At 49.5% G+C, this 144179-nt stretch overlaps 3 protein-coding genes across 4 annotated transcripts in view; 1 reads left to right on the forward strand and 2 right to left on the reverse strand.

The window, feature by feature from the left end:
- rbm46 (RNA binding motif protein 46) overlaps positions 1-28170 on the reverse strand; it is a 58057-nt gene extending 29887 nt beyond the window's left edge. The window contains exons 1-3 of the mRNA XM_078412983.1: positions 28068-28170; positions 7278-7450; positions 181-648 (exon numbers count right to left, since the gene is read on the reverse strand). Of these exons, the coding sequence (XP_078269109.1) occupies positions 181-648; positions 7278-7434 (625 nt within the window). The 5' untranslated portion in view covers positions 7435-7450; positions 28068-28170. The remainder of the gene's footprint in view (positions 1-180; positions 649-7277; positions 7451-28067) is intronic.
- A 23679-nt stretch (positions 28171-51849) lies between these two features.
- On the reverse strand, positions 51850-106097 carry LOC144601054 (bifunctional methylenetetrahydrofolate dehydrogenase/cyclohydrolase, mitochondrial-like). 2 transcript variants are annotated; one of them, XM_078412994.1, is made up of 11 exons: positions 105728-106097; positions 100826-101010; positions 98170-98292; positions 97280-97432; positions 90348-90455; positions 87278-87370; positions 77637-77762; positions 62350-62472; positions 56797-56926; positions 54892-55050; positions 51850-52449 (listed from the first exon to the last, which is right to left on the reverse strand). In XM_078412994.1, the coding sequence occupies exons 1-11, from the start codon at positions 105835-105837 to the stop codon at positions 52395-52397; spliced, it is 1365 nt and encodes a 454-aa protein (XP_078269120.1). In that variant the 5' UTR covers positions 105838-106097; the 3' UTR covers positions 51850-52394. The 2 variants fall into 2 exon arrangements, with proteins under 2 accessions (XP_078269120.1, XP_078269115.1); XM_078412989.1 differs by lacking the exons at positions 51850-52449; positions 54892-55050; positions 56797-56926; positions 62350-62472 and adding an exon at positions 70383-71017.
- A 25290-nt stretch (positions 106098-131387) lies between these two features.
- LOC144593964 (RUN and FYVE domain-containing protein 2-like) overlaps positions 131388-144179 on the forward strand; it is an 87073-nt gene continuing 74281 nt past the window's right edge. Inside the window, exons 1-2 of the mRNA XM_078400138.1 lie at positions 131388-131660; positions 135075-135155. Coding sequence (XP_078256264.1) covers positions 131444-131660; positions 135075-135155 — 298 coding nt within the window. The 5' untranslated portion in view covers positions 131388-131443. The remainder of the gene's footprint in view (positions 131661-135074; positions 135156-144179) is intronic.

Here is a 144179-nt window from a genome sequence, read left to right on the forward strand (position 1 = left end):
TTAAACTAATATCGAGAACCAAACACTAGTCTTCAAGATAATCCATCCCTATTTTTAGAATTTCATGACAACTTTGGTCCTTCGCTGAACTACTTAAATATTAAACTTACAGTTGGCAAAGCTATAGATTCAATAGTGAAGATTTGAACTATTAAACTACTCCTAAAATAATTCCAGTACCTGGAATAAGCTTTCTTCTGGCCATTGCAGCAGCTCTGTGAGATTCATATTCTACAAAAGCAAATCCTCGGTTCTTTGTCTTGTCAGTGGCACTGGGGTAGACGATGACGTCGACGACACCTTCAGTAACTTTCTTCATTTCTTCCAGTATTTCTTCCTTTTTTTTCTCTTTTGGAATTGCCCCAATGAACAATCTGCAGTTGTCTAAGCTAACACAGACACCAATAAATTTTCCAGGTCGAATTTCAAAATTGTTAAGCATTTTGATTGCAGTCTGGGCTTCTTCTCTTGTCGTATACATGACAAACGCATAACCTCGATTCTCACCGCTAAATTCCATCATCAGTCTAAATTCATAAATTTTCCCTGCTCGCTGGAACACAGGCACCAATTCATCCTCATACATGTCTCGAGGAATCTTTCCTACGAAGACTTCACATCCGCGAGGTGGCGGTGGACCTTCCCAACCTGTGAAAATGTTTGTTATCATTTATTACAGTCAATAAAGGGTTAATGACAAATACAAGCATTCATTCGATTATAATCAGGTACACAAACTCGTTTTACATAATTAATTTTTAATACCACAAAAATTCAAATTCAATGTACAACTTTAGTTTAGTTTAGCGATACAGCGTAGAAATGGGCCCTTCAGCCCACCGTGTCGGCACTGACCAATGATCACCCATATATATATATCAGCACTTCAGCTCCCCCTCCCACTCTGACCTTTCTGTCCTGGGCCTCCAGTGTCAGAGTGAGGACCAGTGCAAATTGGAGGAACAGCATCTCATATTTCGCTTGGGCAGTTTACACCCCAGCGGTATGAACATTGACTTCACTAACTTCAGATAGTTCCTCTGTCCATCTCTTTCCCCTCCCCCTTCCCAGTTCTCCCACTAGTCTTCCTGTCTCCAACTACATCCTATCTTTGTCTGGCCCCCTCCCCTGACATCAGTCTGAAGAAGGGTCTCGACCCGAAAAGTTACCCATTCCTTCTCTCCTGAGATGCTGCCTGACTGCTGATTTACTCCAGCATTTTGTGTCTACCTTCGATTTAAACTGCATCTGCAGTTTTTTTCCTACCCATATATTAGTTCTATCCTACACACTAGAGACAGTTTGCTGAATCAATCAACCTGCACGTCTTTGGAATATGGAAGGTAAATCGAGTATCACTGTTCCTTAATTGTAAGAAAATAACTGCAGATGCTGGTACAAAACGAAGGTATTTATTTCACAAAATGCTGGAGTAACACAGCAGGTCAGGCAGCATCTCAGGAGAGAAGGAATGGGTGACCTTTCGGGTCGAGACCCTTCTTCAGACTGAAGCCTTCAGACTGTACCTTAATTGGTACACGTGACAATAAAATACCCGTTGAACCCTTTGAAACAGGAGCACCAGGAGAAAACCCATTGAGAAAATGGATAGTCCGCACTCACAGCACATCAAGATTGTACCAGGGTCTCTGGCGCTGGAAAGCAGCAACTCTACCACTGCCACCAACTGCAGTAAATGATACCTAAATAGAATAATTTTGATACATTTTTTCAAATGGCTCATATCAAACAGTTATTTTGCCTCTTTGTATTCCCATATCTCCCGGACAAGCACACACAGTAATTTTAAGAAGCAAGTGACCTTTGAGTTTTTCAAACAGACATTTTGAAATAAGTTGCGCTTAATTCTTCATTCAGAATTTTCCAAAATCCTATGATTCATCTTGAATCAGAGAATTGTCCGACAAGAACACATTAAGCATTCTTATTAAGCAGTAAAGTGGTGATATGATCAATCATTAGCTACAGCCTTATGGAGTAGTAAGCTGCTGCGAAGCTTAATGGCCTACTCTAATGTTATACTCTTATATCACCTTGACGGAAAGGAAGTTTTTCCATGGCCACAGGAAGATGGACTTTATTACCACATAAACTAAAGGAATCAACATTAAGAGAACATAAGATATAGAACAGGACAGTACAGGAACAGGCCCTTCTGTCTGTACCAAACATGATGCCAAGACCAACTCTAATTGGCCTGCACATAATCCTTATCCCTCCATTCCCTGCAAATGCCTGTCCAAAAATCTCTTAAATGCCATCATCATATGTGTCTCCACCACCACCCTCGGTAGCACACACCAGGCACTTACCACCCCGTGTGTAAAAAAAATGTTGCCCCGCATATCAACTTTCAACTTTGCCCCTCTCACCTTAAAGCAATGGCCTCTCATTTTGAATTTTCCATCCTGGGATAAAAGGTTCTGACTGTCTACCTTATCAATGCCTCTACACAAGTGTATCTACTTCTATCAGGTCTGCCTGCAACTTATGCCACTCCAGAAAAAAACAATCCAACTCTGTCCAACCCCCGCCAGTAACTAATACCTCCTAATTGAGGTAATATTCTAGTGAAATATACTTTAACACAAGGAACTGCATCTGCGGTTTACACAAAAAAAAGATACAATGTGCTGGAGTGACTCAGTAGGTCAAACATCTCTGGAGAACATAGTCAGATGGTGGTTTGGCTTGGGATCTGAAGAAGCATTCCAACACAAAACATCACCTATCTTCTGTTCTCCAGAGATGCTGTCTGACCTATTGAGTTACTCCACAACAATCTAGTAAACCTCCACTCCACCCTCTCCAAAGCTTCCACACCAGAACTGCATGCAATATTCCAAAAGTGGCCCAACTAAAGTCCCATAAAGATGCAACTTGACTTCCTGACTCTTATGCTCAATGCCCCAACCAATCTGATCAATTCATCTTGTGGCATGGTAAACCACTAATATGTGCCGTGTTCCATGGGAATTGAAGGAAGGAATTTCCACACCTCACTTGCATCTTGCTGTACATCTTTATGAAATGAAAATCAATGGCTATAGTTATGCACATGAATGAGTGGCTGGTAAATTCATGACATGTATTGTGGCCAATGAAATGATTCCTGAAAGCATGATTTCTGTAATCTTTTCACTTCTGCAACGCAGTGAACATTAATTTTCATTATCAGCTGATGTTACTTTTGATCGAAAAAAGATCAATGCTGCCTATATATTATAATAGTTGAAAATTGGAAAATATTGATGTTGTAAAGGATCTGGATGCCTTTGAATAGCAGGTAATAAACACAAACATGCAGGTGATGAAAGCAGTTAGTATAGCAAGTGGTGTTATGGAGGGGATGCTTCCTAAACTATCTGAATGGTGATTTTATGTCATGTTAAACTCTATTTCTCAATGAATCCCATATTTTAAGTGGAAATGCTTTTAATCATCTTCCTGTTGGTCAATGGTCTATTGACTATGCTCCTGATATTCCAAACATATTCTTTTTTTTCCCGAATTGAGTTGCAATAGCTGGCAAAGGACTGGAGTCAGAAAAAATATAGAAAATACATATAAATGATTTGGAAGTAAACGTGGAGGTGTTGATTACTACGTAACACCAAGATTGATGGAGTTACGGACTGTGATAAAGGCTGTCAAAGTAGACAGAGGGATATAGTTTAGAGATACAGCTTGGAGATCGGTCCTTTGGCCCATTGAGTTCATGTTGACCAACAAACACCCGTACACTATTTCTATCCTACATACTGTGGACAATTTACAGAAGCCAATTAACCTACAAACCTGCACATCTTTGGAGTGTGGGAAGTAAGCTGAGCAGCTGGAGAAAAGTCACGCAGTCACGGTGAGAACGTACAAGCTCCTTACAGACAGCACCCGTAGTCAGCATTTAACCCAGGTCTCTGGCGCTGTAAGGCAGCAACTGTACCACTGTGCCACTGGCCACCCCTAAAGAAATCGATCAGCTACAGAAATGGGCAGAGAAATGGTAGGTGGAGTTTAATTCGAGCAAGTGTAAGGTATTGCACTTTGAGAGGTAAAATCTAAGGGGAAAATATACAATTAATGGCATGACCCTAAAAACCATTGATTTAGAGTGATATCAAATAATCATGGAAACTAGTCCTTCGGCCCAACTTGCCCAGCCTATCAAGATGCCCTGTCTACACTAGTCCCATCTGCCCGCGATTGGCCCATATCCCTCTAAACCTTTCCTGTCCATGAACCTTTTAAATGCTCTTTTAAATGCCTCAACAACCTCCTCTGATAGCTTGTTCCATGTGCTCATCGCCTTGGGATCCAAGTCCACAACTCCCTGAAGGTGGCAACACAAGTAGAGTGGTAAAGAAGACATGTGGTATGCTTCAAAGGTCCGGGCATTGAGTATAAGAGTTAAAGTCACGATGCAGCTTTATAGGACTTAGGGAGGCCAGAGAAAAGATTCCTAATGCTGGAGTAACAGCAGGCCAGGCAGCATACATGGCAAACATGGATAGGTGATATTTCGAGTCAGGACCTTTCTTCAGCCTGATTGCAGGGGTAGGGAATAAAGAAAGCTGGAAAAGTGGAGAGACAGGACAAAGTATGGCAGGTCATAGTTGAACACAGGTGAGGGGGAGTTTTGATAGGCAGTTAGTTTGACAAAGGCCCAAGATGAGCACACACAAGGTAATTGGAGTTCCGCAGGGGTCGGTGCTGGGGCCGCTACTCTTCACGTTATATATTAATGATTTGGACCAGGGGAATGAAGGCTCTGTGGCAAAGTTTGCGGATGATACGAAAATAGGTGGAGGGGAAGGTAGTGTAGAGAAAGCAGGGATTCTGCAGAAGGACTTAGACATGTTGGGAGCGCGGGCAGAGACAGCTGTACTTTTTATTGAAAGAATGGCCAATAAATTGGCTAATTGAGCACCTAATAAAAAGGCAAGTTGCAGCAAGGTGCGGCCTGTTGTAAGCAGCATGAGAGAGAGGCTGTATTGAGGGCAAGTGTAAGGCTTTGGCTCCTCATGTACCTCATTTAATATACTGGTATGAACCTCATCTACTATATCCACAGTTCCAGGCGTGGACTCCTGTATATCGACCAGACCAAGCGCAGCTCGGTGATCATTTCACTGAACACCTCCGCTCATTCCAGCTAAACCTACCTGATCTCCCGGTTGCTGTACACTTTAACTCCCCCTCCCATTCCCACCCTGATCTTTCTGTCCGGGGCCTCCTCCATTGTCAGAGTGAGGCAAATTGGAGGAACAGCACCTTATATTTCACTTAGGCAGCTTACACCCCAGCGGTGGGGTGGGAGCTGCTTTACGTCCTCGTCGTCCACCCTGGGTAGTTCTACGGAACTGGCAACATTTGCAGCAAAACGTCAACTACGGTACTCTGAAGCACCAATTGCCACTTTTGATTGTTGTAGTTGACATACGAAAGAAAGACCCCAGAGGTATGAACATTGACTTCTCTAACTTCAAGTAACACTTGCTTTCCCTCTCTCCAACCCTCCCCCTTCCCAGTTCTCTGACCAGTCTTACCCACCTAACACTATAACCAGATATTGAGCTTCATGCAATGTATACACTGTCTAAAAAAATAGGTTTACTCGAGTAATTGTTACCATATTACCCAACTTAAAACACTTAATTATTATTTATCCATCAGGGAAGATGGAGTGGAAAGGTGTAGACACGAGGCTAAAAAGAACCTGCATGGCTTTTCATTAACTCAAGCTAATAAGAAATACATAGCAAAATTCACATATTGTAAGAGGGTTTATGCTGGATAGAATCAGCAAATGCAATTCCAACATATTTTCCCAGATTGGTCATATATATATTTTGACTTGGATGTATACGCAGATGGGTTGGTTAATAAGTTTGCAAATCACACCAAAATTGCTGGAGTCGTGGACTGTGGAGGAAGGCTGTCAAAGGGATATAGATCAGCTCCAGAAATGAAGAAGTAAATAGCACGTGCAGTTTAATCCAAGGATCTGTGAGGTGTTGTACTTTGGGAGGTCAAATGTAAGGAGAAAATATACAGTCAATACCCTTAACACCATTAATGTGTAGAGGGATCTTGGGGTCCAAGTCCATAACTCCCTGAAAATGGCAACAGAGTGGTAAAGAAGGTATACGCTTATCTTCATTGATTGGAGCATTGACGATAAGAGTCGGAGTCATGATGCAGCTTTATAAGACTTCGGTTAGGCTGCATTTGGACTATTGTGTGCAGTTCTGGTCACCCCAATACAGGAAGGATTTCGAGGCTTTGGAAAGGGCGCAGCGGAGGTTTACCAGAATGGAAGCTCAGATCCAGGAGTATTAGCTATTTTCCATATCCATATCTGCATATCTTACCTGCCTGCACATAGTTCCTGGATTGTTTTCTCAGGAACGCTGGAGGTTGAGGGGCGACCTGCTGGAACTATATAAAATGTTGAGAGGTATAGATAAGGTAGACAGTCAGAACCTTTTTCCCTGCATGGAAAAATCAAATACCACAGGGCCTAGCTTTAAGATGAGAGGGGCAAAGTTTAAAGCAGATGTGCGGGGCAAGTTTTTCACATAGAGGGTGATGGATGCCTGGAACGACCTACCAGGTATGATGGTGGAGGTAGAAACGATAGTGGCATTTAAGGGACTTCTGGATAGGTACATGGATATGCAGTGAATGGAGGGATATGAATTATGTGCAGGCAGGTAAGATATGCAGATATGGATATGGATTATGTGCAGCCAGGTCTTAGGATCATGTTCAGCGACAACATTGTGGGCCTGTTTCTCCGCTGTATTGTTCTATATTCTATGTTCTTCGCAAAACTCCAGGAGAACCTTTGTCTTCAATCATCTAGTGATAGAAAGTTCCTGACAATTTCTAGTTTTAGTTTTGAGATGCACCACTGAAACAGGCCCTTCAGCTGACCAAGTCCATGCCAACCATCAATCAGCCGTTCACACTAGTTCTATGTTATCCCATTATCTAATCCATTCCCTACTGAGGCCAATAAATCTGCAAACCCGCACGTCTTTGGGATTTTGGAGGAAACTGGTGCACCCGAAGGATACCCATGCGGTCACAGGAAGAACGGGCAAACTCCATACAGACAGCAACCAAGGTCAGGATCAAAGGCGTCACTGGTGTTGTGTGACAGGAGCTCTGCTTTGTCGCCAATTTTGTCTAGAAATAAAAATGGGGAACCCTCACAAAGATTCCATATCCTAGATTTTGTATTTCATTCTTACCTGGTGGTGGACCTCCAAACTTTCTTTGGCCATTTTCTTGTATCATGGTATAGCCTGTCTGTTCCATCAAGGCAAGTAGTGCTGCTTCATTCTGAGTCACAGAACCGAGTTTGTTGGACCCATTTGTCATGTCCAGATTTTCTGCTGTCATGGTCATTAGCAATATTTTCAATCTGCATGAGAAAGCAATACAACAAGTTTTCATTCCTCCTGCTTTTGACTTTGCACATTTCTCAAATTTCCTTACAACACACAAGGAAATTATTTCATCCATCAGGTCCATGCTGGCTCTCATAGCAATTCCATTATCTCATTTATTTCATGGAGTCATAGTCACAGAGCCATACAGAATGGAAACAGGCCTTTTAACCCAACGTCCATCCCGACCGAGATGTCCCATCTAGATTATTCTCACCTGCCTGCGTCTAACCCATATCCCTCTAAATCTTTCCGATCTGTACCTGATCAAATACATTCAACAGGTATTAAATGTTGTTTCTAATACCTGCCTCAACTACGTCCTCTAGCAGCTCGTTTCATATACCCGCCACCCTCTGTGTGAAAAAATTACCCCTCAGGTTCCTGCACATTAGTACAGCGCAGGAATGACCGATTCAGCCCACAATGTTTGTGATGAACATGATGCCGTTAAACATCTCATCTGCCTCTACACGATCCATATCCCTCTATTCCTTGCACTTCCACGTGCCTATCCAAAAGATGTTCCTATTAAAACTTTACCCTCTCATCTTAAACCTATTTCCTCTGGTTCTTGATTCTAGGCAAAAGGCTCTGATAAAAGACTGAGTGCATTACCCCTATATATTCCACTTCATGATTTAGTACACCTCTCTAAGAAATAAAGTCCTAGACTGATCGACCTCTCCCCCATCCTTCCTGCAGCAGGATGTCCAAAATGAGCACAATACTCCAAATGCAGCCCCCACGAACATCTTGTGCAACTGTAACAATTGTAACATCCCAACTTCTTTACTTGGTACCCTGACTAATGAAGGCCAATGTACTGAGAGCCTTCATGACCACCCAATCTACCTGTGATGCCACTTTCAGGGAACTATGTACCTGCGCTCCTACATCTCAATGCTCTATAACACTCCCCAGGGCCCTGCCATTCACTGTGATGGTCTTGCCCTGGTTTGACTTCCCCAAATGCAAAATCTCACACTTAACTACATTAAACGCCATTAACCTTTATTCAGCCCACTTGCCCAGCTGATGAAGAACCTGCTGTAATTTTTGTTAACCATCTTTGCAATCTGCAATACTATCCACTTTAGTGTCATCTGCAAACTTGCCCTGTACATTCTCACCAAATATAATCTACAAACAGCAATGGGCCCAGCACTGATCCCCGATGCACCCCACTATTCACGGGCCTCCAGTCTGAGAAACAACCTTCCACCATCACCTTCTGTTTCTGTTCATGAAGCCAATTCACTATCCAGCCAGCTTGATCCCGGATTCCATGCAATCTGGACTTCAAGAGCAGCCTGTCATGTGGAACCTTATCAAAGGCCTTGCTTTAGTCCTTATGGACAATGCCTACAGCTTTGCCCACATCGACCTTTTAGGTTATTTCTTCCAAAAAACTCAACTACGATTTCCCATGACTAATCCTAATCAGCCCCTGTCTATCTAAATGCATATGTATCTATCCCTCAGAATTCTCTCCAGGAACCTGCCTACTACAATTGTCAGGCTCAACAGTCTAAAGTTCCCAGGCTTTTCCTTACAAACTTTTAAAAATAGAGGCACAACATTAGCCACCTTCAGTCTTCCGGCACCTCACCCATGTTTAATGAAATTCAAATATCTCAGTTAGGGCTCCTGCAATTTCTTCTCTAGCTTTCCACAGTGTCCTCAGATATATCTGATCAGGTCTGGCAGATTTAGGGACCTTCATAGCACCTGCTCGGCCGTAATATGGACTGTCCTCGAGACATCTCCATTAATTGTCCCGTTCCCCAGTCTTCATGTCTTTCTCCACAGTAAAAACAGAGAGAAATACTTATTTTGACCGTGCCCATCTCCTGTAGCTCCAAACAGAGAGGACAGCTTTGGGTTCTGAATGCCCCTATTCTCTCTCTAATTATCCTCTTTCCCTTCAAGTGATACAATTTCTTAGGATTTTACAATAGCATCAAAGTTGGCCCTGTCCCAATTCAGAATTTTAACCTGTCTATCCATAATTATTTTAATGTTAATAATAGAACAGTAGCCACTGGTCCCAAAAGGCTCACTCACAAACACTTCAGTTCCTTGACATTCCCAATTTCCTAGAGTTGATTGAGCTTTACCTTCTCCCTTGTAGAGCCCTCTACATACTGCCTGAGGAAACTTCACTGAACATATTTGACATATTCTACCCCATCTCAGCCCATGGCACTATGACAGTCCCTGTCTATAATGGGAAAGTTGAAATCCCCAAACCAATTAGCTCAGTTTATTTAAGAGATAGAGTAAGGACACAGGCCTTTCGGCCGACAGTATTCACATTCACCAATGATTGCCCGCACACCAGTTCTATCCTACCCACTAAGGACAATTTACAGAAGCCAATTAACCAACAAACCTGCACATCTTTGGAATTTGGGAGGAAACCAGAGCACCGGGAGAAAACCCACACAGTCACAGGGAGAATGTACAAACTCCGTGCAGACACCACTGTAGTCAGGATCGAACCCGGATCTTTGGCGCTGTAAGGCAGCAACTCTACCGCTGTGCCACTGTACGGCCTGCAATCTCCTGGCACATTCATTCTTCTAATTCCCGTTGACTATTTATGGGCCTTATGAGTACACTCCCAACAGGGTAATCATTCCCTTTTTATTTCTCTGCTCCACTAATATAGCCTCATTGGATGAACCATCAGTAATATCATCTCCATCTCTTGCAGTGACATTCTCCTTAATCAATAAAGCAACACCTCCTCTTCTTTTAGCCTCATCTCTATCTCGCTTGCAGCACCTGTACCTGGGAATATTAAGCTGTTCTGTTCCTCTCTTACCAAGTTTCTGTAATGGCTACAATATCCCAGTCACACTACCTATCCATGCCCTACGTTCATCCGCCTTCATCAGGTCCATCGCAGTAAAATAAATGCAATTCAATCCAAGTCTTTCCTCACTCCCTAAAAACATTTCCTGGCTGTGCTTCAGAGCCAAGCTTGGTGCCACAGACCTGAATAGCCCGACAGGCCACCACCTCCACCCAACAGTATCCAAAAGGGCATAGCTGTTTTGAAGAGGAATGGCCACAGGAGTGTCTATTGTTTACTCCCTTTCCTTGTGGTTACCCATCTTTAGTTTAGTTTAGAGATACAGTGCGGAAACGTGGCCCTTTGGCCTACCGGGTCCGCGCCAACCAGCGATCCCCGCACATTAACACTATCCTACACCCACTAGGGACAATTTTTACATTTACCAAGCCAATTTACCTACAAACCTGCACGCCTTTGGAATGCGAGAGGAAAGCGAAGATCTCAGAGAATACCACGCGGTCACAGGGAGAACGTACAAACTCCGTACAGACAGCACCCGTAGTCGGGATGGAACCCAGGTCCCGGGCGCTGCAGGGCAGCAACTGTACCGTTGCGCCACCGTGCCGCCCGTGCATCTACTCTCTTCTTCTACCTTAGGCATGACCACCACACTATATCTATGAAGTTCTCCCTCCCATACAATCCTGATGTCGTCCAGTCAAGGCTCCAGTTCCCTAACACAGTCTGTTAGGAGCTGCACCTAGACACAATTCATAAAGGTGCGGGTATCGGGGATACCAGCAGTTTCCTTAACTTCCCACATCCTGCAGGAGGAACAATGCCCATTCTACCCGCCATTTCTACTGCACTAAAACCAAGAAAGAAAAGCACAGCATTCACACACAAGAAGCAGCAGACTGTACCTTTACCTCCTGCCCCCTCTGCTCAGCTCGTTGACGAAGCCTCGAGCCAAAGTTTTTCAATTATGCTCTACACAGCACTTAGCCTTCACACAGCCTCTCTCCCAATACAGCCGCTCCACTACACCGAGCTTGTAAATTCTCCCACTGCTACTCTGACATTGAAATACACTAACTCCAACCATGCAAGAGCTTGCTTTTGAATTCTCCCGCTGCTGTTCGACACTAAAGTACACTGACTCCACCAATCCAAGAGCTAGCCTTTGAATTCTCCCACTGCTGATTCGACCATGAAATACAGACTCCACCATCTAAGGGCTAACTTTTATATTCTCCCGCTGCTGCTAAAACACTGAAATACACTGACTCCACCAATCCAAGGGCTAACTATTTTCTCTGTAACTATTCTCTTGCACATTCACCAAAACCAAAACAGCCACAATGAAATTCTACACAGAAAGCAGCAGAGGTCAGGATCAAACCCAGCTCGTTGGCGCTCTGAGGCAGCAGCAGTACCTTCTAATAACTGTTAAGATTTTTTTTAATAACACATTTACTCTTCTAAGTCTGAGAAGAAATCTTGCGATAAACTGAATGTGTAAGAAGGAATTGCAGATGCTACTTTACACCAAAGATAGACACAAAATGCTGGAGTAACTCAGCGGGTCAGGCAGCATCTCTGCAGAAAAGGAATAGGTGACGTTTTGGATCGAGACCCTTCATCAGACTGAGAGCAAGGCAGGGGAAAGTACAGGTATGAGAAGAAAATCGGTGTCTGCATTGATGGTGCACTCACCATGGACGATGGAGCTCAAAAGTGGATACTACCCAAAATGGGTATCACACCAGGCCTGGGGGCACACATGCTCACAATTTGCAATGGCATGCCATCAGGACGCACGGTGATGATGAAGCAAATGGCCGGTCACAAGATCCTGCACTTCCAGGATCACTGGTTGCAAAGTTGGGGCCAGCAAGATAGACATCACACCTGAATGGGAGCTGTGGTCTCGTTTAGAGATACAGCGTGGAAACGGGCTCTTCAGCCCACTGAGTCAGCAATCACCCATACGCTAGTTCTATCCTACACACTGGGAACAATTTACAGAATCCAATTAACCTACAAACCTGCACATCTTTGGAGTGTGGGAGGAATCCGGAGCACCTGGAGAGACCCCACACGATCACAGGGAGAACGTACAAACTCCATGCAGACAGCACCCATAGAAAGGATTGAACCCTGGTCTCTGGCACTGTAAGGCAGCAACTTTAACGTTACGCCACTGTGCCGCTACTATGAAATGTACCAGTGACCACTACTTTGGGCACAGGGTGGACTGGAGGAGAAACGGTATCATCCTAGGTCATTGAGATGCAAGTCGCAGCCCATAGGTTAGGGTAGACCTTTCGAAAGTGCCTTTTCAGGCATGACACTGCGCATGGTTCAAAGTTCAGAAGACCAGAACTGGACAGTGAAATGGCCCTTGGTGTCCCCATCCTGTGCCAGGTGTATAATCACATGTTGCCGAAACATAAAATATGACAGAGGTTGCTCTCCCACAGACATCGCGGTTTAGGGGTCATATCTGACCAAACCTCTCCCAGAGGGCAAAGATGGGGGAGGAGGATGCCACCAAGTACGAAGGGCAGTACATTGCAATGACCATTGCACGATGGTACTCTGTTGGAAAATCTTATCCACCATGGTCCCCTTACCCAGGTCCAGCGACACCACCCACTCAGAATTCAGGAAGAACACAGTCTTCCCTGACATCTTGGAAGCTGCAGTAATAGCTGACGAGCAAACCCACCCATTGCCTGCACACAGCTATCTATAGTCATGTCGGGGTGTACAGAGCTTTTCATGCCACTCCTACAGTTAACATTCTGAAAGATGACAAGGGCTTGTGAAAGGTGATAATCTCTTGGGATTATCCTTAATATTATATGCCACAGCTATCCCCATCTCCCCTTCTTGCACTACTGATCTTTTTTAGCTTGTGTAGGAAAGAAAACTGCAGATGCTGGTCGGTAGATGCAGTCTGAAGAAGGACTTCAGACCCGAAACGTCACCCATTCCTTCTCTCCAGAGATGCTGCCTGACCCGCTGAGTTACTCCAGCATTTTGTGTCTACCTTCCTTTTTTAGCTTGCTCCTCAGTACCCAAAACTCCTCCAGGGATACACGATCCCAGCTGCCTACACCTGCCCCATGCCTCCTTTTACTCTTGACCAGAGCTTCCATTTCTTTTGTTACCCAAGCTTCCTTATGCCCATCTGTCTTGCCCTTCAATCTAACAGGAACATGCATGTTCTGAACTCTTGTCAGCACTTTTTTTAAACATCCCACTCTATTTCTTTTCTTTCAAACAACTTACTCCAATCAACTTAAGCAAGTTCCTCTATAATACCGTCAAAGTTGGCCTTGCCCCAATTTAGAATTTTAACTCATGGGCCCACCCTGTCTCTATCCATAACTATCTTATATCTAATAGGACAATAGTCGCTGGTCCCAAAAGGCTCATCCACAAACAATTCATCCTTTTGACCCTCCTAATTTCCCAAGACTAGATCAAGCATTGACAGCTCCCATGAAAGGCCCCCCTAAATAATGCCGGAGGAATCTTTCCAGAACACATTTGACAAATTGCACCTTTCCTACTAAGCCTTTCCTTCTCTGACATTCCCAGTCATTATTGGGAAAGTTAAAATCCCCTACTATGGCAACCTTATTATTCCTGTAGCTGCCTGGAATCTCCTGGTGTATTTGCTCTTCTAATTCCCGTGGACCATTTGGGGGCCTGTACTACACTCCCAACAAGGTGCTCATCCCTTTCTTGTTTCTCAGCTCTACTCATACAGCCTCACTGGATGAACTGTCAGTAATGTCACCTCTCACCACTGCCGTGACTTCCTCCTTAATCAATAATACAACACCCATCTGCTTTTATCCTCCCCCCCTTTCTCTCCTGAAGTACCTGTACCCTGGAACGTTAAGTTGCCTGTCCTGCCGGTCTCTTAACCAGGTTTCTGTAATGTTATACCCTTTATCCTTTATCTGTGCACTGTGGACGGCTTGATTGTAATCATGGAAAGTCTTTTCTCTGACTGGATAGCATGGAAACAAAAGTTTTTCACTGTACCTCGGTACACGTGACAATAATATACTAAACTAAACATTCACAAAAGCTGTCTTCTTGCAATGTCTTTCCTAACCGCAGCTCTGACCTTCAGTTTTTCAAGTACAGTGAGAGAGCTCCTCTCTGTGTCTGACCACACTTGGAGTACTGTGTGCAATTCTAGGCAAACAGATCTAGGAAGGGTGTCATTAGGTTAGAAAGAGTGCAGAGGAGGTTCATTAGGATATTACCTGGACTTATGCACTTGAGTTAAAATGAGAGGTTTGATAGGTTGGACATTTTTTCTTTGGCGTGAGGAAGCTGAGAGGTGACCTTATTGAGGTGTACAAGATCATGAGGGGCATGGATAAAGTGATTGTTCGTTGTCTTTTTCCCAGGGTTGAGGATTCTAAAACCAGAGGGCATAGGCTTAACATGAGAGTGTAGATATAAGAGGGACCTCAAAGGCAACTTTTTCTCACAGGGTAGTCTATGTTTGGAAAGAGGTGCCCGAGGAAGAGACAGAAGCGGATACAATTAAGACATTTAAAAGACATTTAAAAGGCATTTGGACAGATATATGGATAGGAAGAGTTTAGAGGATTATGGGCTGAATGCAGGCAAATGGGACGAGCCCAATATGCCGAGTTGGTCAGCAAGAACAAGTTGAGCCGGACGGCTCGTTTCCGTGCTATATAGCTCTCTAACTCTAAAGATAATTTGAATAAATCTATGACAGTGCATTATGCTTGTGAAATATTGTAGGTCTTATCCTCCCCGAAGTAAGCCATGGGTAATGAAAATTTAACTTACTCTTTCCTACAACCATGTCGATTTGGAACAATGAGACAGATCATACATGCATAACATGAAAATCATATTATACAGAAACAATGCCCATGGCCCACTATGCACTTGCAGCCATCCAGTATTAAGCCCGTTTTCCAGCACATGACTCACAGTCTTCCATGTCTTGAACAGTCAAGTGCTCATGTCTGAAGAAGGTTCTCGACCCGAAAAGTCACCCATTCCTTCTCTCCTGAGATGCTGCCTGACCCGCTGAGTTACTCCAGCATTTTGTGATACCTGCTCATTTAGGCACGTCTTTAAGATGCCTCTACCATCCTCTAAATGTACAGCACAGGAATAGGCCCTTCAGCCCACAATGGCAGTGCCAAAAATGATGCTAAAATAAACTAATCTTATCCATCCATATCCATCCATTCGCTACAGATCCATGTGCCTTTCTAAAAGCCACTTAAATGCTATTTTATTTTCTCCACCACCATCCTCAGCAACCGTTCCAGGCACCCACCACTCTGTGTAAAATATATACCCCACACATTTAAATGATGTCCCTTTCATTTTAAAGCTGTGCTCCCTATTCACTGAACCTTTCCACCCTGGGAAAAAGGTTCTGCCTGTCAACCATATCTCTGTTTCCAAATGCGACCAAACCAAAGTCTTATGGAGCTGCGTCATGACTTCTCGATGCTTAAAACCAACTCCCAGACCAATGAAGGCAAGAGTACCATCGGCCTTCTTTATTTCTCTACTTGTTTTGTCACTTTCCGGGAGCTATGGACCTGGACCTCAAGATCCCTCTGCGCATCAATGCTGTTTAGGGTCTTGCCATCTACCGTACACCTTCCCCTTATATTTGGAATCTAGGTGGGGCAAAAGGAAGCAAAGGGGGGGGGGGGGGGTTGTTTGTATGTTACTTACCTAAAATTGGAGAATTCAATGTTCATACATTGTATAAAATCATGAGGGATATAGATAGGGCGAACATACAGAATGATACAGGTCTGACATGCTGGAGTCACTTAAAGACCAGCTGATTCATTGCTCAAGGATGGCAAGTTAAGGTAACCTTCGATGGCAAGAGAGGTAGTAAAATTGGCAAAAGGTAAAAGTAAGCATATGTGAAATGATGATAATGTACGTTTGCAAACAACATAAAAATGTAAGGAGATGCGGACAATGTTACTGGCTGTCAAATGATTCAGAAGTGTATAATCCAGTTGCAAATGTGGGCAGAAAAATGGCAGATGGAGTTTAATCCAGGCAAATGCGAGGTGTTGCATTTTGGGAGATCAAATGTATGGGGTAGGTATACAGTTAAAGGCAAGTCCTTTAACAATATGGCAGTTACGATAGTAGCATTTAAGACACTTTGGGAAAGGAACAGAGGGATGTGGATCACTCGCAGACAGAAGGACTGTTTTATTTGGTATCATGTTCGGCACAGACATCATGGGTCCTAGGACCTGTTTCTGTGTCCTACGTTCTATGTTCAAATAACATTGACCACGTAAAATTCAAAATAGGTCATATCATTCAACACTATTAAGTAAAAATCTTCACTTGCGCTTAGGGAATTAATGATATGTAAATGACAATGGCTAAACAATTGTTCCCGATGTTGGGGGAGTCCAGAACCAGGGGTCACAGCTTAAGGATAAGGGGGAAGTCTTTTAGGACCGAGATGAGAAAACATTTCTTCACACAGAGAGTGGTGAGTCTGTGGAATTCTCTGCCACAGAAGGTAGTTGAGGCCAGTTCATTGGCTATATTTAAGAGGGAGTTAGATGTGGCCCTTTTTGCTAAAGGGATCAGGGGGTATGGAGAGAAGGCAGGTACAGGCTACTGAGCTGGATGATCAGCCATGATCATATTGAATGGCGGTGCAGGCTCGAAGGGCCGAATGGCCTACTCCTGCACCTATTTTCTATGTTTCTATGTTTCTAACCTGCCTCGGTGTACGTGACAATAATAAGCCTAAACCAAAAGGCAGGCTTCCTCGTTGCCCGCAATTCAAATTATTTTGGTGTTGTCTGCAAACTTACTAACCAACAAATCTACATTTAAACCCAAGTCATTTATATATATCTCAAACAACAGACGTCTCCACACAGATCCCCATGGAACAGCACTGGTCACACATCTCCAGCCAGAATAACACCCTTCCACCACTACCCACCGTCTTTAATGAATAAGCCAATTCTGAATCCAACCACCACTTCACTGAGGATCTCATTGCATCTTAATCTCCTGGATCAGCCTACCATGAGGAACTTTATCAAATGCCTTACTTAAATCCATGTACACAACATCCACTGCCTTGTCCTCATACAATACAATACAATATATTTTTATTGTCATTGTACCCAGGGGTACAACGAGATTGGGAATGCGCCTCCCATACGATGCAATAATTTAAGTAATTTAGACAACAGCAACCCAACGAAACAATTGTAACAGTTTTAGTTTTAGACAGGGTAAAGTGCAAGTTGATCTATGCGTTGTGACCATCCGGCTCAGCAGGACCGGTTCATAGCAGCTATGGCCCTGGGGATGAAGCTGTTCCTGAGTCTGGAGGTGCGGGCGTAGAAGGCCTTGTATCGTCTGCCCGATGGAAGGAGTTCGAACAGACTGTTGCAGGGGTGTGAAGAGTCTTTGTGGATGCTGGTGGCATTTCTGAGGCATCGTGTGTTGTAGATGCCCTCCAAGTCTGGTAGCTGTGTTCCGGTGGCCCTCTGAGCTCTATGGACTACCCGCTGTAGAGCTTTCCTTTCTGCCTCCGTGCAGCTGAGGTACCACACAGGGATGCCATGCGTTAGGATGCTCTCTATGGTGCAGCGGTAGAAGGTCGTCAGCAGCTGTTGGGGTAGACCAGACTTTTTCAGTGTTCTTAGGTAGAACAGTCTTTGCTGTGCCTTCTTGACCAGCGCAGCAGTGTTATTGGACCATGTTAGGTCCTCCGAAATGTGAGTGCCCAGAAACTTGAAGCTGGACACTCTCTCCACACTGTCCCCGTTGATAGAGATCGGGGCATATTCCCCGTTATGTGACCTACGGAAGTTGATGATCAGCTCCTTGGTCTTGGTGGTATTTAGGGACAGGTTGTTCTCCGAGCACCAGTCCGCCAGGTTCTGCACCTCCGCTCTATAGTTTGTTTCATCCCCGTTGGTGATAAGCCCGATCACCGTTGTGTCGTCTGCAAACTTGACAATGGTGTAGGTGTCAAATGCAGGAACACAGTCGTGTGTGAAGAGGGAGTAGAGCATGGGGCTCAGAACACAGCCCTGTGGTGTGCCGGTACTCAGGGTGATAGTGGAGGACAGGTGCGGGCCCATTCTTACTGCCTGCGGTCGTTCCAGCAGGAAGTCCAGGATCCAGTCACATAATGACGAGCTGAGGCCTAGCTGGTGGAGTTTGGTGATGAGCTTGGTGGGGATGACCGTGTTGAAGGCGGAGCTATAGTCTATGAATAGCATCCTCACGTACGTGCCCTGTCTCTCTAGGTGAGTCAGGACAGTGTGAAGAGCCAGAGAGATGGCGTCCTCTGTGGATCTATTTGCCCTGTATGCAAATTGATGTGGGTCCAGTGAGTCAGGGATGCTGGATTTGATGTGTGAGAGGACCAGCCTTTCAAAGCACTTCATGACTATCGGCGTTAGGGCAACCGGGCGGTAGTCATTCAGGTTGGAGATCTTTGCTTTTTTCGGCACCGGAACTATGATAGCCGACTTCAGGCACTTGGGGACCGTAGCCAGAGATAATGACAGGTTAAAGATCCTGGTGAATACCTCAGCCAGCTGTTCAGCACAGTCCTTCAGTACCCTTCCTTGAACTCCATCCGGGCCTGCAGCCTTGCGTGGGTTGACCCTTTGCAGAGCGCGTTGTACCTCCTGTGTGCTCAGTTGCAAAACCTGTCCCTCCGCCTCGGCTGGGGTTCTTCCACTCAAGGTGGTTTTGCCAGTTTCAAAGCGGGCAAAGAAGGTGTTAAGCTCGTTGGTCAGTGCCTTATCGCTGTGGAGGCAGGCAGGGCTGCTCTTGTAGCCAGTGATGTCCCTGACACCCTGCCACATGCTTCTGGTGTCCGTGGTGTTGAAGTGGTCTTCCACCCGTTGCCTGTGGGTGTCTTTGGCCCTTTTAATACCTTTGTTCAGGTTTGATCTGGCAACACTGTATGCTGAAGTGTCACCAGATTTAAAGGCATTGTTGCGTGCCCTCAGCAGGTTCTGTACCTCCTTGTTCATCCAGGGTTTCCGGTTTGGGAACATCTTTATCTCCTTGTCCTCCGTGACATTCTCCACACAGCAGTTGATGTAGGAGAGCTCAGTGGATGCGTATCACCTCCTCAAAAAAATCAATCAAGTTAGTCCTGCTACAGAAAAAGCCATGTGGACTGTCCCTAATAAGCTCATTCTCTTCTCAATACAAGTGGATCCTACCTCTAATAGCCTCCCTAACACTGACAGCTCACCAGCCTATAATTTCCTAAATTATCACTACTTTCCTTCTAAAACAAAGGAACAACATTGGCTAATCTCCAGTCCTCCAGGATCTAATCTGCAGGTAGAGATCTTTGTCAAGACCCATGCAATCTCCTCTCTTACCTCTTTCAATAACCTGAAACTATTTATGTAGCTCTCTGTCATCCAGACTCCAGAAATTAGATTAATACCAAAACAGGAAATATATTCCAGACAAGACATCTAAGTTAGGAATAGTCTATTCTGCTGCCTTTCTTTTGGTCGAATGAGTTAGTTGGTATGGCTAAATTTGGTGGATGGCTTTAGATGGTCATCATTTCTCCAAATTCTCTCATAAAACAAGGGAACCCAAAGAGATGATTAAAACAAGGAGGGTAATGGAAAAAGTTAGTTCCTTAAGAAATTCTAGGTCAATTTAGAAGACCAACAATTGGCTACTGCAAATGCTGAACTGAGGTCTGTGGTATTCACTATTAATTATATGATGTTGAGAAAATGTATGCAATTTACAGATTCTTGGATGCAGGAGAGAAAACACAGAAAAAGACAAACACACCACTTGGTGTACTTTGCCATCTACTTTGCCAGTGGGGTGCCGCAGGGATCGGTGTTGGGTCCCTTACTGTTTGTAATCTACATTAATGATCTGGATGTCAACGTACAGGGCATGATCAGCAAGTTTGCAGATGACACAAAGTTAGGGGGGGTGGTGAATAGCGAGGAAGGGATCTGCAAGCTGCAGGAAGATATAGATGAGATGGTCAGATGGGCGGAGCAGTGGCAGATGGAATTTAATCCTGAAAAGTGCGAGGTGATGCACTTTGGCAGGAATAACGGAGAGGGAGTACACCATGAATGGAAGGACCCTAGGGAAGACAGGGGTACAGAGGGACCTTGGAGTACAGGTACACAAGTCCTTGAAGGCAGCAGGACAGGTGGACAGGGTGGTCAAAAAGGCATATGGGTTACTGGCCTTCATTAGCCGGGGCATCGAATATAAAAGTAGGGGGGTAATGATGGAATTGTACAGAACACTGGTGAGGCCACAGCTGGAGTATTGTGTACAGTTCTGGTCACCACATTATAGAAAGGATGTGATAGCTTTGGAGAGGGTGCAGAGGAGATTCACCAGGATGCTGCCAGGGATGAAGGGCCTCAGCTATGAGGAGAGACTGAGCAGACTGGGGTTGTTTTCCCTGGAGCAGAGAAGGCTGAGAGGGGACATGATCGAGGTGTACAAGATCATGAGGGGCATAGATAAGGTAGATGGCGGGGAACTTCTTCCACTGGTGGAAGGTTCAACAACGAGGGGACATAGATACAGGGTAAGGGGAGGGAGGTTTCGGGGGGATGTGAGAAATAACTTTTTCACCCAGAGGGTGATTGGAGTCTGGAACTCACTGCCTGGGGTGGTGGTGGAGGCGGGAACACTCACAACGTTTAAGAGGCATTTGGATGGGCACTTGAAATGCTACAACATTCAGGGCTACGGTCCAAATGTGGGAAAATGGGATTAAAATTAGACTGTGTTTGGTAACGGACGACACCGACACGATGGGCCGAAGGGCCTCTTTCTGTGCTGTAGGACTCTATGACTCTACTTTGCAGAACCTGGTATTTTGGAATGACTTCAAGACTAATTTGATTAAGATCCAATACATCCAAAACTCCGCTGCCCGTCTACTCACCCACTCCCCGACCCGTGACCATATCACCCCTGTCCTTTACAAGCTCCACTGGCTCCCCATCCCCCAGAGAATCCAGTACAAAATCCTCCTCATGACCTACAAAGCCCTCCATAACCTGGCCCCATCCTACCTGACTGACCTCCTCCACAGACACACTCCCACCCGTACCCTCCGCTCTGCTGCTGCTAACCTCCTGTCCCTCTCCATCCGGACCAAACTCAGATCCTGGGGGGCAGGGCTTTCTCCATCGCTGCTCCCACCCTCTGGAACTCACTACCTCAAACCATCAGAGACTCCTCCTCACTCACCACATTCAAAACATCACTGAAGTCTCACCTGTTCAACACTGCCTTCAACCACTGACCGTCACCTCACCTTATCTTTCCTTTTCTGTTCGTTTACTTATTTATTTATTTATTTCTATGTTTTAGTAAACCATGTAAAGCGTTTTTGAGTTTTTAGAAAAGCGCTATACAAATGTAATGCATTATTATTATTATTATTATTAAGATGAAATGAGAAATTATAAATTAGACAGAAAAAAAAGTAATAAACTATTTTGTGATGGGGCTAAAATGAGAAAAAGAAATCATTCAGCTGCTATTCCTATGCCATGTGATATTAGATTTCGTATGATTTTATTCAATTGGAATTTTACTCAACATGGAAAGCATGGCTGATCTTTGAGATTGCACTGCTGATCAGGGAGAACATTGTGGCTATAGGAAGGATATCCTGGAGGCCAAGGAGGTTACATGGGTAGAAATTAGGAATGAGAAAAGCAGTCACTGGTTCACTAATAACCTTCATGGAAGTTAATTTACTATGATAACCCGGTCTTGCTTTCCTGTTAACTCCAGATCTTTAGTTTAATTTAGTTTAGAGACCCAGCATGGAAACCGGCCCTTCACCCTAAAGAGTGGACACTGCCCATGGATCACTTGTACACTAGTTCTATCCTACACCTTGGGGACAATTTACAAAAGTCAATTAACCTGTAAACCTACATGTCTGGAATGGACATGTCTGGGAGGAAACCAGAGGACCTGGAGAAAACCCAAGTGGTCACAGGGAAAAAGTACAAACTCCATAGAAACAACACCCGTAATCAGGATCGAACCTGGGTCTCTAGCGCTGTAAAGCAGCAAATCTACCGCTGTGCCACTGTGCTGCTCTGATCTTTACTAATTCTTAATGATCTATCAAGTAATTGTAAATATATGAAACTGCTTCAAATATAAAAAACCAGACAGGTTTCTAAATTCAACAAAGAAAATGCATTTCTTGGCAGATAAAGATTTTCCATGAACTGTATTCAGTTTTGGACTGGATATATTTCCTGTTTCTCTTTCCGTAAATGCTACCTGTCTATCTGATTTTTCCAACATTTTATGATTTTAGGCATGCTGGACCATCCTGGAAAGATACAACTCACAAACCATCTGCCAATTCTAGCTACCATTGAGAGTTGGCTGGCTGAAACAATTGCCTGATTCTTCGTGTCTGCATCGTCAAGTCAGACTGGGTAAGGAAGCCAATCTCAACCTCAATGGGACTTCCGCGCCGATCGGCGGGTCGAATTTCCCCTTGCAGTCAGGGTTCGGGATCCCTGACCTGGCCGGAGGCGGCAGATCCGTTCCCATAGACAACTTCCAGGGCCGACTTTGCGGGTCGGTTTCTTGGCCCCTCGGTGGCCCATTCCGATACCGTTGGACTCGTCACAGAGCCCATGATCTCTGTTGGTCTGATGAAATGGATAATCCAGAAAGGCTACGGTATTTATTACAAGAGATGTTCCATTGTTGCGATAGGATTAGTTGTGCGGTTGGTTCAAGAACATACGTAAAAGTAGTAGGAAAGTAGCTGCTCCTGAACCTGGTGGAGTGCAACTTCGGGCTTCTGTACCTACTACTTGAAGGTGGCAGAGAGTAAAGGGTGCAGCCTAGATGATGGGGAACATTACTAATAGATGCTGCCATCTTGAGGCAGTGCCTCACATACATTTTTCAGTGTTGGGGAGAGCTGTGCCTTTGTTGGAGCCTGCTGAGTCCACCACTTCCTGTAGCCTTTTGCATTCCTGTGCGTTGGAATTGCCATACCAGGCCATTGTCCAACCACTTAGGATAATTTAGATGGAAGTTTGTTAGAGCATTCACTGACATGCCAAACCTCTATAAATTTCTAAGTAAATATTGGTACTGACATTCCTTCTTTACAATCACATGTATGGGCCTGCCGGGAAAAAGTAATCTGAGGTTTTAACACCTATGAATTTGAAGCTGCAAACTCTCTCCATACCAACCCACCAATGAAAACTTTCTAAAACTTACCCTTTCTGAGATCAACAATTAGTTCCTTTCTATTTTTGATCCTTGATACATTGATTGTTGCAGCAACAGCATAGGCGTTTCATCTCTGAACCCAAAAAGCATGATAAAATCCCAGATGAAGTGTGAAATTCTATCTTTAAGAAACATACTCTCCATACCAAATCCAATCTGTTCCAATGCTGCAACAAAGTGATGTGAAAGTGTTCAGGTACATCTTGTCAACTTATTTATCACATCATTCAATTTAATGGACCGAACAATTTTATGGCATATATTCACCAATAACAGTCCTAAGGATCAATATTCTGTGGTGACTGCCCCATTGCCTGAATCCACAAACAGTGTCTATAAGGCACAACATTGGAGTACAGCTTTCTCAACTTGTCACACAATTGGTATCCCATTCACCATCAGGAACAACCATTCTCTTCATCGTGGCATACCTTTGCTGCTACGTGTGCTTTTTACGCAATGCATGCAGCGATTAATATGGTAACTTTGGCATTAATCATATCCATCATTGCTTATAAGGGTAAATGCAGCAGATACATGAATACCCGCAAAGTAACAAATCATCAGAAAAACTAAGATAATTTGGCATCTGTGGAAAACAAAAAGCATATTTCAAGTCAATTACTTTTCCTTCTACCTCGCAGATGCCTGACCTGCATATTTCTAGAATTTTCTGTATTCTTTCAGATTTCTACTGTTTGCTGATTTTTTCCCCTACCACCTGTAAATTTACCTGCAGATCACACACAATACACACACACAATTTGGAAATATTTGTCTAGATATTACCATAGTAAACCCTAGCATTTCTCAAATGTCCATACCTTTATTTAACCAAAGAGTAAGAATGCCACACTCGAGCCTCCTCAGGGCATTTTCCAATGGGTTATAAATGCAGGCCTTGCCAGTAGACAACTGCAGAAAACCTACACGGTCACAGGGAGAATGTGCAAAATCCACACAGACAGCATCTGAGGTCAGGATCAAACCGGGTCCCTGACGATGTGAGGTAGGAATTCTACTGCTGCGCTACCGTGCCGCTCCCAATTGGCAGATGCGTGGACAAAAGCCAGACATGGGGAGAAGATAAAAGGTTGTGAGAAATCAGCACAGAATACGTATGAAATATGAAGCCAGAGGAAGGAACATAGGTGGAAGTGAACACTTTTGCCTTCCCCCATCCCCTTTGGTCTAACCAACAACATCCACTCCTCCCCCTTTTTTACCCTCACTTCCCTACACCTCACCAGAATGCTACCCATTTCTTCTACCATCCCGTCCTCCCTCCCCCTTTCCCTGTCTCCTTCCTCCCTTCCTCTGGCTTTATATTTCACGTTTCTTCTATCCTTATCTCAAGCCTTATCTCTTCTTTGCATCTCTCACTTTTGTCCACCCATTTGCCAATCACTGCCGTCGTCATTTGCATCCAACTATCACTTGCCTTGGCCTTGCATTCCCCCCTCCCACCTCTCTTCCAGCTTTCTCATCCCTTTACATTCAGTCTGAGGAAGGGTCTCGACCCAAAACATCAGCTGTGCGTGTTCTCCAGAAATGCTGCCTGACACAATGGTGGTTACTCCGTCAATTAGTGACTTTTTTTTTTGCAGGCCTTACAAGAGCTACCCACAATATAAAGTGCAATTTTAATAAGGCCGCAAAAAGTGACAGAGCTTTAACGGGCAAGAACTGAGGTGACTGTCAATCAAGCTTGACAAAGTTCAGTAACAGATTGATTTTATGCACATCACTTATTTGGAACTACACTCCACATTATACATTTTTAAAGAAATTACCCTGCATACTTCAATATTTCAAAGAAGACAAAAAAAAATCATTAGGACACATACAATCCACCCACAATACAAATAGGTTTCATTTCACTTCTGTGATCATTAGTGGAGCTAGTAGGAGGCCAGGAGGAATCACAGAGGGGGAGCAGCGAGAGAGCATGTTGCTAAACTCTCGTCAGAGGAGACTTCATCAGTCTGAAGAAGGGTCTTGACTCGAAGTCACCCATTCCTTCTCTCCAGAGATGCTGCCTGACCTGCTGAGTTACTCCAGCATTTTGTGATATCTGTGATCATTAGGGTCATTAAAAATTAATTTCTCTTGATTCCCATTCTTCAGGGTAACACAAGTCAGTGTCATGTTTGAAATAAAACAATTGATGGTATATGAAACATTGCTTGACTTTTTTTTCACTGACAATAAAACATACCACACACAATAATGAAACTCGTACCTAAAGTAGAAAAATATTTACATATATATTGTAAAATCTCAACTTTGTTGCTCACCCCCTTTACTGCCATTTGTCATTTAGATAAATATTTACTTGAGTGTAATTATTACAGTATCATTTATTTGACGTACTCGGAATTCACAAAAGCCAAACATTTCAATTTCCAGTAACCACCCTAAAATCATAACAAAAACTTCTAAAAACTTGGGCAGCATCGGTGGGGGAAAGTCAACGGTTTAGGCCAGTGATCTGATATCCAACTCTCTGCGCATTTCCATCATTACTGTGTCGTTTTATTCCAATCCACCTCATTATTTTCTCTCTCTCTCTCTCTCACACACACACACAAGATTTATTTCCAGTGGCTAATTCTTTTAGTCAAAAGTTGGGAACTACGAGTGAATTGGGTGCAGATTGACCAATTTCTCTAGTATCTGCTGAGTTACTCCAGCATTTTGTGAATAAATTCCTCTGGTTTGGTACATACCACGATGGAGTGGATATCTAGATGGAAACCGTTTTCAAGAGTTAGATTTAGCTCTTGGGCCTAAAGGAAAAAGCAGGAACGGGGTACTGATTGTGGATGATCAGCTATGATCACAGTGAATGGCGGTGCTGGCTCAAAGGCCTCCTCCTGCACCTATTGTTTTCCTATATGTTTCTATGGAGCAGGCGTCATTATTTTTTGGTGTTTGTTTATCAATAGTGAAACCAATGGCTGGCTACCTGATGCTGTGAACGAGCCTTTCCTTGCCGGAGGCCGGGCAGGTGGGGTGGTAATGCCGCTGGTGGGCGGTGGACGAGCCTCGCCGGAGCCCGGGCGGTTATGGCCGGTGTGTGGACGAGCCTCGCCGGAGTCTGTGCGGCGATGCCTGCCGTGTGTGGTGACCGGGCCTCGGTGTGGGTGGTGGACGAGCCTCGCCGGAGCCCGGGCCGTGTGTGGTGGTGGTGGTGATGGCCGGGGGCGGCGGTGCAAGTGGCTATATGGCCGTGTGTGGTGGTGTCCGGGCGGGCTGTTGCTGCCGCCGCTGCGGGCCGTTATTCCGTGTGTGGTGTCCGGGCGGGCGGTAAATGCCTGTGGTTATGTCGTGTGTGGTGTGCGGGCGGGCTGTTTATGACCGTGTTGAGCGCTGTGGGCCGTTATTCCGTGTGTGGTGGAGCCTGGGCCTTTATGGCCGTGTGTGGTGGAGCCTTGGCGCGGCAGGATGCTGTGGGTAGTGATGGCCGTGTGTGTGGTGGAGTATTGGCGCTGTGGGCCTTTACAGCCGTGTGTGGTGTCTTGGTGGGCTGTACTCGGACAGTGCCAGTAGTGATGGCCGTGTGTGGTGGAGCCTTGCTTGGCGGGCGGGCGGGCTGGTGTGGGTAGTGATGGCCGTGTGTGGTGGGTAGTGATAGCCGTGTGTGGTGGGGTAGTTATGGCCGTGTGTGTGTGTGTGGTGGGGTAGTTATGGCCGTGTGTGTGTGTGTGTGTGTGGTGGGGTAGTTATGGCCGTGTGTGTGTGTGTGTGTGTGTGTGTGTGTGTGTGTGGTGGGGTAGTTATGGCCGTGTGTGTGTGTGGTGGGGTAGTGATAGCCGTGTGTGGTGGGGTAGTTATGGCCGTGTGTGTGTGTGTGTGTGTGGTGGGGTAGTGATAGCCGTGTGTGGTGGGGTAGTTATGGCCGTGTGTGTGTGTGGTGGGGTAGTTATGGCCGTGTGTGGTGGGTAGTGATAGCCGTGTGTGGTGGGGTAGTTATGGCCGTGTGTGTGTGTGTGTGTGTGTGGTGGGGTAGTTATGGCCGTGTGTGGTGGGTAGTGATAGCCGTGTGTGGTGGGGTAGTTATGGCCGTGTGTGTGTGTGTGTGTGGTGGGGTAGTGATGGCCGTGTGTGGTGGGTAGTGATAGCCGTGTGTGGTGGGGTAGTTATGGCCGTGTGTGTGTGTGTGGTGGGGTAGTTATGGCCGTGTGTGTGTGTGTGGTGGGGCCTCGGCGGGCCGGCGGGGGGGGGGCGGGCTGCGGTGCCGCGTGGCCATGGGCCGCCGCCCGCGCCCGTTTCCAGTTTAACGGCTTCGCGTTCGGCTGGGGGGGGGGGGGGGGGGGAAGGGGGCAGCGCGCGCGGCGGGCGGGAAGGCGGGAAGCCGGGCTGCAGTCTCACTCTCCTCACACACATACACCCTACAAACCCCCACAACACAACTCCCCTCTTTCCCGGCGACTTACTTATATATGGCGAAGGCGGCAGCGTTTCCTTTTTTTGTTTCCCGCGAGGTGAAAGATCGTGGCGTCGAAGTTTTTTTTTTTTAAAGAAAGCGCATCCCCTCCCCTCGCCGTTTGAAGTAGTGCTGCTGATAGTGGAGTGCTGTCGACGTCGGGCAGCACCAACCGCGGGAAACCTTCTCGAATCAACACAATTACAAACGCACTGCGAAGAAGCAAGAGTGGAAAACCACGGGAAGAGGACAAGATGACGGCTGTTGCAGCATCGCCGCCGCGACGCGCCCGTGTCGCCCGCCGAGGCAGCAAAAACTAAACGTCCACGCTTCGTCCCCGCCTCATTGACATTGTGTGCACCAGCTGTGGACAAAGCAGAGCGCCCACCACGACCCTCCCTCCCTCCATCCACACACGCCTCCAGCCTCCTCCGCCCGCTTGGAAACATCTCTCATCTCTCACCATCTGCAAGCACTGGGCCAGTACTCACTCGCTGCCTGGAGTTTAGAAGGATGAGGGGAAGAAAGGATGAGAGGAAGTCCTTTGTTGAAACTTACCCAATAGTGAAAGGATTGGATGTGGAGAGGATGTGTCCACTCGTGGGGAGAGTTTAGGACCAAGACTCAGAATTTAAGGAGGTGTTTTTTTTAAGGGAGGAGATGAGGAGAACTTTCTTCAGTCAGAGGGTGGTAAATCTGTGGAATTCATTGCCACAGAAGGCTGTGGGAGGTCAAGTCTGTGGATATTTCTGAGGCAGAGATAGATCGATTATTGATAGATCAATAGACCTGTGGTAACATGGGTTATGTGGTGAGAAGGCAGGAGAATAGGGTTAGGAGGAAGAGACAGATCATCCATGATGGAATGGCGGACTAGACGTGATGGACCGAATGGCCCAATTCTGCTCCCGTCACCTTTTGGCAGGAGTCAGCATGGGAATGGGGACTTCAGCATTCACGACATAAAAGACTGGGCAAACGTCTGATGAGGATCTGGTAAATTCCAGTGCAATCAACCAGTATTGAGGAGATTACAATAAATCAGTGTGAAAATGACTAAATATGTGAATGCAAGATTAGGAAGGAAAAGGATCAATAAACAACACAGGGCATGCAACATGAGCCAAGAAAGGATTGTTCTGGGTTGGTCTGGGATTCATCTGAAAATATTAGACACAAAATACCCATCTTAAAGACAGAGTAGTTATCAGTAATAATAAAAGGTATTTGACCCTAAATATTCCTATTATAACTCTGGTTTGCTGCCTGATGTGCAGAGTGTTGTAGCACTTCTTTGTTTCATTCTGCAGTTTTTGTAAAAAATATACTAGAAATACTCAGAATGTCAGGCAGCATCTACTACCAGAAACAGAATTAAGGTTTCAGATCCAATACTTTTGTCAGAACTGGGAAATGCCATTGTTCAAAAATATCTGATTTGCAGAAGCTGAAAGGGAATAATCTGATATTCATGCATCTTCTCTCTTCATTCAGAATTTCTGCATCAACAGGGTTTTTTGTGCTAACATTTGGTATCATTTCATTTGATGCAACAATTTTCTCTTGGTTCATTCCTAGATTTTTCTAATTTAAATTTTCATTGTGTGTTCCCCTGTTTCTCTGGTGTTTCTGTGCCAAAACCATGACAGCAGATGTTGGGCCTGCTTCACCATTAATTGGCTTTGAAACAAATATCACATTTTTATGATCATTTGTGCAAAAACATGCATGACCACTCCAAAATAATGTAGACCTGCTTTAATTTTCCAAAAAAAACAAATTGTTGGAGGTTATCTAATCAAATACAGTGTGGCGTTAAGTTTCTTCAGTGATAGTTGAGCAAATCTCAGGCTGACTTAACACGTGTTAAGATGTCATACAAAACATTACTGAATAAGAGAGGAGCTCACTGCGTTTATGGTAATACATAAAGGTTAGGCTCATTGACAGAAAACTGGGTATAAATGTTAATTTAATAAACTGTGACTAAAAGGCCGTTGTGGGAAGTAGTCAGGCCTCAGCTATTTTTGATGTATGTTAATGACTTGGAAAATGTGGCAGGATCATTATAGCTGAATTTGCACTCATAAAGGAAAACAAATTATGAGGAAGACACAAAGAGACACTGGTAAATAAAGATAGCAATCAAAAACTAATATTCTCCATCAAAGGAGTTCTTTCAATTAGAGTGAATCCCTGGAAAACAATCGGCCCGGATGGAGTTCCATGCCATGTGTCCTCGCAGTCCAGTCCAGCTGGCAAGGTATTTACAGACTTCTTTAACTACTCACGTGCTAGATCTGACTCACAAAACTGATTGAGTTTGTTGAAGAAGTAAACAAAAGGGTTGACGAGGGAAGTCAGGAACAGCATAAAAATTAAGGAGAGGAAGTATAACATAGCAAAGAAGAGTGGGAAGACAGAGGATTGGGACTCTTTTAAAGAGCAACAAAAGTTAACTAAAAGGGCAATACGGGGAGAAAAGATGAGGTACGAGGGTAAACTAGCCAATAATATAAAGGAGGATAGCAAAAGTTTTTTTAGGTACGTGAAGAGGAAAAAAATAGTCAAGGCAAATGTGGGTCCCTTGAAGACAGAAGCAGGGGAATTTATTATGGGGAACAAAGAAATGGCAGACGAGTTAAACCGTTACTTTGGATCTGTCTTCACTGAGGAAGATACACACAATCTCCCAAATGTTCTAGGGGCCGGAGAACCTAGGGTGATGGAGGAACTGAAGGAAATCCACATTAGGCAGGAAATGGTTTTGGGTAGACTGATGGGACTGAAGGCTGATAAATCCCCAGGGCCTGATGGTCTGCATCCCAGAGTACTTAAGGAGGTGGCTCTAGAAATAGTGGAAGCATTGGAGATCATTTTTCAATGTTCTATAGATTCAGGATCAGTTCCTGTGGATTGGAGGATAGCAAATGTTATCCCACTTTTTAAGAAAGGAGGGAGAGAGAAAACGGGTAATTATAGACCAGTTAGTCTGACATCAGTGGTGGGGAAGATGCTGGAGTCAATTATAAAAGACGAAATTGCTGAGCATTTGGATAGCAGTAACGGGATCATTCCGAGTCAGCATGGATTTACGAAGGGGAAATCATGCTTGACAAATCTGAAATTTTTTGAGGATGTAACTAGGAAAATTGACAAGGGAGAGTCAGTGGATGTGGTGTACCTCGACTTTCAGAAAGCCCGACAAGGTCCCACATAGGAGATTAGTGGGCAAAATTAGGGCACATGGTATTGGGGGTAGGGTACTGACATGGATAGAAAATTGGTTGACAGACAGAAAGCAAAGAGTGGGGATAAATGGGTCCCTTTCGGAATGGCAGGCAGTGACCAGTGGGGTACCGCAAGGTTCGGTGCTGGGACCCCAGCTATTTACGATATACATTAATGACTTAGACGAAGGGATTAAAAGTACCATTAGCAAATTTGCAGATGATACTAAGTTGGGGGGTAGTGTGAATTGTGAGGAAGATGCAATAAGGCTGCAGGGTGACTTGGACAGGTTGTGTGAGTGGGCGGATACATGGCAGATGCAGTTTAATGTAGATAAGTGTGAGGTTATTCACTTTGGAAGTAAGAATAGAAAGGGAGATTATTATCTGAATGGTGTCAAGTTAGGAGGAGGGGGAGTTCAACGAGATCTGGGTGTCCTAGTGCATCAGTCAATGAAAGGAAGCATGCAGGTACAGCAGGCAGTGAAGAAAGCCAATGGAATGTTGGCCTTCGTAACAAGAGGAGTTGAGTATAGGAGCAAAGAGGTCCTTCTACAGTTGTACCGGGCCCTGGTGAGACCGCACCTGGAGTACTGTGTGCAGTTTTGGTCTCCAAATTTGAGAAAGGATATTCTTGCTATGGAGGGCGTGCAGCGTAGGTTCACTAGGTTAATTCCCGGAATGGCGGGACTGTCGTATGTTGAAAGGCTGGAGCGATTGGGCTTGTATACACTGGAATTTAGAAGGATGAGGGGGGATCTTATTGAAACATATAAGATAATTAGGGGATTGGACACATTAGAGGCAGATAGCATGTTCCCAATGTTGGGGGAGTCCAGAACAAGGGGCCACAGTTTGAGAATTAGGGGTAGGCCATTTAGAACGGAGATGAGGAAGAACTTTTTCAGTCAGAGGGTGGTGAAGGTGTGGAATTCTCTGCCTCAGAAGGCAGTGGAGGCCAGTTCGTTGGATGCTTTCAAGAGAGAGCTGGATAGAGCTCTTAAGGATAGCGGAGTGAGGGGGTATGGGGAGAAGGCAGGAACGGGGTACTGATTGAGAGTGATCAGCCATGATCGCATTGAATGGCGGTGCTGGCTCGAAGGGCTGAATGGCCTACTCCTGCACCTATTGTCTATTGACGTCTTTATGGACAAGCAAGGCATTGGATAAGATTATGGAAGATCACGGGATCCTGAGAGAGCTAGCCGACTGGATAGAGAATGGGCTTCATGGAAGAAAGCAGAGGGCGATGGTGGAAGGTTGTTTTTCAGACTGGGAATCTGTGACGAGTGGTGTGCCTCAAGGATTGGCGGTGGACCCATTGCTGCTTGTGGATCAATGATTTGGATCTAATATTGTAATCTAATATTGTAAAATCCTAAGAAATGGTATCACTTGAAGGGAAAGAGGATAATTAGAGAGAGTCTCAGTCTCAGACCCAGTCTGAAGAAGGGTCTCGACCCGAAACGTCACCCATTCCTTCTCTCCCGAGATGCTGCCTGACCTGCTGAGTTACTCCAGCATTTTGTGAATAAATACCTTCGATTTGTACCAGCATCTGCAGTTATTTTCTTATAATTAGAGAGAGAATAGGGGCCCTCAGAAGCCAAAGCTGTCCTCTGTTTGGAGCTACAGGAGATGGGCACGGACAAAATAAGTATTTCTCTCTGTTTTTACTGTGGAGAAAGACATGAAGACTGGGGAACGGGACAATTAATGTAGATGTCTTGAGGACAGTCCATATTATGGTCGAGTAGGAGCTATGAAGGTCCCTAAATCTGCCAGGCCTGACTAGATAAATCTAAGAACACTGGAAAGCTAGAGAAGATATTGCAGGAGCCTTATCTGAGATATTTGAATTTCATTAGACATGGGTGACGTGCCGGAAAACTGAAGGTGGCTAATGTTGTGCCTCTATTTTTAAAAAGCCTGGGAGCTAAAGACTGGTGAGCCTGACAATTGTCGTAGGCAAGTTCCTGGAGAGAATTCTGAGGGATAGATACATATGCATTTAGATAGACAGGGGGTGAGTTAGGGAACTGGAGCAGCAGCTGGATGACATGTGGTCCATCAGGGAAGACAAAAGCTTCCTGGACAGGACCTACAGTCAGGTCGTCACTCCAAGAGTACAGGAGGTGCAACAGTTAGAGATTGAAAGGAAGGGGATGAAAAGAGTGCAGGAGACCTCAGTGGAAGTACCTCTTGAAAACAGGTACACCCTCTTGGGAGCTGTTGGGGCAGACAACGCTTCCAGTCTGAGCGGCGGACAGTTTGTGACTCGAATCCTGGCGCTGATACTCGACCGGCGAGACCGACATCAGGCAGAGCTATAGTGGTGGGCGACTCCATTGTCGGGTGCGGACAGGAGATTCCGTGGCGGCAGGCAAGACTCGTGAATGGTGTGTTGCCTCCCTGGTGCCAGGGTCCAAGACATCTCAGACCAACTTCAGAACATACTCGAGATGGAAGGTGAGCAGCTGTGAGAAGGTGAGTAGTTGTGCATGTAGGCACAAAAGACGTCGGTAAGAAGAGGACGGAGGTTCTGCAACGTGAGTACAGAGAACTAGGTAGGAGGCTGAAAAGCAGGACTACTTGGGTGGTTATCTGGGTTGCTTCCAATACCTCATGCTAGTGAGGGTAGGAACAGGGAGAAGGGGGATCTGAATGTGTGGCTGAGGAGTTGCACAGGGGGCAGGGATTTAGATTTCTAGATCATTGGAATCTCTTCTGGGGCAGGGGTGACCTGTTCAAAAGGGACGAGTTGCACCTTAATTGGAGGGGGACCGTCAGGCAGGTAGGTTTGCTAGCGCTACATGGGTGGGTTTAAACTAAACAGTGGGGGGGGGGGGGGGGGGGGGTGGAGTCAACAAGTATGCATGCAGTTAATGGGAAAGAGAGGGTAGGAAAGATCACGTTTAAACTAACAGGGCAGGGGGATGGGAACCAATGCAAGGAGACAGAGGGCCGTAAAAAGACAGAAGCAAAAGGTAGAAGGGAGATAAGAGAAACAAACCTGAAAGTTTTGTGCCTAAATGCGAGGAGCATTTGTAATAAGGTGAAGGAATTGAATGTGCAGTTAATAGTTAAGGAATATGATATACTGTAGTTGGAATTACGGAGACATGGCTCCAGGGTGACCAAAGCTGGGAGCTAAACATGCAGGGGTATTCGATATTCAGGAAGGATAGACAGAAAGGAGGAGGAGGTGGAAAGAGATTAATGCAATATCAAGGAGAGACATTAGCTTAGAATCGGTTTGGGTAGAACTGAAAAATAGCCAAGGACAGAAAACACTTGTGAGAGTTGTATGCAGACCACCAAACAGCAGTAGGGATATTGGGGATAGCATCAAGCAGGAAATTAGGGATGTGTGTAGCAAAGGTACAGCAGTTATCATGGGTGACTTTAATCTACATATAGATTAGGCCAACCAAATTGGTAGCAGCGCTGAGGAGGAGGATTTCCTGGAATGTATATGGGATGGGTTTTTAAACTAATATGTAGAGGAACCGATTAGAGGGCAGGCCATCCTAGGCTGGGTATTGTGTAATAGAAACATAGAAAATAGGTGCAGGAGGAGGCCATTCGGCCCTTCGATCCAACACCACCATTCATTGTGATCATGGCTGATCATCCACAATCAGTAACCCGTGCCCAACTTCTCCCCATATCCCTTGATTCCACTAGCCCCCAGAGCTCTATCTAACTATGAGGAAGGATTAGTTAGCAATCTTGTTGTGCATAGCCCCCTGGGCAACAGTTCAATGGTTGAATTCTACATTAAGATGGAGAGTGACATGGTTAATTCAGAGTCCAGGGTCTGGAACTTAAAGAAAGGAGACGTTGAAGGTATGAGATGGGAATTAGCTAGGATAGACTGGCAAATGATACTTATAGGGTTGACGGTGGAGATGCAATGGCAATGATTTAGAGACTGCATGGATGAACTCAAAAATTGTTCATCCCTGTCTGGCAAAAAAATAAAACTGGGAAGGCGGCTCAACTGTGGCTAACGAAGGAAATCAAGGATAGTGTAAAATCCAAAGAAGAGGCATATAAATTGGACAGAGGAAGCAGCAAACTATAGGACTGGGGAAAAATTAGAACTCAACAAAGGAGGACAAAAGGGGTTAATTAAGGGGGAAAATAGAGCATGAAAAAAAGCTTGTGGGGAATATAAAAAAATGATTAATGAAGACAAATGTAGGTCCCTTACAGTCAGAAACAGGTGAATTTATAATGGAAAACAAGGAAATGGCAGAACAGTTAAACGAGTACTTTGGTTCTGTCTTCACTAAGGAAGACACAAACAATCTCCCAGAAATACTAGGGGACTGAGGATCTAGTGGGAGGGAGGAACTGAAGGGAATCCACATTAATCAGAAAATGGTGTTTGATAAACTGTTGGGACTGAAGACCAACAGTTTTTGGTCTTCAAAACTGACGATTTTGATCCCCAGGGCCTTATGGTCTGCATCCCAGAGTACTCAAGAAGGTGGCCCTAGAAATCGTAGATTTATTGGTGATCATTCTCTCGACTCAGGATCAGTTCCTGTGTACTGGAGGGTAGCCAATGTAACTCGACTTTTTAAGAAAGGAGGGAGAGAGAAAACGGAATTATAGACCAGTTAGCCTTACATCGGTAGTGGAGAAGATGCTGGAGTCGATTATTAAACATGTTATAGCAACGCATTTGGAAAGCAGTGACAGGATCGGTCAAAGTCGGCATGGATTTATGACGGGGAAATTATGCTTGACTAATCTTTTGGAATTTTTTTAGGATGTAACAAGTAAAATGGATAAGGGAGAGCCAGTGGATGTGGTGTACCTGGACTTTCAAAAAGCCTTTGACAAGGTCCCACACAAGAGATTAGTGAGCAAAATTAGAGCACGTGGTATTGGGGATAAGGTAGTGACAGGAATAAAGAACAGGAAGCAAAGAGTAGGAATTAACGGGTCCTTTTCAGAATGGTAGGCAGTGACTAGTGGGGTGCCGCAAGGCTCGGTGCTGGGACCCCAGTTATTTACAAAATATATTAACGATTTAGACAAGGGAATTAAATGTGACATTTCCAAGTTTGCAGATGACACAAAGCTGGGTGGCAGTGAGAGCTGCAATGAGGATGCAGGGTAACTTGGACAGGTTGGGTGAGTGGGCAGATGCATGGCAGAAGCAGTATAATGTGGATAAATGTAAGATTATCCACTTTGGTGGCAAGAACAGGAAGGCAGATTATTATGATATATTATCTTATGAATGGTTTCAGATTAGGAAAAGGGGAGGTGCAATGAGACTTGGGTGTGCTTGTACATCAGTCACTGAAAGTAAGCATGCAGGTACAGCAGGCAGTGAAGAAAGCTGCCATGGCATGTCAGCCTTCATTGCGAGAGGATTTGAGTTTAGGAGCAAGGAGGTCCTACTGTAGTTGTACAGGGCCCTGGTGAGACCACACCTGAGGTATCGTATGCAATTTTCTCCTAATTTGCGGTAGGATATTCTTGCTATTGAGGGAGTGCAACATAGGTTCGCCAGGTTAATTCCCGGGGTGGCGGGACTGACATATGATGAAGAATGGGTCGACTGGGCTCATATTCACTGGAATTTAGGATGAGAGGGGATCTTATAGAAACATAAAATTCTTAAAGGATTGGACAGGCTAGACGCAGGAAAAATGTTCCTGATGTTGGGTGAGTCCAGAACCCCAAGTCACAGTTTAATAATAAGGGGGAGGCCATTTAGGACTGAGATGAGGATAAATGTCTCGCAGAAAGTTGTGAATTTGTGGAATTTTCTTCCACAGAAGGCAGTGGAGGCCAATTTCAAGAGAGAGTTTCTGAGAGTCATAGAGTGATACAGTGTGGAAACAGGCCCTTCGACCCAACTTGCCCACACTGGCCAACATATTCCAGCTACACTAATCCCACTTGCCTGTGCTTGGTCCATATCCCTCCAAACCTGTCCTATCCATGTACCTGTCTAATTGTTTCTGAAACGATGGGATAGTCCCAGCCTCAACTACCTCCTCTGGAAGCTTGTTCCATACACCCACCACCCTTTGTGTGAAAAAGTTGCCCCTCGGATTCCTATTAAATCTTTTCCCCTTCACCTTGAACCTATGTTCTCTGGTCCTCGATTCCTCTACTCTGGGCAAGAAACTCTGTGCATCTACCCAATCTATTCCTCTCATGATTTTGTACACCTCTTCAAGATCACCCCTCATCCTCTTGCGCTCCATGGAATGGAGACCTAGCCTACTCAACCTCTCACATGTTGTTAAAGTGCACATTGTCAAATTTTAATGTATCTTGCCCAGAGTAAGGGAATCAAGAACCAGAGGACATAGGTTTAAGGTAAGAAGGGAAAGATTTATTAGGAACGCGAGGGACATCTTTTTTACACAAAGGGTGGTGGGTATATGGAACGTGATGCCAGAGGAGGTAGTTGAGGCAGGTACTATCACAACTTTACAGAAAACATTTGGATTTGTACATGGATAGGAAGGGTTTAGAGGGATATCGGCCAAATACAGGCAGATGGGACTAGTGTAGATGAGGCATGTTGGTGTGGGCAAGATGTGCAGAAGGGTCTGTTTCCACGCTGTAAGACTCTATGACTTTGACAGTGAATAGCTCTGAATGCTTGATTAGTAAGGCGGTCAGGGGTTATGGGGAGAAGGCAGGAGAATGGGGTTGAGAGGGAAAGATAGATCAGCCATGATCGAATGCAGTGGAAACCCCGAAGGGCCGAATGGCCCAAGTCTGCTCCTATCTTATGCTTTTGTGAACTGTTTTGAAATCTGTCTTTCCCTAGGTCACAACAGAAATTCCTGCATTTAAAATACATCTGCATACATTTTCCTTAATCTCAAGGTTCAAGGTCAGTTTATTGTCACATGTACTAATTAAGGTACAGTGAAATTTGAGTTTTCCCTTTGTCTCGTCTTCACACCTTACACTTCCTTATCTCTGAATCTCCCTCTCCCCTTACTTAGTCTGAAGGGCCTCAACCCGAAACATCATTTATCCAGAGATGCAGCCTGTCCTGCTGAGTTACTCTAGCATTTTGTGTCTATCCACATGTTTAGTTTAGTTTATTGTCAAGTGTACCAAGGTACAGTGAAAAGCTTTTTGTTGCGTTCTATCCAGTCAGCGGAAAGACTATGTATGACTTGATCAAGCCGTCCATAGTGTACAAACACAGGATAAAGGGAATAATGTTTAGTGCAAGATCCATAATGAATGATTAAAGATAGTCCGAGGGTCTCCATTGAGATAGATGGTAGGTCAGGACCGCTCTCTAAGTTCATGTCATAGAAGCAGAATTAGGCCATTTGGCCCATCAAGTCTACTCCGCCATTCAATCATGGCTGATCTATCTTCCCCTCTCAAATCCATTCTCCTGCCTTCTACCCGTAACCCCTGACACCCGCATTATCAAGAACCAATCAATCTCCACCTTAAAAATATCCATTGACGGCCTCTACAGCCATCTGTGGCAATGAATTCCACAGATTCACCACCCTCTGTAAAGAAATTCCTTCTCTTCTCTATTCTAAAGGACCGTCCTTTTATTCTGAGACTCTGGTCTCAGGTCCTGGACTCTCCCACTAGTGGAAACATCCTCTCCACATCCACTCTATCCAGGCATTTCACTATTCTGTACGTTTCAATGGGGACCCCCCTCATCCTTCTAAACTCCAGTGAGTACAGGCTCAGTGCCGACAAACACTCATCATATGTTAACCCACTCATTCCTGGAATAATTCTCGTAAACCTCCTCTGGACCCTCTCCAACGCCAGCACATCCTTCCTCAGATATGGGGCACAAGACTGCTCACAATACTCCAAATGTGGTCCAACCAGTGTCTTAGAAAGCCTCAGCATTACATCCCTGTTGTTATGTTCTAGTCCTCTCGAAATTGAATTTGCCTTCCTCACTACTGATTTGACTTCCTTCTGCACAGTCCCTGCTTTCTCTACACTACTTGCCCCTCCACTGATCTTCGGATCATCTGCAAACATGGCCACAAAGCCTTCAATTCCCTCGTCCAAATCATTGATATACAACGTGAAGAGTACCGGCCCCAGCACCGAGCCCTGCGGAACACCGCTAGTCACTGGCAGCCAAACAGAAACACCCTCCTTTATTGCCACTCTTTGCCTTCTGCCATCCAGCCAACCTGCTATCCATGCTGGCATCTGCCCTCTGATACCAGGGGCTCTCATCTTCTTTAGCAGCCTCACATGCGGCACCTTATTAAAGACTTCTGAAAATCCAGGTAAACCACATCCACTGGCTCTCCTTTGTCTATCCTGCTATTTACTTCTTCAAAAAATTCCAACAGATTTGTCAGGCAAGACCTTCCCTTCACAAAACCATGCTGACTTTGGCCTACTTTATCATGAGCTTCCAAGTACTCAGAAACCTCATCCTTTATAATGGACTCTAAAATCTTACCGGCCACTGAAGTCAGGCTGACCGGCGTTTAGTTTCCATTCTTCTGCCTTCCTTTCTTCTTGAATAGCGAGGTAACGTTTGGAAGTTGGTGAGTTCCCCGTTGGCTATAGCTTGTGAAATGTGTTTTTGGAAATGGTTTTATTTTTAAGTCTGGATTTGTCAGGGAAGTTTCCAGAATGTCAGGGACAGTTCCTGCAGTTTAAAAATAAAAACTCAGTGCACACAGAGTCTGCAGCTGGAAAACGTGCAACTGAAATGCAAGTCCTTTCTGCGAGCATTGGCAGGAATATCATCGCAAACGAGCAGATTTTCCATCTCAATTAATATCACAATTGTGCGGCACGGTGGCGCAGCGGTAGAGTTGCTGCCTTACAGCGAATGCAGCGCCAGAGACCCGGGTTCCATCCCGACTATGGGTGCTGTCTGTACGGAGTTTGTACGTTCTCCCCGTGACCTGCGTGGGTTTTCTCCGAGATCTTCGGTTTCCTCCCTCACTCCAAAGACGTACAGGTATGTAGGCTAATTGGCTTGGTAAATGTAAAAATTGTCCCGAGTGGGTGTAGGATAGTGTTAATATGCGGGGACCGCTGGTCAGCGCGGACCCCGTGGGCTGAATGGACCTGTTTCCGCGCTGTATCTCTAAACTAAACTAAACAATTTCACACAGGGAGGGGGAGTATTTGGTCGATTCTCTGCCATTGTAAAAGATCTTTGACAGGTCACCACACGAGGGAGTCTGTGTACTTTTCAATTAACACAAGTTTAGCTCCGCCAGGTGAAAACTCAATGTTGTCAAGAAGGACAACAGGACAGTTAAACACCTGTTAACTGAACGGCATTTCACAGCCACTGAAACATAGAATGTAGAACAATGCTGCACCTATGTCCTCTGGTTCCCGATTCCCCTACTCAGGGCAAGGGACTGTGACTCTGTGTCTACCCGATCTTTAGATTTTAGATTTAGAAATACAGCACGGAAACAGGCCCTTCGGCCCACCGAGTACGCGCCGCCCAGCGATCCCCGCACACTAACACTATCCTACACACACTAGGGACAATTTTTACATTTTACCCAGTCAATTAACCTACATAGTATAAGAAAATAACTGCAGATGCTGGTACAAATCGATTTATTCACAAAATGCTGGAGTAACTCAGCAGGTCAAGCAGCATCTCGGGAGAGAAGGAATGGGTGACGTTTCGGGTCGAGACCCTTCCTCAGACTTAACCTACATACCTGTACGTCTTTGGAGTGTGGGAGGAAACCGAAGATCTCGGAGAAAACCTACGCAGGTCACGGGGAGAACGTACAAACTCCGTACAGACGGCGCCCATAGTCAGGATTGAACCTGAGTCTCCAGCGCTGCATTCGCTGTAAGGCAGCAACTCTACCGCTGCGCCACCGTGACGCCCTTTCCTATTCCTCTCATGATTTCACCTCTATAAGATCACCCCTCATCCTCCTGCACTCCATGGAATGGAGTCTTAGCCTGCTCAACCTCTCCCTATAGCTCAGGCACTTGGGGCACTGACATAATTCTCGTAAATCCTCTCTGCACCATTTCCAGCTTGACAATATCTTTCCCATAACACGGTGCCTAAAACTGAACACAATACTCTCAAAGCAGCCTCACCAACATCTTATAGACCTGCAACATGACCTCCCAACTTCTGTACAATACTCTGACTGATGTGTCAATGTGCCAAAAGCCTTTTTAACCACCCTAGCTACCTGTGATGCTACTTTCAACAAACTATGTACCTGCACTCCTAGATCCCACTGCTCTACAGCACGGGTGGTGGTGGAGGCAGACACTCGAGATGTATTCATGAGACGTTTCGATATAAAACAGGATGTTTCCACTAGTGGGAGAGTCTAGGGCAAGCGGCCATAGCCTCAGAATTAAAGGACATTCTTTTAGGGAGGAGATGAGGAGAAATTTCTTTAGTCAGAGGCAGTGCAGCGTAGGTTCACCAGGTTAATCCCCGGGATGGCAGGACTGTCATACGAGAAAAGATTGGAAAGACTGGGCTTGTATTCACTGGAGTTTGGAAGGATGAGAGGGGATCTTATAGAGACGTACAAAATTATAAAAGGACTGGACCAGCTAGATGCAGGAAAAATGTTCCCAATGTTGGGGAAGTCCAGAACCAGGGGCCACAGTCTTAAGAATAAAGGGGAGGCCATTTAGAACTGAGGTGAGAAGAAACTTTTTCACCCAGGGAGTTGTGAATTTGTGGAATTCTCTGCCACAGAAGGCAGTGGAGGCCAATTCACTGGATGAATTTAAAAGAGAGTTAGATAGAGCTCTAGGGGCTAGCGGAATCAAGGAATATGGGGAGAAGGCAGGCACGGGTTAATGATTGTGGATGAACAGCCATGACCACAATGAATGGTGGTGCTGGCTCGAAGGGCCAAATGGCCTCCTTCACCGATTTTCTATGTTTAACTTTCAGGAAGGTGTGTACTCCTAGGTCAGTCTGACACACCACACTCCCCTATGTTTTTATGACCTCACATCTTCATTTGAAAATTTTGAAGTACATTTTATTTGCACTAAATACTGTTAAATCGAGAACCAGAGGACATCAGTTTAAGGTGGGGGGGAGAGATTTAATAGGAACCTGAGGTGTAACTTTGGTACACAAGAATTGGTGGGTGTATGGAACGAGCTGCCAGAGGAGGTAGTTGAGGCAGGTATAATCGCAACATCTAAGAAGCATTTGGACAGGTACATGGAGAGGATAGGTATAGAGGGATATAGGCCAAACGCAGGCAGGTGGGACTGGTGTAGATGGGGCATGTTGGCCGGTGTGGGCAAGTTGGGCCACTGGGCCTATTTTCATGCTGTGTGACACTTTGACTCTATGACTGCGAGTGGCTTGATTGTAATCTTGAATATTCTTTTCTTTGATTGGATAGCGCACAACAAAAAAACCTTTCGTTGTACCTCAGTAAATGCGACAGTCTATATACTAAAACTCTTGTTTGTTTGTTTGTTCCTGAACTACAGCCCAAAAGGTACAGGATAGTACGACAATTTTAGGCCCACCTTACTCACCGTCGTCCCTTTGGTGCTAATGGAAGAAGTTTCATTGAAATCGGTGTTATATTTTTAAAGTGATTCATATTTTAAAGTTTAAATCTATCTCCTAGGGAGGGGGAGGGAGGAAGGGGGCGGGAGGGGGGAAGGAGGGAGGATAAGGGGGATGGAGTGGAGGGGGAGAGGGAGGGGGTAGAGGGAGGGAGGAGAGGGGGAAGGGCGGGGGAGTGGGGGAGGAGAGGGTGCTGCACCAATGCAGGAGAGGTTTGGGCCCAACTTGGTCTAGTAATAAACTAAAACTAAAATCTAAAAATCTATTTTTCTTAGTATTATCTGCCAGAGCTATCTCCTGTCCCCTTTTTGCCCTCTTGGTTTCATTCTTAAGTTCCCCTCACTCCTCGTTCCCATAACTGCTCCATGGATACACTTGATCCCAGCTGCCTGTACCAAGTCCCATGCCTCCTTCTTACTCTTGACCAGATCCTCAGTTTCTCCCGTCATCCCAGCTTCCTTACGCCCTGCTATGTTGCACTTCACTCCAACAAGAACATGCATGTCCCCAACTCACGTCATCACACTGATAAAAGCATCCCACTTTCAGACATTCCTTTGCCTGCAGACAACAAGCTTTAGCAAATTTCTCTTTAATACCATCAAAGTTGGCCTTCGCCCAATGCAGGATATTAACTGGTGGGCCTGCCCTGTCTTTATCTATAACTATTTTAAAGCTAATAGAACAGTGGCCGCTGGTGCAAAAAGATTCATTCATGGACTCTTCAGTCACTTGCCCTTCCCAAATTCTTAAGAGCACTCCAAAGACACAGGCTAATTGGCTTGGTAAATGTAAAAATTGTCCTTAGTGTGTGTAGGATAGTGTTAATGTGCGGGGATCGCTGGTTACACGGACCCTGTGGGCCGGAGGGCCTGTTTCCGCGCTGTATCTCTAAACTAAACTAAACTAAAGTAGATCACGTGTTGCCCTCTCGTGTGCAGGGCCCTCTAGATATTGCCTGAGGAACCTTTCTTCACCACATTTGAGAAATTGCACCCAGTCTAAACATTTTGTACTGTGACATCCCAGTCTGTATTGGAAAGTTAAAATCCTCTATTAGTTTAGTTTAGAGATACAACGCGTAAACACGCTCTTCGGCCAACCGAGTCCGCACCGACCAGCGATCCCCACACACCAACACTGTCCTACACCCACTAGGGACAATTTACATTTAAACCAAGCCAATTAACCCACAAAGCTGTACATCTGGACTGTGGGAGGAAACCGAAGATCTCGAAGAAACCCACGCAGGTCACAGGGAGAACGTACAAACTCCGTACAGACAGTGCCCGTAGTCGGGATGGAACCCGGGTCTCCGGTGCTGCATTCGCTGCACCACCGTGTGGCCTAACCTTATGCCGACCTTATTAGTCCTGCAGCTGCCTGCAATCTCCTGGCATATTTACTGTTCTAATTCCCATTGACTATTTTGGGGCCTGCAGTACACCATGGATTGTCACCTTGTGGTGGTGGAGAAGCTCGTGTGGTCCTGAGATCCTGAGAGCGATGCCGTCTGGAGCTACGCTCCTGGTAGGGTCACCCATGGCGGTAAGATCGAGGGGGAGGTCCCTGACAAAGAGCAATCCAACCAAGACCTCAACGGTGGAACAGGCGGAGGGAGGATGGCGGCTGACTTTAGTGGAGCGTCACAACGGCTGGGAAGGCGGATGGATGAAGGCTACGGCAGAAAAGGGTCCCCGGTCGTCTTGGACCACGCCACTGGATCCTGACCCAGATCTGTCAAGGACCGTGTGGTGGCTGTCTGTGCACCAGTCTCCCCACGTTAAACAAAGTCACGCACAGGCGTCCGACCCTATGGAGAGGACAGTCACACTCGCTTCCAGTGACCGCCGATGATGATGATGAGTGCACCCCCAACAAGGTGATCATCCCCTTTTTATTTCTCAGCTCCACCTGTAAAGCCTCACTGGCACAGATAGGGTAGACAGTCACAACCTTTTCCCCAACATCTTGCCAAGTTAAACTAATCTCCTCTGCCTGTACATGATCTGTATCCCTCCATTCCCCGCATATCCATGTGCTTTTCTAAAAGTCTCTTAAACAGCACTATCAAATCTGCCTCCACCACCGCCCTAGGCAGCATATTCCAGGCCCCCACCCCATCCTATGAATAAAAAATGCCCCACACATCTACTGTAGAGTTTGCTTCTCACCTTAAAGCTATGCTCTCTAGTTTTTAATATTTCCGCCCTGTGAGAAAGGTTCTGACTGTCTACCCTATCTATGCCTCTCATCATTTTATTTACTTCCATCAGGTTTCTCCTCTACCTCTGGTGCTCCAGAGAAAACGATCCACGTTTGCCCAACCTCTCCTTGCAGCTGACAACCTCTAATCCACGCATCATTCCAGGTAACCTCTGCACCCTCTCCAAAACCTCCACATCCTTCCTGTGATGTGGAATGAACGAACGCAATGCTCCAAATATGGCCTGACCACATGAGATGCATCATGACTTCCTGTCTCATGCTCCATGTGCAGGAAGGATGCTGGTTTACACCAAAGAGATCACAAAATGCTGGAGTAACTCAGCGGGTCAGGCAGCATCTCTGGGGACCCGCTGAGTTACTCCAGCACTCTGTGTCCATGTTCTCCAGAGATGCTGCCTGACCCGCTGAGTTACTCCAGCACTCTGTGTCCATGTTCTCCAGAGATGCTGCCTGACCCGCTGAGTTACTCCAGCACTCTGTGTCCATGTTCTCCAGAGATGCTGCCTGACCCGCTGAGTTACTCCAGCACTCTGTGTCCATGTTCTCCAGAGATGCTGCTGAGTTACTCCAGTTACTCCTATGTCCTTCTTCTTTACAAATCTTACTATACAGAGGTACAATCATACAAGTACGATAGTGCAAGAACAGTAGATTAAACAGAGTCAGTACACAAGAGTCACCATGTTTCCAGCGCCATTTTGTACCCTTCAAGTTCAAAGTTGTTAAAAATGTATGAGTCTTAACTTGGCCATGAAGGCCTGTTGTCATGCTCTCAGTCCACAAGTTGGCCCATAAGTCCATAAACCATCAGAGCAGAATTAGGCCATTTGGCCCATTCTTCTGCCTTCTCCCGGTAACCTTGAATACCCTTACTAATCAAGAACATATCAATCTCCGATATAAAAACATCCAAAGACTTAGCCTCTACAACAGTCTGTGGCAATGAATTCTACAGATTCATCACCCTCTGGCTATAGAAATTCCTCCATCTCCTTTCTAAAGATACGTTCTTTTAATCTGAGGCTATGGCCTCTGGTCCTAGACTCTCCCACTAGTGGAAACATCCTCTCCATATCCACTCTGTCCGGCCTTTCACTATTCCGTACGTTTCAATTAGGTCCCCCCTCATCCTCCTAAACTCCAGCAAGTACAGGCCCAGTGCCATCAAACGCTCATCGTATGTTAAACCAATCATTCCTGGGATCATTCTCGTAAACCTCCTCTGGACCCTCACCAGAGCCAGCACATCCTGATGAAAAATATCCCAGATTATGCCATCATTACCACATAATTGTGCTTAGAAACATAGAAGATAGGTGCAGGAGGAGGTCATTTGGTCCTTCGAGCCAGCACCGCCATTCATTGTGATCATGACTGATCATCCACCAGTAACCTGTGCCTGCCTTCTCCCCTTATCCCTTGATTCCGTTAGCCCCTAGAGCTCTATCTAACTCTCTTTTAAATTCATCCAGTGAATTGGCCTCCACTGTGGCAGAGAATTCCACAAATTTGCAACTCTCTGGGTGAAAAAGTTTTTTCTAATCTCAGTTTTAAATGACCTCCCCTTTATTCTTAGACTGTGGCCCCTGGTTCTGGACTACTCCAACATTGGGAACATTTTTCCTGCATCTAGCTTGTCCAGTCCTTTTATAATTTTATACGTCTCTATAAGATCCCCTCTCATCCTTCTAAATCCCAGTGAATACAAGCCCAGTCTTTCCAATCTTTCTCCATACGACAGTCCCGCCATCCTGAGGATTAACGTCGTGAACCTACGCTGCACTGCCTCAATAGCAAGGATATCCTTCCTCAAATTAGGGGACCAAAACTGCACACAATACTCCAGATGTGGTCTCACCAGGGCCCTGTCCAACTGCTTGTAGGATCTCCTAGTGCAGTTCTGACATTACTGCAGTGTTTTCCAGTGGTCCCTCCCCTCCCACCTTGCTACACACCCATTTCTCCCACTTACCCCCCCCCCATTCAGCCCACCAAGTCTACTCCGCCATTAATCGTGGCTGATCTATTTTCCCCTCTCAACCCCATTGTTCTGCCTTCTCCCCATAACATTTGACACCCTTACTAATCAAGAGCAAGGACAATTCACTTACTCAGTAAAACACCCCCCACCCTCACCTGTGTCCACTTATCGTCCCAATCAACAACCAGAGAGCAGTCCTGAGCTACCATTTACCTCAGTGCCACAGGCAATGATGGTCCAATTCTATACTGCCATCGTAGAGTCCGTCCTCACCTTCTCCATCATGGTCTGGTTTGGCTCAGCCACCAAGCATGACATCCGGAGGCTGCAACGGATCGTTTGCACAGTTGAGAAGGTTGTTGGCTGCAACCTTCCCCCCATTGGCGAACTGTACACTGCAAGGGACAGGAAGCGAGCGGGCAAGATCATCTCTGACCCCTCTCACCCTGGCCACAACCTCTTTGAAGCACTTCCCTCTGGAAGGCGACTCTGGACTGTCAAAGCAGCCACAGCCAGACATAAAAACAGCCTTTTTCCACGAGCAGCAGCTCTACTCAACAACCAAACGTCTGTAGCCTCCTTTTGCTCTGGTATTTTATTTAATTCTTCATGGTTAAGTTATAATATTTTATTCTTAAGTGTCGTGTTGTTACTTGCGAGCAAAACACCAAGGCACATTCCTTGTATGTGTATATACTTGGCTAATAAAATTTATTCAATTCAATTCAATTCATTGGAGACCCTCAGACTATCTTCAATGGGACTTTGCTAGACTTTAACTTGCACTAAACATTATTCCCTTTATCATTTATCTGTACACTCTTGACGGCTCAATTATAATCACATATAGAAACATAGAAAATAGGTGCAGGAGTAGGCCATTCGGCCCTTCTAGCCTGTCCAACCCCTTAAGAATTTTGTAAGTTTTTCCGCTGACTGGTTAGCATGTAATGAAAGACTTTTCACTGTACATGTGACAATAAACTAAACTAAACTAATCTAAACAATCACTTGCCAGTCTTTGCCCCCTCCCTGCTTCTTTTTTCCAGCAATTAGAAGTCATTAAGACCAGTGATCCTTGTCCTTTTGGGTACAGGGACAATAGTGGAGACCTTGAAGCAGGCAGGGACAGTGCAGGTTTGCAGGGACTGGTTGAAAATGTCTGTGTAGATCGGTGCCAGTTGTTCGGCACGGAGCTTGAGGGTAGAGGGGGAAACATTGTCTGGTCCTGGAGATTTCCGGCTTTTCTGTTTTCTGAATAGCCCGTCCACCTCCGGAATTTCTATTGTTAAACTGGAGTCATTCTGTGAGGATGTGCAAATTGGTGATTGCAGAGGGGTGGGAAGGGCCAGTCTTTGCAAACTCCAGCCAGTCTCTGGGTGGCACAGTGGTGCAGCGGTAGAGTTGCTGCCTTACAGCGAATGTAGCGCCGGAGACTCAGGTTCCATCCCGACTACGGAGACACAGGCCCTTCGGCCCACCAAGTCCACCCTGACCAGCGATGACCCCGACCAGTCTGTACGGAGTTGGTACGTTCTCCCCGTGACCTGCGTAGGTTTTCTCCAAGATCTTCGGTTTCCTCCCACACTCCAAAGACGTACAGGTTTGTAGGTTAATTGGCTGGGCAAATGTAAAAATTGTCCCTAGTGGGTGTAGGATAGTGTTAATGTGCGGGGATCGCTGGTCGGCGCGGACCCGGTGGGCCGAAGGGCCTGTTTCTGCGCTGTATCTCTAAATCTAAAAAAATCTAAATCTAAATCTGGGTAGGTGTGAATTGCTGCTTGGGGAGGAGTGGGGGGGGACGGATTCAGTCTTTGCAAACTGCAGTCAGTCTTTGAGTACGTGTGAAGTGGTGATTGGGGGTGGAGGGAGGGGGAGGGGGTCCCAGGATGTAGTCTGTATGGAGTTTGCACGTTCTCCCCGTGACCGGGAGGGTTTTCTCCGGGTGCTCCGGTTTCCTCCCACACTCCAAAGACGTACATGTTTGTAGGTAAATTTTCTTCTGTAAATTGTAAACTGTCCCTGGTGTGTAGGATAGTGCTAGTGTAGGGGGTCATCGCTGGTCGGGGTGGACTTGGTGGGCCGAAGGGCCTGTGTCTGCTCTGTATCTCTAAAGTCTAAACCTTAAACGTGTTAGAAGGTTGACACAAAATGCTGGAGTAACTAAGCGGGTTAGACAGCATCTCGGGAGAGAAGGAAAGGGTGACGTTTTGGGTTGAGACCCTTCTTCAGACAAATGTGTTAGTTGCTCTAGCAATCCAAGGCCATTGTTCCTTAACTATGTTAAGACTAAAGTCTTGTGCTACTCAGCTTGCTCCAGTGCTCACCACAATATTTAACCTCTCCTTGGCCAAGTCTGTGGTCCCTGCATGCTTCAAAAGATCCATCATTGTACCGGTGCCAAAGAATGCCTCTCCAGCGTGTTTAAATGACTACCGACCGGTGGCCCTCACCTCGGTTGTCATGAAATGCTTCGAGAGACTAATCAAGAACCACATCTATGCCTTCCTTCCTCGCAACATGGACCCACTACAGTTCGCATACCGGCCGAACAGATCCACGGATGATGCGGTCTCCCAGGTTCTGCACACCGCTCTCTCTCATCTGGACAGCCAGGGGGGCTATGTGAGGATGCTGTTCATTGACTTTAGTTTAGCATTCAACACAATAGTCCCCAGCAGACTGGTTGAGAAGCTGCTGGAACTGGGGCTTAGCACCCCTCTGTGTGTCTGGGTCCTGGACTTTCTCACCGCCAGGCCCCAAGTGGTCAGGATGGGGGAACACACATCTAGCCCCCTCACCCTGAACATAGGATCCCCCCAGAGTTGCGTCCTTAGCCCCCTACTGTACTCCCTGTACACACATGACTGTGGGGCCAGGTTCAGCTCAAACTCCATCATCAAGTTTGCTGACGACACTTTGGTGGTGGGCCGGATCTCCGACAACGATGAGAAGGCCTACCGGGAGGAGGTGGCTGATCTGGCACTCTGGTGTCAGGACAATAGCCTCCTCTTGAATGTCACTAAAACTAAGGAGCTGATTGTGGACTTTAGAAGGGCTCAACATCCAAGGACGTACACGCCACTGGAGATAAATGGGTCTACTGTGGGTAGGGTGAGCAGTTTTAAATACTTGGGAGTCCGCATCACAGAGGATCTGACGTGGGCAACACACATTGCCGCACTGGTGGGTAAGGCAAAGCAGCGCCTTTACCACCTTAGACAGCTGCGGAAATTCAGAGTGTCTCTGAGGATCCTTCATTGCTTCTACTCTGGGGCTGTAGAGAGCATCCTGTCCGGCAACATTACAGTCTGGTTTGGGAACAGCTCTGCCCAGGACAGGATGGCCCTGCAAAGAGTAGTGCGTTCGGCAGAACGCACCATGGGAACTACACTCGCCCACCTGCAGGACCTATACATCAGGAGGTGTAGATCGAGAGCAAGCAAGATTATGAGGGACCCCTGCCACCCCAGTAACGGACTGTTCCAGCTGCTACGGTCAGGCAAACGCCTCCGCTGTCACGCTGTGAAAACAGAGAGGATGAGACGGAGTTTCTTCCCACAGGCCATCAGGACTATTAACTATTATAACTCCAGGGACTAAATTTTCTTTTCTTTTCTGTATTAATTTTAATGTATATGCTGTAATTGTAATTTTTTGTGCACAATCCGCAGGCATTGCCACTTTCATTTCACTGCACATCGTGTTTGTGTATGTGACAAATAAACTTGATTTGACTTGATGTTTCTATGTAACTTTACTCGATTCATTTATTCATGCATTAGGAAAAAAAATTACTTTTTATTAACAAATAAATACTGACAATGCATACTTGTTTTTCAGCTTATAATGCACAGCCTTAAATCTAATGCAGACAACAATTGTGAAGGAAAAAAAACTGCAGATGCTGGTATAAATCAAAGGTAGACACAAAATGCTGGAGAAACTCAGCGGGTCAGGCAGCATCTCAGGACTGAAGAAGGGTCTCGACCCGAAACGTCACCCATTCCTTCTCTCCCGATATGCTGCCTGACCTGCTGAGTTACTCCAGCATTTTGTGTCTACCTACAGACAACAATTGCACAAAATCTCAGAATGGATACAGCACCAAAAGAGGCCGCTTGGCCCATTGAGTCCATGCTGGCTCTGTGTAAGAGCACTCCAGTCATTCCCACCCACTCCCCCACCCCACAGCCTGCTTGATCTTCCTTTCACATGCTTAGTACTCTGTGCCCTCTGGTCCTCGACTCTCCCACTAGTGGAAACATCCTCTCCACATCCACTCTATTCAGGCCTTTCACAATGAGGTTCCCCCCCCTCATCCTTCTAAACTCCAGCGAGTGCAGGCCCAGTGCTGTCAAGCACTCATCATATGTTAACCCACTCATCCCTGGGATCATTGTCATGAACCTCCTGTGGTCCCAGACTCTCCCACTCGTGGCAACATCCTCTCCACGTCCACTCTATCCAGGCCTTTCACTGCTCGGTAGGTTTCAATGAGAACTCCCCTCAGTATGCCCCAAAGTGGACGGTTTCCAACATCATGCACCATCCGCCAGACCCTTGCCCATTCTCTCGGCTTGTGTGTCCCTCCTCGAAACCTCTTCACCTCCTCCTGCCTCCTCACAATGCCACGGGGCACTGCAGGGTCAGCGAGACTTGTAAGGATGACACTTGGTTCCGTCGCCCCCATCGCTGATGTAGGTCGTGAACACTCGGGTCCATTCAGTCGGCATGGAATGAAGCATTGAGCGGACTGTTCCCAGCTAGCTCGTGAGACTTTGCCGGAGTGGATTAACAAAGGCCGGGAGTGGTGCCAGAGGCAGGGTTGCCAACTGACCCGTATTAGCCGGGACATCCCGTATTTTGGGCTAAATTGGTTTGTCCCTTGTTTGGCCTAATACCGCCCTTGTCCTGTATTAGGCCCGGAGGGCGCTGTAGGTCCTATGCTGTACGTCCGGACAGTGTAGGTCCAGATAGTGTAGGTTCACACACTGCAGGTCATGGGGCCGCTGTAGGCCTGGACACTGTAGGCCCGGGCGCCGCCTAACGGAGGTTGCGTAGCAACCTGCCTCCCGGCCCAGGTGGCCGCCATTGGTGGAGCGGGAGCACGTGGCCGCTGGCTGGGTGAGGTCACGTGGGGCGTGGGGTGGTGACGTCACCTTGTCCCGTATTTGGGAGTGAGATAGTTGGCAACCCCTAGCCAGAAGTGAGACCCATTCGTGGGTTGTTGGGTTGAAGCATAATGTACAGTTACAGAGTTCCTCGCGGTCCTGGGCCGCTGGTTTCTGTCGGTGGGTCAGCTGATCAGACCAGGGGACCCAGGGTCATCGTCCATAGTCGTCAAACCTCTGCCTGCCTCGGATACGCTCCGTACCTCATCTTACGTCTCTGGGCCCTGGGAACAAACACAATCGCTGTTAGGATATCACAAATCTATCTCGCACCAATGGCGAGGCCGTTTGGCCCATCTCCCCATGCTAGCAACAGTGAATCACCCATTTCACTGCATGTTCTTGGTATTGCCACATGGATGTGCAGGGAATCGCCGGAAATGGATTACATAGAAACAGAAAATAGGTGCAGGAGGAGGCCATTTGGCCCTTCGAGCCAGCACCGCCATTCATTGCGATCATGGCTGATCATACACAGTCAGTAACCCGTGCCTGCCTTCTCCCCATATCCCTTGATTCCACTAGTCCCTAGAGGTCTATCTAACTCTCTTTTAAATTCATCCAGTGAATTGGCCTCCACTGCCCTCTGTGGCAAATTCACAAATCCACAACTCTTTGGATGAAAGAGTTTTTTCTCACCTCAGTTTTAAATGGCCTCCCCTTTATTCTTAGACTGGCCCCTGGTTCTGAACTCCCCCAACATTGGGAACATTTCTCCTGCATCCAGCTTGTCCAGTCCTTTTATAATTTTATACTTTTCTATAAGATCCCCTCTCATCCTTCTAAACTCCAGTGAATACAAGCCCAGTGTTTGCAAGCAGAGGAGATTAGTTTAGCTTGGCATCATGTTTGGCACAGACAGTGTGGGCTGAAGGGCCTGTTCCTGTGCTGTACTGTTCTATAGAGTCATATAATACTGAAACAGGCCCTTCAGCCCAAAGCTGACCAAGATGCCCCATCTATACCAGTCCAACCTTCCCGCATTTGGCCCATACCCTTCCAAACATATCCTAACCGTGTACCTGTCCAAGTGTCTTTTAAGTGCTATGATAGTACTTGCTTGAACTACCTCCTCTGGCAGCTCATTCCATATACCCACCATCCTTTGTGTAAAAAAAAGTTGCCCCTGAGGTTTCTATTAAACCATTTCCCTCGCACCTTAAATCTATGACCTCTGGTTCTTCATTCCCCTACTCTGGGTAAAAGACCATGCATTCACCCTATCTATTCCCCTCATGATTTTATACACCTCTATAAGGTCGCCCATCCTTCTGCTCAACCTCTCCCTATAGCTCAGGCCCCCGTGTCCTGGCAACATCCTCCTAAATTTTCTCTACACCCTTTCCAGCTTGATAACATCTTTCCCATCTCACAGTGCCCAAAGCTGAACTCCAATACTCCAAATCCGGCCTCAACAATGTCAGGTACAACTGTAACATAATATCCTTACTTATGTACGTAATATAACATCATAACTATTATATGTCATTGGTTTATTAGTCACATATACTGAGATCCAGTGAAAACTTTTGTTTGTGTGCTATCCAGTCAAATTGTACTCTAGATAGACACTGAGTGCCAGAGTAACTCAGCGGCTCAGGCAGCATCTCTGGAGAACATGGACACAGAGTGCTGGAGTAACTCAGCGGGTCAGGCAGCATCTCTGGAGAACATGGACACAGAGTGCTGGAGTAACTCAGCGGGTCAGGCAGCATCTCTGGAGAACATGGACACAGAGTGCTGAAGTAACTCAGCGGGTCAGGCAGCATCTCTGGAGAACATGGACACAGAGTGCTGGAGTAACTCAGCGGGTCAGGCAGCATCTCTGGAGAGAACGGAGGGGTGAAGTTTTAGTTTGGAACCCTTCTTCCGACTGCCTTTAAAAAAAAAAGTTGTCGGATTTGATGATAATGTCGGGAATGTTGCAAAGTGAGTAATTGGCCTCTGTAAATGGCCCCTCGTGTGTGGGGAGTGGATGGGAATGCGTGGCAACAGGCCCTTCAGCTCATTAAGTCCACATGGATCACCTGTTCACACTAGTTTAGTTTAGTTTAGTTTTGGGATACAGCGCGGAAACAGGCCCTTCGGCCCACCGGTTCCGCGCCGACCAGCGATCCCCGCACATTAACACTATCCTACACCCACTAGGGACAATGTTTACATTTACCAAGGCAATTAACCTACAAACCTGCACGTCTTTGGAGTGTGGGAGGAATCCGAAGATCTCGGAGAAATCCCACACAGGTCACGGGGAGAACGTACAAACTCCGTACAGACAGCACCCGTAGTCGGGATGGAACCCGGGTCTCCGGCGCTGCGTTCGCTGTAAGGCAGCAAATCTATCGCTGCGCCACCGTGCTACGTTATCTCACTTTCTCATCCACTCCTTACACACTGGGGGGCAATTAACCTACAAACCCACGTGTCTTTGGGATGATCTCGGAGAAAACCCACGCGGTCACAGGGAGAACATACAAGCTACACACAAACAGCACCCGAGGTCAGGATCAAACGCGGGTCCCTGGAGCTGTGAGGCAGCGGCTCTACCCGCTGTGCCGCTGTGCGAGTGACATGTCTGCAATTGACATTGAGGTCCCTCTGAGACGTAATGAGGCTATTCCAAGCTCAAGCTGCAGTTGTGCCTCCACCCTGAGCGTTGGTCTCACCTGCACCGCAAGTAGTAGAACAGCAAGACGGCGAGCCCGCTGAGCGTCAGACCGATCCCTATCCCCACCGCAATGTACAGGTAGCGCTCCGACTTCTCCAGCGTGCGTGTTGACAAGGGCGCGTACTGGCAGCGTGACCCCGTGTAGCCCGGGTGACAGCTGTGGAGAAAAACCCGTCAAACGTCACACCACGCAATCTCTACGCCAAAGCCTGCTCTCCCTACAGACACTTCCGTACAGACAGCACCCGTAGTCGGGATGGAACCCGGGTCTCCGGCGCGGCATTCTCTGCAATGAATGAATGAATGAACAAGTTTATTGGCCAAGTATGTGCATATACAAGGAATGTGCCTTGGTGCTCCGCTCACAAATGACAACACAAACATACGGTCAACAATTAAGGCAGCAACTCTACCGCTGCGCCACCGTGACCGCACTGTTCCTCGAGGATTTTACTTGGTCTGGTCCCAAATGCTCTCCAGAGAGTAATACTTTGGGTTTAGATTTATTATTGTCACGTGTACCTGAATGCACAAAGTAGGGGAAACAAGAACCAGAGGATATAGGTTTAAGTCGAGAGGGGAAAGATTTAATTGGACTTTTTCACGCAGAGAGCGGTGGGTGTATGGAACATTACTAGAGGAGGTAGTTGAGGCAGGGACTATAATATGTATAGGTACATGGATCGGATTTTTTTGTAAGGATATGGGACAAATGCAAGCAGGTGGGACTAGTGTATCTGGTGCATGTTGGCCGGTGTGGGTGAGTTGGGCTGAAGGGCCTGTTTCCACACGGTATCACTCTATGACTCTAGTGTAGCTGGGACATTGTTGGCCGGTGTGGGCGAGTTTGGATGAAGGGCCGGTTTCCACACTGTATCACTCTATGATAGCTCCAGAAAGCTTTTCACCGTACCTTGGTGCATGTGAGAATAAACTGAACTAACTAAACACTGAGCACCAAAGAATGATCAACTCTCTCTCGAAGGTATCACAAAATGCTGGAGTAACTCAGCAGGTCAGGCAGCATCTAGGAGAGAAGGAATGGGTGATGTTTCGAGTCAAGACCTGATCAACTCTCTCTCTCTCTCCCTTTCTATCTATCTATCTTCCCTCTCCCTTTCCCTCTCTCTCCCTCCCTCTCTCTCTCCCTCCCTCCTTCTCCCTCTCTCGTTCTCTCTCTCCCTCCCCCATCTCCCTCTCTCTCTCCCTTTTTCTCTCCCTCTCCCTCCCCCCCTCTCTCTCTCCCTCCCTTTCTCACTCCCTTTCCCTCCCCTTTACTTTTTCCCTCTCTCTATCTCTCTCTCTCTCTCTCTCTCTCCCTCTCACCCTCTCCCTCTCTCTCCCTCCCTCTCTCTCTCCCTCCCTCCTTCTCCCTCTCTCGTTCTCTCTCTCCCTCCCCCATCTCCCTCTCTCTCTCCCTTTTTCTCTCCCTCTCCCTCTCCCCCTCTCTCTCTCCCTCCCTTTCTCACTCCCTTTCCCTCCCCTTTACTTTTTCCCTCTCTCTATCTCTCTCTCTCTCTCCCTCTCACCCTCTCCCTCTTTCTCCCTCTCCCTCTCTCTCCCTCCCTTTCTCTCTCTCTCTCTCCCTCTCTCTCTCCCTCCCTCCCTCCTTCTCTCTCTCTCTCGTCCCCTCCCTCTCTCTCCCTCTCTCTCTCCCCCATCTCTCCCTCTCTCCCTTTCTCTCTCCCTCTCCCTCCCCCTCCCCCTCTCTCTCCCTCCCTTTCTCACGCCCTTTCCCTCGCCTTTACTTTTTCCCTCTCTCTATCTCTCTCTCTCTCCCTCTCCCCCTCCCCCTCTCCCTCCCTCTTTCTCCCTCTCCCTCTTTCTCCCTCTCACTCCCTCTCCCTCCCTCCCTCCCTCCCTCCCTCCCTCTCCCGAGCATTACAAAGGCTACGTTACTTACACACACATACGATATCTGGTGACCAGGTCGTGATCTTCGTGGTATTGACAAATGCCGTTCATACAATAGTCTTGGTCACTTTGCAGACAGGCCGGTTTCGAGCTCAGCGCCATGAGGCGGCCGGAATTTCCTGCCAAACAGAGAAACATCAGCTTCAGGCGACAGGTATAAATTCTGCAGACACAACCTTGACACAAACTCCACTGCAAGAGAAAGATTTGACGTTTCTCCAGATCTGAGATAGAGTTTGAGTTTAGTTCTAGTTTAGTTTCGTTTATTGTCACGTGTACCGAGGTACAGTGAAAAGCTTTTTGTTCCGTGCTACCCAGTCAGTGGAAAGACGATACATGATTACAATCGAGCCGTCCACAGTGTATAGATACATTCTAAGAGTCAATAGATAATAGGTGCAGGAGGAGGCCATTCGGCCCTTCGAGCCAGCTGATCATAGCTGATCATAGCTGATCATCCACAATCTGTACCCCGTTCCTGCCTTCTCCCCAGGTCCCTTGACTCCGCTAGCCCCTAGACCTCTATCTAACTCTCTTGAAAGCATCCAGAGAATCGGCCTCCGCTGCCTTCTGAGGCAGAGAATTCCACAGATTCACAACTCTCTGACTGAAAAACATTTTCCTTATCTCTGTTCTAAATGGCCTGCCCTTTATTCTTAAACTGTGGCCCCTGGTTCTGGACTCCCCAACATTGGGAACATGTTTCCTGCCTCTAGCGTGTCCAATCCCTTAATAATCTCCTCATCCTTCTAAGGATGTAGACTTTAGGAGAACTCCCCCTCCCCTCCCCCCACTCACTATCAACCACACCACAGTCACATCTGTGGAGTCATTTAAGTTCCTTGGAACCATCATCTCCAGGGACCTTAAATGGGGGGCCACCATCGACTCCACAGTCAAAGAGGCCCAACAGAGGATGTACTTCCTGCGGCAACTGAAGAAACACAATCTGCCACAGGCAATGATGGTCCAATTCCATACTGCTATCATTGAGTCCGTCCTCACCTTCTCCATCATGGTATGGTTTGGCTCAGCCACCAAGCACCACATCCGGAGGCTGCAACGGATCGTTCGCACAGCTGAGAAGGTTGTTGGCTGCAACCTTCCCCCCATTGACGAACTGTACACTGCAAGGGCCAGGAAGTGAGCGGGCAAGATCATCTCTGACCCCTCTCACCCTGGCCACAAACTCTTTGAAGCACTTCCCTCTGGAAGGCGACTCCGGACTGTCAAAGCAGCCACAGCCAGACATAAAAACAGCTATTTCCCACGAGCAGCAGCTCTACTCAACAACTAAAAGTCTGCAGCCTCCTTTTGCTCTGGTATTTTATTTCATTCTTCACATGTGTAAATTATAATGCTTTATTCTTAATTGTTTACTGTATGTCGTGTTGTTACTTGGGAGCGGAGCACCAAGACACATTCCTTGTATGTGTACATCCTTAGCCAATAAGATTTATTCAATTCAATTCAAATTCCAGTGAATACAAGCCCAGTCGCTCCATTCTTTCAACATACGACAGTCCCGCCATCCCGGGAATTAACCTAGTGAACCTACACTGCACTCCCTCAATAGCAAAGATGTCCTTCCTCAAATTTGGAGACCAAAACTGCACACAGGTGTAGTCTCGCCCTGCACAACTGCATTATGGAGCTGTACAGCACGGAAACAGGCCCTTCAGCCCACCTAGTCCACGTCTCCCAAGTTGGCATATAGGTTGGCATAATGGTAAAGATGCCGCCTCACAGCAAGAAACCCGGGTTCGATCCTGACCACGGGCGCTGTCCGTACGGAGTTTGTACGTTCTCCCTGTGACCACGTGGGCTTTCTCCGGGCGCTCCGGTTTCCTCCCACATTCCAAAGACGTGCAGGTTTGTAGGTTAATTGGCTTCTGTAAATTGTAAATTGTCCCTAGTGTGTGTAGGATAGTATAGAATAGTGAAAGGCTTGGGTAGAGTGGATGTGGAGAGGATGTTTCCACTAGTGGGAGAGTCTAGGACAAGAGGTTACAGCCTCAGAATTAAAGGACGTTCTTCTAGGAAGGAGATGAGGAGGAATTTCTTTAGTCAGAGGGTGGAGAATCTGTGGGATTCATTGCCACAGACGGCTGTGGAGGCCAAGTCAGTGGATATGTTTAAGGCAGAGATAGATAGATTTTTGATTAGAACGGGTGTCAGAGGTTATGGGGAGAATGTGGTTAGGAGGGAGAGATAGGTCAGCCATGATTGAATGGTGGAGTAGACTTGATGGGCCGAATGGCTTAATTCTGCTCCTATCACTGATAGAAACATAGAAACATAGAAAATAGGTGCAGGAGTAGGCCATTTGGCCCTTCGAGCCTGCACCGCCATTCAATATGATCATGGCTGATCATCCAACTCAGTAACCTGTGCCTGCCTTCTCTCCATACCCCCTGATCCCTTCTAACATCTAACTCCCTCTTAAATATAGCCAATGAACTGGCCTCAACTACCTTCCGTGGCAGAGAATTCCACAGATTCACCACTCTCTGTGTGAACCACAGACTCACCACTCTCTGTGTGAACTTCTGATCTTATGATAGTGCTGGTGTACGGGGTGGTCGCTGGTGGGCACGTGCCCGGTGGGCCGATGGGCCTGTTTCCACACTGCATCTCCACAGTCTATAGTCTGCAGAGTTTGCCACCAGTGCTGGTCCCCGTTACTCTGGTGTTGCTGTGGTTTCAGGGAGGTGATGTGCTGAACCAACCTCAGCACTGGCCAGCTGATGCTGACAGATGCGGCTGCAAATACACTGCCGGGGGATTCCTGGCACACGAGACGTGTTACAGCAACGACCTGCCACACGCGTGAGGCGACGCGCTAACTAGGGGGTTGCCAACTTCCTCACTCCCAAATACGGGACAAGGTGACGTCACCCCCCCGCCTCGCCCAGCCAGCGGCCACGTGCTCCCGCTCCACCAATGGCGGCCGCCCGGGCCGGGAGGCGGGTTGCTAGGCAACCTCTGTCAGGCGGCGCCCGGGCCTCCGAGCCTAGAGTGTCCGGACCAAAGATACTAGAGGAACAAGATGGACCACTCCGTTGAAATCGCCTACACTGAAGTGTAGTACGCATAGGAGCCATTTTAGTAAGCAAAACCCGCCGTTCGCTACGCCTCTCGCAGTGTAATCAGTGTTGTGGGGGAACAGTATGTGTGATGATACCAGTAAAATGCAGAATATATCTCTTCTATCAATTCACAGATTTTTGTTATTTTTCTATTTAAATGTTTCTGCAAGTTTCTGCCTACTAAAATGGCGTCATGACATACTACAGTTTTTAGGGTTGAGTGGTCTATCTTGTTCCTCTAGTATCTTTGGTCCGGACATACGCTGTCCGGAAGGTAGACACAGATTTTAACCAGTATCGGCAGTTTTTTCCTACTACACTGTCCGGACCTACACTGTCTGGACCTACACTGTCCGGGCCTACACTGTCCGGGCCTAGTGTCCGGGCCTACAGTGTCGGGGCCTACACTGTCTGGGCCTACACTGTCTGGGCCTACGGCGTCCGGGCCTAAGGCGTCCGGACCTACGGCGTCCGGGCCTACAGTGTGTGGGCCTACAGCGTCCGGGCCTACAGTGTCCGGGCCTACAGCGTCCGGACCTACAGTGTCCAGGCCTATAGCGTCCGGGCCTACAGTGCCCCCTGGGCCTAATATGGGACGAGGGAGGTCCTGTACGGGACAAACCAATTTAGCCCAAAATACGGGATGTCCCGGCTAATACGGGACAGTTGGCAACCCTAACGCTAACCCAATCACACATTGTAATCACGACATGAATATATAATTCGTATAAATATATGTGTGTGTGTGATCTATATATGTGATCTATATATATGATCTATATATATATTTGATCTATATATAATATGTGTATTTGTGAGTATGTACACATTGAACTTTTTTTTTCTCACTCGATTATCATATTGTTTACAGTGTACTATGTTTACATATTCTGTTGTGCTGCTGCGCACGCAGCGGCAGTGGCCGTGGTTGGAATGAAGGAGGCCTCTGGGCCAGGGTTAAGGTTGCCAACTGTCCCGCATTAGACGGGACATCCCGTATTTTGGGTTAAATTGGTCTGTTCCATATTAAGCCCGGGGGGCACTGTAGGCCCGGACACTGTAGGCTGGGGGCCGCTGTAGGCCCGGACACTGTAGGCCCGGGGGACGCTGTAGGCCCGGACACTGTCGGCCCGGGGGACACTGTCGGCCCGGGGGACACTGTAGACCCGGACACTGTCGGCCCGGGGGACACTGTCGGCCCGGGGGAGACTGTAGACCCGGACACTAGGCCCGGACACTGTCGGCCCGGGGGACACTGTAGACCCGGACACTGTCGGCCCGGGGGACACTGTCGGCCCGGGGGACACTGTAGACCCGGACACTAGGCCCGGACACTGTCGGCCCGGGGGACACTGTCGGCCCGGGGGACACTGTCGGCCCGGGGGACACTGTCGGCCCGGGGGACACTGTAGACCCGGACACTAGGCCCGGACACTGTCGGCCCGGGGGACACTGTCGGCCCGGGGGAGACTGTAGACCCGGACACTAGGCCCGGACACTGTCGGCCCGGGGGACACTGTCGGCCCGGGGGACACTGTCGGCCCGGGGGACACTGTAGACCCGGACACTAGGCCCGGACACTGTCGGCCCGGGGGACGCTGTAGGCCCGGGGGACACTGTCGGCCCGGGAGAGACTGTAGACCCGGACACTAGGCCCGGACACTGTCGGCCCGGGGGACGCTGTAGGCCCGGGGGATGCTGTAGGCCCGGGGGATGCTGTAGGCCTGGACACTGTAGGCCCGGACACTGTAGGCCTGGACACTGTCGGCCCGGGGGACGCTGTAGGCCCAGACACTGTAGGCCCGGACACTGTCGGCCGGGACAATGTAGGCCCGGACACTGTAGGCCCGGACACTGTAGGCCCGGGGGCCGCTGTAGGCCCGGACACTGTCGGCCCGGTGGCCGCTGTAGGCCCGGACACTGTAGGCTAACAGAGTGTGTTTGGGGAATGGGGCCGAGTGTGTTCGCCTAACGGAGGTTGCGTAGCAACCCGTCTCCCGGCCCGGGCGGCCGCCATGGTTGGAGTGGAAGCACCTGGCCGCTGGCTGGGTGAGGTCACGTGGGGCGCGGGGCGGTGACGTCACCTTGTCCCGTATTTGGGAGTGAGGAAGTTGGCACCCCTACTCAGGGTGCATCAGGGAGCCCCACTAAAGCCCAGGCCCACAGGCCTCAGCAGCAGCAGAGTCCAAATGCTGGAGTTGCCTCTCAGCCAAAGGGAAATGTTAATTGGTCTGTAAATTGTAAACCGTCCCTGGTGTGTAGGATAGTGCTGGTGTACAGGGTGACCGCTGGTCGGTGCGGACTCGGTGGGCCGAAGGGCCCGTTTCCCGCAATGTATCTCTGAAGTATGAAGTCTAATGTCAGGATTGAAGCCGGGCCTGTGGCGCTGTGAGGCAGCGGTTCTACCCGCTGCGCCGCGGTGTTGAACGTCGGTGTGGTCTGCTGGTCCTTACCGTGGTGTGGTGCGAGGAACGTCTCCCGGTCCCTGGACTGGTTGCGCGGGGCGATGGCTGTCGGGAGGATCACTGGGCCAGGGGCCAGAGTGGGGTCACTCACGGCCACAGCCAGCGCAAGAACTGCCGGGGAAAGACAAGGCCGTGGTTAGTGGCGGGAGGCACCTGCACTGAGATAACACCGCCAGGCAACCTGACACAACCCTGCACACAAACCTTCACTCTACCGCTCAAAGCATTTCAATATTCTGCACTCTGGCCTTCATCAGTCAATTCATTATAGATAGGGGTGCCAACTATCTCACTCCCAAATACGGGACAAGGTGACGTCACCGCCCCGCGCCCCACGTGACCTCACCCAGCCAGCGGCCACGTGCTCCTGCTCCACCAATGGTGGCCGCCCGGGCCGGGAGGCGGGTTGCTATGCAACCTCCGTTAGGCAGCGCCCGGCCCTCCGGGCCTACACTGTCCGGAGCTACACTGAACCTACACTGTCCGGACCTACACTGTCCGGACCTACACTGAACCTACACTATCCGGACCTACACTGTCCGGACCTACAGCGTCTGGGCCGACAGCGTCCGGGCTTACAGCACCCCCCCCGGCCTACTACAAGGCGGTCCCGTACGGGACAAACCAATTTAGCCCAAAATACGGGATGTCCCGGCTAATATGGGACAGTTGGCAACCCTAATTATAGAGGATAGCATTTTGTGTCTATCTTCGGTGTAAAACAAAACGTCACCCATTCTTTCTATTCAGAGATGCTGCCTGTCCGATTGAGTTACTCCAGCATTTTGTATCCATGGAGTAATCCAGCATCTGCAATTCCTTCCTGCACACACTGAGTATAGAAGTTTGGAGGTTATATTGCAGTTGTATAACACTTTGGTGAGGCGGCATTTAGCTGGAATAACTCAGGCAGGTCAGGCAGCCTCTGGAGAGAAGGAACATCAGACAAAACGTCACCTATTCCTTCTGTGGAAACAGTGTGGAAACAGGCCCTTCAGCCCAACTCACCCACACCGGCCAACATGTCCCAGCTACACTAGTCCCACCTGCCTGTGCTTGGCCCATATCCCTCCAAACATGTCCTATCCATGTACCTGTCTAACTGTTTCTTAAACGTTTTTGATAGTGCCTGCCTCAATTAACTCGTTCCGTACACCCACCACCCATTGTGTAAAAAAAGTGACCTCAGGTTCCTATTAAATCTTCCCCCCCCCCCCCCCCCCCACCTTAAACCCATGTCCTCTGGTTCTCGATTCCCCTACTCTGGGTAAATGACTCTACCGACCTATTCCTCTCATGATTTTAAACACCTCAATAAGATCACCCCTCACCTCACCCTCCTGCGCTCCAAGGAATAGAGTCCCAGCCTGCTCAACCTCTCCCTGTAGCTCAGGCCCTCTAGTCCCGGCAACATCCTCGTAAATCTTCTCAACACCCTTTCCAGTTTGACAACATCTTTCCTTTAACATAGTGACCAAAACTGAACACAATACTCTAAATGTCACCTCCCCCTCCCATTCCCACACTGACCTTTCTGTCCTGGCCTCCTCCATTGTCAGAGTGAGGCCCAGCACAAATTGGAGGAACAGCACCTCATATTTCGCTCGGGCAGCTTACACCCCAGCGGTATGAACATTGACTTCTCTCATTTCAAGTAACCCTTACAATCCCTGTCCCTCCCCCACTCTAGTTGTCCTGCTAGTTTCACCTTCGTTATCACCTCCTCCACTGCCAACAATGAACCATTGTGGCTCCTTGGCCATCTTTGATTTAATCTGTACCTTTTCATACCTCTAGTTTCACTCTCCCCTGACTCTCAGCCTGAAGAAGGGTCTCGACCCAAAACGTCACCCATTCCTTCCTTCCAGAGATGCTGCCTTACTCCAGAGATGCTGAGTTACTCCAGCATTTTGTGTCTGCCTTCACTCTGCATTCAGTGTAATAGAGTACTCTAACTGGTCTAAAGGTGCATACTCCCTGCCTGGAGTAATCAGAGGCACGTAGAAACATAGAAACATAGATGCAGGAGGAGGCCAATTGGCCCTTCATTGTGATCATGGCTGATCATCCACAATCAGTAACCCGTGCCTGCCTTCTCCCCATATCCCTTGATTCCACTAGCCCCTCGAGCTCTATCTAACTCTCTTTTAAATCCATCCAGTGAATTGGCCTCCACTGCCCTCTGTGGCAGAGAATTCCACAAATTCACAACTCTCTAGGTGAGAACGTTTCTTCTCACCTCACTCCACACAGAGAGACAGAGTGGAGTGTAAGGCTTACCGCTGAATGTGTAGACTCTTGCATGGATTCCATTCTCTGTGTCCCTGCACCTCCCGAGCTGCTGGCTGCTGTGTTGGGACGGGCTGTCAGAGCCGGTATTTAAACCCGCTTTAGGAAGTGAGTCACGGACAGGTAGGCTTACGTCTGGAATGCTGGATCTCAGCCACATTCCCAGCTCCAAGGATGTCCGGAGCAGGTCTGGTCTCGGCGGCTCCAAGCGGGGGCAGCTCATGCCAGCTCTTCAGTGCAGGGATACACCAGCGATCCTCACCTGCCTTCCCGCCAGCCCCGCTGCCACTCCCAAAACAAGCCAAGCCCGTTTTCCCGGGCCTACGTACGTCTGTGCCCACGTGTCCCTGGGAGAAGGAACTCACGGTGTCCATGGAAAAACCTGGAGGCTGTCCCTGAACGCTGGTCCATGTTCTCCAGAGATGCTGCCTGACCCGCTGAGTTACTCCAGCACTCTGTGTCCATGTTCTCCAGAGATGCTGCCTGACCCGCTGAGTTACTCCAGCACTCTGTGTCCATGTTCTCCAGAGATGCTGCCTGACCCGCTGAGTTACTCCAGCACTCTGTGTCCCATGTTCTCCAGAGATGCTGCCTGACCCGCTGAGTTACTCCAGCACTTTTGTGTCTACCTTTGGTTTTAACCAGCATCTGCAGTTTTTTTCCTGTTAATACTCATTGGAATCCATTCTCTCCCTTAGAACTTTCACGCCTAATTTGCCCGTGGAATCTCTTGGGATCTTCCTTCACCTTGCCTGCCAGACCACCCCCTCTGCCCTCCTGATCGGCTTGGTTCCAGCAGCCACACCACCACAGTCCGTCTCCTTCCTTTTCCTGATCAGATCCTCGTTATCACAGGGGTGGTCATGGTGGCGCAGCGGTAGAGTTGCTGCCTTACAGCGAATGCTGCGTCGGAGACCCGGGTTCCATCCCGACTACGGGTGCTGTCTGTACGGGAGTTTGCACGTTCTTGCCGTGACCTGCGCGGGTTTTCTCCGAGATCTTCGGTTTCCTCCCACACTCCAAAGACGTGCAGGTTTGTAGGTTAATTGGCTTGGTAAATGTAAAAAATTGTCCCTAGTGGGTGTAGGATGGTGTTAATGTGCGGGGATCGCTGGTCGGACGCAGACCCGGTGGGCCGAAGGGCCTGTTTCGCGCTGTATCTCTAAACTAGGCCTCAGCTAGCCAATCAAGGCAATATCATATTCATAAGTTCGAGGAGCAGAATTAGGCCATTCGGCCCATTCAAGTCTACTCCACCTTTCAATCAAGGGTGATCTATCTCTCCCTCCTTGCCCCATTTCCCCATAACCCCTGACACCCGTACTAATCAAGAACCTATCAATCTTCACCTTGATAATTTCTGTTGATGTGGCCTCCACATCCTTCTGTGGCAATGAATTCCACAGGTCCACCCTCCTCTGACTAAAGACATTCCTCCTCATCTCCTTTCAAAAGGTGCAGTCCTTTTATTCTGAGGCTCTAGACTCTCCCACTAGTGGAAACATCCTCTCCACATCCACTCTATCCAGGCCCTTTTACTATTCAGTAAGTTTCAATGAGGCCCCCCTCCCCCGCTTCATTCTTCTAAACTCCAGTGAGTACAGGCCCAGTGCCGACAAACGCTCATCATATGTTTAACCCACTCATTACTGGGATCATTCTCGTAAACCTCCTCTTGACCCTCTCAACGCCAGCACATCCTTCTCAGATATGGGACCCCAAATATCATAGAAACATAGACAATAGGTGCAGGAGGAGGCCATTTGGCCCTTCGAGCCAGCACCACCATTCATTGTGATCATGGCTGATCATCCACAATCAGTAACCCGTGCCTGCCTTCTCCCCATAAACAATACAATACAATACAATACAATACAATACAATCTATCTTTATTGTCATTGTACAGGGGTACAATGAGATTGGGAATGCGCCTCCCATACGATGTAATAAATTAATTAGCTAGTCAGTATTAATTTAAACAACCCAATGAAACAAATTAGATGTGCGATGTGACCATCCGGCTCAGCAGGACCGGTTCATAGCAGCTATGGCCCTGGGGATGAAGCTGTTCCTGAGTCTGGAGGTACGGGCGTAGAAGGCCTTGTATCGTCTGCCCGATGGTAGAAGTTCGAACAAACTGTTGCAGGGGTGTGAAGAGTCTTTGTGGATGCTGGTGGCTTTTCTGAGGCATCGTGTATTGTAGATGCCCTCCAAGGCTGGTAGCTGTGTTCCGATGGTCCTCTGAGCTCTATGGACTACCCGCTGAAGAGCTTTCCTCTCTGCCTCCGTGCAGCTGAGGTACCACACAGGGATGCCATGCGTTAGGATGCTCTCTATGGTGCAGCGGTAGAAGGTCGTCAGCAGCTGTTGGGGTAGACCAGACTTCTTCAGTGTTCTTAGGTAGAACAGGCGTTGCTGTGCCTTCTTGACCAGCGCAGCAGTGTTATTGGACCATGTTAGGTCCTCCGAAATGTGAGTGTCGAGAAACTTGAAGCTGGACACTCTCCCCACACTGTCCCCGTTGATAAAGATCGGGGCATATTCCCCGTTATGTGACCTACGGAAGTTGATGATCAGCTCCTTGGTCTTGGTGGTATTTAGGGACAGGTTGTTATCAGAGCACCAGTCCGCCAGGTTCTGCACCTCCGCTGTGTATTTTGTTTCATCCCCGTTGGTGATAAGCCCGATCACCGTTGTGTCATCTGCAAACTTGACAATGGTGTTGGTGTCGAATGCAGGAACACAGTCGTGTGTGAAGAGGGAGTAGAGCATGGGGCTCAGAACACAGCCCTGTGGTGTGCCGGTACTCAGGGTGATAGTGGAGGACAGGTGCGGGCCCATTCTCACTGCCTGCCGTCGTTCCAGCAGGAAGTCCAGGATCCAGTCGCATATTGACGAGCTGAGGCCTAGCTGGTGGAGTTTGGTGATGAACTTGGTGGGGATGACCGTGTTGAAGGCGGAGCTATAGTCAATGAATCCATTGATTCCACTAGCCCCTAGAGCTCTATCCAACTCACTTTTAAATTCATCCAGTGAATTGGCCTCCACTGCCTTCTGTGGCAGAGAATTCCGCAAATTCACAACTCTCTGGGTGAAAAAGTATCTTCTCACCTCAGTTTTAAATGGCCTCCCCTTTATTCTTGGATTGTGGCCCCTGGTTCTGGACTCCCCCAACATTGGGAACATTTTTCTTGTATCAAGTTTGTCCAGTCCTTTTATAATTTTATACGTCTCTATAAGATCCCCTCTCATCCTTCTAAACTTCAGTGAATACAAGCCCAGTCTTTCCAATCTTTCCTCATATGACAGTCCCGCCATCCCAGGGATTAACCTGGTGAACCTACGCTGCACTGCCTCAATAGCAAGGAAGTCCTTCCTCAAATTAGGAGACTAAAACTGCACACAATACTCCAGATGTGGTCTCACCAGGCCCCCGTACAAATGCAGAAGGACGTCTTTACTCCTATACTCAAATCAAGGACCTCTTTACTCCTATACTCAAATCGAGTATTGAGTGTAGGATATCATTGAATGAATGAGCGTGTGTCACATACAAATACATTACTTTCAGACAGTCTCTGGTTTTAACATTGCATAGATATGACTTTAATCCATTGTGATCAGATGAAGGTTGATGGTTTGACAATGGATGAAGAACAGTGATGAAGGGATGGGATTGCTCACATCCAACATACACGTCCATCTATATACTAAAACTCTCATTTGTTTGTTTGTTTGTTCCTGAACTACAGCCAACTACACGATAGCGCGACAATTTCAGGCCCACCTTACTCATCGTCGTCCCTTTGGTGCTAATGGAAGAAGTTTCATTGAAAGTTTAAATCAATCTCCTAGGGAGGGAGGGGGGAGGGAGGGAGGGAGGGAGGGAGGGAGGGAGGGAGGGAGGGAGGGAGGGAGGGAGGGAGGGAGGGGGGGAGGGAGGGAGGGAGGAAGGGAGGGAGGGAGGGAGGGAGGGAGGAGGGAGGGAGGGAGGGGGGAGGGAGGGAGGGAGGAAGGGAGGGAGGGAGGGAGGGAGGGAGGGAGGGAGGGAGGGAGGGAGGGAGGGAGGGAGGGAGGGAGGGAGGGAGGGAGGGAGGGAGGGAGGGAGGGAGGGAGGGAGGGAGGGGGGCAGCGGAGGAGGGGGGGAGCGGAGGAGGGGGGGGAGCGGAGGAGGGGGAGAGAGGAGGAGGAAGAGGGAGGAAGGAAGAGGGGGATGGATTGGGGGGAGGGGAAGTGGTAGGGAGGGGGAGAGAGGGGGGAGGGGGTGGGGAGAGAGGGGGAGGGGGCAGGAGAGGGTGCTACACCAATGCAGGAGAGGTTTGGGCCCAATGGGTCGACTTGGTCTAGTGATTAATAAAGGGCAGCATTTAATATCCATCCCTAGTTGCCATGGAGTGGGTGGGATGAACTGTAGTGCTCCCACAGTGCTACTGCGGAGGGAAGTTCGAGGATCTAGACCTTGATGAAGAAGAATTGATGATATTTTCCCAAGTCATGGTGCTACATATTCTCTTGTCTATAACCAGCAAAACTCAAAAGTGCTGGAGTAACTCAGCGGGTCAGGCAGCATCTCTGGGGAACATGGACACAGAGTGCTGGAGTAACTCAGCGGGTCAGGCAGCATCTCTGGGGAACATGGACACAGAGTGCTGGAGTAACTCAGCGGGTCAGGCAGCATCTCGGGAGAGAAGGAATGGGTGACGTTTCTGGTCGAGACCCTTCTTCAGACATTTCTAAAGGAACATCCTTTTATTCTGAGGCTGTGCCCTCTGGTCCTAGACTCTCCCACTGGCGGAAACATCCTCTCCACATCCACTCAATCCTGGCCTTTCACGATTCGGTAAGTTTCAATGAGTCTGAATAAAGGTCTCGACCCGAAATGTCTCCCGAGATGCTACCTGACTCGCTGAGTTACTCCAGCACTCTGTGTTCATGTTCTCCAGAGATGCTACCTGACTCGCTGAGTTACTCCAGCACTCTGTGTCCATGTTCTCCAGAGATGCTACCTGACTCGCTGAGTTACTCCAGCACTCTATGTTCATGTTCTCCAGAGATGCTGCCTGACCCGCTGAGTTACTCCAGCACTCTGTGTTCATGTTCTCCAGAGATGCTGCCTGACCCGCTGAGTTACTCCAGCACTCTGTGTTCATGTTCTCCAGAGATGCTGCCTGACCCGCTGAGTTACTCCAGCATTTTGTATCTACCTTCGATTTTAACCAGCATCTGCAGTTTTTTTCCTACAAGTGATAGGTGGATACAGGTGAGGGTGGCAGATGGGTGGAGTAGTGGCAAGGGGTGGAGGTGAAGAGGAGACAAAGGGGTGTCAGGGAGAGGTGGAGGGGTGAGATGTAAAGCTGGGGGTAGGAGGGGTGTGAGTGGATAAAATGGAAACGTGTGTCTCGGGGATAGGGCATGAGAACAGAGGAGGGGAGAGGAACAGGGTCATGGGGGTGGTGGGAGATATATATGCACACAGGACTAGAGGGACAGAATTATATCTCTCCATCTCCCTCCACAGATAGAACATTTTTAGAGGGAGAGGGAGAGGGGGAGGTGGAGGGGGAGAGGGGGAGGGGGAGAGAGAGAGTGAGAGAGAGAGAGATTGAGAGGGAGAGGGAGCAAGGGGGAGAGGGAGAGGGAGAGGGAGAGGGATGGAGAGAGGGAGAGGGAGAGGGAGAGGGAGAGGAGAGGGAGAGGGAGAGGGAGAGGGAGAGGGAGAGGAGAGGAGAGGGAGAGGGAGAGGGAGAGGGAGAGGGAGAGAGTGAGAAAGAAAGGGAGAGGGAGAGGGAGAGAAAGCGGGTCCAACCAAGCACCAGGCGTTGGGTGTGGGGTGATGAGTGGGGGTGATGGCCAGTACAATCGCAGAACACAACATAAACCTCTCTTCCAGCTTTCTCCCCTCCCGCCACAATGTCCGAAGAAGGGTCTCGACACCCATGTTCCTTCTCTCTCTAGAGAGAGACGCTGCCTGTCCCGCTGAGTTACTCCAGCATTTTGTGTCTGTCTTCGGTGCGAATCAGCATCTGTAGTTCCTTCCTTCACACGTCACCGATCCACATTCTCCAGAGCAGCTGCCTGCCCTGCTGAGTTCCTCCAGCATTCTGTCTTTTGTTTTTGTTGTAAACCAGCCTCTGCGGTTCCTGGATCTTCCAGCAAAATATAAATAAATATTGATAAAAGAGATATATTTTCTGTAATAACTTAAAGAGCCCCAGCGGTGGAGTGGTCAGAGAGTGTCCTGGGCCTGCCTTCAGTAGGCCACCAACTTCTTGGCCACCATCAGGGTGTTTTTCATCAACATGGCGACAGTCATGGGGCCCACTCCACCAGGGACCGGTGTCAGGAAGCTGGCCTTCTTCTTGATCTCTGCAAGCAGAACACAACATCTTCAGTGCAAACAATCACCTGCAGATGCTGTTTAATACACAAAGGGACACAGAGTGCTGGAGTAACTCAGCGGGTCAGGCAGCATCTCTGGAGAACATGGACACAGAGTGCTGGAGTAACTCAGCGGCTCAGGCAGCTTCTCTGGAGAACATGGACACAGAGTGCTGGAGTAACTCAGCGGGTCAGGCAGCATCTCTGGAGAACTTGGACACAGAGTGCTGGCGTAACTCAGCGGGTCAGGCAGCGACTATGGGACCAACAGCATATTAGGCAGGTGGTCATAATGTTTTGGCTGATCGGTGTATACAAGTGGATATTTAATCAGCTTGGAAGGTTTGTTGCAGTTCTATCAGCAGCCGAGGTCGGGGACAATGTGTCAGGCGGCACCTGACCATGGGATCATTGGTCTGAAGGGACCAAGAATCAAGAGTCTCAGTCAAAGCAGGTAGACAGTCAGAACCATTTCCCCGGCGTTGGAATGACAAAGGGTAGAGGGCAGAGCATTAATGTGAGAGGGGGAAAGTTTAAAGGAGTGCGGGTAGGATTGCCAACTTTCTCACTCCAAATAAGGGACAAAGGGTCACGTGACCTCGCCCAGCCAGCAGCCACGTGCTCCCGCGCCACCAATGGCGGCCGCCCGGGCCAGGAGGCGGGTTGCTATGCAACCTCCATTAGGCGACGCCCAGGCCTCCGGGCCTACAGTGTCCGGACCTACACTGTCCGGGCCTACAGCATCCGGGCCTACAATGCCCGGACCTACAGTGTCCGGCCCTACAGTGTCCGGGCCTACAGTGTCCAGGCCCACAGTGCCCCCCGGGCCTAATACGGGACAAGGGCGGTCCCGTACAGGACAAACCAATTTAGTCCAATATACGGGATGTCCCGGCTAATACGGGACAGTTGGCAACCCTATGTGCGGGGCAAGTTAGTTTACACAGAGGGTGGTGGGTGCCTGGAACACACTGCCAGGGGTGGTGGTGGAGGCAGATACGATAGTGGTGTTTAAGAGACTCTTATATAGGCGCTTGGATGTGCAGGGAATGGAGCGATGTGGATCATGTGCAGGCAGAGGAGATTAGTTTAAGTTGGCATCATGTTCAGCACAGATGTCATTGTGTGCTGAAGTTATAATAATAATAATAATGCATTTTATTTATATAGCGCTTTTCTTATACTCAAAGATGCTTATGTGTTCCTGTGTTATGTGTTACGTCAAATTTCATACTTACTGACATTGGAACAATGAAATTCTGACTTGCTTAACTGTGCTATTAATACAATAACACACAGATAAATATAGAATAAGCAACAATACAATAAATCAGTAACCTAAATAATGTTAGGTAACCATAATAGTGGAAAACCTATGTCTTTAATGCAGCCAAGGGCCCAGTCCGTAGAAGGTCTCAGTTGCTGAGGTTAGTGTTGTACAGTGTTCAACACCCTTATGGTTGTTGGTAATAACATCGCGGAGCTCGCAGTCTCACGTTGAGACCGACGTCAGGAAGCTCCAAAAGCCGCACGAGGTTCGACAAGCCCCGACCCGGGGTGGATCATCCGGCATGGGGGGAGCTGAGATTCTCCCCCCCCACCATTCCCCCCCCCCCCCCGATGCAGGAGCTTGATCGCCCCGACGTGAGGGCCCGACTGCTGGCTACAGGAGTCAAGATCGTCCCGTCAACGGAAGGTTCGAGGCCCCCGACCGTCGGAGGACAAAGAAGGGGAGAGATTGAACTTTTTTTCGCCTTCCATCACAGTGAGGAATGTGGAAGAGTCACTGTGGGGGATGTTCATGTTAAAATGTATTTTGTGTGTCCCGTTGCTTTTTATTTGTATGACTGTGTGGGAAATGACATTCCTCGTATGTTGCAAAACACACTTGGCCAATAAAGTTTGATTGTGAATTGTAATGATAATGATAAGCTGTTCAGGAAGGGGTTTTATCAGGGAGAATGGAATACCAGAACAAGCAGAGAAATAGAGTATAGAAGTATATACAAGGTTATGTTGCAGTTGCATAAGACATTGGTCAGGCCACATTTAGAGTACAGTATTGTGTTCCGTTTTGGTCACATAGAAACATAGAAACATAGAAAATAGGTGCAGGAGTAGGCCATTCGGCCCTACGAGCCTGCACCACCATTCAATATGATCATGGCTGATCATCCAGCTCAGTAGCCTGTACCTGCCTTCTCTCCATACCCCCTGATCCCTTTAGCAAAAAGGGCCACATCTTACTCCCTCTTAAATATAGCCAATGAACTGGCCTCAACTACCTTCTGTGGCAGAGAATTCCACAGACTCACCACTCTCTGTGTGAAGAAATGTTTTCTCATCTCGGTCCTAAAAGACTTCCCCCTTATCCTTAAGCTGTGACCCCTGGTTCTGGACTCCCCCAACATCGGGAACAATCTTCCCGCATCTAGCCTCTCCAACCCCTTAAGAATTTTATATGTTTCTATAAGATCCCCCCTCAGTCTTCTAAATTCCAGCGAGTACAAGCCCAGTCTATCTAGTCTTTCCTCATATGTAAGTCCCGCCATCCCAGGGATCAATCTGGTGAACCTTCTCTGTACTCCCTCTAAGGCAAGAACGTCTTTCCTCAGGTTACGAGACCAAAACTGCACACAGTACTCCAGGTGCGGTCTCACCAAGGCCCTGTACAACTGCAGCAGAACCTCCCTGCTCCTAAACTCAAATCCTCTTGCTATGAATGCCAACATACCATTCGCTTTCTTCACTGCCTGCTGCACCTGCATGCCTACTTTCAATGACTGGTGCACCATGACACCCAGGTCACGTTGCATCTCCCCTTCTCCCAATCGGTCACCATTCAGGTAATACTCTGCTTTCCTGTTCTTGCCGCCAAAGTGGATAACCTTGTCACCATGTTATAGGCAAGAATCAGAGGGCATAAATTTAAGGTGAAGGGGAAAGATTTAATAGGAACCTGAGGGGTAACTTCTTTCTTTACACAAAGGGTGGTGGGTGCATGGAACCAGCTTCCAGAGGAGATAGTTGAGGCAGGGACTATCATAATGATTATGAGACATTTGGACAGGTACATGGATGGGACAGGTTTAGAGGGAAATGGGCCAAGTGGACACGATGGGACCAAAACTCTCCTGCATTGGTGCAGCACCCTCTCCTCCCCCAGTCTCCCCCTCTCCCCACTCCCTCTCCCCCTCCTCTACCCCCTCCCCCCTCGCCTTCCCCCTCTCCTTCCCCCTCCCCCCCTCTACCCGTCCCCCTTAGGGTTGCCTCTCCTACATTGGTGCAGCACCCTCTCCTCCCCCACTCCCTCCTCCCCCACTCCCCCCACTTCCCCCTCTCCCCCTCCCCCACTCCCTCCTCCCCCACACTCCCCCCACTTCCCCCTCTCCCCCTCCCCCACTCCCTCCTCCCCCACACTCCCCCCACTTCCCCCTCTCCCCCGCTCCCACTCTCCCCACCCCCTCCTCCCTCCCCACTCTCCCTCCCCTCTCGCCCCACTCCCCTCTCTCTCCCGCTCTCCACCCCCTCCTCCCTCCCCTCCCCACCCTCCCACTCCCCTCCTCCCTCCCTCCCCCTCCCCCTCCCCCTCCCCCACTCCCTCCGCCCTCCCTCCCCCTCATGCGCTGGACTCTGGGCGGCGTGGGGAAGGCGCTATAAATATGACTCTATAAATGGGAGTGATGGGGTGTCAGCGCTCTCGATGGGCCGAATGGCAGCCTAGTGCATCATGAGGAGAGGAGGAAGCATGAGAGGTTATAAGCCAGTAGAATGGAATGTATCGCAGTTGGTGCTGACGGGCAGAGCGATGGGAACAAGCCCGTCTTTAAATGAAAGGGTTGGTTAAACATTCCACAACGTTCAGAAAAACAAACGCAGTTTGTAAGTGGTTGGGTCAGTTCCCAGAGTTCAGACAGAGTGCAGGAATAGAAACATAGAAAACATAGAAAATAGGTGCAGGAGGAGGCCATTCGGCCCTTCGAGCCAGCACCGCCATTCATTGTGATCATGGCTGATCATCCACAATCAGTACCCCGTGCCTGCCTTCTCCCCATATCCCTTGATTCCACTAGCCCCTAGAGCTCTATCTAACTCTCTTTTAAATCCATTAACTCTCTTTTAAATCCATCCAGTGAATCGGCCTCCACTGCCCTCTGTGGCAGAGAATTCCACAGATTCACAACTCTCTGGGTGAAAACGTTTTTTCTCACCTCAGCTTTAAATGGCCTCCCCTTTATTCTGAGACTGTGGCCCCTGGTTCTGACTCCCCCAACATTGGGAACATTTTTCCTACGTCCCTTTTATAATTTTATACGTCTCGATAAGATCCCCTCTCATCCTTCTAAACTCCAGTGAATACAAGCCCAGTCTTTCCTCATATGACAGTCCCGCCATCCCGGGGATTAACCTGGTGAACCTACGCTGCGCTGCCTCAATAGCAAGGACGTCCTTCCTCAAATTAGGAGACCAAAACTGCACAAAACTGTACAGATGTGGTCTCTGGATGGGGTTGATGAAAGATGATGCAGGTCCCAGCTTCCACGTCCCACCTGAGCTGCTGATGGCCAAGGTAAACTGGAAGAGAGCCATCCAGAGCAGGAAATCAGGCCCTTCGGCCCAACTAGCCAGTGCTGACCAAGGTGCCCAACATGGCAAAATGTAGAAAGAAGGAACTGCAGATGCTGGTTTATGCCTAAAGATAGAAACAAAGTGCTGGAGGAACTCAGCGATGGTCCCTGGAGGCTGTGGGCCCCCGAGTGGCCAGGCGGTGGGGGAGCCACCGAGCGGGACCTCGGGGCCGAGCACAAGGTCCGCGGCATCGACCCGGTCCCCGTGAGCTCACTGAAGGTCCAGCGGAGCCGGCTGCAGGTGGAAGTCACCGAGCCGGCCACCTGCTCATCCACCAGAGACCACAGCCAGCAACGTCCGGGCGAGGAGTAGGGTTGCCAACTTCCTCACTCCCAAATAAGGGACAAACGGTGATGTCACCCAGCCAGCAGTCACATGCTCCCGCTCCACCAATGGCAGCAGCCCGGGCCGGGACACGGGTTGCTAAGCAACCTCCGTTAGTTTCCAGGCCTACAGCGTCCGGGCCTACGGTGTCCGGGCCTTCGGTGTCCGGCCCTACTGTGTCCGGCCCTACAGTGTCTGGGCCTACGGTTTCCGGGCCTACGGCGTCAGGGCCTACATAGTCCGGGCCTACAGCGTCCGGGCCTACAGCGTCCTGGCCTACAGCGTCAGGGCCTACAGTGTCGGGGCCTACAGCGTCCGGGCCTATGGAGTCATACAGAACCCCCCGGGCCTATGGTGTCCGGCCCTATGGTGTCCGGCCCTACGGTGTCCGGCCCTACAGTGTCTGGGCCTACGGCGTCCGGGCCTATGGAGTCTGGGCCTACAGGGTCGGGTCCTACGGCGTCCGGGAATACGCGTCGGGGCCTACAACGTCGGGGCCTACAGTGTCCGGGCCTACAGCGTATGGGCCTACAGCGCCCCCCGGGCCTAATATGGGACAAGGTTGGTCCCATACGGGACAAACCAATTTAGCCCAAAATAGGACCTGTCCCGGCTAATATGGGACAGTTGGCAACCCTAGCGAGGAGTGAGGCCAGTGAGAGAGGAGAGGGAACTGGGGTTTGGCCTCCCCCACCCTCCAGCTCGGCCGCGGGAGGAACCCCGGGGAACAAAGGCGGACGGGCGAGGAGCGGGACGTGGCGTCCAAAGACAGAGGCGGATGGAGGCCCACAACAGCCTGGGGCTCGCCTGAAACAGCCACTGCTTGTAAGCACCAGAGCATGGACTTTCAACATGGCCCCAAATCATGACAACTCCTGCATGCAGCTCAGTAGATCGTTCCTGTACACTTGCTAATCGGGGCACTTGCTATATGGTGATACTCTACTGGACTGTTTGTGAGGAAAATAATTTCACTGTGTTACCAATGGACATATGTGACAATAAAAAGCACTATTGACTATGGAATGAAAAGATGGATGATGTTTTGGGATGGGACCCTTCTTCAAACCTAATTCTGAAGAAGGATCCCAACCCAAAATGTCACCTATTCCATGTTCTCCAGAGATGCTGCCTGACCCGCTGAGTTACTCCAGCACTCTGTGTCCATGTTCTCCAGAGATGCTGCCTGACCCACTGAGTTACTCCAGCACTCTGTGTCCATGTTCTCCAGAGATGCTGCCTGACCCGCTGAGTTACTCCAGCACTCTGTGTCCATGTTCTCCAGAGATGCTGCCTGACCCGCTGAGTTACTCCAGCACTCTGTGTCCATGTTCTCCAGAGATGCTGCCTGACCCGCTGAGTTACTCCAGCACTCTGTGTCCATGTTCTCCACAGATGCTGCCTGACCCGCTGAGTTACTCCAGCACTCTGTGTCCATGTTCTCCACAGATGCTGCCTGACCCGCTGAGTTACTCCAGCACTCTGTGTCTATTTTCAGCATGAACCAGCATCTGCATTTGTTTCTTGCACATGATGCCAAGACCAACTCTTCTCTGCCTCAACATAATCCATAGCCCTCCATTCCCTGCATGTCCATGTGCCAATCCAAACATCTCCGTGTTTGTCTCGTAGACTGCTCGGTTTGTTAGGTTACCTTCAAAGTCAGCGTCTCCCACCAGCGTGGTCTTGCCGGTGGCTGGATCGCGGACACGGTTGATGCCGACATCGATTACCACCGCTCCTTCCTTGATCATGTCCGCGGTGATCAGCTTCGGGATCCCTGCAAGAGAGCGGCCGCCAAATTAACACTGAAACCCTCCCTCACTGAGTCTTTAGGCTGATAGTATCATAGAGTCCTACAGCAAGGAAACAGGCCCTTCGGCCCAACTTGCCCATGCCACCCAACATGCCCCATCCACACTGGTCCCACCTGCCTGCATTTGGCCCATGTCCCTCCAAAGCTGCCCTGTCCACGCGCCTGTCTAAATGTGCAGGATGGAACTACAGATACTGGTTTAAATCCAAGATACACACAAAAAGTTGGAGAAACTCAGCGGGTCAGACAGCATCTCTGGAGAAAAGTAATAGGTGACGTTTTGGGTCGAGACCCTCCAGTGATGCTGCCTGACCTGCTGAGTTTCTCCAGCTTTTTGTGTCTGTCCACCTGTCTAAATGTCTCTTTAACGTTATGATTGCACCTGCCTCAACAACCCAACTAGGTTCATTATTGTCACATGTACCGAGGTATAGTGAAATCAGATATGATAATCAGATATGATAATACTATACATGAATACAATCAACCCAGACTCCAGTACAACAGGTGGAGCAAAGGGGAAGATACAGAGTGCAGAATATAGTTTTCAGCATTGTAGCGCATCAGCTCCACAGACAAAGTCCAATGTCTGCAATGGGGTAGAGGTGAATGGGACAGTACCCTAGCTTATGGAAGGGCCGTTCAGAAGCCTGATAACAGAGGGGAAGAAGCTGTCCCTGAGTCTGGTGGTGCGCGCTTTCAAGCTTCTGTACCTTCTGCCGGACGGGAGCGGGGAGAAGAGGGGATGACCGGGGTGGGACAGGGACACGTCTTTGATGATGTCGGCTGCTTTCCCGAGGCAGCGTGGAGTGTAGATGGAGTCAATGGTGGGGAGTGTGGTGTGTGTGATGGGCTGGGCTCCATCTACAATGGTGGGGAGTGTGGTGTGTGTGATGGGCTGGGCCACATCTACAATGGTGGGGAGTGTGGTGTGGTGTGTGTGATGGGCTGGGCTCCATCTACAATGGTGGGGAGTGTGGTGTGTGTGATGGGCTGGGCCACATCTACAATGGTGGGGAGTGTGGTGTGGTGTGTGTGATGGGCTGGGCTCCATCTACAATGGTGGGGAGTGTGGTGTGGTGTGTGTGATGGGCTGGGCTCCATCTACAATGGTGGGGAGTGTGGTGTGTGTGATGGACTGGGCCACATCTTCAATGGTGGGGAGTGTGGTGTGTGTGATGGACTGGACCACATCTTGTTTAGTCAGAGGGTGGTGAATCTGTGGAATTCATTGGGTATTGGGTAAGTTATTGGCCAATATATTGGCCAAGTTATTGGGTATTTTTAAAGCAGAAATTGACAGGTTCTTGATGAGTATGGGTCACGGGGAGAAGGCAGGAGAATGGGGTTGAGAGGGAAGGATAGATCAGCCATGTTGGAGTAGAGTTAATGGCCTATTTCTGCTCCTATGTCCTATGAACTCATCCACAACTCTGTGCGATTTCTTGTGGTTTTGGGCAGAGCTGTTCCCACACCCAGCTGTGATGCAGCCCGACAGTGTGCTACCCACGGTGCATCTGTGGAAGTGTGTAAGAGTCACTGGTAGGGTCGCCAACTTCCTCACTCCCAAATAAGGAACAAAAGGTGACGTGACCTCACCCAGCCAGCGGTCACGTGCTCCCGCTCCACCAATAGCGGCTGCCCGAGCCGGGAGGCGGGTTGCTTCGCAAACTCCGCTAGGCGGCGCCCCGGCCTACAGCCGTCCGGGCCTACAGTGTCCGGGCCTACAGCGTCCGGGCCTACAGCGTCCGGGCCTACAGCGTGCGGGCCTACAGCGTGCGGGCCTACAGCGCCCCCCGAGCCTAATATGGGACAAGGGTGATCCCTAAGGGACAAACCAATTTAGCCTAATATACGGGATGTCCCGGCTAATACGGGACAGTTGGCAACTCTAGACACTGGAGATATGCGGAATTTCTCTTCAGCAGATTAGTCAGGAGAAAGGAGGAGGTTTGGGCTGGGTCTAGGCAGCTGGAATCGAGTGTATCCCTGGAGGGTTTAGAGGACTGAGGACCAAACTTAAGATGCAAATCAGGAGCGCTAAAAGGAGACAAAAGATAGCTCTGGCATAATATGAAGGGAAGTTCAAAGCTACTCATGTGAACGGAGGATCGCTGGTCGGCATGGACTCGGCTGGCCGAAGGGCCTGTTTCCATAAGTAGGGTGGCACGGTGGCACAGCGGTAGAGTTGCTTGTCCAGTTCTTTTATAGGTTTACACGTTTCTTTAAGAACCCCTCCCATCCTTCTAAATTCCAGTGAATTGGCTTCTAGTGTACGGGATGATCGCTGGTCGGCGGGGACTCGGTGGGCCAAAGGGAATGTTTCCGCACTGTATCCCTAAAGTACAGCAGGCTGTGAAGAAAGCCAATGGAAGCTATTGGAATGTTGGCCTTCAAAACAAGAGGAGTTGAGTATAGGAGCAAAGAGGTCCTTCTGCAGTTGTATAGGGCCCTAGTGAGACCGCACCTGGAGTACTGTGTGCAGTTTTGGTCTCCAAATTTGAGGAAGGATATTCTTGCTATTGAGGGCGTGCAGCGTAGGTTTACTAGGTTAATTCCCGGAATGGCGGGACTGTCATATGTTGAAAGACTGGAGCGACTAGGCTTGTATACACTGGAATTTAGAAGGATAAGACAAGATCTTATTGAAACGTTTAAGATTATTAAAGGGTTGGACACGTTAGAGGCAGGAAACATGTTCCCAATGTTGGGGGAGTCCAGAACCAGGGGCCACAGTTTAAGAATAAGGGGTAGGCCATTTAGAACTGAGATGAGGAAAAACTTTTTCAGTCAGAGAGTTGTGAATCTGTGGAATTCTCTGCCTCAGAAGGCAGTGGAGACCAATTCTCTGAATGCATTCAAGAGAGAGCAACACCTTGCTGCATGTTCTCTCGTACATTGTTGAAACAAAACGCAGACTCGGTAAATGAGCAGCGGTAGAGTTGCTGCCTTACAGCAAATGCAGCGCCGGAGATCCGGGTTCCATCCCGACTACGGGTGCTGTCTGTACGGAGTTTGCACGTTCTCCCCGTGACCTGTGCGGGTTTTCTCCGAGATCTTCGGTTTCCTCCCACACTCCAAAGACGTGCAGGTTTGTAGGTTAATTGGCTGGGTAAATGTAAAAATTGTCCCTAGTGGGTGTAGGATAGTGTTAATGTGCGGGGATCGCAGGTCGGCGCGGACCCAGTGGGCCGAAGGGCCTGTTTCCGCGCTGTATCTCTAAACTAAACTAAACAAAATCAAACCAGGGGATGACCTTCACAGTGAATGGCACGGCTCTGAGGAGTGTTGTGGAGCAGAGGGATCTAGGAGTGCAGGTACATAGTTCCCTGAAAGTGGTGTCACAGGTAGATAGGGAGTGTTGTGGAGCAGAGGGATCTAGGAGTGCTGGTACATTGTTCCCTGAAAGTGGCATCACGAGTAGAGAATGTAGTGAAGGTGCCTTTCGATATATTGGCCTTCATCAGTCTGGTTATTAAGTATAGAAGTTGGGATGTTCTATTGCAGTTGTACAAAACATTGGTGAGGCTGCATTTGGAGAGTATTGAGCTTAGTTTGATCACCCTGATACAGGAATGATGTTGTTAAACTGATAAAGGAGGCTGTGGTGGCGCTGCGAGTGTGGCTGCGACTCGCCTTCGGAAGCTTCGGCGTGGGCCGCGTGTCACGTGAATATCGGAAGCTCGCAGGTCCCTGGGTGGGGGCCGACCTCAGGAGCTCCGGCAGTGGCAGCGTCTTCTCCCGCCCCGAATCGCAGGGCTTGGGTCAGCCCGCCGCGGACATTCACCGTCCGGCAAGGCCTGAATTAGGCTGCGGGATCTTTCTCCGCCCGGCGGGGGCTTCAATGTCGGGAGCCACGACCGCCCCGACATGGCAACTCCAACAGCCTGACCGCGGGAGAAGACGGCAGGGAAGAGAAAAAGACATTGTGGCCTTCCATCACAGTGAGGAGGGACTGGAGGAGACTCACTGTGATGGATGTTTCTTTTTTTTTGTTTTGTGTTGGTTTGTGATTGTGTGTTATTGCTTATTTTTATTGCTCTTATTGTTGGACTGTGGGTGACAGGATCTGGTCCAAGAGACTTGTTTTGTTGGATGACAATAAAGGCCATTCTGATTCTGATTCTGATTGTGATTGTGATTGTGATTGTGATTGTGATTGTGATTGTGATTCTGATTCTGATTCTGATTGTGATTCTGATTGTGATTCTGATTGTGATTTTGATTCTGATTGTGATTGTGATTGTGATTCTGATTGTGATTCTGATTGTGATTCTGATTGTGATTGTGATTCTGAGTGCAGAGAGGATTTATGAGGATGTCACCAGGACTTGAAGGCATGAGCTGTATACAGAGAGGTTGGGCAGGCTAGGACTATATTGTTAGGGGTGAACGTAGATGTGTACAAAATCATGGGGGGTTTGATAGGGCGAATGTACAGTATTTCACCCAGAGAAGGGGAACAAGATCTTTTCCACACAGGATGGAGGGTCGGGTTGCCAACTGTCCCATATTAGCCGGGACATCCCGTAATTTGGCCTACATTGGTTGGTTGCGTACGGGAACGCCCTTGTCCCATATTAAGCCCGGGAGGTGGGGGGGGGGGTTGATATAGGCCCGGACACTGTAGGCCACTGGACGCTGTAGGCCCGGACACTGTAGGCCACTGGACACTGTAGGCCCGGACGCTGTAGGCCCGGACACTGTAGGCCACTGGACGCTGTAGGCCCGGACACTGTAGGCCCGGACACTGTAGGCCCGGACGCTGTTGGCCCAGACGCTGTAGGCCCCGACACTGTAGGCCCCAACGCTGTAGGCCCAGACGCTGTAGGCCCAGACGCTGTAGGCCCGGACGCTGTAGGCCCGGACACTGTAGGCCCGGACACTGTAGGCCCGGACGCTGTTGGCCCAGACGCTGTAGGCCCCAACACTGTAAGCCCGGATGCTGTAGGCCCGGTCGCTGTAGGCCCCGAAACTGTAGGTCCCGACAGTTATGTCCCGACAGTTATGTCCCGACACTCGAGGTTTCTGACATTTTAGCTCCGGACAGTGTAGGTCCGGAGGCCTGGGGTCGCTGTAGGCCCGGGGATGCTTTAGGCCCGGATACTGTAGGCCCAGACGCTGTAGGCCTGGACGCTTTAGGCCCGGACACTGTAGGCCCAGATGCTGTAGGCCCAGACGCTGTAGGCCCGGACACTGCAGGCCCGGACACTGCAGGCCCGGACGCTATAGGCCCGGGGTCGCTGTAGGCCCGGACGCTGTAGGCCTGGGGTTGCTGTAGGCCCGGACACTGTAGGCCTGGACACTGTAGGCCCGGACACTGTAGGCCTGGGGGTGCCGTAGGCCCGGAGGCGCTGTAGGCCCGGATGCTGTAGGCCCGGATACTGTAGGCCCGGGGGACAGTGTAGGCCCGGGGGCCGCTGTAGGCCTGGACGCTGTAGACCCAGACGTTGTAGGAAACAAACTGCAGATGCTGGTTAAAATCTGTGCCTACATGTTCTGGACAGTGTACGTCGGAACAGTGTTGGCCCGGAGGTCCAGGCACCACCTAACGGAGGTTGCATAGCAACCCGCCTCCCGGCCCGGGCGGCCGCTATTGATTGAGCGGGAGCACGTGGCCACAGGCTAAGTGAGATCACGTGGGGCGGTGACGTCACCTTGTCCCGTATTTGGGAGTGAGATAGTTGGCAACCCCGAGGTACAGGTGACAATAAAGTATCATCATCACCATAGATGGGGCACCTTGGTCGGCATGGACCCGATGGGCTGAAGGGCCTGTTCCCGTGCTGTCTGACTCCAGCACTCCCTCAGGGCAACAGAAGGGGCTTGAGATAGCAAGGGGGGTGGAGACAGGGAGACTCTGTGACACACGGGTCATGCACGGGAGTGGTTGGGAGAAATCAGTCTCGACAGGAGTGCAGTGTCTCCCTCCAAGCCTCTCCCTGTAGGCGGCCAATGACTTATACTCACTTCCCCCACCCCCACAGCCCAGGCACCCAGCCCGACGTGGTTACAGATGATGCAACACATCACTGCCATCACCTCCAAGCCTTGCATCTGCCGACATGCCCCAACACCATGTCAATGCACTGTGGTAATCTAACACAGCAAGCACGAGTCAAGGCTGTAACATGCAACCTAGGACAGTGTAGGTACACACAAAATGCTGGAGTAACTCAGCGGCTCAGGCAGCATCTCTGGAGAGAAGGAATGGGTGAAGTATCGGGTCGAGACCCTTCTTCAGACCCATTCCTTCCCTCCAGAGATGCTACCTGACCCGCTGAGTTACTCCAGCACTCTGTGTCCATGTTCTCCAGAGATGCTGCCTGACCCGCTGAGTTACTCCAGCACTCTGTGTCCATGTTCTCCAGAGATGCTGCCTGAGCCGTTGAGTTACTCCAGCACTCTGTGTCCATGTTCTCCAGAGATGCTGCCTGACCCGCTGAGTTACTCCAGCACTCTGTGTCCATGTTCTCCAGAGATGCTGCCTGACCCGCTGAGTTACTCCAGCACTCTGTGTCTACCTTCGCTCTAAACCAGCATCTGCAGTTTGTTTTCCTAGAACAGTACAGCACAGGAACAGGCCGTGCGACCCACGATGTCTGTGCCAAACATAATGCCAAGACCAACTCTCCTCTGTCGGCACGCCATCCGTACCCCTCCATTCCCTGCATATCCATGGGCCTATCTGATGACTCTGATACGCCGTTATCATGTCTGCCTCCACTGCCATCATGGATAGGAAAGGTTTAGAGGGAAGAGGGACAAACGTGGGTAAATGGGACTAGGTTGTATAGGGCATCTTGGTCGGCATGGACAGGTTGGGCCGAAGGGCCTGCTTCTGTGTTGTGTGACTGGGGATAAAACAAGATTGGGCCGTTGGGGCGGTCACGGTGGTGCAGCGGTAGAGTTGCCGTCTTACAGCGAATGCAGCGCCGGAGACCCGGGTTCCATCCCGACTACGGGTGCTGTCTGTACGGAGTTTGTACGTTCTCCCCGTGACCTGCGTGGGTTTTCTCCGAGATCTTCGGTTTCCTCCCACACTCCAAAGACGTGCAGGTTTGTAGGTTAATTGGCTTGGTAAATGTAAAAATTGTCCCTAGTGGGTGTAGGATAGTGTTAATGTGCGGGGATCGCTGGTCGGCGCGGACCCCGTGGGCCGAAGGGCCTGTTTCCGCGCTGTATCTCTAAACTAAACAAGAGCAGAAATTTAGGGCAAGGGGGATGGGATTTAGAACATAGCATAGCACAGCACAGAAACAGGCCCTTCGGCCCACCATGCCTGTACTAAACATGATACCAACTCTTATCTGCCTGCATATAATCCATATCCCTCCATCCCCTGCATAGCCATGAGCCTATCTAAATACCTCTTAAACATCACTATTGTATCTGCCTCCACCACCACCCCTGGCACCGCATTCCAGGCACCCACCTGTGTAAAAAAACCTGCCCCACACATCTCCTCTAAACCTAGCTCCTCTCACCTAAGGTGAGGGGTGAAAGATTTAAAAGAACCTGAGGGGCAACTTTTTGACACAGAGGGTGGTGGGTGTTTGGAACCAGCTGACAGAGGAGGTGGCTGAGGAGATAACAACATTTAACAAATATTTGGACAGGTACATGGTTTAGGAAAGGTTTAGAGGGATGTGGGCCAAACATGGGCAGGTGGGACTAGTGCAGATGGGGCTTGTTGGTCGGCACGGATTTTGAGTTTAGTGTGGAAACAGGCCCTTTCGGCCCACCGGGTCCGCGCCGACCAGCGATCCCCACATACTAACACTACCCTACACACACTAGGGACAATGTTTACATTTACCAAGCCAATTAACCTACAAACCTGCACATCTTTGGAGTGTGGGAGGAAACCAAAGATCTCGGAGAAAACCCACGCAGGTCACGGGGAGAATGTACAAACTCCGTACAGACAGCACCCGTAGTCGGGATGGAACCCGGGTCTCCGGCGCTGCATTCGCTGTAAGGCAGCAACTCTACCGCTGCGCCACCGTGCCGTAGAGTTAGGATGAAGGGTATTTATGACAGTATGTATTCGGATGAAGGGCCTGTTTCCACACTATAGACAATAGACAATAGGTGCAGGAGGAGGCCATTCGGCCCTTCGAGCCAGCACCACCATTCAATGTGATCATGGCTGATCATTCTCAATCAGTACCCGGTTCCTGCCTTGTCCCCATACCCCCTGACTCCGCTATCCTTAAAAGCTCTATCCAGCTCTCTCGTGAATGCATTCAGAGAATTGGCCTCCACTGCCTTCTGAGGCAGAGAATTCCACACTGTATGACTCTGTGACTCTGACCCTAATCCTACCTTGACAACAGAATACAGTGCCCACCTCTTGTACCATCATGCACTTGTTCTACATTTCTAGTTATGTTTTTGCACGAATGTGTTTTATTTTTGCACATCCTTCTTTCTTTTAAAAATGTGATGCATGATTTGTATATAATCTATGTTTTGTGTGTAGGCTGAGCCTATGAAGTGTTGTTACATAGAAACATAGAAAATGGGTGCAGGAGGAGGCCATTTGGCCCTTCGAGCCAGCACCGCCATTCTTTGTGATCATGGCTGATCATCCACAATCAGTAACACGTGCCTGCCTTTTCCCCATATCCCTTGATTCCGCTAGCCCTAAATGCTAAATCTAAGTCTGTCTTGAAAACGTCCAGTGAAATGGCCTCCACTGCCTTCTGTGGCAGAGAATTCCACAGATTCACAACTCTCTGGGTAAAAAAGTTTCCAGCACTCTGTGTCCATGTTCTCCAGAGATGCTGCCTGACCCGCTGAGTTACTCCAGCACTCTGTGTCCATGTTCTCCAGAGATGCTGCCTGACCCGCTGAGTTACTCCAGCACTCTGTGTCCATGTTCTCCAGAGATGCTGCCTGACCCGCTGAGTTACTCCAGCACTCTGTGTCCATGTTCTCCAGAGATGCTGCCTGACCCGCTGAGTTACTCCAGCACTCTGTGTCCATGTTCTCCAGAGATGCTGCCTGACCCGCTGAGTTACTCCAGCACTCTGTGTCCATGTTCTCCAGAGATGCTGCCTGACCCGCTGAGTTACTCCAGCACTCTGTGTTTCACACTCGAGCGCAGTGCCAGCCTAACCAACCCGCAAGCTTGTAGCCCAGGCAAGGTGCCTGAGAGTATAAATGTGGAATTCTCTGCCTCAGAAGGCAGTGGAGGCAAATTCTCTGGATGCTTTCAAGAGAAAGTTAGATGGAGCTCTTAATGATAGTGGAATCAAGAGATAAGGCGGAGAAGGCAGGCAAGAAGTACTGATTGTGGATGATCAGCCATGATCGGGGAGAATGGCGGTGCTGGCTCGAAGGGCCGAATGGCCTCCTCCAGCACCTGTTGTCTATTGACCCTTTGTGTAAAGAGTAAATGAAAGGATGAGATTTGGTCGGATGTCGTGGAGACAAGATGGGGGCAGCGGGTTGTGGAGTGTGTGGAGACGTACCCGCACCCACAATGACGATATCAGCCAGCAGTGTGTGGGCCATCAGCTGCTCCTTGGGGGTGAACCTGTGGGTGATGGTCACGGTGGCATCACCTGCAAGTACAAACATCAGCCAGCCCAAACACACCACACAATACTCCACACACTCGCCTAATACCACACCCCCCCCACCAACCTCAGGCAGCACTGGTAAACAACCCCCCCCCCACACCCCCCCCCCCCCACCCCCCCCCTCCCCCTCCCCAACCTCAGGCAGCACTGGTAAACAACCCCCCCTCCCCCTCCCCAACCTCAGGCAGCACTGGTAACTCCCCCCCCCTCCCTCTCCCCATCCTCAGGCAGCACTGGTAACCCCCCGAGGTCGAGTTGCAGGTAGATTAGGTGGTCAAAAGGTGTTTGCCCACATTGGCCTTCACCAGTCAGAGTATTGAGCATAGAAATTGGGTTGGAAAGGGCTCGGAGATGATTTACGAGGATGTTGCCAGGACTAGAGGGTGTGAGCTACAGGGAGAGGTTGAGCAGGCTGGGTCTCTATTCCATGGAGCGCAGGAGGATGAGGGGAGATCTTATAGAGGTGTACAAAATCATGAGAGGAATAGATCGGGTAGATGCACAGAGTCTTTTACCCAGAGTAGGGGAATCGAGGACCAGAGGACATAGGTTCAAGGTGAAGGGGAAAAGATTTAATATGAATCCGAGGGGTAACATTTTCACACAGAGGGTGGTGGCTATAGAACAAGCTGCCAGAGGAGGTAGTTGAGGCTGGGACTATCCCATCGTTTAAGAAACAGTTGGACAGGTACATGGATAGGACAGGTTTGGAGGGTTATGGACGAAATGCAGGCAAGTGGGACTAGTGTAGCTGGGACATGTTGGCCGGTGTGGGTGAGTTGGGCTGAAGGGCCTGTTTCCACACTGTATTACTCTATGACTCTAGTGTAGCTGGGACATGTTAGCCGGTGTGGGTGAGTTGGGCTGAAGGGCCTGTTTCCACACTGTATCACTCTATGACTCAATACAGCACAGAAACGAGCCTTCAGCGTACTGAGTCCAGTGTGGGAGGAAACCGGAGCACCCCAGGAAAACCAACGCAGCCACGGGGAGAACGTTCAAACTCCATGCAGACAGCACCCGTAGTCAGGATTGAACCCGGGTCTCCAGCGCTGTGAAGCAGCAACTTTACCGCTGCGCCACCGTGCCGCCCGATACAGATGCTGCCTGACCCACTGAGTTCCTTCAGTATTTGAGTTTTGACCAAAGTTTCATAAGTGACAGGAGCAGAATTAGGCCATACAGCCATCGTCTACTCCGCCATTCAATCACGGCTGATCTATCTCTCCCTCCCATCCCCATTCTCCTGCCTTCTCCCCATTACCCCACGACACACTTTCTAATCTATCCATCTCTGCCTTACAAATATCCACTGACTTGACCTCCACACCCGTCTGTGGCTAAGAATCCCACAGATTTAACACCGTCTGACTAAAGAAATTCCTCAGCTCCTTTCTAAAGGCACGTCCTTTAATTCTGAGGCTGTGCCCTCTAGTCCTGGACTCTCCCACCAGTGGAAACATCCTCTCCACATCCACTCTATCCAGGCCTTTCACTATTCGGCAAGTTTCAATGCGGTCGCCTCACATTCCTCTAACCCCCAGCGAGTCCAGGCCCAGTGAGTCAAAGGCTCATCGTACGTTGAAGGAAGGTTTCTTGGAATGTACGGCATGCTTTGGAAGTCGGGCGTGCAGTGACAGTGGCCTGCACTGGTGGGAGCTGGTAAACGGGTGGTGATGCAGGCCAGGACCTGTGCTGGTGGAGTTTGCTGCCTGCCGTGGGCCTAACCTGGCTGTCGCTGCTGGCACGTGGACCGCACCACAGGAGGGAGGAACCGCGCACGGCAGCGTCCGTAACACAATCCCTCCCTCCCTCCCTCCCTCCCTCCCTCCCTCCTTCCTTCCTGCCCCTTGTCTGCACACGAACACAACTTCCCATCGCATTCCTGAATTCCAGGTGCAGTGTCCACACACCCCACCATTCCTGAGAGCTCACACAGAAACACGGAGAATAGGTACATGTTCTTGGCATTGCCACATGGATGTGCAGGGAATCGCCGGATATGGATTACATAGAAACAGGATAGAATTGTCTTGCCTGGTGTGTGTAGGATAGAAACATAGAAAATAGGTGCAGGAGGAGGCCATTTGGCCCTTCGAGCCTGTACGCACCGCCATTCATTGTGATCATGGCTGATCATCCACAATCAGTAACCCGTGCCTGCCTTCTCCCCATATCCCTTGATTCCACTAGCCCCTAGAGCTCTATCTAACTCTATTTTAAATTCATCCAGTGAATTGGCCTCCACTGCCCTCTGTGGCAGAGAATTCCACAAATTCACAACTCTCTCGGTGAAAAAGTTTTTTTCTCGCCTCAGTTTTAAATGGCCTCCCCTTTATTCTTAGACTGTGGCCCCTGGTTCTGGACTCCCCCAACATTGGGAACATTTTTCCTGCATCTAGCTTGTCCAGTCCTTTCATAGTGAAAAGCTTTTTTGTTGCATGCTAACCAGGCAGCGGACTGGACATTATCACAATCAAGTGGTCCAGTGGACAGACACAGGATAAAGGTGTAATCATTAGTTTAGTTTAGAGATACAGCGCGGAAACAGGCCCTTTCGGCCCACTGGGTCCGCGCCGACCAGCGATCCCCGCACATTAACACCATCCTACACCCACTAGGGACAATGTTTACATTTACCAAGCCAATTAACCTACAAACCTGCACGTCTTTGGAGTGTGGGAGGAAACCAAAGATCTCGGAGAAAACCCACTCAGGTCACGGGGAGAACGTACAAACTCCGTACAGACAGCACCGTAGTCGGGATCGAACCCGAGTCTCCGGCGCTGCATTCGCTGTAAGGCGGCAACTCTACCGCTGCGCCACCTAATGGCCATGCGTGGTCTTTCCGCTGACTGGATAGCAGGCTACAAAAAGGCTTTCCACTGCACACGTGGCAGTAAACTAAACTGGGCCCAGCGAGAGGGGAGCGGGCCGAGCCAGCGTGTCGTCCACCTACCGCCGGGTCTCTCGTGCCGCCCGTCCGTGTGAAGGAGGACCGCGATGGGCATCCCGACGTTCTTCGACCTCCCCACCACCACCACGTTCTTCCCCACCGTCTCGATCCCTGCAAGCAAACGCAGCGTGTGGTCAGCAGATCACCGTCCCCGCTTTAGACTGTAGAGATACCGCACGGGCACAGGCCCTTCAGCCCACCGAGTGTGTGCCCACCAGCGATCATCCCGTACACCGGCACTACTTTAAAACTGAGGCGAGGAAAAACCTTTTCACCCAGAGAGTTGTGGAATTCTCTGCCACAGAGGGCAGTGGAGGCCAATTCACTGGATGAATTTAAAAGAGAGTTAGATAGAGCTCTAGGGGCTAGTGGAATCAAGGGATATGGGGAGAAGGCAGGCACGGGTTAATGATTGTGGATGATCAGCCATGATCACAATGAATGGCAGTGCTGGCTCGAAGGGCCGAATGGCCTCCTCCTGTACCTATTTTCAATGTTTCTATCCTACACACACCAGGCAAGACAATTCTATCGTACACACTAGACCTAGACAATTAACCTACAAACCTGCACGTCTTTGGAGTGTGGGAGGAAACCGGAGCACCCGGAGAAAACCCACGCAGGTCACGGGGAGAACGTACAAACTCCGTACAGACAGCGCCCGTAGTCAGGATGGAACCCGGGTCTCCGGCGCCGTGAGGCAGCAACTCTACCACTGCACCACCGTGCCGCCTTTCTGCACTAAAAGCACAAGGTTGAATGATATGGTACCCAACAAACGGCTGGTGTACAGCTTCGTACATCTTTAGGGTCTGTCCATAGATCCCTGAAGGTGGCAACACCAGTAGACAGAGCAGTAAAGAAGCCATGCCTTCATCGGTCGGGGCATTGAGTACAAGTCAGGAAGTCATGATACAGCTCTATAGGCCTTTGGTCAGGCTGCATGTGGAGTACTGCGTGCAGTTCTGGTCGCCCCCATTACAGGAAGGGTGTGGGGGCTTTGGTGAGGGGGCGGAGGAGGTTTACCAGAACGCTGCCTGGATTAGAGGGTTCCAGCTACAGGGAGAGGATGGACAGGTTTGGATGGTTTTCTCTCGAACGTAAGAGGTTGAGGGGAGACCTGATAGAAGTAGATAAAAGAATGTGTAGGGAAAAAACTGCACATGCTGGTTAAAATCAAAGTTAGACACAGAGTGCTGGAGTAACTCAGCGGGTCAGGCAGCATCTCTGGAGAACATGGACACAGAGTGCTGGAGTAACTCAGCGGGTCAGGCAGCATCTCTGGAGAACATGGACACAGAGTGCTGGAGTAACTCAGCGGGTCAGGTAGCATCTCTGGAGAACATGGACACAGAGTGCTGGAGTAACTCAGCGGGTCAGGCAGCATCTCTGGAGAACATGGACACAGAGTGCTGGAGTAACTCAGCGGGTCAGGTAGCATCTCTGGAGAGAAGGAATGGGTGACGTTTCGGGTCGAGACCCTTCTTCAGACAGATGGATAAAATTATATATTAGAAGGCGTAGATAGGGTAGACAGTGGGAACCTTTGTACCAGATTGGAAAGAGGTGTATAGTGAGAGGGGCAAGGTTTCAAGGGGATGTGCAGGGCAGGGTATTTCACACAGAGGGTGGTGGGGGCCTGGAACGCACTGCCAGGGGTTATGGTGGAGGCCTTTGGATGGACACATGGACATGCAGGGAATGGAGGGATGTGGATCACAGGCAGGCAGATAAGAGTTGGCCTTGGCATCATATTGTGGGTCCTGTGCTGTAACGTTCTATGCACGGAACGTTGCAGGATCTGGTCACGATGCCAGCCATTGAAGCAAAGTGTCTGATAGGGAAAGACGTTTAAACTTAAATAGAGCACAGGGCAGCGATCCACCTCATCCCAGGCATTTTAGATTAGTCTTGAGATTCCACAAGTAAGCCCCAAACCATGAAATCCCAAAGACATGCGGGTTTGTAGGTTAATCAGCCCTCTGTAAATGGCCTCTTGTGTGTACGGAGTGGATGTGAAAGTGGGATCATGTAGAACTGGTGTGAATGGGTGGTCGGCATGGACTCGGTGGGCAGTATCTCTAAACTAGACTGGACAAGCTAGATGCAGGAAAAATGTTCCCAATGTTGGGGGAGTCCAGAACCATGGGCCACGGTCAAAGAATAAAGGGGAGGACATTTAAAACTGAGGTGAGAAGGAACTTTTTCACCCAGAGAGTTGTGAATTTGTGGAATTCTCTGCCACAGAGGGCAGTGGAGGCCAATTCACTGGATGGATTTAAAAGAGAGTTAGATAGAGCTCTTGAGGCTAGTGGAATCAAGGGGTATGGGGAGAAGGCAGGCACGGGTTACTGATTGTGGATGATCAGTCATGATCACAATGAATGGCGGTGCTGGCCGAATGGCCTCCTCCTGCACCTTTTTTCTCTGTTTTCTATGTCTATGTTTAAATTAAGACTCTCTCTTGACTCTATCGAAACAGGTTCTTCGGTGCCTATTCAACACCCCTTCCACTCCCGCACTGACCTTTCTGTCCTGGGCCTCCTCCATTGTCAGAGTGAGGCCCAGCGCAAATTGGAGGAACAGCATCTCATATTCTGCTTGGGCAGCTTACACCCCAGCGGTATGAAGATTGTAATAACCCTGTGATCCGGGGGGAATGCCTAAAACTAGAGACATGGGTTTAATTTAATCGAGCCCGACAATTAACCACTCTCCCTCTCACCCCTGCAGTTTCCCTGAAAGTTACTGAGCTGGTATCTCTCCTTAGGATGGCACGGTGGCGCAGCGGTAGAGTTGCTGCCTCACAGCACCAGAGACCCGTGTTCGATCCTGACAACAGGTGCTGTCCGTGCGGAGTTTGCACGTTCCCCCTATGACAACGGTGGGTTTTCTCCGGGTGCTCCGGTTTCCTCCCACGCTCCAAAGACAGGCTGGTTTGTAGGTTAATTGGTTTCCGTAAGTTGTGAATTGTCCCCTAGTGCGTGTAGGATAGTGCTAGTGTACGGGCCGAAGGGCCTGTTTCGGGGCTGTACCTGTAAACAAAACTAAACTAAACTTAGAAAGGAGAAGGTCTCCCTCTGGTGGTGCCTGCAATTACCACACGCAGAGAGAGATAGACAATAGACAATAGACAATAGGTGCAGGATGAGGCCATTCGGCCCTTCGAGCCAGCACCACCATTCAATGTGATCATGGCTGATCATTCTCAATCAGTACCCCATTCCTGCCTTCTCCCCATACCCCCTGACTCCGCTATCCTTAAGAGCTCTATCTAGCTCTCTCTTGAAAGCATTCAGAGAATTGGCCTCCACTGCCTTCTGAGGCAGAGAATTCCACAGATTTACAACTCTCTGACTGAAAAGGTTTTTCCTCATCTCCGTTCTAAATGGCCTACCCCTTATTCTTAAACTGTGGCCCCTGGTTCTGGACTCCCCCCAACATTGGGAACATGTTTCCTGCCTCTAACGTGTCTAACCCCTTAATAATCTTATATGTTTCGATAAGATCCCCTCTCATCCTTCTAAATTCCAGTGTATACAAGCCCAGTCGCTCCAGTCTTTCAACATATGACAGTCCCGCCATTCCGGGAATTAACCTAGTAAACCTACGCTGCACGGCCTCAATAGCAAGAATATCCTTCCTCAAATTTGGAGACCAAAAATGCACACAGTACTCCAGGTGCTGTCTCACTAGGGCCCTGTACAACTGCAGAAGGACCTCTTTGCTCCTATACTCAACTCCTCTTGTTATGAAGGCCAACATTCCATTGGCTTTCCTCTCTGCCTGCTGTACCTGCATGCTTCCTTTCAATGACTGATGCACTAGGACACCCAGATCTCGTTGTACGTCCCCTTTTCCTAACTTGAAACCATTCAGGTAATAATCTGCCTTCCTATTCTTACCACCAAAGTGGATAACCTCACACTTATCCACATTAAACTGCATCTGCCATGCATCCGCCCACTCACACAACCTGTCCAAGTCACCCTGCAACCTCATAGCATCTTCCTCACAGCTCACACTACCACCTAGCTTTGCATCATCGGCAAATTTGCTAATGGTACTTTTAATCCCTTCATCCAAGTCATAGATGCAGTGATGGAGGACATTCGGCCCATTGTATCTGGACAAGCTCTCTGCAGGAAGCCTGCTACCAATACCTACTCCTCGATTCTCCATTTTCTGTTAAAATATTCCCAGGGAAATCTGCAGTCTACGATCCAGCAGCACATTCCATATTGCACAGCATTCCATTAAAAAAACTCTTCCCAGGATGGAAATGCTCATTGGCAGAGGGTGTCCCTCGATGGAGAGAGGGGCAACGTTTAGTGGACTTGTGCAGGGCAGGGTTTTTTATTACACACAGAGGGTGGTGGGTGCCTGGAACATGCTGCCGGGGGTGGTGTTTGAGAATCTTTTATAGAGGCACATGGATATGCAGGGAGAGAGCATTATCCGGAACTCATTGATGTGGGGGCGGAGGGGAACAAAGGTGAAGCCTCTGCTGAGGACAGACCGTTCAGTGTCTGAAAGGGGGAGGTCCTATCCGGAACTCGTTGATTTATCAACTTCTCTACATCAGCGAGACCAAACGCAGGTTCGACGATCGTTTTGCTCAGTCCGCCTTAACCAACCTGATCTCCCGGTGGCTGAGCACTTCAACTCCCCTCCCATTCCCAGTCTGACCTTTCTGTCATGGGCCTCCTCCAGTGCCATAGTGAGGCCCATTGGAAATTGAAGGAACAGCACCTCATATTTCGCCTGGGCAGCTTGCAGCCCAGTGGTATGAACATCGACTTCTCCAACTTTAGATAGTTCCTCTGTCCCTCCCTTCCCCTCCCCCTTCCCAGTTCTCCCACTGTCTTCCTGTCTCCACCTATATCCTTCCTTTGTCCCGCCCCCCTGACATCAGACTGAAGAAGGGTCTCGACCCGAAACGTCACCCATTCCTTCTCTCCCGAGATGCTGCCTGACCTGCTGAGTTACTCCAGCATTTTGTGAAATAAATATCTTGGATATGCAGGGAATAGTTTAGTTTAGTTTAGAGATACAGCGCAGAAACAGCCCCTACGGCCCACCGGGTCCGCGCCGACCAGCGATCCCCGCACATTAACACTATCCTACACCCACAAGGGACAATTTTTACATTTACAAGCCAATTAACCTACATACCTGTACGTCTTTGGAGTGTGGGAGGAAACCGAAGATTCCGGAGAAAACCCACGCAGGTCACGGGGAGAACGTACAAACTCCGTACAGACAGCACCTGTAGTCGGGATGGAACCCGGGTCTCCGGCGCTGCATTCGCTGTAAGGCGGCAACTCTACCGCTGCGCCACCGTGACCGAATAGAGGGATATATGGATCACGTGCCGGCAGAGGATATGAGTTTCATCGAGTTGCATATAGCACAGAAACTGGCCCTTCGGCCCAACCTGCCCACGCCAACCAACATATCCCATCTACACTGGTCTCACCTGCCTGCGTTTGGCCCATATCCTCTAAACCTGTCCTATCCTTGTACTTATCCAAATGTTTTTTAAATGTTGGGATAGTACCTGCCTCAACTACCGCCACCAGCAGCTCGTTCCATACACCCATCACCCTCAGTTCCTATTAAATCTTTTCCCCCCCTCACCTTAAACCTATGTCCTCTGGTCCTCGATTCCCCTACTCTGAGTAAAAGACTCTGTGCATTCACTCGGTCTATTCTCATCATGACCTTATACACCTCTATAAGATCACCTCAGCCTCCTGCACTCTCTAACTGAGTTTCAAACTTTTTTTCAATCTCTTACCTTGCCGGAGATCTGATTGTTTTGCGGATCGTATCTCCCGTCGCTCTGCGGCCTAACATCGTGGAGCTGGCGGCCTTGCTCGGGACTGGCTTTGAGCCCCACCGCGGGCCGTGGACTTACCATCGGAGCCTGCGATCCCTTGCCTGGGATCGACGCTCCTTAATATCGAGGAGCTCGCAGTCTCGGGTGGAGACCGAGGTCGGGAAGCTCCAAAAGCCGCACGAGGTTCGACCAGCCCCAACCCGGGGTCCGATCGACCGGCACTGGGGAGCTGAGATCCCCCCCAATGCGGGAGTTTGATAACCCCGACGTGAGGGCACGACCGCCGGCTACGGGAGTCAAGATCGTCCCGTCAACGGAAGGCTCGAGGCCCCCGACCGCGGGAGGACAAAGAAGGGAAGAGATTGAACGTTTTTTTCGCCTTCCATCACAGTGAGGAATGTGGAGGAGTCACTGTGGTGGATGTTCATGTTAAAATGCATTTTGTGTGTCCTGTTGCTATTTATTGGTATGACTGCGTGGCAAATGAAGTTCCTCGTATGTTGCAAAACATACTTGGCCAATAAAGTGTGATTGTGGTTGTGATTGAACTTGGTCGGCACGGACACAGTGGGCAGAAGGGCCTGATTCCTTGGGGCACTGGCGGGGGGAGTGGAGTGAGGGGGAGGGGAAGAGGTGAGTGGGGGTGGGATCCCGTTGGGAGGTGATGGGGATGTGTGAGGATGATCAGCAGGATGCCGAGTTGAGGCCGATGGGGGGGGGGGGAGGGGGGAATCTCGGCCTTCACGGTGAGACATCACCAAAGATACTAGAGGAGCAAGATGAACCACTCTGCCGATATCGCTTACACTGAAATGTGGTACGCAAAGGAGCGTAACGGCTGCCATTTTAGTAAGCAAAACCCGCCTCTCGCAGTGTAATCAGTGTTGTGGGAGAACAGTATGAGTGATGATACCGTTAAAATGCAGAAAATTACTCATCTATCAACTCACAGGTTTTTGTTATTTTTCTTTTTAAATGTTTCTGCGAGTTTCTGCCTACTAAAATGGCCGCCGTGACGTACTACGGTTTTTAGTGGTCTATCTTGCTCTGCTCTATCGTCGTTGGGTGCCAGGGCGTGGAGGCGGTCACGCACCCGTCCTCTTGATCATCTCCCAGACGCCGGCTGGAGTGGCGGGGAGCACGGCCCTCTGGTCCAGGCACATCCTGCCCACGTTCACCACGTGAAAGCCATCCACGTCCTTCTCCGGCGCCACCGCGTTGCACACCAGACGCTCGTCAATGTGGGCTGTGGATCAAACAGAGCGATCGGCAACAGCCCGCTGGCCCTGCTCTCCCTCCCCCCAACACCCCCCCTCCCCAGAGTTCCCCCCCCCCCACCGCTTCTCCCCATCCACCCCCAACAGCCCGCTGGCCCTGCTCTCCCTCCCCCCAACACCCCCCCCCCCCCAGAGCTCCCCCCCCCGCTACTCCCCATCCACCCCCAACAGCCTCTGCACCCAGCACATCATCCTCACACAATGCCAGCAGAGACACATGGACAATAGGAGCAGGAGGAGGCCATTCGGCCCCTCGAGCCAGTACGCACCGCCATTCAATGTGATCATGGCTGATCATCCACAATCAGTAACCGTGCCTGCCTTCTCCCCATGTCCCTTGATTCCACTAGCCCCTAGAGCTCTATCTAACTCTCTTTTAAATCCATCCAGTGAATTGGCCTCCACTGCCTTCTGTGGCAGAGAATTCCACTAATTCACAACTCTCTGGGTGAAAAAGTTTCTTCTCACCTCGGTTTTAAATGGCCTCCCCTTTATTCTAAGACTGTGGCCCCTGGTTCTGGACACAGAGTGCTGGAGTAACTCAGCGGGTCAGGCAGCATCTCTGGAGAACATGGACACAGAGTGCTGGAGTAACTCAGCGGGTCAGGCAGCATCTCTGGAGAACATGGACACAGAGTGCTGGAGTAACTCAGCGGGTCAGGCAGCATCTCTCCCCTGTTGTCCCCACACTCTGGGGCCGACTCACCAGGCAGAGGCAGCTGAACCAACAGTCCAGTCACGTGCGGGTCTCTGTTCAACCTCTCGATAAGCTCCATCAGTTCCTGCTGGGACACACTAGAAGGCCGCAGAATGGTTTCACTGCTGATACCTGAAAGTGGAGTCAGATCATCAAATTCACTCCCCACAGTTACAGTTTTAGTTTAGTTTAGAGATACAGCGCGGAAACAGGCCCTTCGGCCCACCGGGTCCGTGCCGACCAGCGATCCCCACACACTAACACTATCCTACACCCACTAGGGACATTTTTACATTTACCAAGCCAATTAACCTACAAACCTGCACGTCTTTGGAGTGTGGGAGGAAACCGAAGATCTCGGAGAAAACCCACGCAGGTCACGGGGAGAACGTACAAACTCCGTACAGACAGCACCCGTAGTCGGGATGGAACCCGGGTCTCCGGCGCTGCATTCGCTGTAAGGCGGCAACTCTACCGCTGCGCCACCGTGCCGCACAGTGAGTGCTCCACCTTTAAGTAAACCCCTCCTGATCGCTCTCTCGTCGTGGCCGCCCACCCCGTACACAAGCACAATCCGACAATTAAGGACAATTCATGATATGTGCCACTGCCGAGGGTCCAAAGGAGGTTTACGAGAATGATCCCAGGAATGAGTGGATGAGCTTTTGTCGGCACCGGGCCTGTACTCGCTGGAGTTTAGAAGGATGAGGGGGGACCTCATTGAAACTTACCTAATAGTGAGCGGCCTGGGTAGAGTGGGTGTGGAGAGGATGTTTCCACTAGTGGGAGAGTCTAGGACCAGAGGGCACAGCCTCAGAATTAGGAAGGAGATGAGGAGGAATTTCTTTAGCCAGAGGGCGGTGAATCTGTGGAATTCATTGCCACAGACGGCTGTGGAGGCCAAGTCAGTGGGTATTTTTAAGGCGGAGATAGATAGATTCTTGATTAGTACGGGTGTCAGGGGTGTTAGGGAGAAGGCAGGAGAATGGGGTTGAGAGGGAAAGATAGATCAGACAGGATTGAATGGCGGAGTGGACTTAAAGGGCTGAATGGCATAATCCTGCTCCTCTCACTATCCTCTCAATTTAAGAAGCCAATTAACATACAAACCTGCACGTATCTGGATTGTGGGAGGAAACCGGAGGACCCTGGTCACCGACACAAAGGCAAAGCACCATCCCAACATCTCTTTTGTTGCTGTAGAACCTTCAGCGATTGAGTTTTCCATGGGATGTCACGGTGGCGCAGCGGTAGAGTTGCTGCCTTACAGTGAATGCAGCACCGGAGACCCGGGTTCCATCTCGACCACGGGCGCTGTCTGTACGGAGTTTGTACGTTCTCACCGTGACTTGAGTGGGTTTTCTCCGGGTGCTCCGGTTTCCGCCCACACTCCAAAAGACGCGCAGGTTTGTAAGTGAAGATGGACACAGAGTGCTGGAGTAACTCAACGGCTCAGGCAGCATCTCTGGAGAACATGGACACAGAGTGCTGGAGTAACTCAGCGGGTCAGGCAGCATCTCTGGAGAACATGGACACAGAGTGCTGGAGTAACTCAGCGGGTCAGGCAGCATCTCTGGAGAACATGGACACAGAGTGCTGGAGTAACTCAGCGGGTCAGGCAGCATCTCTGGACACAAGGAATGGGTGACCTTTCGGTTCAAGACCCTTCTTCAAACTGATGTCAGGGGAGGAGGGGGGACAAAGATAGAATGTAGTCGGAGGCAGGAAGACTGGTGGGAGAACTGGGAAGGGGGAGGGGATAGAGTGGGAAAGCAGGGACTATCTGAAGTTAGAGAAGTCAATGTTCATACCGCTGGGGTGTAAACTGCCCAAGTGAAATATGAGGTGCTGTTCCTCCAATTTGCGCTGGGCCTCACTCTGACAGTGGAGGAGGCCCAGGACAGAAAGGTCAGATTGGGAATGGGAGTGGGAGTTGAAGTGCTGAGCCACCGGGAGATCAGGTTGGTTGGGAAGGTTAAATATGAGCAAGTACTGTAGACGGGATAGGCAGGAGCACAGCAGGGAGCGAAGAAAGACTGAGGGTTGAAAGTGCATTTATTTCAATGCAAGGGGCTTTAAAGAGGGTGTTGCCAGGACTCGTGGGCCTGATCTGGGAGAGGCTGGGCATGCAAGGACTTTATTCCCAACTTGGCCATGTCAACCAAGATATCCCATCTAAACTAGTCCCTTGTGCCTGTGTAGGAAGGAAAATGTACCTTTTTTAGTTTAGTTTGCTTTAGAGATACAGCGCGGAAACAGGCCCTTCGGCCCACCGAGTCCGTGCCGCCCAGCGATCCCCGCACATTAACACTATCCTACACCCACTAGGGACAATGTTTACATTTACCAAGCCAATTAACCTACAAACCTGCACGTCTTTGGAGTGTGGAAGGAAACTGAAGATCTCGGAGTAAACCCACGCAGGTCACGGGGAGAACGTACAAACTCCGTACAGACAGCACCCGTAGTTGGGATGGAACCCGGGTCTCCGGCGCTGCCTTCGCTGTAAGGCGGCAACTCTACCGCTGCGCCACAAATCCAAAATGTTGTTATTGTACCTGCCTCGGCAAACCCGCTCCTCGCACCCACCACCCTCCGTGAGGAAGGTCGGCAGGCAGTCTGGTAGCACAGGTGTGAGGGTTCACAGGTCAGTACCTGTCCTCACCTACGGAAGCCGCGGCCTTGGTCTTGTTCTTCACGTAGGCGTGGCTGCCAGGGTCGTCTCCCACCAGCACCACGCTGAGCCTGGGCCGGGCCTTGCCCAGGGACACCCACTCCTCCAGCTCCTCCCGCACCTCCTCACGGATCTGCCTGGCCATGGCTGTCCCCGAGATCACCACCGCCTCCTGCCTGGCCCACAGAGAGAAGGGAGACAGTCAGAACGGGGATGGTGGCAGGACATGTACCCACTGGGCCCTGGGCCCCCAACAGACCCTGTACCCCACCCAGACCCACCCAGTACCCCACCGCCTCCTGCCTGGCCCACAGAGAGAAGGGAGACAGTCAGAACGGGGATGGTGGCAGGACATGTACCCACTGGGCCCTGGGCCCCCAACGGACCCAGTACCCTACCCACACCCAGTACCCTACCCACACCCAGTACCCTACCCACACCCAGTACCCCACCCACACCCCAACCCACCCACACCCAGTACCCACCCACACCCAATACCCTACCCACACCCAGTACCCTACCCACACCCAGTACCCTACCCACACCCAGTACCCCACCCACACCCAGTACCCCACCCACACCCAGTATCCCATCCACACCCAGTACCCCACCCACACCCAGTACCCCACCCACACCCAGTACCCCACCCACACCCCACCCCACCCACACCCAGTACCCCACCCACACCCAGTACCCCACCCACACCCAGTACCCCACCCACACCCCACCCCACCCACACCCAGTACCCCACCCACACCCCACCCCACCCACACCCAGTACCCCACCCACACCCCACCCCACCCACACCCAGTACCCCACCCACACCCAGTACCCCACCCACACCCAGTACCCCACCCACACCCCACCCCACCCACACCCAGTACCCCACCCACACCCAGTACCCTACCCACACCCAGTACCCCACCCACACCCAGTACCCCACCCACACCCCACCCCACCCACACCCAGTACCCCCCACCCACACCCAGTACCCCACCCACACCCAGTACCCCACCCACACCCCACCCCACCCACACCCAGTACCCCACCCACACCCAGTACCCTACCCACACCCAGTACCCTACCCACACCCAGTACCCCACCCACACCCCACCCCACCCACACCCAGTACCCCACCCACACCCAGTACCCCACCCACACCCAGTACCCCACCCACACCCAGTACCCCACCCACACCCCACCCACACCACCTACACCCAGTACCCCACCCACACCCCACCCCACCCACACCCCACCCCACCCACACCCCACCCCACCCACACCCCACCCCACCCACACCCAGTACCCCACCCACACCCAGTACCCCACCCACACCCAGTACCCCACCCACACCCCACCCACACCACCTACACCCAGTACTCCACCCACACCCCACCCCACCCACACCCAGTACCCCACCCACACCCCACCCCACCCACACCCAGTACCCCACCCACACACAGTACCCACCCACACCCAGTACCCCACCCACACCCAGTACCCCACCCACACCCAGTACCTCACCCCACCCAGTACCCCACCCACACCCAGTACCCACCCACACCCAGTACCTCACCCCACCCAGTACCCCACCCACACCCCACCCACACCACCCACACCCAGTACTCCACCCACACCCAGTACCCCACCCACACCCACCCCCACCCACACTCAGTACCCCACCCACACCCTGTACCCCACCCACACCCAGTACCCCACCCACACACATTACCCCACCCACACCCCACCCACACCCCACCCACACCCAGTACCCCCACCCACACCCAGTACCTCACCCCACCCAGTACCCCACCCACACCCCACCAACACCCCACCCAAACCCAGTACCCCACCCCACCCAGTACCCCACCCACACCCCACTCAAGTCCCTAACCGGCCCCACCCTGGCCGGGATCATCGGGCCAGATCTGCAACGCAGATCCCCAAATGGACCAGATCTCCACAGGAGCTGGATCCCCAACACACCAGAACCCCAACACACCAGACCCCCATCACACCAGACCCCCAACACACCAGACCCCCAACACACCAGACCCCCAACACACCAGACCCCCAACACACCAGACCCCCAACACACCAGATCCCCAACACACCAGAACCCCAACACACCAGACCCCCATCACACCAGACCCCCAACACACCAGACCCCCAACACACCAGAACCCCAACACACCAGAACCCCAACACACCAGACCCCCAACACACCAGAACCCCAACACACCAGAACCCCAACACACCAGAACCCCAACACACCAGACCCCCAACACACCAGACCCCCAACACACCAGACCCCCAACACACCAGACCCCCAACACACCAGACCCCCAACACACCAGACCCCCAACACACCAGAACCCCAACACACCAGACCCCCATCACAGCAGACCCCCATCACACCAGAACCCCAACACACCAGACCCCCAACACCAGACCCCCAACACACCAGACCCCCAACACCAGACCCCCATCACACCAGACCCCCAACACACCAGACCCCCAACACCAGACCCCCATCACACCAGATCCCCAACACCGGACCCCCAACACACCAGACCCCCAACACACCAGACCCCCAACACACCAGACCCCCAACACACCAGACCCCCAACACACCAGAACCCCAACACACCAGATCCCCATCACACCAGATGCCCACCGTTAGCAGATTTTGAACAGATCTCTTAGGTGCTAAGGGTGTATCCCCGATCATCCAACCTACTTCCTTGCAGCTCTTGAACTTTTTTATCTGCACTTACTCCATAACCGTAACACTATATTCTGCACTCTTTCCACAGAGTCATAGAGCAACAGAGTGATACAACTTGAAAACAGGCCCTTCGGCCCAACTCGCCCACATCGGCCAACATGTCCCAGCCACACTAGTCCCACCTGCCTGCGCTTGGTCCATATCCCTCCAAACCTGTCCTATCCATGTACCTGTCCAACTGTTTCTTAAACATTGGGATAGTCCCAGCCTCAACTACCTCCCCTGGCAGCTTGTTCCATACACCCACCACCCTCTGACGATCTCCAGCCTTGGTCCCTATCTCCAATCATCTGTCAAACAAACCTGGCTCCACCTATCACTTGTGTAGGAAGCAACTGCAGATGGTGGTTTACACCGAAGATAGACACAAAATGATAGACTTCAGTCTGAAGGGTCTTGACCCGAAACATCATCCATTCCTTCTCTCCAGAGATGCTGCCTGACCCGCTGAGTTACTCCAGCACTCTGTGTCCATGTTCTCCAGAGATGCTGCCTGACCCGCTGAGTTACTCCAGCACTCTGTGTCCATGTTCTCCAGAGATGCTGCCTGACCCGCTGAGTTACTCCAGCACTCTGTGTCCATGTTCTCCAGAGATGCTGCCTGACCCGCTGAGTTACTCCAGCACTCTGTGTCCATGTTCTCCAGAGATGCTGCCTGACCCGCTGAGTTACTCCAGCACTCTGTGTCCATGTTCTCCAGAGATGCTGCCTGACCCGCTGAGTTACTCCAGCACTCTGTGTCCATGTTCTCCAGAGATGCTGCCTGACCCGCTGAGTTACTCCAGCATTTTGTGTCTATCCACCTATCACTTGCCAGGCTTTGTCTTGCTCCCAACTCTCTCTTCCAGCTTTCTCTCCCCTCCCCCCCCCCCCCCCCCCGCCCCCATTCTCCATCAGTCTGAAGAAGGGTCCCGACCCAAAACGTTGTGTAACCATTCCCTCCACAGATGCTGCCTGACCTGCTGAGATCCTCCAGCACTTTCTTAACAGTGGCACAGCTGGTAGAGTCACTACCTCACAGCACCAGAGAGCTGGGTCAAGTAAATTGTCCCGAGTGTGTGGGATCGTGCTAGTGTACAGGATATCACTGGTCGGTGTGGACCCAGTGGGCCTGTTTAGGCACTGTATCTCTAAACATGGACACAGAGTGCTGGAGTAACTCAGCGGCTCAGGCAGCATCTCTGGAGAACATGGACACAGAGTGCTGGAGTAACTCAGCGGCTCAGGCAGCATCTCTGGAGAACATGGACACAGAGTGCTGGAGTAACTCAGCGGCTCAGGCAGCATCTCTGGAGAACATGGACACAGAGTGCTGGAGTAACTCAGCGGGTCAGGCAGCATCTCTGGAGGGAAGGAATGGGTGATGTTTCGGGTGGAGAACCTTCTTCAGAACTGTAACATGACCTCCCACCTTCCACGCTCAATACCTTGACCGCCCCCCTGACATCAGTCTGAAGAAGGATCTCGACCCGAAACGTCACCCATTCCTGCTCTCCGAGATGCTGCCTGACCTGCTGAGTTTCTCCAGCATTTTGTGAATAAATACCTTCGATTTGTACCAGCATCTGCAGTTATTTTCTTATAGCTCAATACTGACGATCAGAGTCTGAGTCGATCAGAGGTTTGAAGTCAGTGGCCTGACATTCGATCATCATCCAGATGATGTCCAAATGATCCTCACTCATTTCCACATCGTTGATCATTGCAAACTCTACCGCTACCGTGTGTAACCATCCCAGCTTCCCAAAGCTTTTGCAAAATACATTTTTCAAACCCCCCCCATCAGTTAGAGCCAGCTACAAACCCAGGTCACGCCTGAGTCGGATGCGGTCCGCAATTCTAATTGCATTGCTGATCTTTTCCGCTAATGTTTGCAACAAAAACCACCAAATACACAGATTCGCTTTGCATTGCCCGCAATGCTGAGCTGAGCTGAGCTGAGCTGAGCTAGCGGGCTTTGCCTGTTCTTTTGCAGAGAGAGAGGGGGTAGCAGGGGTCTGGAGAGGAGAAGGGGGGTGCACCATCCCATCCGCTGCCGCAGTTTGCATGCAGTACTTGTGCAGTGCGGGGTCTCCCGGGCACCTGTCCGCCAGGTGATGCCTTACCTGCGGCCGCTGGCGTGGAGCCACCTGGACGCCCGGGACCGATGCGCCACCGACAGCCGCAGTCCCGCGGCTCGGACACACAGCGACATGATGTAGAGAGAAGAAGCCATCGTGTGGAGACGAAGGGAGAGGAGGAGAGGAGAGGAGAGGAGAGGAGAGGAGAAGAGGAGAGGAGAGGAGAGGAGAAGAGGAGAGAGGAGTGGAGAGGAGAGGAGAGGAGAGGAGAGGAGAGGGGAGGGGAGGAGAAGAGGAGAGAGGAGTGGAGAGGAGAGGAGAGGAGAGGAGAGGAGAGGGGAGGGGAGGGGAGGGGAGGGGAGGGGAGGGGAGGGGAGGAGAGGGGAGGAGAGGAGAGGAGAGGGGAGGAGAGGAGAGGAGAGGAGAGGAGTGGCGAGGGGAGGAGAGGGGAGGAGAGGAGAGGAGAGGAGAGGAGTGGCGAGGGGAGGAGAGGGGAGGAGAGGAGAGGAGAGGAGAAGAGGAGAGAGGAGAGGAGAGGAGAGGAGAGGAGAAGAGGAGAGGAGAGGGGAGGAGAGGAGAGGGGAGGAGAGGAGTGGCGAGGAGAGGAGAGGAGAGGAGAGGAGAGGAGAGGAGAGGAGAGGAGAGGAGAGGAGAGGAGAGGAGAAGAGGAGAGGAGAGGGGAGGAGAGGAGAGGGGAGGAGAGGAGTGGCGAGGAGAGGAGAGGTAGTGGTTCTCCCGGTGCAGTCGGATGCAAGTGACAAGCACTGCATTGGCCGCTGCTGGTTGCAGATACACAAATGCACCCCCCCCCCCCCCCCCCTCCTTTCCGACAGCGAGTTACCAGCAGAGTGTGCAATACCCGTGGTGCACGATCTGCATTTAAACCCCGACCGTCAGCGTGTTGCAAAGACCATGGGCGCTGCTGTGCAAGGTTGGAGAGGCCGGGCACTGCACAGACACAGTGGGCCAAAGCATTCCAAGCCCACCACCCTCTGTGTGTAAAAGGCACCCCTCAGATCCCTATTAAATCTTCTCCCCTTAACCTTGAACCTATGTCCTCTGGTCCTCGATTCCCCGACTCCGGGCAAGAGACTCTGTGCATCTACCCGATCTATTCCCCTCGTGATTTTGTACACCTCTATAAGATCTCCCCTCATCCTCCTGCGCTCCATGGAATAGAGACCCAGCCTGCTCAACCTCTCCCTGTAGCTCACACCCTCTAGTCCTGGCAACATCCTCGTAAATCTTCTCTGTAACCTTACCAGTTTGACGATATCTTTCCTTTGGCATGGTGCCCAGAACTGAACACACTATTCTAATCTTATACAATTGCAACATGACCTCCCAACTTCTATACTCAACACTCAGACTGATGAAGGCCAATGTGCCAAACGCCTTTTTGACCACCTCATCTACCTGCGACGCCATATTCGAGGAACCATGCACCTGTACTCCTAGATCCCTCTGCTCTACAACACTCCCCAGAGCCCTACCATTCACTGTGTAGGTCCTACCCATGTTAGACACCTCACACTTCTCTGTATTAAATTCCATCAACCACTCCTCTGCCCACCTGTCCAATTGATCCAGATCCTGCTGTAATCGTTCACAACTATCTTCACTGTCTGCAAAACCGCCCACTTTTGTATCATCAGCAAACTTGCTAATCTTGCCCTGTCTGTTCTCATCCAAATCATTGATGTAGATGACAAACAGTAACGGGCCCAGCACCGAACCCTGAGGCACACCACTAGTCACAGGCCTCCAGTCTGAGAAGCAACCGTCCACTATCACCCTCTGCTTCCTTCCATGGAGCCAATTTGCTATCCATTCAGCTATCACTCCTTGGATCCCATGCGATCAAACCTTCCAGAGCAGCCTATCATGTGGAACCTTGTTGAACGCCTTACTGAAGTCCATGCACACAACATTTACAGCTCTGCCCTCATCGACTTTTTGGTTACGACTTCAAAAAACTCAATCAGATTTGTGAGACATGACCTCCCTCGTACTAAACCATGCTGACTATCCCTAATCAGCCCTTACCCATCCAAATGCCCGTATATCCTATCCTTCAGAATACTCTCCAGCAACTTACTAACTACAGATGTTGAGCTCACCGGCCGATAGTTCCCAGCATTTTCCCTGCAGCCCTTCTTGAAAAGAGGCACAATATTTGCCTCCCTCCAGTCTTCATGCAACTCTCCTGTATTTAAAGGGTGCTGTCTGTGTGGAGTTTGCACGTTCTCCCTGTGACCACGTGGGTTTACTCCAGGTGCTCCGGTTTCTTCCCACACTCCAAAGACGTGCGGGTTTGGAGGTTAATTTGCTTCAGTAAAAATTGGGAAGCTGTCCTGAGTGTGTGGGATAGTGTTGAGTGTGCGCGGGGATCGCTGGTCAACATTGACTCGGTGGGCAGAAGAGCCTGTGTCCACGCTGGCTCTCTAAACTAAACTACGCTAACCCATCTGCCCGCGTTTGGTCCATATATCTCCACACCGTTCCTATTCATGTATCTGTCCAAATGTCAATTAAAGATTTGTTTATTGTTGTCACGTGTACCGAGGTACAGGGAATAGGTTTTGTTTGCATGCTAACCACTCTTTGCTTTTAGACTTTAGAGGTACAGTGCAGAAATAGGCCCTTCGGCCCATCGAGTCCGCGCCAACCAGCAATCAAACCGTACACTAGCACGATCCTACACACCAGGGACAATTAACATTTTACAGAAGCCAATAAACCTACAAACCTTTAAGTCTTGCTATGGAGGGCGTGCAGCGTAGGTTCACTAGGTTAATTCCCGGAATGGCGGGACTGTCGTATGTTGAAAGGCTGGAGCGACTGGGCTTGTATACACTGGAATTTAGAAGGATGAGGGGGGATCTTATTGAAACATATAAGATAATTAGGGGATTGGACACATTAGAGGCAGATAACATGTTCCCAATGTTGGGGGAGTCCAGAACAAGGGGCCACAGTTTAAGAATAAGGGGTAGGCCATTTAGAACGGAGATGAGGAAGAACTTTTTCAGTCAGAGGGTGGTGAAGTTGTGGAATTCTCTGCCTCAGAAGGCAGTGGAGGCCAGTTTGTTGGATGCTTTCAAGAGAGAGCTGGATAGAGCTCTTAAGGATAGCGGAGTGAGGGGATATGGGGAGAAGGCAGGAACGGGGTACTGATTGAGAGTGATCAGCCATGATCGCATAGAATGGCGGTGCTGGCTCGAAGGGCTGAATGGCCTACTCCTGCACCTATTGTCTATTGTCTATTGTCTATTGTCTTTGGAGTGTGGGAGGAAACCGGAGCACCCGGAGAAAACCCACGGAGAAAACCCACAGACAGCACCCGTAGTCGGGATGGAAACCGGGTCTCCGGCGCTGTGAGGCAGCAACTCTACCGCTGGAGTACAGGTTTGTAGATTAATTGGTTTCTGTAAATTGCCCTTAATGTGCAGGGAGTGGATGAGAAAGTGGGATAACATAAAACTGTGTGAACTGGGGATCAATGGGCAGCGTGGACTCGGTGGGCAGACGGGCCTGTTTCTGCGCTGTATCTCTAAAATAAAAACTAAACTAAACCATTTGAACTAGAGTACCTGACATCGTAGGGCGGCACGGTGGCGCAGCGGTAGAGTTGCTGCCTTACAACGAATGCAGCGCCGGAGACCCGGGTTCCATCCCGACTACGGGCGCCGTCTGTACGGAGTTTGTACGTTCTCCCCGTGACCTGTGTGGGTTTTCTCCGAGATCTTTGGGTTTCCTCCCACACTCCAAAGACGTGTTGGTTTGTAGGTTAATTGGCTGGGTAAATGTAAAAATTGTCCCTAGTGGGTGTGGGATAGTGTTAGTGAGCGGGGATCGCTGGTCGGCGCGGACCCGGTGGGCCGAAGGGCCTGTTTCCGCGCTGTATCTCTAAACTAAACTAAACTAAATCATCCAGGTCTCAGTCCAACACTGACCCCTCACTCCCCAACATTAAACATTTATTATGGTCACGTGTACCAAGTTGCAGAGTAAACCTTTATTTATTTGCTAGCCAGTCAAACCAGAACCACAGGAAAACACAAAGTGCTGGAGGAACTCATCTGGTCAGGCAGCGTCTGTGGAGGGAATGGTCAGACGATGTTTTGGATCGGGACCTATCTTCAGAATTGTATCAGTCTGAAGAAAGGGTCCTGATCCAAAACCGTTGCCTGTTCATTCCGTCTACAGATGCTGCCTGACCAGCTGAGTCCCTCCAGCACTGTGTGTTTTGCTCACAATTTCAGCAACTACAGTTCGTCTATCCATACCACACACGAGATACCAGCAAGCTATCCGTACATACAACAGATAGAGCAGAGAGGAAAATGCCAGAGATTCACAGTGTTACAGAAACATAGAAAACATAGAAAAATAGGTGCAGGAGTAGGCCATTCAGCCCTTCGAGCCAGCACCATAGTTCATCATCTAAAATCAGTACCCCGTTCCTGCTTTTTCCCCATATCTCTTGATTCCTTCAGCCCCAAGAGCTAAATCTAACTCTCTCTTGAAATTCTCCAGTGAATTGGTCCCCTCTATGACTCTATCAGTCATAGAGTGATACAGTGTGGAAACAAGCCCTTTGGTCCAACTCGCCCACACCGTCCAACATGTCCCAGCTACACGAGAGTCATAGAGTGATACAGTGTGGAAACAGGCCCTTCAGCCCAACTTGCCCACACCGGCCAACAATGTCCCAGCTACACTAGAGTCATAGAGTGATACAGTGTGGAAACAGGCCCTTCAGCCCAACTTGCCCACACCGGCCAACAATGTCCCAGCTACACTAGTCCCACTTGCCTGCGCTTGGTCCATATCCCTCCAAACCTGTCCTATCCATGTACCTGTCCAACTGTTTCTTAAACGATGGGATAGTCCCAGCCTCAACTACCTCCTCTGGCAGCTTGTTCCATACACCCACCACCCTCTGTGTGAAAAGGTTACCCCTCGGATTCCTATTAAATCCTTTCCCCTTCACCTTGAACCTATATCCTCTGGTCCTCGATTCCCCTACTCTGGGCAAAAGACTCTGTGCATCTACCCGATCTATTCCTCTCATGATTTTGTACACCTCTATAAGATCTCCCCTCATCCTCCTGCGCTCCATGGAATAGAGACCCAGCCTACTCAACCTCTCCCTGTAGCTCACACCCTCTAGTTCTGGCAACATCCTCGTAAATCTTTTCCGAACCCTTTCAAGCTTCACAATATCTTTCCTACAACATGGTGCCCAAAACTGAACATAATATTCTAAATCCGGCTTCACCAAAGTCTTATACAACTGCAACATGACCTCCCAACTTCTGTACTCAATACTCTGACTGATGATGGCCAAAGTGCCAAAACATTTTTGACCACCTTATGTACCTGCAACTCAACCTTCAAGGAACCGTGCACCTGCACTCCTAGACCCCTCTGCTCTACAACACTACCCAGAGGCCTACCATTCACTGTGTAGGTCCTGCCCTTGTTCGGCATCCCAAAATGCAACACCTCACACTTCTCTGTATTAAATTCCATCAACCATTCCTCTGCCCACCTGGCCAATTGATCCAGATCCTGCTGCAATCGTTCACAACCATCTTCACTGTCTGCAAAACCGCACACTTTTGTATCATCAGCGAACTTGCTAATCTTGCCCTGAATGTTCTCATCCAAATCATTGATGTAGAAGACAAACAGTAACGGGCCCAGCACCGAACCCTGAAGCACACCACTAGTCACAGGCCTCCAGTCCGAGAAGCAACCTTCCACCATCACCCTCTGCTTCCTTCCATGGAGCCAATTTTCTATCCATTCAGCTATCTCTCCTTGGATCCCATGCGATCTAACCTTCCAGAGTATCCTACCATGTGGAACCTTGTCGAGCGCCTTACTGAAGTCCATGTACACAACATCTACAGCTCTGCCCTCATCGACCTTTCTGGCCACGTCTTCAAAAAATTCAATCAGATTTGTGAGACACGACCTCCCACGTACAAAACCATGCTGACTATCCCTAATCAGCCCTTGCCCATCCAATCTATCCCTCAGAATACTCTCCAGTAACTGACCAAATACAGATGTTGAGCTCACCGGCCTTTAGTTCCCAGCATTTTCCCTGCAGCCCTTCTTGAAAAGAGGCACAGGGGGCCACAGTTTAAGAATAAGGGGTCGGCCATTTAGAACGGAGAAACATTTTCACCCAGAGTGTTGTAAAGCTGTGGGGGAGAGTTAGATAGAACTCTTAATGATAGCGGAGTCAAGGGATATGGGGAGAAGGCAGGAACGGGGTACTGATTGTGGATGATCAGTCATGATCTCAGTGAATGGCAGTGCTGGCTCGAAGGGCCGAATGGCCTACTCCTGAACCTATTGTCTATTGTCTATTATATATACATATACTCACATATACACAGATCATATATATATATATATACATATACATACATATACGCACACGCACACAGACCTGCACATGGAAATAATAATGCAATAATAACAATAATAGTCTATGTAAATTTAGTTCAGAGTTTATTTGAGGTTGTGGTGTTTAATAACCTGATGGCTGTGGGGAAGATGCTGTTCCTGAACCTGGACGTTACAGTTTTCAGGCTCCTGTACCTTCTTCCCGATGGCAGGGGTGGAATGAGAGTGTGGCCAGGGTGGTGTGGGTCAGTGAGAGTGTGGCCAGGGTGGTGTGGGTCAGTGAGAGTGTGGCCAGGGTGGTGTGGGTCAGTGAGAGTGTGGCCAGGGTGGTGTGGGTCAGTGAGAGTGTGGCCAGGGTGGTGTGGGTCAGTGAGAGTGTGGCCAGGGTGGTGTGGGTCAGTGAGAGTGTGGCCAGGGTGGTGTGGGTCAGTGAGAGTGTGGCCAGGGTGGTGTGGGTCAGTGAGAGTGTGGCCAGGGTGGTGTGGGTCAGTGAGAGTGTGGCCAGGGTGGTGTGGGTCAGGGTGGTGTGGGTCAGGGTGGTGTGGGTCAGTGAGAGTGTGGCCAGGGTGGTGTGGGTCAGTGAGAGTGTGGCCAGGGTGGTGTGGGTCAGTGAGTGTGTGGCCAGGGTGGTGTGGGTCAGTGAGAGTGTGGCCAGGGTGGTGTGGGTCAGTGAGTGTGTGGCCAGGGTGGTGTGGGTCAGTGAGAGTGTGGCCAGGGTGGTGTGGGTCAGTGAGAGTGTGGCCAGGGTGGTGTGGGTCAGTGAGAGTGTGGCCAGGGTGGTGTGGGTCAGTGAGAGTGTGGCCAGGGTGGTGTGGGTCAGTGAGTGTGTGGCCAGGGTGGTGTGGGTCAGTGAGAGTGTGGCCAGGGTGGTGTGGGTCAGTGAGAGTGTGGCCAGGGTGGTGTGGGTCAGTGAGAGTGTGGCCAGGGTGGTGTGGGTCAGTGAGAGTGTGGCCAGGGTGGTGTGGGTCAGTGAGAGTGTGGCCAGGGTGGTGTGGGTCAGTGAGTGTGTGGCCAGGGTGGTGTGGGTCAGTGAGAGTGTGGCCAGGGTGGTGTGGGTCAGTGAGAGCGTGGCCAGGGTGGTGTGGGTCAGTGAGAGTGTGGCCAGGGTGGTGTGGGTCAGTGAGAGTGTGGCCAGGGTGGTGTGGGTCAGTGAGAGTGTGGCCAGGGTGGTGTGGGTCAGTGAGAGTGTGGCCAGGGTGGTGTGGGTCAGTGAGAGTGTGGCCAGGGTGGTGTGGGTCAGTGAGAGTGTGGCCAGGGTGGTGTGGGTCTCTGATGATGCCGGCTGCCTTTTTGAGGCAGCGCCTCCTGTAGATCCCTTCGAAGGTGGAGTGGAGAATGGGGTTGAGAGGGAAAGATAGATCAGCCATGTTTGAATGGCAGGGAAAACTCGATGGGCTGAGTGGCCTAATTTGCACTCCTACGCTCTTGTGAACTGCTTTGAATTCTGTCTTTCCCTACGTCACAACAGAGATTCCTGGATTTGAAATGCATTCACACATGTCACGTGTACCGAGGTTCAGTGAAAAGCTTTTTGTGGCGAGCTAACCAGTCAGCGGAAAGACAATGCACCATTACAATCGAGCTGCCCACAGTGTGCAGATACAGGATAAAGGGAATAACATTTCGTGCCAGATAAAGTCCAGTAAGACTTATTAAAGATAGTCCGAGCGAGGGTCTCCAATGTGGAAGGTCAGGACCGTTCTCTCATTAGTTCCCCGTTGACTATTGTTTGTGAAATGTGTTTTTGGAAATGGTTTTATTTTTAAGTCTGGATTTGTCAGGGAAGTTTCCAGAATGTCAGGGAGTTCCTGCAGTTTAAAAATAAAAACTCAGTGCACACAGAGTCTGCAGCTGGAAAACGTGCAACTGAAATGCAAGTCCTTTCTGCGAGCATTGGCAGGAATATCATTGCAAACGAGCAGATTTTCCATCTCAATTAATATCACAGTTTCACACAGGGAGGGGGAGTAGTTGGTCGATTCTCTGCCAGGGACAAGATCTTTGACAGGTCACCACACGAGGGAGTGTGCGTTCTATTCAATTAACACGTTTAGCTCCACCAGCCGAAATCTCAATGTTGGCAAGAAGGACAGGATTACATTGGTCAAACAGCTGTCAACCGAGCAGGCATTTCACAGCCACTGAAACATAGATCAATGCAGCACCAGAACAGGGCCTTCAGCTAGGGTTGCCAACTGTCCCATATTAGCCGGGACATCCCGTATATTGGGTTAAATTGGTTTGTCCCGTACGGGACCGCCCTTGTCCCGTATTAGGCCCGGGGGGCACTGTAGGCCCAGACGCTGTAGGCCCGGACGCTGTAGGCCCGGACGCTGTAGGCCCGGACGCTGTAGGCCCGGACGCTGTAGGCCCGGACACTGTAGGCCCGGACACTGTAGGCCAGGACACCGTAGGCCCGGACGCTGTAGGCCCAGACGCTGTAGGCCCAGACGCTGTAGGCCCGGGGGGGCACTGTAGGCCCAGACGCTGTAGGCCCAGACGATGTAGGCCCGGACGCTGTAGGCCCGGACGCTGTAGGCCCGGACGCTGTAGGCCTGGACGCTGTAGGCCAGGACATTGTAGGCCCGGACACAGTAGGCCCCAACACTGTAGGTCCTGACAGTTTAGATCCCGACACTCTAGCTTTCCGACATTTTACCTCCGGACAGTGTAGGTCCGGAGGCCCGGGCGCTGCCTCATAGAGGTTGCCTAGCAACCCGCCTCCCGGCCCGGGCGGCCGCCATTGGTGGAGCGGGAGCACGTGGCCGCTGGCTGGGTGAGGTCACGTGGGGCGCGGGGCGGTGACGTCACTTTTTGTCCCTTATTTGGGAGTGAGATCGTTGACAACCTCTACCTTCAGGACGCCGTGTCCATGTTGAACTTGATGCTAAGTCCAACTCTTATCTGCCTGCAGGTGATCCTTATCCCTCCATTACAGGGCAATGTATTCCAAAATGGCACCCACACCAGGCAACTCTCTGTGTGCTGGTCCCAGAAGAGGACCTGCAATCGTTCATTACAATCGCTCCACTCTTTTAAACCTCTACTCCAGCAGCAGCAGAGTTGCCTCGCCTACAGTCTGCCTGTCGTTTTTAAACTCTTTTTGTTATTTTTGATAAGTTTTAAAAGTTTGTGTTAATGTACTCTGGTTTGCTTTATGTGGGGGGGGGGGGGGGGGCGGAGGAAACTTTTTTTTTTACAATAGACAATAGGTGCAGGAGGAGGCCATTCGGCACTTCGAGCCAGCACCGCCATTCACCATGATCATGGCTGATCATTCTCAATCAGTACCCCGTTCCTGCCTTCTCCCCATACCCCCTGACTCCGCTATCATTAAGAGCTCTATCTAACTCTCTCTTGAAAACATCCAGGGAATTGGCCTCCACTGCCTTCTGAGGCAGAGAATTCCACAGATTCACAACTCTCTGAGTGAAAAGGTTTTTCCTCATCTCCGTTCTAAATGGCCTACTCCTTATTCTTAAACTGTGGCCCCTGCTTCTGGACTCCCCCAACATTGGGAACATGTTTCCTGCCTCTAACGTGTCCAACCCCTTAATAATCTTATATGTTTCAATAAGATCCCCTCTCATCCTTCTAAATTCCAGTGTAGACAAGCCTAGTCGCTCCAGTCTTTCAACATACAACAGTCCCACCATTCCAGGAATTAACCTAGTAAACCTACCCTGTACTCCCTCAATAGTAAGAATATCCTTCCTCAAATTTGGAGACCAAAACTGCACACAGTACTCCAGGTGCGGTCTCACTAGGGCCCTGTACAACTGCAGAAGGACCTCTTTGCTCCTACACTCAGCTCCTCTTGTTATGAAAGCCAAAATTCCATTGGCTTTCTTCACTGCCTGCTGGACCTGCATGCTTCCTTTCAATCTCTTACCTTGCTGGAGATGCGATTGTTTTGCGGATCGTATCTCCGGTCGCTCTGCGGCCTAACATCGTGGAGCTGGCGGCCTTGCTCGAGACTGACTTTGAGCCCCACCGCGGGCCGTGGACTTACCATTGGAGCCTGCGATCCCTTGCCTGGGATCGACGCTCCAACCGCCGCGGCCTGCGGACTCCAACACCGAGGAGCTCGCAGTCTCGGGTAGAGACCGATGTCGGGAAGCTCCAGGCCGCACAAGGTTCGACCAGCCCCGACCCAGGGGTAGATCGCCTGGTGCGGGGGAGCTGAGATCCTCCCCGATGCGGGAGTTTGATCGCCCCGACGTGAGGGCCCGACCGCCGGCTACGGGAGTCAAGATCGTCCCGTCAACGGAAGGCTCGAGGCCCCCGACCGCGGGAGGACAAAGAAGGGAAGAGATTGAACGTTTTTTCACCTTCCATCACAGTGAGGAATGTGGAGGAGTCACTGTGGTGGATGTTCATGTTGAAATGTATTTTGTGTGTCCTGTTGCTTTTTATTTGTATGACTGTGCGGGAAATGAAAGTCCTCGTATGTTGCAAAACGTACTTGGCCAATAAAGTCTGATTATGATTGTGATTGATTAATGTCCCATCTGTTATACCCTTTGTCGTGTATCTGTCCACTGTGGACAGCTTGACTGTAATCACATGTAGTCTTTCCGCTGACTGGACAGCACGCATCAAAAAAGCTTTTCACTGTACACGCGACAAAAATCTAAACTAAACTAAAATCGCATAAAAACCCACGCCTGTCTGTGGTCACAATGTTTTGGTTGATCGATGTAACAATTTTTAAAAGACATTTGGACAGGTTCAGAGTTCACACATTCTAGGAGCAGAATTAGGCCATTCGGCACAGCAGGTCTACTCCGAACATTGACTTCTCTAGCTTCAAGTAGTCCCTGTTTTCCCTCTCTCTCCATCCCCTCCCACTTCCCAGTTCTCCCACCAGTCTTCCTGTCTCCAACTGCATTCTATCTCTGTACCGCCCACTCCCCTGACATCAGTCTGAAGAAGGGTCTCGACCCGAAACGTCACCCATTCCTTCTGTCCAGAGATGCTGCCTGTCCCGCTGAGTTACTCCAGCATTTTGTGTCTATCTATGATTTAAATCAGCATCTGCAGTTCTTTCCCACACAATCATGGCTGATCTATTTCTCCCTCTCAACCCCATTCTCCTGCCTTCTCCCCATAACATAGAAACATAGAAAATAGGTGCAGGAGGAGGCCATTTGGCCCTTCAAGCCAACACCGCCACTCATTGTGATCATGGCTGATCGTCCACAATCAGTAACCTGTGCCTGCCTTCTCCCCATATCCCTTGATTCCGCTAGCCCCTAGAGCTCTATCTAACTCTCTTTTAAATTCATCCAGTGAATTGGCCTCCACTGCCTTCTGTGGCAGAGAATTCCACAAACTCACAACTCTCTGGGTGAAAAAGGTCCTTCTCACCTCAGTTTTAAATGGCCTCCCCTTTATTCTAAGACTGTGGCCCCTGGTTCTGGACTCGCCCAACATTGGGAACATTTTTCCTGCATCTAGCTTGTCCAGTCCTTTTATAATTTTATATGTCTCTATAAGATCCCCTCTCATCTTTCTAAACTCCAATGAATACAAGCCTAGTCTTTTCAGTCTTTCCTCATATGACAGTCACGCCATCCCAGGGATCAATCTCGTGAATCTACGCTGCACTGTCTCAATTACAACGATGTCCTTCCTCAAATTAGGAGACCAAAACTGTACACAATACTCCAGATGTGGTCGTACCAGGGCCCTGTACAACTGCAGAAGAACCTCTTTACTCCTATACTGAAATCTTCTCGTTATGAAGGGCGGCATGGTAGCGCAGCGGTAGAGTTGCTGCTTTACAGCGAATGCAGCGCCGGAGACTCAGGTTCGATCCTGACTACGGGTGCTGCACTGTAAGGAGTTTGTACGTTCTCTCCGTGACCTGCGTGGGTTTACTCCGAGATCTTCGGTTTCCTCCCACACTCCAAAGACGTACAGGTATGTAGGTTAATTGGCTGGGTAAATGTAAAAATAGTCCCTAGTGGGTGTAGGATAGTGTTAATGTACGGGGATCACTGGGCGGCACGGACTTGGAGGGCCGAAAAGGCCTGTTTCCGGCTGTATGTATATGATAGAAACATAGAAACATAGAAAATAGGTGCAGGAGTAGGCCATTCGGCCCTTCGAGCCTGCACCGCCATTCAATATGATCATGGCTGATCATTCAGCTCAGTAGCCTGTACCTGCCTTCTCTCCATACCCCCTGATCCCTTTAGCAAAAAGGGCCACATCTAACTCCCTCTTAAATATAGCCAATGAACTGGCCTCAACTACCTTCTGTGGCAGAGAATTCCACAGACTCACCACTCTCTGTGTGAAGAAATGTTTTCTCATCTCGGTCCTAAAAGACTTCCCCCTTATCCTTAAGCTGTGACCCCTGGTTCTGGACTCCCCCAACATCGGGAACAATCTTCCCGCATCTAGCCTCTCCAAACCCTTAAGAATTTTATATGTTTCTATAAGATCCCCCTCAGTCTTCTAAATTCCAGCGAGTACAAGCCCAGTCTATCTAGTCTTTCCTCATATGTAAGTCCCGCCATCCCAGGGATCAATCTGGTGAACCTTCTCTGTACTCCCTCTAAGGCAAGAACGTCTTTCCTCAGGTTAGGAGACCAAAACTGCACACAATACTCCAGGTGCGGTCTCACCAAGGCCCTGTACAACTGCAGCAGAACCTCCCTGCTCCTAAACTCAAATCCTCTTGCTATGAATGCCAACATACCATTCGCTTTCTTCACTGCCTGCTGCAACTGCATGCTTGCTTTCAATGACTGGTGCACCATGACACCCAGGTCACGTTGCATCTCCCCTTCTCCCAATCGGTCACCATTCAGGTAATACTCTGCTTTCCTGTTCATGCCGCCAAAGTGGATAACCTCACATTTATCCACATTATATTGCATCTGCCATGCATTTGCCCACTCGCCTAATCTATCCAAGTCACTCTGCAGCCTCCTAGCATCCTCCTCGCAGCTAACACTGCCACCCAGCTTCGTGTCATCCGCAAACTTAGAGATGTTGCATTCAATTCCCTCGTCCAAATCATTAATATACACTGTAAATAACTGGGGTCCCAGCACTGAGCCTTGCGGTACCCCACTAGTCACTGCCTGCCATTCCGAAAAGGACCCGTTTATTCCTACTCTTTGCTTCCTGTCCGCCAACCAATTTTCTATCCACCTCAACACTGAACCCTCAATACCGTGTGCTTTAAGTTTGTACACCAATCTCCTATGTGGGACCTTGTCGAAGGCCTTCTGAAAGTCCAGATATAACACATCGACTGGTTCTCCCTTATCCACTCTACTAGTTACATCCTCGAAAAATTCTATAAGATTCGTCAGACATGATTTGCCTTTGGTAAATCCATGCTGACTTTGTCCGATGATTTCACCACTTTCCAAATGTAATGCTATCACATCTTTAATAACTGACTCTAGCATTTTCCCCACTACCGATGTTAGGCTAACTGGTCTATAATTCCCCGTTTTCTCTCTCCCTCCCTTTTTAAAAAGTGGGATTACATTAGCTACCCTCCAGACCTCAGGAACTACTCCACAATCTAAAGAGTTTTGAAAAATTATCACTAATGCATCCACTATTTCTGAGGCTACTTCCTTAAGCACTCTGGGATGCAGCCTATCTGGCCCTGGGGATTTATCTGCCTTTAATCCATTTAATTTACCTAACACCACTTCTCGACTAACCTGGATTTCCCTCAGTTCCTCCATCTCTTTAGACCCCCGGTCCCCCGCTATTTCCGGCAGACGGTTTATGTCTTCCTTAGTGAAGACAGAACCAAAGTATTTGTTCAATTGGTCTGCCATCTCCTTGTTCCCTATGATCAATTCACCTGTTTCCGACTGCAAGGGACCTACATTTGCCTTAACTAATCTTTTTCTCTTGACATATCTATAAAAGCTTTTGCAGTCTGTTTTTATGTTCCTTGCCAGTTTTCCCTCATAATCTATTTTCCCTTTCCTAATTAAGCCCTTTGTCCTCCTCTGCTGGACTCTGAATTTCTCCCAGTCCTCTGGTATGCTACTTTTTCTGGCTAATCTGTATGCTTCATCTTTTGTTTTAATACTATCCTTGATTTCCCTTGTTAGCCATGGATGCACTACCTTTCCTGGTTTGTTCTTTTGCCAAACTGGGATGAACACTTGTTGTAGTTCATCCATGCCTTCCATTGCATGTCCACCGTCAACCCTTTCAGCATCAATCGCCAGCCCATCTTGGACAATTCACGCCTCATACCCTCAAAGTTACCTTTCTTTAAGTTCAGAACACTTGTTTCTGTATCGACTTTGTCACTCTCCATCCTAATGAAGAACTCTACCATATTATGATCACTCTTGCCCAAGGGGCCTCGCACAACAAGACTGCTAACTAACCCTTCCTCATTACTCAATACCCAGTCTAGAATGGCCTGGGCATTCCTCGAGTTGGTTCCTCGACATGTTGGGTTAGAAAACCATCTCTCAAACATTCCAAGAAATCCTCTTCCTCAGCACCCCTGCCAGTTTGGTTCACCCATTCTATATGTAGATTGAAGTCACCCATTATAACTGCTGCGCCTTTAGTGCATGCATTTCTAATTTCCTGCTTGATGCCATCCCCAACCTCACTACTGCTGTTAGGTGGCCTGTACACAACTCCCACTAGCGTTTTCTGCCCCTTAGTGTTTCGTAGCTCTACCCATATCGATTCCACTTCCTCCAAGCTAATGTCCTTCCTTTCCACTGCTTTAATCTCCTCTCTAACCAGTAACGCTACCCCACCTCCTTTTCCTTTCTGTCTATCCCGCCTGAATATAGAATATCCCTGGATGTTGAGCTCCCAGCCTTGGTCACCCTGGAGCCATGTCTCCGTAATCCCAACTATATCATAATCATTAATAACTATCTCCACATTTAATTCATCCACCTTATTACGAATACTCCTTGCATTGAGACACAAAGCCTTCAGGCTTGTTTTTACAACTCTCTTACCCCTTGTACGATTATGTTGAAAAGTGGCCCTTTTTGATTTTTGCCCTGGATTTGTCTGCCTGCCACTTTTACTTTTCACCTTGCTACCTGTTGCTTCTACCCTCATTTTACACCCCTCTGTCTCTCTGCTCCAGCTCCCATCCCCCTGCCACATTAGTTTAAATCCTCCCCGACAGCACTAGCAAACACTCCCCCTAGGACATTGGTTCCATTCCAGCTCAGGTGCAGACCGTCCTGTTTGTACTGGTCCCACCTCTCCCAGAACTGGTTCCACTGTCCTAAAAATTTGAATGATATGATATGATAACATGCCATTAGCTTTCTTCACTGCCTGCTGTACCTGCTCGCCAACTTTCAGTGACTGGTGTACAAGGACACCCAGGTCTCATTGCAATTCCCCCTTACACCATTGAGATAATAATCTGCCTCCTTGTTTTTGCCGCCAAAGTGGATAACCTCACATTTATCTACATTATACTGCATCTGCCACCCATCTGCCCACTCACTCAACCTGTCCAGGTCACCCTGCAACCTCCTAACATCCTCTTCACAGTTCACACTGCCACCCAGCTTTGTACATCTGCAAACATGCTAGTGTTACTTCTAATTCCTTCATCCAAATCATTAATATATATGGTAAACAGTTGCGGCCGCAACACCGAGCCTTGCGACACTCCACTCGACACTGCCTGCCATTCTGAAAAGGACCCGTTTACTCCTACTCTTTGCTTCCTGTCTGCCAAACAATTTTCCATCCATGTCAATACCCTACCCCCAATACCACGTGCTCTAATTTTGCTCACCAATCTCCCGTGCGGGACCTTATCAAAGGCTTTCTGAAAGTCTAGATACACTACATCCACTGGCTCCCCTTCATCCATTTTACTTGTCACATCCTCAAAAAATTTCAGTAGATTAGTCAAGCATGATTTCCCTTTCATAAATCCATGCTGACTTGGACTTATCCTTTTACCGCTATCCAAATGCACCATTATTACCTCTAATAATTGACCCCAGCATCTTTCCCACCACCGAAGTCAGGCTAACTGGTCTGTAATTCCCCATTTTCTCTCTCGCTCCGTTCTTGAAAAGTGGGATAACATTAGCTATCCTCCAATCCACAAGAACTGATCCTGACTCTATTGAACATTGGAAAATGATCACCAATACGACCACTATTTCTAGAGCCACCTCCCTGAGGACCCTGGGATGCAGACCATCAGGCCCAGAGGATTTATCATCCTTCAGTCCCATCAGTCTACCCAATACTATTTCTCGCCTAATGCAAATTTCTTTCAGTTCCTCTACATCCCTAGATCCTCTGTCCTCTAGTACATCTGGGAGATTGTTTGTGTCTTCCTTAGTGAAGACAGATCCGAAGTACATGATCAACTCTTCTGCCATTTCCTTGTTACCCATAATAATTTCACCCGTGTCTGCCTTCAAGGGACCCACATTTGACTTTGCTAATCTTTTTCTCTTAACATATCTAAAGAAGCTTTTACTGTCCTTCTTTATATTCTTGGCCAGTTTCCCCTCGTACTGCATCTTTTCAGCCCGTATTGCCCGTTTTGTTACCTTCTGTTGTCCTATGAACGTTTCCCAATCCTCTGGCTTCCCGCTACTCTTTGCTGTGTTATACATCTTTTCTTTGAGTTTTATTCCATCCCCAACTTCCCTTGTCAGCCACGGTTGCCTCCTACTCCCCTTAGAATCTTTCTTCCGGCACATTGTCCCAGGTACATGGATACATTGTTCCAGGTACATTGCCCCAGGTACATTGATACATTGTCCCAGGTACATTGTCCCAGGTACATTGATACATTGTCCCAGGTACATGGATACATTGCTCCAGGTACATGGCTCTGCAAAGGGTCAACCTGTGCAAGGCTGCAGGCCCGGATGGAGTTCAAGGAAGGGTACTGAAGGACTGTGCTGAACAGCTGGCTGAGGTATTCACCAGGATCTTTAACCTGTCATTATCTCTGGCTACGGTTCCCAAGTGCCTGAAGTCGGCTACCATAGTACCGGTGCCGAAAAAAGCAAAGATCTCCAACCTGAACGACTACCGTCTGGTTGCCCTAACTCCGATAGTCATGAAGTGCTTTGAAAGGCTGGTCCTCTCACACATCAAATCCAGGATCCCTGACTCACTGGACCCACATCAATTTGCATACAGGGCAAATAGAGGACGCCATCTCTCTGGCTCTTCACACTGTCCTGACTCACCTAGAGAGACAGGGCACGTACGTGAGGATGCTATTCATTGACTATAGCTCTGCCTTCAACACGGTCATCCCCACCAAGCTGATCACCAAACTCCACCAGCTAGGCCTCAGCTCGTCATTATGTGACTGGATCATATCATATCATATCATATATATACAGCCGGAAACAGGCCTTTTCGGCCCACCAAGTCCGTGCCGCCCAGCGATACATTAACACTATCCTACACCCACTAGGGACAATTTTTACATTTACCCAGCCAATTAACCTACATACCTGTACGTCTTTGGAGTGTGGGAGGAAACCGAAGATCTCGGAGAAAACCCACGCAGGTCACGGGGAGAACGTACAAACTCCTTACAGTGCAGCACCCGTAGTCAGGATCGAACCTGGGTCTCCGGCGCTGCATTCGCTGTAAAGCAGCAACTCTACCGCTGCGCCCGGTGATCAGCCATGTGGGTGATCAGCCATGATCACAATGAATGACGGTGCTGGCTCGAAGGGCCAAATAGCTTCCTCCTGCACCTATTTTCTATGTTTCAATGTTTCTCTACCAGGGAACCGATAAGTGTGCACGTTCCAACAAACCAATCAATTTCAGGGGTTCTTTAGTTCTTTGGTACCCGATCAACATCGTGCGTTGCGCTGCTGGGCAGTGAAGTTCGCGAACATAGAATCCTGTTCCATCTTCGCGGGGCACCGCACGGCTTCAAGAAGACTCAACAATCAATTCTACATTTTCACGTAATTATCAAACCTTCTGCCACGCGTTCTCGACTTTCAGCTCACCCCTCCTTTAGTAATTTCCAAATCACCCGCCATTCTTTTTTGCACCACCACAGGGTCACTTTACCGGTTTTATTTTTGCCGGACAGCTCTAACAACCTTCAAAGCCAGTCCGTGGACTTGAGGACCGGGGAAGCCTGGTGTCCGGACCCGCCGCCCGCCGCGATCGTTTCAATCTTCATATTTTCACAGAAGTAATTTCTGTTCTGTTGCCGGACGCGGTTAACGCGTTAAAATAAACGGATCGACAGCTCTGTTTTCGGTTGCGGTTTATTTCGCTCTTCCCACATTTACATTCCCCCTGGTTTTATTTCCGCGCTCACCGGGCTTTCGCGACCCGGAATTTGGGGATTAAATGGGAGCCGTTCAGCGCCGACCTGTTGTCCACTGGGTTTCTGCCCCACAGCCCCTGAGCCCCGCTCCTGACGCCGGTCCCGGGACCCGACCCTTTTACACACCCGGAGCGGACCCGGACAGGATCCTGGACTTCCTGCTGGAACGACGGCAGGCAGTGAGAATGGGCCCGCACCTGTCCTCCACTATCACCCTGAGTACCGGCACACCACAGGGCTGTGTTCTGAGCCCCATGCTCTACTCCCTCTTCACACACGACTGTGTTCCTGCATTCGACACCAACACCATTGTCAAGTTTGCAGATGACACAACGGTGATCGGGCTGATCACCAACGGTGATGAAACAAACTACAGAGCGGAGTGGTGCTCTGATAACAACCTGTCCCTAAATACCACCAAGACCAAGGAGCTGATCATCAACTTCCGTAGGTCACATAATGGGGAATACGCCACGATCTTTATCAACGGGGACAGTGTGGAGAGAGTGTCCAGCTTCAAGTTTCTGGGCACTCACATTTCGGAGGACCTAACATGGTCCAATAACACTGCTGCGCTGGTCAAGAAGGCACAGCAACGACTGTTCTACCTGAGAACACTGAGGAAGTCTGGTCTACCCCAACAGCTGCTGATGACATTCTACCGCTGCACCATAGAGAGCATCCTAACACATGGCATCCCTGTGTGGTACCTCAGCTGCACGGAGGCAGAGAGGAAAGCTCTACAGCGGGTAGTCCATAGAGCTCAGAGGACCATCGGAACACAGCTACCAGACTTGGAGGGCATCTACAATACACGATGCCTCAGAAAAGCCACCAGCATCCACAAAGACTCTTCACACCCCTGCAACAGTCTGTTCGAACTTCTACCATCGGGCAGACGATACAAGGCCTTCTACGCCCGTACCTCCAGACTCAGGAACAGCTTCATCCCCAGGGCCATAGCTGCTATGAACCGGTCCTGCTGAGCCGGATGGTCACATCGCACAGTGAACCGAAACAGATCTACTTGCACTTTATTCTGTTTTAAAACTGTTCCAATTTGTTTCATTGGGTTGTTTAAATTAATACTGACTAGCTAATTAATTTATTGCATCGTATGGGTGGTGCATTCCCAATCTCGTTGTACTCCTGTACAATGACAATAAAGATATATTGTATTGTATTGTATTGTATTGTATTGTATTGTATTGTATTGTATTATATTGTATGGATACTTTGTCCCAGGTACAATGTCCCAGGTAGAAGGATACATTGTCTCAGGTACATGGATACATTATAGACAATAGACAATAGACAATAGGTTCAGGAGGAGGCCATTCGGCCCTTCGAGCCAGCACTGCCATTCAATGTGATCATGGCTGATCATTCACAATCAGTACCCCATTCCTGTCTTCTCCCCATACCCCCTGACTCCGCTATCCTTAAGAGATCTATCTAGCTCTCTGTTGAATGCATTCAGAGAATTGGCCTCCGCTGCCTTCTGAGGCAGAGAATTCCACAGATTCACAACTCTAACTAAAAATGTTTTTCCTCATCTCCGTTCTAAATGGCCCACCCCTTATTCTTAAACTGTGGCCCCTGGTTCTGGACTCCCCCAACATTGGGAACATGTTTCCTGCCTCTAACCTGTCCAACCCCTTAATAATCTTATATGTTTCGATAAGATCCCCTCTCATCCTTCTAAATTCCAGCCTATACAAGCCTAGGCACTCCAGTCTATCAACATACGACAGTCCCGCCATTCCAGGAATTAACCTTATAAACCTACGCTGCACACCCTCCATAGCAAGAATATCCTTCCTCAGATTTGGAGACCAAAACTGCACACAGTACTCCAGGTGCAGTCTCACTAGGGCCCTGTACAACTGCAGAAGGACCTCTTTGCTCCTATACTCAACTCCTCTTCATATCATATCATATCATATATATACAGCCGGAAACAGGCCTTTTCGGCCCACCAAGTCCGTGCCACCCAGCGATCCCCGTACATTAACACTAGGGACAATTGTTTTATTTTTTTTTACATTTACCCAGCCAATTAACCTACATGCCTGTACGTCTTTGGAGTGTGGGAGGAAACCGAAGATCTCGGAGAAAACCCACGCAGGTCACGGGGAGAACGTACAAACTCCTTACAGTGCAGCACCCGTAGTCAGGATCGAACCTGAGTCTCTGGCGCTGCATTCGCTGTAAAGCAGCAACTCTACCGCTGCGCTACCGTGCCAGCCAACATTCCATTCGCTTTCTTCACTGCCTGCTGTACCTGCATGCTTCCTTTCAGTGACTGATGCACTAAGACACCCAGATCTCATTGTACGTCCCCTTTTTCTAACTTGACACCATTCAGATAATAATTTGCCTTCCTATTCTTACCACAAAAGTGGATAACCTCACACTTATCCACATAACCTCACACTTATCCACATACACGGACACCTTGTCCCAGGTACATGGATACATTGTCCCAGGTACATTGTCCCAGATACATGCAAACATTGTCCCAGGTACATGGATACATTGTTCCAGGTACATTGGCCCAGGTACATGCAAACATTGTCCCAGGTACATGGATACATTGTCCCAGGTTCATTGTCCCAAGTACATCGATACATTGTCCCAGGTACATGGATACATTGTCCCAGGTACAAGGATACATTGTCCCAGGTATATGGATACATTGCCCCAGGTACATGGATACATTGTCCCAAGTACATGGATACATTGTCCTAGGTACATTGATACATTAGTCATAGTCATAGAGTCCTACAGCACAGAAAGAGGCCCTTCGGCCCATCGTGTCCGCACCGCCTGTTACCAAACACAGTCTAATTTTAATCCCATTTTCCCGCATTTGGACCGTAGCCCTGAATGTTGTAGCATTTCAAGTGCCCCTCCAAATGCCTCTTAAACGTTGTAAGTGTTCCCGCCTCCACCAACACCCCAGGCAGTGAGTTCCAGACTCCAACCACCCTCTGGGTGAAAAAGTTCTTTCTCACATCCCCCCGAAACCTCCCTCCCCTTACCCAGTATCTATGTCCCCTCGTTGTTGAACCTTCCACCAGTGGAAGAAGTTCCCCGCCATCTACCTTATCTATGCCCCTCATGATCTTGTACACCTCGATCATGTCCCCTCTCAGCCTTCTCTGCTCCAGGGAAAACAACCCCAGTCTGCCCAGTCTCTCCTCATAGCCGAGGCCCTTCATCCCTGGCAGCATCCTGGTGAATCTCCTCTGCACCCTCTCCAAAGCTATCACATCCTTTCTATAATGTGGTGATCAGAACTGTACACAATACTCCAGCTGTGGCCTCACCAGTGTTCTGTACAATTCCATCATTACCCCCCTACTTTTATATTCGATGCCCCGGCTAATGAAGGCCAGTGACCCATATGCCTTTTTGACCACCCTGTCCACCTGTCCTGCTGCCTTCACTTGTGTACCTGTACTTGTGTACCTGTACTCCAAGGTCCCTCCATTGTCCCAGGTACATGGATACATTGTCCCAGGAAGAAGGATACATTGTCCCAGGTACACAGACAATAGACAATAGGTGCAGGAGGAGGCCATTCGGCTCTTCGAGCCAGCACCGCCATTCAATGTGATCATGGCTGATCATTCCCAATCAGTATCCCGTTCCTGCCTTCTCCCCATACCCCCTGACTCCGCTATCCTTAAGAGCTCTATCTACTTCTCTCTTGAATGCATTCAGAGAATTGGCCTCCACTGCCTTCTGAGGCAGAGAATTCCACAGATTCACAACTCTCTGACTGAGAATGTTTTTCCTCATTTCCGTTCTAAATGGCCTACCCCTTATTCTTAAACTGGTTATGGACTCCCACAACATTGGGAACATGTTTCCTTCCTCTAACGTGTCCAAACCCTTAATAATCTTATATGTTTCGATAAGATCCCCTCTCATCCTTCTAAATTCCAGTGTATACAAGCCTAGTCACTCCAGTCTTTCAACATACGACAGTCCCACCATGCCGGGAATTAACCTAGTAAACCTACGCTGCATGGCCTCAATAGCAAGAATATCCTTCCTCAAATTTGGAGACCAAAACTGCACACAGTACCCTAGGTGTGGTCTCACTACACAAGGGCCCTATACAACTGCAGAAGGACCTCTTTGCACCTATACTCAACTCCTCTTTTTATGAAGGCCAACATTCCATTGGCTTTCTTCACTGCCTGCTGTACCTGCATGCTTCCTTTCAGTGACTGATGCACTAGGACACCCAGATCTTATTGTACCTTTTCCTAACTTGACACCATTCAGATAATAATTTGGCTTCATATTCTTACCACCAAAGTGGATAACCTCACACTTATCCACATAACCTCACACTTATCCACATACACGGACACCTTGTCCCTGGTACATGGATACATTGTCCCAGGTACATGGATACATTGTCCCAGGTATATGTATACATTGTTCCAGGTACATGGATACATTGTCCCAGATACATGGATACATTGTCCCAGGTACATTGTCCCAGGTATCATATCATATCATACCATATCATATACAGCCGGAAACAGGCCTTTTCGGCCCTCCAAGTCCATGCCGCCCATCGATCCCCGCACATTAACACTATCCTACACCCACTAGGGAAAATTTTACATTTACCCAGCCAATTCCCAGGTACATGGATACATTGTCCCAGGTACATGGATACATTGTCCCAGGTACATTGTCCCAGGTACATGGATACATTGTTCCAGGTACATGGATACATTGTCCCAGGTACATGGATACATTGCCTCAGGTACATGGATACATTGCCCCAGGTACATGGATACATTGTCCCAGGTAGGAGGATACATTGTCCCAGGTACATGGATACATTGTCCCAGGTACATGGCTACATTGTCCCAGGTACATGGATACATTGCCCCAGGTACATGGATACAATGCCCCAGGTACATGGATACATTGCCCCAGGTACATGGATACATTGTCCCAGGTACACGGATACATTGTCCCAGGTACATGGAATACATTGTCCCATGTACATTGTCCCAGGTACATGGATACATTGTCTCAGGTACACGGATACATTGTCCCACGTACATTGTCCCAGGTACATTGTCCCAGGTACATGGATACATTGTCCCATGTACATTGTCCCAGGTACATGGATACAATGTCCCAGGTACACGGATACATTGTCCCACGTACATTGTCCCAGGTACATTGTCCCAGGTACATGGATACATTGTCCCATGTACATTGTCCCAGGTACATGGATACATTGTCCCAGGTACATGGATACATTGCCCCAGGTACATGGATACATTGTCCCAGGTACATGGATACATTGTCCCAGGTACATGCATACATTGTCCCAGGTACATGGATACATTGTCCCAGGTAGATGGATACATTGCCCCAGGTAGATGGATACATTGTCCCTGGTACATGGATACATTGTCCCAGGTAGATGGATACATTGCCCCAGGTACATGGATACATTGTCCCAGATACATGGATACATTGTCCTGGGACAGTGCTACATTGCCCCAGGTAGATGGATACATTGTCCCAAGTACATGGATACATTGTCCCAGGTAGGTGGATACATTGTCCCAGGTACGTGGATACATTGTCCCAGGTAGATGGATACATTGTCCCAGGTACATGGATACATTGCCTCAGGTACATAAATACATTGTCCCAGGTACATGGATACCATTGTCCCAGGTACATAAATACATTGTCCCAGGTACATGGATACATTGTCCCAGGTACTCTGATACATTGTCCCAGGTAGATGTATACATTGTCCCAGGTAGATGGATACACTGTCCCAGGTACATGGATACATTGTCCCATGTACATGGATACATTGTCCCAGGTACATGGATCATTGTCCCAGGTACATGGATACATTGCCCCAGGTACATGGATACATTGTCCCAGGTAGATGGATACATTGTCCCAGGTACATGGATACATTGTCCCAGGTACATTGATACATTGTCCCAGGTACATGTATACATTGTCCCAGGTACATGGGTACATTGCCCCAGGTACATTGTCCCAGGTACCGGGAATACATTGTCCCAGGTACACGGATACATTGTCGCAGGTACACGGATACATTGTCCCAGGTACATGGATACATTGTCCCAGGTAGATGGATACATTGTCCCAGGTACATGGATACATTGTCCCAGGTAGATGGATACATTGTCCCAGGTACATGGACACATTGTCCCAGGTGCATGGGTACATTGTCCCAGGTAAAGGGATACATTGTCCCAGGTAGATGGGTACATTGTCCCAGGTAGATGGATACATTGTCCCAGGTAGATGGATACATTGTCCCAGGTACATGGATACATTTACCCAGGTGCATGGATACATTGTCCCAGGTACACTGATACATTGCCCCAGGTACATGGATACACTGCCCCAGGTACATGGATACATTGTCCCAGGTACATTTATACATTGTCCCAGGTACACTGATACATTGCCCCAGGTACATGGATACATTGTCCCAGGTGTATGGATACATTGCCCCAGGTACATGGATACACTGCCCCAGGTACATGGATACATTGTCCCAGGTACATTTATACATTGTCCCAGGTACACTGATACATTGCCCCAGGTACATGGATACATTGTCCCAGGTGTATGGATACATTGCCCCAGGTACATGGATACACTGCCCCAGGTACATGGATACATTGTCCCAGGTGTATGGATACATTGCCCCAGGTACATGGATACACTGCCCCAGGTACATGGATACATTTACCCAGGTACATGGATACATTGTCCCAGGAACATTTATACATTGTCCCAGGTACACTGATACATTGCCCCAGGTACATGGATACATTGTCCTGGGACAGTGCTACATTGCCACAGCTACACGCTGTCCTGCCCTGTCCTGGGCGGGCTGGGTGTGTGTGGGTGTCACGGGTTACGGGGGCAGGCCAGGCCAGGCCGGGCTGTGCCGTGCTGGGCTGCGGACGATGGCGGAGCTGGCGGGCGGGCAGCGCTGCTACTCCGGTCCCGGTCCCGGCCTCGCCTCGGACCGCGGGCGGACGGGCAGCAACGGGGCCGACTCCGGCGCCGACCCGGTCATCTACTTCGTGGGGAAGGCGGCCGACTGCGGCCACGGCCACGGCCACGGCGCCCCGGAGCCGGTCTGCCCCTCTACCCACGCCGCTCCAGCAGCTCCAGCAGCAAGTAAGTGCAGGGGAGGGGAGGGGAGGGGAGGGGAGGGGAGGGGAGGGGAGGGGGAGTCCCAGCTCGGCTACAGCCCCACTTCAGCAACTCTGCCCTGCCTGGGGAAGCCGGCCCTGCCCACCGACCAGAGCAGAGCCGAGCCGGGCTTCCAACACCAAGGCTGCTGTAATGTTAAACCTGTTTGCATCTAACCCTGCTTAAACCTGCTTGTAAACAACCCTGCCACTAAACCTGTTTGCATCTAACCCTGCCTTAAACACAATCTAACTCTGCCTTAAACCTGCTGGTAAACAACCCTATCTTAAACCCAGTGTATCTAACCCTGTCTTAAACCCAGTGTATCTAACCCTGTCTTAAACCCAGTGTATCTAACCCTGTCTTAAACCCAGTGTATCTAACTCTGCCTTAAACCCAGTGTATCTAACCCTGTCTTAAACCCAGTGTATCTAACCCTGTCTTAAACCCAGTGTATCTAACTCTGCCTTAAACCCAGTGTATCTAACTCTGCCTTAAACCCAGTGTATCTAACCCTGCCTTACACCCAGTGTATCTAACTCTGCCTTAAACCCAGTGTATCTAACTCTGCCTTAAACCCAGTCTAACCCTGCCTTACACCCAGTGTATCTAACCCTGCCTCAAACCCAGTCTAACCCTGCCTTAAACCCAGTGTATCTAACCCTGCCTCAAACCCAGTCTAACCCTGCCTTAAACCCAGTGTATCTAACCCTGCCTTAAACCCAGTGTATCTAACCCTGTCTTAAACCCAGTGTATCTAACCCTGCCTTAAACCCAGTGTATCTAACCCTGCCTTACACCCAGTGTATCTAACCCTGCCTTAAACCCAGTGTATCTAACCCTGCCTTACACCCAGTGTATCTAACCCTGCCTTAAACCCAGTGTATCTAACCCTGCCTTACACCCAGTGTATCTAACCCTGCCTTAAACCCAGTGTATCTAACCCTGCCTTACACCCAGTGTATCTAACCCTGCCTTAAACCCAGTGTATCTAACCCTGCCTTACACCCAGTGTATCTAACCCTGCCTTACACCCAGTGTATCTAACCCTGCCTTACACCCAGTGTATCTAACCCTGCCATGCATCGCCTGCTGATGCCCCCCTTCTCCTGCCCCGTGGTCTGCTGGGGTTACAGGCGGTGAGAGGTCACCCCAGGCCACACAGCACCAGTCGTCTGACTCACTGGTGACGGTGCAGGAGAGAACTTAGAAAGATTTCGGAACTGTCCTGAACTTTTTCTGACCCGTTCTGACCAGAACCTTTTTTCCTGGTTAGTATTTTTAGTATTTAATATCCAGTACTAGAAGGGCAGAGCTTTAAGGTGAAAGGGGCAAAGTTTAGAGGAGATGTGTGGGGCAAGTATTTTAACACAGAGGGTGGTGGGGGCCTAGAACGTGCTACCAGGGGTGGTGGTGGAGGTGGAGGCAGATACGTTAGAGGTCTTCAGACAGGCACGTGGATGTGCGGGGAATGGGGGGATTTGGATCACGTGCAGGCAGATGAGGTCAGTTTAACGGCATCGTGTTTGGCACGGCATTATGAACTGAAGGGACTGTTACTCTGTTGTACTGTTCCATGTTCATGAGTTCAGGTCCATATGTCAGAGGAGCAGAATTAGGCCATTCGAGTCTACTCCGCCATTCAATCATGGCTGATCTATCTTTCCCACTCAACTAGGGGTTGCCAACTATCTCACTCCCAAATACGGGACAAGGTGACGTCACCACCCCGCACCCCACGTGACCTCACCCAGCCAGCGGCCACGTGCTCCCGCTCCACCAATGGCGGCCGCCCGGGCTGGGAGGTGGGTTGCTACGCAACCTCCGTTAGGCGGCGCCCGGGCCTCCAGGCCTACACTGTCCGGGCCTACACTGTCCGGGCCTACACTGTCCGGGCCTACAGTGTCCGGGCCTACAGTGTCCGGGCCCACACCGTCCGGGCCCACACCGTCCGGGCCCACACCGTCCGGGCCCACACCGTCCGGGCCCACACCGTCCGGGCCTACACTGTCTGGACCTACAGCGTCCAGGCCTAATATGGGCCAAGGGCGGTCCCGTACGGGACAAACCAATTTAGCTCAAAATACGGGATGTCCCGGCTAATACGGGACAGTTGGCAACCCTACTCTCAACCCCATTCTCCTGCTTTCTCCCCATAACCCCTGAGACCCGCACTAATCCCCAATGACTTGGCCTCCACGGCTGTCTGCGGCAATAAACTCCACAATACTCCTTATGTTCTGGGAACACACAGAGCTGTGATGGGGACTGGATCGGTGACTGGCCACTGATCTGGCCCTCGAACCCTGGGTTCACTTTGTGCGCATTTATTGCCAAGCTGAATAAACATGGTGCCGACATTACAGCGAACTTTAGACTCATTCTCCTGCCTATCAGTTGAGCTGCACAAGAGCTGCACAAACAGTCACGCAGCACAAAACAGGCCCATGCCGACCAACATGCCCCATCTACACTAGCTCCATCTACACTAGTCCCACCTGCTCATGTACGGCCCATATATATCCCTCTAAACCTGTCCTATCTATGTACCTGTCCAAATGTCTTTCAAATGTTGTTATAGTACCCACCTAAACTACCTCCTCGGGCAGATCGTTCCGTACACCCACCACCCTCTATGTGAAAAGGAGGCCCTCATATTTCTATTAAATTTCTCCCCCTCACCTTAAACCTAGGGGTACAGATTCCTCTACACGTTCTCAAAAAAATGTTTTTGTTTAGTTTATAGTCACGTATACTAACGTACAGTGAAAAGCTTTTTATTGCTTGCTAACCAGTCAGTGCAAAGACTACATGGATACAATCAAGCCGTGCAGAAACAGGATAAAGAGAATAATATTTAGCACAAGATAATGTCCAATAAAGTTCTAATTTCATTGGGTAGAAAAACTCCATGCGTTCCCCCTATCTATTCCCCCTCGTGATTTTGCACACCTCTATAAGATCGCCCCTCACCCTCCTGCGCTCCAAAGGAATAGAGTCCCAGCATGCCCCAACCTCTCCCTGTAGCTCAGGCCCCACGAGTCCTGGCAACATCCTCGTAGATCTTCTCTGTGGTCTTTCCAGTTTTAATGATAGTGCGGGTGGACAAACCTGAACACCTTCACGAGTGACAAGTGTGCAAAGTTGTCCGTGTGTGTGTGTGGGGAAGTTTGTCCCTGCAGTTTACATTGTGCCTGTTTGCTCCAGTCTTGTCAGATAAGCCTGTTGCTCTGTGCCACTTGCTAACGTCAGGGACAGATGGCAGGATTGTAGGTTGCAACAGTTAATTAAAAAAAAGCCCATTTCAGTTCTGTTTTTACAAAATCAGCCGTCGTTTTCAGGAAAGTACAACAGGAACTAAATCACTGATCAAAGTATCTTTTGCATACCCCACTAAAGGCACGGACCAGATGTGTTACATGAAACAAAGCGAGTATTTGATGGAAATCCCCTGTCGTGTGAGTGGAAAGAGACGCTCAGGTCAGTTTCTGTTCTGTTTTTTTACTTCAGCATTCCATTAACCTGCAAAGTATTTCATGACTTGATACTTGGGATTGTGCGGTGATTTTTGAAAAATGTTTTGCATCAGTAAGAATGGTCAGAGATGGATACAGAGTGCTGGAGTAACTCAGCGGGTCAGGCAGCATCTCTGGAGAACATGGACACAGAGTGCTGGAGTAACTCAGCGGGTCAGGCAGCATCTCTGGAGAACATGGACACAGAGTGCTGAGGTAACTCAGCGGGTCAGGCAGCATCTCTGGAGAACATGGACACAGAGTGCTGGAGTAACTCAGCGGGTCAGGCAGCATCTCTGGAGAACATGGACACAGAGTGCTGGAGTAACTCAGCGGCTCAGGCAGCATCTCTGGAGAACATGGACACAGAGTGCTGGAGTAACTCAGCGGGTCAGTCAGCATCTCTGGAGAAAAGGAATGGGTGACGTTTCGGGTCGAGACCCTTCTTCAGACCCGAAACGTCACCCATCCCTTCTCTCCCAAGATGCTGCCTGGCTCGCTGAGTTACTCCAGCATTTTGTGTCTACCTTCGATTTAAACCAGCATCTGCAGTTCTTTCCTACACAATAAGAATGGTCAACTGGCTTGCCTCCAGGAAACCCTTAGCAACCGTGGTAAAGTGTTGGTTGTTTATTGTGAATCGTGTTAGATTTTGTGCGTACAACAAAATTAAATAGGTGACAGATACAGAAGGTTTACTTGAGGTGGTAGGAAAAAGAGAGGTTCCCTGGGACTCCAGTTCGTGGCATGGTGGCGCAGTGGGTAGAGCCACTGCCTCACAGCACCAGGGACCCGGGTTCAATCCTGACCTCGGGTGCTGTCTGTGTGGAGTTTGCACGTTCTCCCTGTGACCGAGTGCGTTTCCTCCGGGTGCTCCGGTTTCCTCCCACATCACAAAGACGTGCGGGTTTGTAGGTTGATCGGCCCTCTGTAAATGGTCCCTGGTGTGTAGGGAGTGGATGAGACAGTGGGATAACATAGTGTGAACTTAAGATTTACAATTCTACCAAAGTCAAGAAACCTACAAACCTGTACGTCTTTGGGATGTGGGAGGAAACCGGAGCACCCGGAGAAAACCCACACGGTCACAGGGAGAACGTACAAACTCCATACAGACAGCACCCGTAGTCAGGATCAAACCCGGGTCTCTGGCGCTGTGAGGCAGCATGACAATATGGAGACAGAAGGAACTGCAAATGCTAAATCTTGCATAAAGCTCAAAGCGTTGGAGTACCCAGTGGCTCAGGCAGCATCTCTGGAGAACATGGACACAGAGTGCTGGAGTAACTCAGCGGGTCAGGCAGCATCTCTGGAGAACATGGACACAGAGTGCTGGAGTAACTCAGCGGGTCAGGCAGCATCTCTGGAGAACATGGACACAGAGTGCTGGAGTAACTCAGCGGGTCAGGCAGCATCTCTGGAGAACATGGACACAGAGTGCTGGAGTAACTCAGCGGGTCAGGCAGCACCTCTGGAGAGAAGGAATGGGTGACGTTTTGGGTCAAGACCCTTCTTCAGACGACCTAGCAAGTGATAGGTGGATACAGGTGAGGGGGGTTGTGATTGGAAAATGTGTGGGCAAAGAACAAAGCGACATGGTGGCGCAGCTGTGGAGTTGGTGCCTCACAGCACCAGAGACCCCCAGTTCGATCCTGACTACAGGTGCTGTCTGTGCGGAATTTGCATATTTTCCCCGTGACCGCGTGGGTTTTCCCCGGGCGCTGTGTAGGTTTCCGTGCTGTATCTCTTAACTAAACTAAGCTAAACTAAACTAAAGATGAAATTATAATAATCGTATTGGTATTGCTTGACTAACCTCACCCTATAGCTCAGACACTTGAGTTTTGGCAACTCTTCATAAACTATATAAAATTATAAAATTACTAGACAAAGTGGACCCGTTGGGCCCAAACCTCTCCTGCATTGGTGCAGCACCCCCCCCTCCCCCTCCCCTCAACCCCCCTCTCCCTTCTCCCCCCTTCTCCCCTCCCCTCCTTTTAAACTTTAAAATGTGAATAACTTAAAAAATATAACATCGATTTCAATAAAACTACTTGCATTATCACTAAAGTGACAATGGTGAGTAAGGTGGGCCTACAATTGTCGGGTTATCGTGTACCGTTTTGGCTGAAGTTCAGTCACAAACAAGATAACAAACGAGAGTTTTAGTATATAGATAAAAGGACTGGACAAGCTAGATGCAGGAAAAATGTTCCCAATGTTGGGCGAGTCCAGAACCAGGGGCCACAGTCTAAGAATAAAGGGGAGGCCATTTAAAACTGAGGTGAGAAAAAAACCTTTTCACCCAGAGAGTTGTGAATTTGTGGAATTCTCTGCCACAAGAGGGCATTGGAGGCCAATTCACCGGATGAATTTAAAAGAGAGTTAGATACAGCTCTAGGGGCTAGTGGAATCAAGGGATATGGGGAGAAGGCAGGCACGGGTTACTGATTGTGGATGATCAGCCATGATCACAATGAATGGCGGTGCTGGCTCGAAGGGCCAAATGGCCTTCTCCTGCACCTATTTTCTATGTTTCTATAGATCTTCTCTGTCCCATTACCGGTGGATTATCTGTCAAACTCCTGGCAGTCCTGCATGGGTCCTGTGCTCTCTACCAAAGATTTAATTCTTCAGAAGTTCACAAGTCACAGGAGCAGAATTAGGCCATTCGGCCCGTTGAGTGCACTCCGCCATTCAAACATGGCTGGTCTATCGTTCCCTCTCATGCCTTCTCCCCATAACCCCTGATCCCCTTAACAATCAAAAACCTGTCAATCTCTGTTTTTTAAATATCCATTCACTTATCCTCCACAGTCATCCGTGGCAATGAATTCCAGATTCACCACCCTCTGACTAGAGATAGACACAAAATCCTGGAGTAACTCAGTGGGTCAGGCAGCATCTCTGGAGAGACCATCTCAGCCTGAGTCGCTCCAGTATTTTGTGTCTACCTTCAATTTGAACCAGCATCTGCAGTTATTTTCCTACCCTCTGACTAAGGATATTCCTTCTCTTCGTTGTAAAGGAACGCCCTTTAATTCTGAGGCTGTGCCCTCTGGCCCTAGACTCTCCCACTAGTGGAAACATCCTCTCCACATCCACTCTATCCAGGACTTTCACTTGAATTAAATAATCGAAACAAGATTGTGCCGGGTTAGAAACCGGAAAAACAGGAACATCTGGATCCACAGGTGGTTCTGTCACATCTGCCGGGAAAAGAGAGAACACCAAGCACTCTGGAGCACTTTCAGAACAAGCCAGTCACAGCCTGTGTATTAGACAATAGACAATAGGTGCAGGAGGAAGCCATTCGGCCCTTCGAGCCAGCAATGCCATTCAATGTGATCATGGCTGATCATTCTCATTATTGAAGTGTGGTCTGTAATGAAACAAGGGGAACATGGCAGACACAAAATTGTGGAGTAACTCAGCGGGACAGGCAGCATCTCGGGAGAGAAGGAATGGGTGACGTTTCTGGTCGAGACCCTCCTTCAGACTGATCTTAGGGGAGGGGGCGGGACAGAGATAGAATGTAGTCGGAGACAGGAAGACTAGTGGGAGAACTGGGAAGGGGGAGGGGATGTAGAGAGAGGGAAAGCAGGAACTATCTGAAGTTAGAGAAGTCAATGTTCATACCGCTGGGGTGTAAACTACCCAAGCGAAATATGAGGTGCTGTTCCTCCAATTTGCGCTGGCAATGGAGGAGGCCCAGGACAGAAAGGTCAGATTGGGAATGGGAGGGGGAGTTGAAATGCTGAGCCACTGGGAGATCAGTTTGGTTAAGACGGACTGAGCGGAGGTGTTGAGCGAACCGATTGCCGAGCCTGCGCTTGGTCTGGCCGATGTGGAGAGGTTGACACCTGGAACAGCGGCTACTGTAGATGAGGTTGGAGGAGGTGCAGGTGAAGGAACATGATGACAAGTGCGGTCAGCTTCCTTCCTCAAACTACCTCACTGCGTCCGGTGTTCCCGATGTGGCCTCCTGTACATCGGCGAGTCCAAGTGTAGCCTCGGCGACCGCTTCAACGAACACGTGCGCTCGATCTTTCCAATGCCTGTTGGATCGGTGGCGCAGCGGTAAAGTTGCTGCCTTACAGCGCCAGAGACCTGAGTTCGATCCTGACCACGGGTGCTGTCTGTATCAAGTTTGTACATTTTCCCTGTGATTTCCATGTGGACTTTCTCCGGTCTGGGTTAATTGGCTTCGGTAAAATTTGGGCGGTCACGGTACGTTCTTTAGACTTTACTTTAAAGATACAACACGAAACCAGGCCCATTGGCCCACCGAGTCCGCTCCGACCAGCGATCACCCCGTACACTAGCACGACCCTACGTACTAGGGACAGTTTACGATTTTTTACAGAAGTCAATTAACCCACAAACCCGTTCGCCTTTGGAGTGTGGGAGGAAACCGGAGATCTCGGAGAAAACCCACGCAGGTCACGGGGAGAACGTGCAAACTCCATGCCTGACCTCCACAGATGCCCGGTAGACAGCATTCTAACAGGTTGCATTGCAGCCTGGTACGACAATTCCGGCACACAGGAGGAACACAGTGGCGGCACAGTGGCGCAGCGGTAGAGTTACTGCCTTACAGCGAATGCAGCGCCGGAGACCCGGGTTCCATCCCGACTACGGGTGCTGTCTGTACAGAGTTTGTACGTTCGCCCCGTGACCTGCGTGGGGTTTCTCAGATCTTCGGTTTTCTCCCACACTCCAAAGACGTGCAGGTTTGTAGGTTAATTGGCTTGGTAAATGTAAAAAAATTGTCCCTAGTGGGTGTAGGATAGTGTTAATGTGCGGGGATCGCTGGTCGGCGCGGACCCGGTGGGCCGAAAAGGCCAGTTTCTCTAAACTCTAAACAGCCTACATGCCCCATCTACAATAGTCCCACCTGCCACATTTAGGCCACATCCTTCCCAACCTTTCCAATCCATGTACCTGTCCAAATGTTTTTTCAAACATTGTGATAGTTTCTGCCTCAACTACCTCCTCTGGCAGCTCGTTCCATATACCAACCACCCTTTGAGTGAAAACGTTACCCCTCGTATTCCTATAAAATCTTTCCCCCCTCACCTTAAACCTATGTCCTCGTGTTGTTGATTCTCTGACTCTGGGTAAAAGACTGCGTGCATTCAGCCTATCCCCCTCATATTCTTATACAACTCCTAGGGTTGCCAACTGTCCCGTATTAGCCGGGACATCCCGTATTTTGGGCTAAATTGGTTTGTCCCGTACGGGACCGCCCTTGTCCCGTATTAGGCCTGGGGGGCATTGTAGGCACGGGCGCTGTAGGCCTGGACGCTGTAGGCCTGGACGCTGTAGGCCCACTGTAGGCCCGGACAGTATTGGCCCACGGGCCGCTGTCAGGCCCGGACAGTGTAGGTTAATGGGGAGCGGGGCCGAGTGTGTTCGCCTGACGGAGGTTGCTTAGCAACCCGCCTCCTGGCCCGGGCGGCCGCCGTTGGTGGAGCGGGAGCACGTGGCCGCTGGCTGGGTGAGGTCACGTGGGGCGCGGGGCGATGACGTCACCTTGTCCCGTATTTTGGAGTGAGGAAGTTGGCAACCCTAATAACTCCATAAGATGACCCCCCACCCCCATGCCCCACCATGGAATGTCTTGTTTTTGATATATTTTTCCATTCACTGTCTTGTGGAATTTAAGTATAATTTATGCTTCAGTCAGTCATATTGTGCAAAAACTGGCCCTTTGGCCCACATCGACCAACACGTCCCATCTACACTAGTCCCATTTGCTCGTTTGACCCATATCCCATTAAACCTATCCTATCCACGTAATTAGACAATAGACAATAGGTAATAGGTGTAGGCCATTCGGCCCTTCGAGCCAGCACCGCCATTCACTGTGATCATGGCTGAACATCCACAATCAGAACTCTGTTCCTGCCTTCTCCCCATATCCTTTGACTCCGATATCTTTAAGAGCTCTATCTAACTCTCTCTTGAAAGCATCCAGTGAATTGGCCTCCACTGCCTTCTGTGGCAGAGAATTCCACAGCTTCACAACTCTCTGGTGAAAAGGTTTTTCCTCGTCTCCGTTCTAAATGGCCGACCCCTTATTCATAAACTGTGGCTAAGGTGCTGTAGTATGATTCTGGTTCTGGACTCCCCCAACATCGGGAACATGTTTCCTGCCTCTGGCGTGTCCAATCCCTTAATAATATTATATGTTTCAATAAGATTCCCTCTCATCCATCTAAATTCCCGTGTATACAAACCTAGTTGCTCCAGTCTTTCAACATACCACAGTCCCGCCATCCCGGGGATTAACCTAGTAAACCTATGCTGCACGCCCTCAATAGCAAAAATATCCTTCCACAAATTTGGAGACCAAAACTGCACACAGTACTCCAGGTGCGTTCTCACTAGGGCCAATTGTCCAAATGTTTCTTAAACTTAGTAAGAGTACATGCAACAACTACCTCTTCTGGCAGCTCGTTCCATATACCCACCACCCTTTGTGTGAAAAAGTCACTCACTCCTCAGGTTTCCATTACACCTCTCCCAACCCTTCCGAATTTGGCGGAATGTTTCTGCTTCCTTATTTCATTTCCGCCATTCCGATTTCACCTCATATTTTTCCGCAAAACAGTCGGTAATTGCAATTTGTCAAGTCAGCCGCGAGAGGTTGCTAGGGGTTTCCTGAGAAATCCCCCCGCCCTGGAAGCCTCCCCGAAAATGTGGCACCTAGGCTGGGCAAGGCAGCCAATCTCGACCTCATCGGGACTTCCATGGCCGATTGGTGGGTTGAATTTGCAGCCTGCGGCCAGGGTTCTGGAAATCCAGCCCAGCTGGAACCGGCACATCTATCCCCATAGCCGACTTCCTTGGCCGGCTGGATAAACCAGCAAAGCTCTGGAACCAAGAGTGCCAGAAAATCAGTGGTGGGACTGTAATGAGCAAATATTACATTTGTGCAAGATTATATAACTGCGGTCACGGTGGTGCAGCGGTAGAGTTACTGCCTTACAGCGAATGCAGCGCCGGAGACCCGGGTTCCATCCCGTCTATGGGTGCTGTCTGTACGGAGTTTGTACAATCTCCCCGAGATCTTCGGTTTCCTCCCACACTCCAAAGACGTACAGGTGTGTAGGTTAATTGACTGGGTAAATGTAAAAAAATAATTGTCCCTAGTGCGTGTAGGATAGTGTTAATGTGCGGGAATCGCTGGGCGGCACAGACTCGGTGGGCCGAAGGGCCTGTTTCCGCGCTGTATCTCTAAATCTAAATCTCAAACTATATTAATTAATTAAGACGGGGTTAAAATATAAAACACAGCAGAATAGCCAATTACCACCTTTTTGGGCTGATTATCAATTAATGTGCAAATTTACTTCAACAAGTGCTTCTGTATGCTTAGTCGAGTCGCATATATCAACTGTTTCTTCATAACTTAGTCATACATTTTATGACCATTGATCTTTTATTCAATACCAAGAGAATTGGTATGTGTAAGGAAAAAGCAAAATAGAAAAATCAAAACAAAACCATTTTTTCTGATCAGTCTGAAGAAGGGTCTCGACCCAAAACGTCACCCATTCCTTCTCTCCCGAGATGCTGCCACACCTGCTGAGTTACTCCAACATTTTGTGAATAAATCGATTTGTACCAGCATCTGCAGTTATTTTCTTATACAATTTTTTCTCTGTGTTGCAAAAAGTATCTCTGTTCAATAACCTTCCTATAAATAGCAGAATATACTCATGATCGGCCTGACATTGTACATGTAGTCCAAGAACTACAGACTGTTGGAAATAATAGATGTTTCTCACACATGAATGTAGCACAACGCGTACGCGCAATATGGGGTGCATACTTTTTTTTTGCTGAAAAGTTGCATTATGTGCCATATTATGAGTTTTGATGTAAAATTCTGAATTTTGGACAAATCAAATGTTGGGAGGTCTGCCATAAAATCCCCCCTCACCTTCAACCTGTGTCCCCTGGTTCTTGATTCCCCTGCTCTGGGGGTAAAAGAATGCATGTATCTGATTTAAGGTAGACACAAAATACTGGAGTAACTCAGCGGGTCAGGCAGCATCTCTGGAGAACATGGACACAGAGTGCTGGAGTAACTCAGCGGGTCAGGCAGCATCTCTGGAGAACATGGACACAGAGTGCTGGAGTAACTCAGCGGGTCAGGCAGCATCTCTGGAGAGAAGGAATGGGTGACATTTCGGGTCGAGACCCTTCTTCAGACTGATGACAGGGAAGTGGGTGGTACAGAGATAGAATGTATTCGAGGACAGTCAGACTGGTGGGAGAACTGGGAAGGGGGGTGGGGGTTGGAGAGAGACGAAAGGCAAGGGCTACTTGAAGCTAGAGAAGTCAATGTTCATACATTCTAAACTCCAGTGAATGTTGACCCTCATAACGAGAGGATTTGAGTATAGGAGTAAATCACTGGTGAGACCACATCTGGAGTACTGTGTGCAGTTTTGGTCTCCTAAGTTGAGGAAGGACGTCCTTGCTATTGAGGCAGTGCAGCGTTGGTTCACCAGGTTAATCCCCGGGATGGCGGGACTGTCATATGAGGAAAGATTGGAAAGACTGGGCTTGTATTCACTGGAGTTTAGATGGATGAGTGGGGATCTTATTAAGACATATAAAATTATAAAAGGACTGGACATGCTAGATGCAGGAAAAATGTTCCCAATGTTGGGGGAGTCCAGAACCAGGGGCCATAGTCTAAGAATAAAGGGGAGGCCATTTAAAACTGAGGTGAGAAAAAACTTTTCCACCCAGACAGTTATGAATTTGTGGAATTCTCTGCCACAGAGGGCAGTGGAGGCCAATTCACTGGATGAATTTAAAAGATAGTTAGATAGAGGTCTGGGGGCTAGTGGAATCAAGGGATATGGGGAGAAGGCAGGCACGGGTTACTGATTGTGGATGATCAGCCATGATCACAATGAATGGCAGTGCTGGCTCGAAGGGCCAAATGGCCTCTTCCAGCACCTATTTT

The sequence above is a fragment of the Rhinoraja longicauda genome, chromosome 1 (genome assembly GCF_053455715.1).
Source record: "Rhinoraja longicauda isolate Sanriku21f chromosome 1, sRhiLon1.1, whole genome shotgun sequence".
In the NCBI taxonomy this organism is placed as follows: Eukaryota; Metazoa; Chordata; class Chondrichthyes; order Rajiformes; family Arhynchobatidae; genus Rhinoraja; species Rhinoraja longicauda.

Excerpts from the sequence above, each read along its gene's own strand:
- LOC144601054 (XM_078412994.1), bottom strand. The coding sequence starts at position 105,837 with ATGGCTTCTTCTCTCTACATCATGTCGCTGTGTGTCCGAGCCGCGGGA. Across the intron at positions 87,371-90,347 it reads GCGGCACGAGAGACCCGGCG|GTGATGCCACCGTGACCATC; the intron begins GTAGGTGGACGA and ends TTGTACTTGCAG. Across the intron at positions 56,927-62,349 it reads GTTCCTCGCACCACACCACG|GAAATTCCGGCCGCCTCATG; the intron begins GTAAGGACCAGC and ends TCTGTTTGGCAG.